This window comes from Muntiacus reevesi, chromosome 18, assembly GCF_963930625.1.
Source record: "Muntiacus reevesi chromosome 18, mMunRee1.1, whole genome shotgun sequence".
Taxonomy (NCBI): Eukaryota; Metazoa; Chordata; class Mammalia; order Artiodactyla; family Cervidae; genus Muntiacus; species Muntiacus reevesi.
Genome location: NC_089266.1, coordinates 17,284,500 through 17,417,836, shown reverse-complemented (window position 1 = coordinate 17,417,836; position 133,337 = coordinate 17,284,500). Strand labels below are relative to the sequence as shown.

The 133,337-nt window shown below is 44.1% G+C and overlaps 5 protein-coding genes and 1 pseudogene across 8 annotated transcripts; 2 read left to right on the top strand and 4 right to left on the bottom strand.

Moving 5' to 3' along the window:
• Nucleotides 1-18,089: 18,089 nt before the first annotated feature.
• Nucleotides 18,090-60,483, bottom strand: LOC136150111 (leucine-rich repeat-containing protein 37B-like). The gene is made up of 16 exons (XM_065910882.1): nucleotides 59,505-60,483; nucleotides 59,048-59,246; nucleotides 56,600-56,671; nucleotides 49,324-49,395; nucleotides 45,654-45,725; nucleotides 44,963-45,043; nucleotides 35,847-35,918; nucleotides 35,247-35,321; nucleotides 29,133-29,251; nucleotides 26,797-26,940; nucleotides 25,133-25,431; nucleotides 24,615-24,719; nucleotides 19,943-19,986; nucleotides 18,529-18,583; nucleotides 18,305-18,447; nucleotides 18,090-18,195 (listed from the first exon to the last, which is right to left on the bottom strand). The coding sequence occupies exons 1-16, from the start codon at nucleotides 60,481-60,483 to the stop codon at nucleotides 18,090-18,092; spliced, it is 2,637 nt and encodes an 878-aa protein (XP_065766954.1).
• An 814-nt stretch (nucleotides 60,484-61,297) lies between these two features.
• On the bottom strand, nucleotides 61,298-63,903 carry LOC136150109 (leucine-rich repeat-containing protein 37B-like). Its single transcript, XM_065910881.1, has 3 exons — nucleotides 62,683-63,903; nucleotides 61,848-62,007; nucleotides 61,298-61,302 (listed from the first exon to the last, which is right to left on the bottom strand). Exons 1-3 carry the CDS (start codon nucleotides 63,901-63,903, stop codon nucleotides 61,298-61,300), a joined length of 1,386 nt encoding a protein of 461 aa, XP_065766953.1.
• Nucleotides 63,904-64,120: 217 nt separating this feature from the next.
• Nucleotides 64,121-73,639, bottom strand: RDM1 (RAD52 motif containing 1). Of its 2 annotated transcripts, XM_065909356.1 has the most exons (7): nucleotides 73,514-73,639; nucleotides 72,951-73,130; nucleotides 70,159-70,281; nucleotides 69,616-69,787; nucleotides 68,646-68,744; nucleotides 66,505-66,590; nucleotides 64,121-64,469 (listed from the first exon to the last, which is right to left on the bottom strand). In XM_065909356.1, the coding sequence occupies exons 1-7, from the start codon at nucleotides 73,607-73,609 to the stop codon at nucleotides 64,368-64,370; spliced, it is 858 nt and encodes a 285-aa protein (XP_065765428.1). In that variant the 5' UTR covers nucleotides 73,610-73,639; the 3' UTR covers nucleotides 64,121-64,367. The 2 variants fall into 2 exon arrangements, with proteins under 2 accessions (XP_065765428.1, XP_065765429.1); XM_065909357.1 differs by lacking the exon at nucleotides 70,159-70,281.
• Nucleotides 65,494-65,977, top strand: LOC136149449 (large ribosomal subunit protein P1 pseudogene; annotated as a pseudogene).
• Nucleotides 73,640-74,789: 1,150 nt separating the features above from the next.
• Nucleotides 74,790-103,993, bottom strand: LYZL6 (lysozyme like 6). 3 transcript variants are annotated; one of them, XM_065910160.1, is made up of 6 exons: nucleotides 103,751-103,993; nucleotides 91,972-92,174; nucleotides 78,813-79,046; nucleotides 77,711-77,869; nucleotides 76,725-76,803; nucleotides 74,790-75,124 (listed from the first exon to the last, which is right to left on the bottom strand). In XM_065910160.1, the coding sequence occupies exons 3-6, from the start codon at nucleotides 78,949-78,951 to the stop codon at nucleotides 75,055-75,057; spliced, it is 447 nt and encodes a 148-aa protein (XP_065766232.1). In that variant the 5' UTR covers nucleotides 78,952-79,046; nucleotides 91,972-92,174; nucleotides 103,751-103,993; the 3' UTR covers nucleotides 74,790-75,054. The 3 variants fall into 3 exon arrangements, with proteins under 3 accessions (XP_065766232.1, XP_065766234.1, XP_065766233.1); XM_065910162.1 differs by lacking the exon at nucleotides 91,972-92,174; XM_065910161.1 differs by lacking the exon at nucleotides 103,751-103,993 and having other exon boundaries at nucleotides 91,972-92,647.
• An 84-nt stretch (nucleotides 103,994-104,077) lies between these two features.
• RPRML (reprimo like) lies at nucleotides 104,078-105,116 on the top strand. Its single transcript, XM_065910691.1, has one exon. The coding sequence runs from the start codon at nucleotides 104,320-104,322 to the stop codon at nucleotides 104,683-104,685; it is 366 nt and encodes a 121-aa protein (XP_065766763.1). The 5' UTR covers nucleotides 104,078-104,319; the 3' UTR covers nucleotides 104,686-105,116.
• The last annotated feature ends 28,221 nt before the right edge of the window (nucleotides 105,117-133,337 follow it).

Below are 133,337 nucleotides of genomic sequence, written 5' to 3'. Positions count from 1 at the left end.
GATGGGACCAGGTACCATAATCTTAGTTTTCTGAGTGTTGAGTTTTAACCCAACTTCTTCACTCTCCTCTTTCACTTTCATCAAGAGGCTCTTTAGTTCTTCTTCACTTTCTGCCATAAGGGTGGTGTCATCTGCATGTCTGAGGTTATTGATATTTCTCCCAGCAATCTTGATTCCAGCTTGTGTTTCATCCAGCCCAGGGTTTCTCACAATGTACTCTGCATATAAGTTAAATAAGCAGGGTGACAATATACAGCCTTGACGTACTCCTTTCCCTATTTGGAAGCAATCTGCTGTTCCATGTCCAGTTCTAACTGTTGCTTCCTGACCTGCATATAGATTTCTCAAGAGGCAGGTAGGTAGTCTTGTATTCCCATCTCTTTTAAGAGTTTTCCACATTTTGTTGTGATCCACACAGTCAAGGGCTTTGGCATAGTCAATAAAGCAGAAATAGATGCTTTTTCTGGAATTCTCTTGCCTTTTTGACAATCCAATGGATGTTGGCAATTTGATCTCTGATTCCTCTGCCTTGTTTAAATCCTGCTTGAATGTCTGGAAGTCCATGGTTCACGTACTGTTGAAGCCTGGCTTGGAGAATTTGGGGCTTTACTTTACTAGCGTGTGAGATGAGTATGATTGTGCAGTAGTTTGAGCATTCTTTGGCATTGCCTTTCTTTGGAATTGGAATGAAAACTGACCTTTTCCAGTCCTGTGGCCACTGCTGAGTTTTCCAAATTTGCTGGCATATTGAGTGCAGCACTTTCACAGCATCATGTTTTAGGATTTGAAATAGCTCAACTGGAATTCCCTCACCTCCACTAGATTTGTTCGTAGTGATGCTTCTTAAGGCCCACTTGACTTCGAATTCCAGGATGTCTGGCTCTCGGTGAGTAATCATACCATTGTGATTATCTGGGTCTTAAAGATCTTTTTTGAACAGTTCTTCTGTATATTCTTGCCACCTGTTCTTAATATCTTCTGCTTCTGTTAGGTCCATACTATTTCTGTCTTTTACTGTGCCCATCTTTGCATGAAATGTTCCCTTGGTATCTATAATTTTCTTGAAGAGATCTCTAGTCTTTCCCATTCTATTATTTTCCTGTATTGCTTTGCACTGATTACCCACATTATAACATCCTAGCCATCCTAATACCACCCTTCCAGTAGAATTTGTCTCTGTTTCAAGAACTTCCTTGGTGGCTCAAGATGGTACAGGGTCTGCCTACAATGAGGGAGACATGGGTTCAATCCCTGGGTCGGGAAGGTCTCCTGGAGAAGGAAATGGCAGCCCACTCCAGTTTTCTTGCCTGGAAAATCCCATGGACGGAGCAGCCTAGTAGGTTACTGTCCATGGGGTCGCAAAGAGTCAGACACAACTGAGCGAGTTCACTTCACTCACTTCTTAAGGCTATAAATATTTGCAACTAGCCCTTGAAAGGGTTCAGCTCTCCCTTGAGCTGGCCTATTGTTCTGATCGCGTCTCTCACTCTAATAAACTCTAGTCTTTTCTCAAAAAGAAAAAAAAAGAAAAAACCACCTGCCTGGCTGTTGGCATTGTGGTCTGCCACTTTTGAAATTGTCCAGGAGTGAGAACCACCTCATCTTTGGCTTTGGGCTTGATGAGTCTGACTGTGTTCATCAGGGTTAATTGTTGTTCAGGCAGATTTGAAATAAAGACATAGAGGCAAAGTATTCTCATTGCTAAACTCCTTTTTAAAATTAATTAATGCTTTTTTTTTAGCTGCCCTGTCTTCGTTGCTGCACATGGGCCTTCTCTGGTTGCAATGAGCAGGAGCTTCTCCCTAGTTGCTGTGAGGGGGCTTCTTGTGGTGGCTTCTCCTGTTGCAGCACACAGGGCCTAGCTGCCCTGCATCATGTGGGATTTTCTCAGACCAGAGATCGAACCCGTGTCCCAGCACTGGCAGGTGGATTCTTAAGCACTGAACCACCAGGGAAGTCCCAGTGTTAAATTCATTTTAAACAAGATGGAAAGTAAGAGAGTTACTAGGGAATCTGGTCACCATGGCAAAAGGGCAGTATTTTTGGTCATAATTGGCACAGCAAGAGCCTCACCGTCTTGGCATACCTTCCCCTCAAATGGAGCATGCAATGTCCCTTGGTTATTCTGATAGGGATAAGTCAAGGGAAAAGGTAGGTGATTAAACAGTTATTTCCACTAGGGCATTGTAAGTAGAAAGAATAGTGTGGAAGACCCCTGTAAGTTAGTGATTACTCAAGAAAGCAAGGGTTTGCTTAACCACAAAACAAGCAGGCTCGCTGAGCAAGAAAACCGTGCAACAGAAGCACAAGACATGCCCCAAACAATAAAACAATGGTGACAGGAGACCCACGTCCTGCCCAGTGGGCTCAGTAATTTAATGACCCCTGGGACACACTCTCTGCAAACATAAAAAACAATAATTTATGGAAATGTGACATTTCAAAGTGAAAGACACTCATTGTAATGAGACCTGAAATAATTTTTCCATAGTGTCATGACAGTTCCAACTTGATCACATAGGGACAAGAAAACTATGTCCCCGCCACCGCCCCCTGCCCCGCCCACCACACCACCATGAGATAGAGGAGGAACTAATGGTGGAAGTCTATTCATGAATGAGGAAGAAGATGGTCTTTTCCCTCTCCTCACTTTTCCTTTGATTATAAAAATGTAGCCCACTAAGTTCTTGGGGTAAGGCAACCTCTCACCGCCCACTTGTAAACCTCAAAAGCACCCTATTCTAATCAATCACTTCTTATCTATCACTTTGCCTCTCGCTGAATTCTTTCTGTTCTGGGACATAAAGAACCAGAGCTCTTCAAGCCCCCTGAAATGCCACCCAGCAATTTCAATTTCAGTGAATTTTTGCACGACTGCTATCTGCAAAAGCTGTGGGAAACGCCTGGAATAATCTGTTGTCTGATTTTTCAGGATCACTCCCATCTCTCAGTCCTCTCCTTCTTCCCAGGCTTCTCATCCTCTGTGCAAAGTCTGCGAGCTTGTCTTCCTCTCTTCCTCTTGCTCTATAAGCCTTTGTGAAACTGAATAAAGCCTTGAATCTTGGCAGGGGTTGGGGGGTTGGAGGGTTGGAGAGTGAAGATGAGTGTGCATTCCCACAAAAAATTTTATGTGGACCATGACTACACCAGGCAGACTCCAGCCAGAAAAGGAACCTCACATTACCATGTAATTTGAGCAATAATAAAGTCACCCACACAGTGTTAGACAAGAGAGCTCAAAAGGCATCCTGGAGGAGGTGACTCTTGATCTGAGCCTTCTTGTCAATAGCGGATCCCACATACCACAACTAAATATATCACATGCTGCAGCAAAGACCTGTTGCAACTGTTAGGTAGTTAGAATAGGGAAAAAGAGTCCAAAATGGCGGTGGCTAAAAGACCTGGAAGGGAAAGCCCGCGAAAATAGAACAAAGGAAGGTCCGAGGACCAGAGTGAGAACCTCAGGTAAAACAAACAACGCTCCTGCCTAAGCCCAGTTTACATAAGGCAGGCCCAGGGACGGAGAAACATATAAAAAGAGGAGCCAAAGCCCTCTCCTCCCCTTTTTTTGCTCCCTCCCTCTCTCCCGCGCGATGGGGCGTCTTTGGATCAACGTGCCCTCATGCCTCAAAGATGATTTTCCTGCTATTATCTAAATAAATAGAGCTGTAACACTGAGCTGTAACACCAGTTTATTTAAGAGCTATAACACGGTCTGTTCAAGACCTGAGCGCTATAACAGGGTCTGTCCTCCGAGAGCTGTGTGACCCGCCAAGGGGGTTTAATGTCCGTCACTCCAAATTTTTGTTGTGACGAGACAAAGAACCGAGGAACATACACTCGCGTGACACAACCAAATAAATAAATATTAAAAGAAGAAGAAGAAGAAATGGCTGGAGGGTAGAAATGCAAGCTGAGCTCAGGGGAGGGTGGACCAAGAAGGGGAGGGGAAGCCAGGAAGTAAGGAAACAGAAAAGTCAGAGCAGGGGGTCGGGATAAAAGGGAAGATAAAGATAGATTACACCAGAGAGAAAGGGAGGAGGTGCGGACACAGTTGGAGACCAGGGCAAGGAGGGCTCAAAACATTTGCAAAGGCAGCTCATATCCTACTGGTCTGAAAGCTTAGATTTCTAGCGCTATCCAGAGTTATCTGAAGCCAGATAGAAGAACTGCAGCCATCCAAATTCCCTGAGGACATGTCCAACATATAGAATCCTGAACCCCACCCCTACTCTGAAGAATCACTACAAGACAGGTCCAAAAATTTGGGCTTGATCATCCCTCTTGTCTTCTGCCCTCACCTCTGATGGATGTGAAGCATAATAAAATGTGAGAATCTCTGCCCCAACCTGGGAGATGAAGGGTAAGAGTTTGATATTTGTGGAAAATAGAAGCTCCTACTGTTTGCCAGGATGGAATTGTGATCTGCCCTTACCAAGCACTTGGGAGGTAGGTGTCCTTGTTATGCCCATAGTATTGCAGGAAGGGGGCCTCCTTTCAAGGCCTGAGAGTGGGGTCTTGTCTAAAAGTCGTAGACGAAATTGTCCAAAGGAGAAGACATGCTAACAAAGCAAGAGGCTTTATTGGGAAGGGGCGCCCCAGCAGAGAGCAGTAGGGTAAGAGAATCCAGGAGAACTTCTCTGCCATGCAGTTCATAGTCTTAGGTTTTATGGTGATGGTATTAGTTTCTGGGTTGTCTCCACCCAGTCATTTTTTTGATGATTTATTTTTATTAATTTGGCTGCTCTGGGTCTTAGTTGCGGCATGTGGTATCTTTAGCTGTGGCACGCAAACTCTCAGTTGTAGCATGTGAGATCTATTTCCCTGACCAGGAACTGAACCCCAGCCCCCTGTGTTGGGAGTATGGAATCTTAGTCACTGGACCACCAGGGAAGTCCCTCTGGCTGATCATTCTGACTCAGGGTGCTTCCTGATGGCATGCACATTGCTCAGCCAAGTTGGATTCCAGCGAATGGCAGGTTGGCAGGACACATGGACAGGCGTATCCTCTCTCCTTTTGACCTTTCCCAACTTCTTCCTGGTTGGTGGTAGCTCGTTAGTTTCATGTTCCTTCCCAGGACCTCCTGTTGTAAGATAACTCATGCAAGTGGTTATTATTGGGTCTGGCCAGGGAGGATGGTTTCGGTCAGTGCTTCCCCTAACAACTGTACAAATAAGAAAGAAGGCTTAAGAGAGGTTAAGTGACTTGGGGCCCAAGGCCACACAACGAATAAACAGCAGAAGCAGCATTCTCTCCCAGCTCTTTCTGATTCCGGTTGGTGAGGAAGCATAGTTCAGTGGCACAGCAAGGGAGCTTTGGAGCCAGGAATGCTTAGTTTTGAATCCCATACTGTTTGCTGATAGTAAATAGACAGATGTGTGTGCTCAGTTGTGTCCGACTTTTTGTGACCCCGTGGATTGTAGCCTGCCAGGCTCCTCTGTCCGTGGAATTGTCTAGGCAAGAATACTGGAGTGAATTGCCATTTCCTTCTCCAGGAGATCTTCCTGACCCAGGGACTGAACCTGCATCTTTCATGTCTCCGGCACTGGTGGCGGGTTCTTTACCACTGAACCACCTGGGAAGCCCAGGTGTTTGCTAAGCTTTCCCTAAAACAGTCCAGGGTTCAGGCCCATCCAATGAGCATGAAGCTAGGACAACTGCCACAGTGTTGTTAATTTTCATAGGTCCCTTGAGATATCACTGAAAATGAAACTTCTAAATTGAGTTTTATTGATGTTTAGAAAGGAGAAGTAAGTCACAACATCCTCTGACCCCTTAGCCTCAGGCAGAGTGGTCTGGAATGTGTGACTTCAGGGAAGTTCCTAAATCTCACTGAACCTCAGTTCCTCATCTGTAAATTGGGGAAAACGTCAGATTAAATAAGATAATATCGTTAAGACAGTTTCTGGTCTGTAGGAAGCAATGGAAGATGACTAGCTATTATTATTACAATTTGGTAATTCTTCTGAAACACCAGGGTAGCCCCAGAATACTGGAGGAGGTAGACTATCCCTTCTCCAGAGGAACTTCCTGACCCAGGAATCAAACCAGATCTCCTGCATTGCAGGCGATTCTTTACCAACTGAACTACCAGGGAAGCCCAAGGCAATTCTTACCTTCCCAGTCCAGTCAGGCCCCTGCCTTTCACTGCTCTTCTGAGCACTGGAGTGAGATCTTTTCTCCTTTGGATCCCAGGTATATTCTTACTTGGAATCAAGTTAAAATCATGAAACAGGTATTACTGCAACCATCTCTTTCAACAATGGAATAGCTGGTGTTTTCCCAGGTTCTGTAGTAGGGAACTGATTCTTCCCACTCTCTCTCTCTTTCTCTTCGTTTTGGCCATGTGGCATGGCTTGTCAGATCCTAGTTCCAGGACCAGGGATCAAATCTGCACCCCCTCTAGTGGAGCCCTAACCACTAAACCACTAGGGAATTCCACATCCCACTCTTTTTATTTATTTTTATTTTATTTTATTTTTTCCCTCACTCTTTTAAAAAATGGATTTAAAATTTTAAATTATTTGTCAATTATACCTCTTATTGGGAAAAAAAAAGTCACCAAGTAATGAACTGAAAAAAAAAAAACCAACAAAAATTGTATTATATGCAGTTTATATTCAGATAGTACTAAGTGAAATGAAATGGTGATGAAACACAAGGACTAAAAAAAAAAAAAGAAAGAAAGAAACACAAGGACTTATAGCTGTTCCCTGCCCCAGACCAGGTCCTTGCCCACCTTTCTGAGCCAGCTCACTGGGCCTAGGTACCTCTACGGAGCAGGTTTTAGATGAATCTTCTGCTGTTTTTCTCCATTTCTCTTTGCACATCTAGTTCTTATTTATCCATTTTAGACTCTGTCTACTGAGTTCCTAGTTGCCACTGGCAAGGAGTTGCCACCCCCAAACTATTCTTGAGACTTAGTTATGTCACTGTCTCCAGATAATTAATAGTGTTTACAGGGAATTCCATGGTGGTCCCGTGGTTAAGACTCAGATCTTTCACTGCCCAGATTCAGTTCAATCCCGGTCATGAAACCATGTGACTCAGATTGGGATTTGAACTCAGTCTTTTAACTGATATCACACACCTCATCTCAGGACTTAATGAAGCTCAGTTTCTTGATGTCATCACAGAAAGAATTCAGTGAGAGACAAAGTGATAGATAAGAAGTGAATTTATTCAGAGAGAAACCCACTCCACAGACAGGGCCATCTCAGAAGGTGTGAGTGGCAGCGGAGTATGGGGTTGTTCAGCTCTTTTTTTTTTTTTTAAATGAAGGATGTGGCTTTTCTTTTTTTTTTTTTTTCATTTATTGTTATTAGTTGGAGGCTAATTACTTTACAATATTGTAGTGGTTTTTGCCATACATTGACATGAATCAGCCATGGATTTACATGTGTTCCCCATCCTGATCCCCCCTACCACCTCCCTCCTCATCCCATCCCTCTGGGTCTTCCCAGTGCACCAGCCCTGAGCACTTGTCTCATGCATCCAACTTGGACTGGTGATCTGCTTCACCCTTGATAGTATACTTGTTTCAATGCTATTCTCTCAGAACATCCCACCCTCGCCTTCTCCCACAGAGTCCCAAAGTCTGTTCTGTACATCTGTGTCTCTTTTTCTGTTTGGGTTATAGGGTTATCATTACCATCTTTTTAAATTCCATATATATGTGTTAGTATACTGTATTGGTCTTTATCTTTCTGGCTTACTTCACTCTGTATAATGGGCTCCAGTTTCATCCATCTCATTAGAACTGATTCAAATGAATTCTTTTTAATGGCTGAGTAATATTCCATTGTGTATATGTACCATAGCTTCCTTATGCATTCGTCTGCTGATGGGCATCTAGGTTGCTTCCATGTCCTGGCTATTATAAACAGTGCTGCGATGAACATTGGGGTGCACGTGTCTCTTTCAGATCTGGTTTCCTTGGTGTGTATGCCCAGGAGTGGGATTGCTGGGTCATATGGCAGTTCTCTTTTCAGTTTTTTAAGGAATCTCCACACTGTTCTCCATAGTGGCTATACTAGTTCGCATTCCCACCAACAGTGTAAGAGGGTTCCCTTTTCTTCACACCCTCTCCAGCATTTATTGCTTGTAGACTTTTGGATAGCAGCTATCCTGACTGGCGTGTAATGGTACCTTATTGTGGTTTTGATTTGCATTTCTCTGGTAATGAGTGATATTGAGCATCTTTTCATGTGTTTGTTAGCCATCTGTATGTCTTCTTTGGAGAAATGTCTGTTTAGTTCTTTGGCCTATTTTTTGATTGGGTCATTTATTTTTCTGGAACTGAGCTGCAGGAGTTGCTTATATATTTCTGAGATTAATCCTTTGTCTGTTGCTTTGTTTGCTATTATTTTCTCCCATTCTGAGGGCTGTCTTTTCACCTTGCTTATAGTTTCCTTCGTTGTGCAAAAGCTTTTAAGTTTAATTAGGTCCCATTTTTTAAATTTTTGCTTTTATTTCCAATATTCTGGGAGGTGGGTCATAGAGGATCCTGCTGTGATTTATGTCGGAGAGTGTTTTGCCTATATTCTCCTCTAAGAGTTTTATAGTTTCTGGTCTTACATTTAGATCTTTAATCCATTTTGAGTTTATTTTTGTGTATGGTGTTAGAAAGTGTTCTAGTTTCATTCTTTTACAAGTGGTTGACCAGTTTTCCCAGCACCACTTGCTAAAGAGGTTGTCTTTTTTCCATTGTATATCCTTGCTTCCTTTGCCAAAGATAAGGTGTCCATAGGTACATGGATTTATCTCTGGGCTTTCTATTTTGTTCCATTGATCTATATTTCTGTCTTTGTGTCAGTACCATACTGTCTTGATGACTGTGGCTTTGTAGTAGAGCTTGAAGTCAGGCAGGTTGCTTCCTCCAGTTCCATTCTTCTTTCTCAGATTGCTTTGGCTATTTGAGGTTTTTTGTATTTCCATATAAATTGTGAAATTATTTGTTCCAGTTCTGTGAAAAATACCATTGGTAGCTTGATAGGGATTGCATTGAATCTATAGATTGCTTTGGGTAGTATAGTCATTATCACAATATTGATTCTTCCAATCCATGGACATGGTATATTTCTCCATCTAATTGTGTCCACTTTGATTTCTTTCATCAGTGTTTTATAGTTTTCTATATATAGGTCTTTCGTTTCTTTAGGTAGATATACTCTAGGTACTACTTTAGGTAGGTATACTCTAGGTATCTACTCTAGGTTGATATACTCTAGGATACTTTAGGTAGATATAGGTAGATATAAGTATTTTATTCTTTTTGTTGCAATGGTGAATGGTATTGTTTCCTTAATTTCTCTGTTTCCTCATTGTTAGTGTATAGGAATGCAAGGGATTTCTGTGTGTTAATTTTATATCCTGCAACATTACTGTACTCATTGATTAGCTCTAGTAATTTTCTGGTAGAGTCTTTAGGGTTTTCTATGTAGAAGATCACGTCGTCTGCAAACAGTGAGAGTTTTACTTCTTCTTTTCCTATCTGAATTCCTTTTATTTCTTTTTCTGCTCTGATTGCTGTGGCCAAAACTATGTTGAATAGTAATGGTGAGAGTGGGCACCCTGAGGTTGTCAGTTCTGTAGGGCTGGGTACTTTGATAGGATGATGAGTGGGAGTATTCCAGCCACTCTGAGGAAGGGGTGGAGATCTCCAGGATGGAGGCCACTGTCCGCTTTCTGACTTTTGTGGTCAGCCTTGGGACTGTCATGGGGCCTGTCGGTGTGTCATGTAGCATGCTGAAGTGTTACAGTGAGCATACACTGAGGGTCAAGTCTAGTGGAAGTCAATTTGCCTGCCACCTTGGGCCTAGTCGGTTCTAACCAGTTTATGTCCTGTCCTCCCACTATGTCATTCTTTTAAAGATTGTTCCCTGCCTTCTTCCTGTCTTACCCCCATTCCCTCCTTCACTGACCTGGATACAGGTTACAAGCAGGATCCCTGTTCCCTGTTACACCAGTTCTCAAACTCATTCAGGAAGCAGGGTGTTTGTAAAACAGGAGGGACGGGGGCAGGGCACAACCTTTAAAAGAATGACATAGCTCTTGAGGGCTTATTTTGCGAAATGACCACATGTCCTGGAGGGGAGTTCATGCCTTTTGAGACATTCTGTCTATGGAATGTGTATCTCTCTAAATAAATCTACTTTTTACCCATCACTTTGCCTTTCACTGAATTCTTTCTGTGATAAACATCAAGAACCTGAGCTTCATTAAGTCCTAAGGCCAGTTTTGTGCTGCTGCTGCTGCTGCTGCTACTAAGTCGCTTCAGCCATGTCCGACTCTGTGCGACCCCATAGACGGCAGCCCACAAGGCTCCCCAGTCCCTTTGATTCTCCAGGCAAGAACACTGGAGTGGGTTGCCATTTCCTTCTCCAATGCTTGAAAGTGAAAAGTGAAAGTAAAGTCGCTCAGCCGTGTCCGACTCTTAGCGACCCCATGGACTGCAGCCTACCAGGCTCCTCCATCCATGGGATTTTCCAGGCAAGAGTACTGGAGTGGGTTGCCATTTCTTTCTCCACCAGTTATGTGAACTCAACTCAAAGACAGTGGGTTCAAGTCCCAGTGTAGCTTCTGGCTGGGTTCAAGTCCCATCTGAGTTGTGTAGTTTCAGCAGGCAGGAACAGCCCCAGGGCATGGGGCCATCTTGTAAACTGAGACCATCCATGGGAGAAAAACCCCACACAGAGTGTGGGCCATCTCAGAAGGCAAGAGGCTCAAGGTCTACCAGCAGTCAAATCTTCTTCCATCTTGGACCTCACTGGTTCTAGCCAGTTTGTGTCGTATATTCAAGGACTATGTTGTTCTTTTAGAGATTGTGCCCTGCCCTCTTCCTTCCTGTCTCACTTGGAAGGTGTGCATTGTTCAGAACAATTCTTTGTTATAGAACTACGAATGACCTTATCAACAGGTCCTATGGCTGCTGTTTATTGATGTGGAATAAAATCATGATCATCTGAATTTATTTCTCAGGAAAAATAATGCTGTCAGCCAGTGCTTGACAGTAGGTTGTTTTTCCTTTAACATCTCCTGGCTACTTCACGTTGTTGTCTATGAGCTCACAAGAGCAGAGAGATGGTGGCAGGAGCTAAATATTTACACTGTGAAAAAAAATTAAATGTGAAATCATAACATCTATTAGCTTACTTTGTTTTATGCTGATTGCAAAGTAATATCCTGAGAATCACTGTCCTGGTATGGTGACCCTATGTGGAGATTTCTAATTCCCAGTTGTTGTTGTTGTTTTTAATTTAAGTACTTCATACAAAGACATGACAAAAAATTCAAAAGGTACAAGAGGGAATATGGTGCTGCAGCTTCCCAGTTTCCTTCTCTGAAAGCAACTACCATTACCATTTTCTTCTGTGTCCTGGACATATTCTGTACCAGCATCATCCAACAGAACCATGATGATGGAAACAGTCTATCTGCGATGTCCAATATGGTGGCCGTTAGCCACATGTGATGTCGGAGCCGTGGGGGCTCTGATGAACGATCTCATTGTCCTTAAAATTGTCTTTAAGTCCATGCGGACCCCTTTTGTATTATTTTGCATTATTGCACTTTTGTATTATTTATTTATTTGGCCATGTATTGTGGCTTTCAAGATTTTAGTCCCTAGTCAGGGATTGGACTCGGGGCCCATGGCAGTGAAAGCACCGAGTCCTAACCACTAGACAGCCAGGGAGTTCCCTAGGGTTGTGCTATTTTTTTTCCCCTCAATCTGCATCATAATTTAACTAAGGTGCAGGCATAACTAGAAATGTACTGTTTTGTTTCTTTTTAAAGATTTTTTGATATGGACTATTTTTTTCCAAGTCTTTATTGAATTTGTTACAGTATTGCTTCTGTTTTATGTTTTGGCCCCAAGGCATGTGAGATCTTAGTTCCCTGACCAGGGATTGAACCTGCACCTCCTGCATTGGAAGGTGATTTCCCACATCACCTCCTGCATTGGACCACCAGGGAAATCCCCAGGATTGTGCTTTCAGACAGTCTTCCTCTTAGGATATTTCAGGCAATGAGAATCTACCCAGTTTCAAATGGCATCTAGAGAAAGACATTTCACTACCTTGTTTTGATGCTTACTCTATACAACGCTTTCTTCTGTTGAGGTCCCTTTGGGCAGCAGTGGATACAGAATTCAGTATCAGCCAGATCTGGGTACAAAATCCACCTCCAAACGGCATAGTCCCTTTGCAGCTTGTGGAACAAATGCATAGCATCACGTGCTGACCTTTAGGAGCTCAGTCTGTATTTCACAAGGAATCATATGGGGAGAATGAAGAAATGATCTAAAAGTCACTCAAGAATATCCCTGAATCATCGCTGGGGGCAGGGCCTGCTCTTATACATTGGGGATGGGAAGAGGATGTGATTCTTGCCTTGTCAGGGTTCCTGACATAATAGAGAAAGTGTTTGGGTCTACACACGGACGGACAGTGACTTTCACAATGCTCCATTTATAGGTGACACCTTCGAGAGTGGAAGGTGTGCATTCTGCAAAACCCTTTCTTCTGCTACAGAACCAGGACTACCCTTACCAACAGGCCCTATGGCAGCTGTTTATTGATGCAGAACAAAATCACAATCATCTGCATACATCCCAAACCAAGACTCACCACATCCCGGGATGGATAGAATTATTAGCCCTGATCCCTTATCCCTCACTACCTCTATACTCATCTCACTGTGGGTGAGATGTGGGTGGAGTGGACTGTCCAGTCCTGGGCTCGGGCTTGGTCATGTGACTTGCTTTGGCCCATAGAATGGGCAAAAATGAGAGTGTGGCAGTTTCACTTGGGCAGCTGCTGCCTCTTCAGCCTGGGCCACAGGATAAACATGCTTAGAAAAGAGCTCATCTGGTCTGCAGACAAGCATTGAGGAGCAGAGTGGACCCAGCCAGTAGAACATTAAACCACAGCTGCCCCAGCCAAACTGCAGACTCATGAGAATTGCTATCTTAACCCACTGAGGTTGGGATGGGTTTATTACATAGCATTATTGTGGCAATGACTAACTAATACATGTGCACACTCTTTTATTAGATATGAGTTAAGCCACTGCAGTAGAGATCCTACACAATATTGAGTTAAATAAGAAAGACGTTTATTGACCTTTTGTGTAAGAATATGGCTAAGCAGCCAGGGTTAGTTTGGCGGCTCATGTGTTGGGAAGCCAGGCTCCCCATTCTCGCTGTAGCCCTCTTCCACCTGCAGCCTTCCTATTGTTCACAGATAAGTGGTAATTTTCCTGCAAGTCCAAACACGCCACAGGGTGGCGCCAAACCCTCTTTCCTACATCACCCTCCAACACCTGTAGCGTCACCCTGAACCATGTTTCCACTCCTGCTCCAGGCCTCGGGGCCTGTCCTTTTCTTGGATGGGTGCGCTCGTGCTATGTCTGCAAGCTGCTGCTCCAGTGCCCTCCCCCACGGGGTCTCAACAGCATCTCACTCTCACCAGAAGCCAGGCCTGGTGCTCCCCAGGAGTGAGAGGTCCTGACCTCCTTGGGGAGTGGGAGGGGTGGGCAGAGATGTCCATTCTGCCTCCCAGTCATCCTAGGAGCCGACCTCTCCCACCCTCAAATCCCTGCTGACCTCTGGCCCTGAAGAAGCCAGAGAACCTCTGCATCCCACACCTCCCTGACCCCCTTGCTTCCACATCTCAGCACTTCAGTGAACACAAGAAGCAGGGGGACCCCTGCTTCAGAGGCTGACAGAGGCTGGAGAAGTGGGTATGTGGGTTTGGAGGGTGACAGACTCTATCCTGGACTAAATTCTAGCCAGGCTCCTCTGTGCCTCCCTCTAGATTCAACCTTGGCCCATAAAGACTTGAACAAACACCAACATAGTTTCTACCAGCTCAAGGCCACAGCTCTAGGATGACTCTAGCCCCTCTTAAAGTGCCTGCCTGGAAAAACTCCAGGCTGCCTAAAGAATTTGCTGTTTGTTTCAGCCATCACCTGAAGCTAGGGACTTTGTCTCTCAGCTGCTGGGACAGGGTCGGAGCCCACCTCTGATAAGCGTCAGTTAGCCAGCACAGGTGGGTTTCACGTACAAGACCAATCTTTCATCCTTAAAACATAAGCTCTTGTCCTTTCAGTTCTTACTCATCTGCACCCACTGCACAAGCCCTTCAGTTGCATCAAAACCTCTGGTCTGGTAACCCATTTTCTTCCAGTTCCTACTTGGTCTACATCCCCATGTCGATCTCTTGGCCGGACTACTTTTAGGCCACCATCAAAGTACTCTTTATAGAACTCAAGCTTGGTCGTGTCTCTTTTCTCTGCTCAAAACATTATGGTCTGTGCTCTGTTTGGTCAGGCCCTTTGCCAGGCCCTTCAGGACTGGTTCCCTGCTCACCTGCACAGCCTCATCTGCTGCCCTTTCCCCATTGAGCTCTATGCTTGGGAACACCAGACTGCACCTGCTTCAAGCCCCCCCCCCCCCCACCGAGATTTCATGCTTCTGACCTCTGTACTGTCCCCCATCTGGAATGCCCTTCCTTCATCTTGTCCTCCTAAGAAACTTCTATGTGGCTTTCTTCCTCTTCCTCTCCTCCAAGCCACCCTTCACATTTACTCCTTTCTAGTCAACCAGGAACTGAACCGCTTGTTGGTTCATTGCCACTGTCTTGCCAACACACCGTCTTCTCTGTGTATCTTCAGGTGTCTGGGCCTCCTGTTAGGCTTAGGATCCTTCGTGGCAGTGACTTTGTCCTAATCAACTCTTTCCCCAGCACCAGGAGCAGACATAGCCCAGGCCCAACTCAAGTTCTCCCTTTTTCATGGACTCTCCCTAGCTTCCTAACCTTCCCTCCTCTGAGTCTTACAACTTTTCTGTATCATTTTTGCCCTAATGATACATGGTCTCATTTCATTAACTTTTAAAAAATGGCTAATTTCTCTAACAGATTTCATCAGAATCAGTGAAACTTTTCATTCATTTGGTAGCTATTGGCCTTGTGTCTCCCTCTCTCCTTCTGTCACTCAGCTCTCAAAAAGGAACTGGGCTCTGCGCTGGCTTGTCCATCACGTGATGGTGACAGAGGCAGCCCTAGGCAGACAAGCTTTGTACCACCTGACCCTGGGCACTCTTCCCACTTTCAAGCTGTCTCCAGGGATGTGTGCCTGATCCAAGGAGAAACATCTCACTCACAGGCTGGCCAGGTGATGTCTCTGGGCTCTGGCAAAAACACTGCCCAGTCTAGGTCAGAGGACAAGATGGTTGGATGGCATCATCGACTCAATGGACATGAGTTTGAGCAAGCTCCGGGAGAGGTGAAGGACAGGGAAGCCTGGTGTGCTGCAGCCCGTGGGGTCACAGAGAGTCAGACACGACTGGGCAGCTGAACAACGGCAGCCACCTTTAGGTCAAGTTGGGCAAAGCAGACTTTTACTCTCGGGAATTTTAATTTAGAAAACTGGTAAGGTAGCATGTGAGACCAATACAAAATTGTGCAAATTTGAGGTAGTGTGATACAAAAAAATGATATGTAAACCTCACTTTATGTGCCAACTTTGAAATAATGAAAATGTCCCCAGATAGGAACCTGGAGCTACGGGGACTCCTGGTCCGTGCTTTGGGAAGCCCAGCAGCGCAAGGATCTCTCCCCCTGGTCTTGCCAACTCCCTGTCTTTGTGTCTACCTCTCTTACTGAAATCAACCTCCCTTCCATTACGGAGTTTTGAGTGGACCTGGGGACTTTCTGCTCTTGTGAACTAATAGTGCAACCAAAGCCCCTAGTATAGTACCTGGCGCGTAGCAGGTGCTCAGCAAACAGCAGCCGCCTCTTCCCCTAATTATTATCATCACTGTTATTGACTTTTTGGTGGCAACCAAAGATTCTTTTTTTTTTTTAAAGTTAATTATTTTATTTTTGGCTGTGCTGGGTCTTTGTTGCTGCATGTGGGCTTTCTCTGGTGCTTAGCCTTCTCATTGTGGTGGCTTCTTTCATTGTGAAGCACAGGCTCTAGGCTCTCGGGCTTCAGTAGTTGCAGCTCCCAGGTTCTAGAGCTCGGGCTCCGTACCTGTGGTGCATAGGCTTAGTTGCCCCAAGTCATGTGGAATCTTCCCAGATCAGGTATTGAACCCGTGTTCCCTGCATTGCAGGGCGGATTCTTAAACCCCTGGACTACCAGGGAAGTCCTCAACCAAAGATTCTATATTTCTCTCACCCCTATTGGAATCTAGCCGTTCTGCGCTACAACCCTAACACACTTTTGGACGTGTAGCCTGGGGCACTTGAGCAGGTAACCTACGTTCTTCTCTTTTGCATTTTATTTATTTCCTTGTTTGTTTCTGGCTGCACTGGTTTTCATCGCTGCACGTGAGCTTTCTGCAGCTGAGGTGCACAGCTTCTCTTGTTGCAGAGCACGGGCTCGAGCGCGTGGGCTTCAGGAACTGAGTGGCGCACAGGCTTAGTTGCCCCACAGCATGAGGGATCTTTCCGAATCAGGGATTAAACCCGTGCCCCCTGCACTGAGGGGCGGATTCTTAACCACTGGACCCTCAGGGAAGTCCAGGTTACCTACATTCTTCAAACCCTGTTTCCTATCTGTCAAACGAGGATGACAAGATATGTTTCCATGGATCGTTGGGCTAGATAAGACCATAAAATGCCTAACCCAGGGCTGGGCACCACACCAGCAAATAGAACATGCTAGCTGCTGCTGCTGCTTCCTATTATTAGTATTATTGGTCATGCACTTTAAAGAAAGTAAATACTCGTTGGCTGAAGTTACTACCCAGAGAAAACATTTGTTTTTCATTCTTGGTGAGAAACTTTGGGAGATGACCTGGGCAGGCACTGAGAGAACAGAAGTCTTCATGCAGCATCAGGGAACTCATAAACCAGAAGAAATGGGTAAGCTGATCACTTTGCTTGAAACCCCACCCAACTAGCAGAACCTGCTGGGCTCTCAGGCCCACTGCTCCTCTGGGGGACTGTGTGCCCTCATCCCACGGTTTGTACCATTCTTCACCTCATATTAATAAAGCTCCGATGCTATCTGTGGTCATTTTGGTAGATTATCAAATCTTATTCATTCAGAATTTCTTTTGCTCATTAATATATTTCTTTCTCCCTGACTTACTAAATGTGATCAATTAACGATTTTCTTTGCAGAAGGACTGGAAAAGCCTTTGCACCTTCCCCACATAGCACTGTCATTACAGCATCACTTGGAGTCAAGGCAGCCCTGGGCACGTGTTGGGTGAGACAGGAGTGGGTTTGGTTTGGTGCTGGAGGGAGCCAAGCAGCATATGACTGATCCTCTAAGGCGTCAAGAGAGGCTGGGGCCTGAGGAGGACCATCTTGGGTGCGCTCACATGTTTTTCTTTATTCTGCCCCTCTGGCCCCTCCCTGTTACCTATTCAAAGACTCAGATTTTTTTTTTTTTTTTTTTTTTTTTGCTTTTTAAAGAAAAAATACAACCCAATGTGCATTTTCCACCAGCTTGAAGGGGTGGAGAACCCCCTACCAAGACAGGGAACATGAGCTCCTATACATGAGTTTGAGAGCTTGGGGGAAAGTCAGGCCTTGGTCCTTGGTGGAGGGTGGCCCAGTGATCCAAATATTGTCAGCCCCAGTGACTGACGAGAGAGGCTGGAAGTGGATGATCCTCCTTGAGCAGGAGGTCAAGTGTGTTGTAAATAACTTGTACTTGATGAACCAGAAGAGAGAGCACCAGAGAAAACTGTTATTTGATTTAATGATCTATGCCCCCTGAGGATGACCTGTTTTCCAGTTCCCAGGGGCTGGTTAAACTGGGGAAACAAGGGATGGAAGCCCCCCTCCATCCTTGTATTTATCCTCTTCTGCCCGTGTTTCCTCTGATGGAAGTTCTGGCCGCCCTGAGGGATTCTAGTTTCAAAAAAAGAGCTCTGCTTTTTTCTTGCAGGCCCTTGATAGTGGTACATAAATACTCAACTATTGACATTTTTAATTTCTTACCACATGGTTAGAATTGGTTATGGATTTATACATTTTAATATGAGAAAAATAAGTATTTTACAAGTGATGCTGAGAAGCCAGTATTAGAAAATAAAACCTGCAGGTGGCCTGTGGCAGGACGGGGCTCACTCTGTGGCGGTATCGGCGGCTGCCTCACTCTCCTCACCCTCTGGCTCTTCAGCAGCCGAATCTGTAGCCGGAGGCTCCTCTGTCGGTGCTTCAGGGGTCCCCCTGGGATGAGAAGAAGAGGGCCAAGGCGTTTAGTTTCGCAAGGGGCAATTACACTTCTCATTATTTCCTCATCTGAGGCGAGAAGTGTAAATCGCCCCCTGTTGTTTACCCCGCATCCTTATTGAAAATCTCATCCTCCTCCGAAGACTCCTTGTCGTGCAGCTTCTGCGCCATGTTTTTCTTGCGTGTGGCGTTGAGAGGCCTGTACATGTCCCGAAGCCAAAGTGGCCGCCGCCTCCAGAAGAAGCCCTCCTGGGACACAGAGAGCGACGTGTTAGTTCTGCTTCCCCCCTGCTTCCTCCGGCTATAGCACTTCATCCTTCCCAAACCCACCTGACTCTCACTTGTCCCTGAGCTCCTCTTACGCAGCAGAAATCCGAAAAAGCCCCTTGGAGGAAAGCATACACAGTTAGTGTCAGGTGCCACTTTCCATCTCTCACAGTGTATTTGCTCTGGTCTTACCAGGACTAAATGGGACTTCAGTCAGCAATCACAATGAGCAAAGTCACCACAGACCTGGGGTCTTGAGAATCACTCCATGCTGGCCTTCCAGAAGCTCTCCGGGTCTGTCCAAACTGGCCCCTGGCCCGCGTCTCTGGGGAGGCCTGTGCATGTGGCCTAGCATGGCCTACAGGCCCGACTGCAGCCCCACTCACGTTTCTCGGCCCTCAGCCAACTGCCCTCGTGCAGTGAAGACACTGCGCAACCGTGCCGGGCAGATGCACATTCCTTCCAGAAGCATTCCACACTAGCCCGCTTTGGACTTAGTCTCATGTGCGGCATTTGCTGGGGTGGGGGTGGGGGAGGGGAGGAGGTGCTTCTGCTTTCTTAGCTGCTCTATCCGATAAACTGCATCACAGCAGGTAAACCCTTAAGTCCAACTAGCAAAGTTACCTAGCACTCGGACTTGCATATGGCAGGTTGTCACTGAGGTGTGAGTGAATTGTGAAATCAGTTTAAAGGTTATGACCAGCAGGAAAAATCAAAAGTATTCTTTTTGAAGACAAACAGAATTGAAAAAAAAACAACAACAACAACGGCGTGCACACTGAGTTTGTATCAGAGACCACTTCTGTCCATAAAGTCTGTGTGTGCTGAGCTGTGACATAAAATGGAGCTCGCAGCCCAAGCAGAGTGATCACAAGGGGCCCTCTGCGGAAAGGCACCACCTTCTTTTTGATAATCACTAGCAGCATGACCATGGGGCCAGATGTTTTCTCTTTCTCGATTTTTTTTTTTTTTAATTATAAAAGGAAAAGACAAACTACTGTCTAAAGTTTCTTCCAGTTAAAACTTTGTGAGGTTTGGATAAAGGGAATATGGCGTGGGGGCTGAAAACCAGGAGGATGAGAAGGGGAGCTTTCCTGCCCCTTTACAGAAAGAACACATAATTTGTTCTACTTTTCATCAGCTTTGAGTAAAGCTAGCCCCCAAATCTCTAACTTCCTTACCCCAGAGCCTCCAAGAACACCTCTGACCTGGCCTGATGCCTACCACTGGCAGGAACAGGTACAACCAAAACCTCTCTCCGTCCACCCTCTTTCCTTAAAGAACAAGTGAAACCAGATGAATCCGTCCCAGTCCTGTGCTACGCCAGATTTGGGGAGCTAGTTCTGCTGATAAATAAATCAGTGTAAAGCATTAGGGTAAATAAAGCTTCTTCCTGCCTTTGGTGAGGAGACTAAAATAGATGAGTTCTCAGCTCTCCTCTAGTTCTAAAATTCTACTTTAAAAGACCAATATTTACCTTCTGCTTCCTTCTTCCTCTGATGCTGTTCTATGAGAATAAATCTGTTTTAAAAGAAAACATGATCAAGATCATGACAGCCACTTCCAAATCTTTTCATTACTTTTTATTTTCAGTCTTATCTACCCAGTGAGTTGACAACATTTTTAAGGACAGGAATTCTATCCTGTTTAAGAATCCTTTTACTCTCCCACAGTACCTAACCTTGGGTGTTGCATGCAGCTGGCGATACATTTTATGGACCATTTTAGATCATGTTCAACAGATAATTCCTAACAAAAAACTTTCAGAAGTAGGGAAAAAAATAAAAGTATTGACCAGAAACCTAAGCACTGTTTAAAATCAAGAACAGGGGGCAGATGCCTATCATTACTATTACTATTGATCACTGTGGAGGAGGGGGGTCCTAATCAGTACAGTAAGAAAAAGGGAGAATTGGAAAGGAAGAGATAAACATATCTGCATATGAATGATGGACTTTAGAAGACCAAAGGAATCAAACGAAATTTTAAGTACTGTAAGTAATATGAGAATTCAGTAAGACAGCTTATGTACAAAATCAAGAGATCAACATATAAGCTTTAATAGCTTTCCTATATAGCACAAATAACTAGCTAATAGAAAAAAAGATCCCATTTATAATATCAACAAGAATGCATAAAATAACTAGAAATAAACTCAACCAAAAATGTGTAAGACTTATGTAATGAGAATATTAAAACCTTCCTGAAGGACATTGAGAAGAAATACATACATGGCATGGGATTCTATCTTCCAAGAATACTGTAAGGAGGTCAATTCTCCTCAAATTAACCTACAAATTCGATGCAACCCTATTTATATCCAAGGAAATTTTTAAACAAAACCTGGTGAGCTGACATTTGGTAGAGAATATATGCAAAAACACTTATGAAATGTATGAAAAAGAAGATCAAAGATCAGGGCCTTACCCTAACAGATATAAAATTACATGTTATAGAGTACCTAGAGTTAAGCAGTGTGATATTGAAAAGATAACAGGAAAAGATAACTGGATCAACAGAATAGAATCCAAGTAAAGACAGTATTTTAGACAGGGGAGAAAGAATGAACCATTCAGTGAAAGACTTGAAAACAAGTGGATCTTCACGTACTGGGGAAAAGGTTAGATCCCCTACCTCAACCACACTAAAAATCAAATACAGCAAGTTCTAGACAGATCATAAAAGTACTTGAAGATGATGATTAGAGATGATTTTTATGTCATGAGGTGACAAAGGCTTGGCTAACAAAACCTGCTGCACAAGAGCCATAAGGAGAGGATGGCCCATTGTGGTGGTAGACTGTCAATGCCTCTCCTGCTCTTCTCAGCCCTCACCCCCTTCTCCTCTGGACTGTCTGTCTTCTTCCTGTTGATTTATAAAACCCCTGGGAGTTCCCTAGTGGTCCAGTGGTTAGGACTCTGCGATTTCACTGTGGTGGCCTGGATTTGATCCCTGGTCGGGAACGAAGATCCTGCAAGTACAGCACGGCCAAACAAACAAAAACAACCCCCCACCACAAACCTCTTTATGATAAATAAATATTGGCTTTCATTGAATTTCAGCGTTTCAAAACCTCCCATTGTTTCTGTCTCTCAGGTGACAAGACAAAAGAGCAGAGTTAGGGAGCACAGGCTTTGCAGTCGGGTGATGCTGGCTCCTGCTTTTGGTTTGACCACTGGAGCCTCATGCTCATCTCCTTCCTCTATGAGAGAGGGACAGTAATACCATCCTCACAGGATTGTGGCGATTCAGTCAGACAATACACAGAAAATTCTTCATCTTCCACTTGGCATGAAGCAGTGCTAAGTTGGTGTCACAGACCAGGTGGTCAGATCCATCAAAGACTCTGCTCGTGGTACCAGGCCCTGAAGCTGCTTTCCTGCCACAGGATTATTAAAATACTGCTTTTCTTCTAATACTTTTATGCAGTATTTTTTCACATTTATGGAAACATGTTTATTTAAGATGAGAAATGGGGATCTGCTATTATTCTTCCCCCTTCCTACAAATAGTCAGGCAGCTTTTATTTGATTATCAATTATTCATTTTCTTCCACTGATTAGAATATCAAAACATGACAAATATCTTAAGAACACACGGGTCTACTTCTGGACTCTCTACGCTACTTCAAATAAATATTCCTTTGCATTATTCTTCACTGCGGAACTGATAAAATGCCTCATTTCTGTTCTGTCAAACACCATTAGTGTCTATCATGGGAAAAACATTGCACAGTCCCTGTCCTCAAAAACCTTATAAGTGGGGAGAGGAAACAATGAAATGGTATAAATAAATACAAATGCAAGGTTAAACTACATGGAAATTAAAAACAGTATAAAGAGGATGTTATAGGACTTCCCGGATGGCACTAGTGGTAAAGAACCTGCCCGCCAATGCACAAGATATAAGAGATGAGGATTTGATTCCTGGGTTAGGAAGCTCTCCTGGAAGAGGGCATGACAACCCACTCCAGTATTCTTGCTTGGAGAATCCCAAGGACAGAGGAGCCTGAAAGAGCTACAGTCCATGGGGTCACAAAGAGTCAGACATGACTGGTGACTTAGCTCGCACATGCAGATACACTAAACAAGCAAAGGCCGTATGCCACCTGGAGATGCAGAGGGTACAGTCTGGGCAATGGCCAACTACTAGCAAGCTGACCCCATGCTAAGTCCCCAGACCCCATGCTAAGTCCCCAACCTCCTAGGCTCAGAAACTACTCTTCCCCACCAAGAGAGAACTTACATCTTCCTCTTGTGGCAGTTTCACTTTTATCAATAATATCACAGGACTGATCGAAAATCAGAATGCCAAATTCTTACTTGACAACGAGAAATACATCTGTTCTACAGACAGGGCACCTGTGTCTATACAACCAGAGAATTAAACTTCTGTAAAGACAGGCCTCCAAGGCACGCCAAAGCACAACCACACACCCAAAAGGCTACTTGGTGAGAAGAGAATTAGAACCAAAGTAATCAGCTGAATCCCACACTAAATGGAAAGGCCTGTGGTAGCCAGATGCTCTCAACAGGTCCAGCCTGGCACTGGGCCTGGCTCTTCAGTGATGCTGCCTTAGGTGCCATCTCTACTCTTGGACAAGGTGAGGCTGGGCACAGCCCATGCTGCTCCCTCTTCACCTTTTCTGTACTTTCACTACTGACCAGCCCTCCTACAGACCGACACATTTCTCTTTAGCAGACACATCATGTCAGGTTTTATTCAAGTCTGAGAGACCAGGAAGCCACTGGTCCTTACACTGCTCTGCTCCCCTTCATGAGGCTCTTAGGGAGCCACCTTCTAAAGAACTGTTTACCACTTTTGTAAGTTCTGAGGTTGAGGGGACTGCTTTGCTGGGACCCCTAAGAACTGGTGACAGGCCTCACGAGACTAGGGTCAGGAGGGCTGGATGATTCAGGGAAGTCTATTTGAAGAAAGATGAACTTGAGTTGGCTTTGGAGAGTCACAGGACTCCCACAGGCAAAGTAAAATAAAGGAATTTATTTTGTCTGCGCAAACGCGCAGGTAAAAGCAGGAAAGGGTACGGTGTAACCAGCACATGGGAGGGGCTGCTCTGGCTGGAATAGAGGGCTGCCGGGAGAGGAGAAGAGATAAAGGAGACTGACTTGGGAGAGTAGAATCAAGGTGGTCAGCTCACTAAAATTGCTCTTTTGGACTTCCCTGGTGGTGCTGTGGATAGAGTCCGCCTACCAATGCAGGAGACATGGGTTTGATACTGGTCCAGGAAGACCCCCACATGCCACAGAGCAAACTAAGCCTGTATGCTGCAGCTACTCAGCTCCCACCCATAGAGCCTGCCCTGCAACAAGAGAAGCCACCACAATGAGGCGCCTGTGCACAGTAAGGAAGAGTAGCCCCACCACTTGTCTCTACCAGAGAAAGCCCACACAAAGCAACAAAGACCCAGGGCAGCAAGAATAAATCAATGAGATTATAAAAAATAAACATGTTAAAAAAAAAAACCAAAATCTTCCTCTTAATGTTAGCAACTGCCTATTGGGGAAAGTAATAAACCATAATGTAACTGAATGAAAGGTAAAGAGGCTAGCTCCAGGAAGATGCTGCTCGAGACATGACATACTTCAGGGTGGCCTGATGCGGGATCCTTACTTGTAGCGCTCTAATGGAACCTATTTACACAATGCCTAACACACCGGGGAAGACGGCTGCTGAGGAGATCTAAGGGACTGATAAGGTCACACTTCTATCTATTAGCCGGTGCTTTTAGCCCTCCTAGGGTGACCGACAGCTACGTGAGGGTGGAAATGATGTATCTCTCATCACTGCAGCCAACAAGGAGAGAAATCAAGGTAGCATGAGAGTGAATGTGAGTACATCAATCCACATGGTGTTCTGAGTCAAAGAAATGTTACTATCGTGTCAACTCTGGCTTCTTATAAACTTAACTGGTCAGAATAGTCTAATGGCTTATAATCTTGGATTCAGTTCCACAGATATCTCCTGGGAGTGGAGCTCCTGTGAAAACCCTGGGAACACACTCGTCAATAAAAGAACAAAGTATATCTCAGTCCTCGTGACTGAAGAGGAGTATCAAGTACTAGCAGGTGGAAAGGTGGCTTTGATTTTTTGGGTTGGGAGTTCTGAATCTGAATTAATAATCATCTTACCTCAATGAGACAGAACATTATAATCAAAAACATCACTACTACAGTCACAGATATTGCCAAGATGAGTTTGTTGTTATAGCCGTAACCTGGGACTTCTTTTGTGAGCTAAAAATAAAGAAATAAATAACAAGTTTTTAAAAACAGGGAGCTGGAAAGGATGAAAGTTGAGTATTCTTAAACCTATTCTAAACAATAGCTAGCTATTCTTAAACTACTAGAAGACTCCATCCTTTTCAGGTGGATAGCTTTTATAAGAAGAAACCAAATTTAAAGTTATTGATCTCATTGTTAGCATTTTCTTCTACAATGTATTTATCTTGTGTGTTATATCCTCTTCTCATCTACCCTAGGAATAGTGACACATTCTCTGAATGAGCAGAGAGGGAGGTCACTGTCTTAGCCAGCTTGGATGAGACAAGATACAGGCCAGGAGCCCCAGGTCTTCTGCTTGGGCACTTTAATGGCATGTCCTGAACTGAGTGGAAGCCCAGGTCCTATGTTTCAGGCATGATCCTCACCTCATTGGACTCCTGTTCTTTCTGTTCACTCTGGGCTTCTGTGCTCTCATTGATGTAGTTCTCAGTTTTCCACTGGTCTGTATCCCATTCTGCCTTGGACACCTTTATTTCTTGCTGCTCACTGAGAAGCTTCATCAAGAGGCCTGTTCTGGAGATGAGTTTGGCGCAGGCCAGCTGCACGTGAGTCTCAGAGCAGTCCATTTTCAAAGTCCTGATGACGTGAGCAATGAGCTTTCTCACGTCGTTGTTGGGGATGAGAGATCGTAGCTGCTGGTTAAGCTGACTTTCAAACTGATCGCCTGGGGACGCGAGCACTGGGAAACTGACACTTGGGGGCTTAGAGCCAAACTCAGTGCCCACGTTGTGGTACTCCCATTGTGTTTCGTTCGTGTGTTGAACAGGTGGCATGAAGGCTGCAGCAACAGTAGAGTGTGCACTGGAGACATTATTACGGGCAGCAATTCCAGGTCTTGTTTCTTTTGGCCGAGTAATGTTTCCCGAAGAGACAACTGCTCCAAAAACATGTGGAGTATTGTTCACTGAACTAGAGTTGTCTTTAGGAGGGTCTGAAAGAGAATATAATTCTGAAAAACGATTTTCCTGAGGATCCAGTAATCCTGAAGATGAAAACCCCTCTCGTGGAGGGGAATTGATGAGACTCCTCACTGCAGAGAACAGAGGCCTTCTGGCCAGCATCATTCTACTGAGTGAACCTTTCTTTCTCATCTTTCGGCTTATTTTGGCCTTCGGTGTTCTGTGGGCCACCCGAGAGCGAGTTTTATGGAAGAGGTATTTTTTTCTGGAATGTGAGACTGGTTTGGAAGCCTTCATGTTTCTCACTCTAGCATCAGCATCTTCTAAAACAAAAATGGTGTAGGATAAGTCTTTTGATTTGTTTCTAACCTCAGGCTGGGGTTTTGGAGCGAGGGGGTCAGAAGGCCTGCCCCGAGAGTACTGTTTCAGGAAAGAAGAGACTGCTGCCCTGTGTTCCTTTATGAACGAAGGCTCTGTGTTGAAGGAGTTTCCCACTAACTTCCTGGGTCTTTGCACCATGTCCAGTTCGTCCAGCTCCCTTGGGGACGGCCTCCTGAGCCTTCTTTCTTTGGCAGTGTCCTCCACAAATGGCTGGGCATTCTGTTTCTTCTCGCTGCTCTCATCTCCCGCATCTTTGAAGTGCCTTTTCTGTAGGCCCCTTGGGCGCTTGAGAACCCTGTCCACTCTCAGCAGCCTTTGCCCTGGGCTCTCAATCTCAGCTAGGCTGTTTTCCTGTGGTTGGGCTGTTTCCAGTTTCTTTGGAAAGATCTGGCGTTTAAATTTGGGGCCCAAAAGGTTGGCACGGATAAGCATGGCCGTTTTTTCTTTCTTTTTAACCTCATCAATTTTTTCTTGAATTTCTGCATCTAACAAGTTTTCCAGAAAATAGAGTTTCCTCAATTTATTTTTATAAGTCGAATTGTTGAATATAGGCTTAACAGAAGGGTTCTTTGTATTGTTTTTGAAATGGCCCAGGGGCCTATCTCCCTCATGGGCATTTGTAAAAAGAAGTTGAATGAAGGGCAATAATGTTGATTCAACATCTTCTAGATTTCCCTCTGAGAAATAAGGCAGTATGTAATTCAGTGCGCTGATCACATCGCTTTCGTCAGTAAAGTCCAGCTGCTCATTCATGAAGGCTGACAGACTGACAGCACTTATGTCTGAGGATGCCCTCTCGGGTTCAATAGTCAGTTCCGTGCTGGTGTTCTTCTTCCGTGCTTGTAACACCTTCATGAACGATCCTTCTGCATTCCCTATAGATGTATTTTCATCTGTCAAAAGAGAAGAGACTGTTTTTGATAACTGAAGACTGATGGGAGAGCTTTTTGTCAGTCCACAGTCATGTATCCCAGACAAACAAATTAGGCATCAGCAAATGTTTGACTGCCACTTGGAGGGGAGAGAAAGAAAGCCAAACATAAGTCAATGATTGACAATAAAAGGTGAAAAAAGATATCTTTTGAAAAAGTGACCATCTGCTCAGAAGATTCTGTGGCATGAAATACAGTAATTATAGTTAGGATCACTTGACTGGCTCCCAAGGGACTGGCAGTTAGACAAAGATTCCTCTACTCAGATCTACTGTGACTCCTCACGGTCACGTACCCCATCCTGTCCTGCCTCAGAAGCAGAGGAGCGTAAGGTCTCCTCTCTCCACCTCTTCAGTGCACTTGCATTCTTACTATTATCACAGATGACCATGACCACAACTGTTGCTGGCAGGTCATCATCCGAACGTGTCCTCCACCCAACCATTGAGTCCTTTGTTCAGTCCTTGCCTCCATATATTCCAGCCCCTAGAACAGAGGGCTCTATGTCCAAAACTCTTACGTCACCCTGGCTCTTTGCTGAAATTTAGGCAGGGGTCCATTAGCTAACAGATTTGCCAGCCTATATGCCAGTGTGGAATGTTCAACAGATCAAGAGAATAATACTTGAAGTATTATAATGCGGAAGGGAAAAGCAACTTCTGTCAATTGCCTACTTTGCTTTCATTTCTTTTCACTTCTAATATTTCCAGTGTTTTGGGAACCATCCAAAGCTTATGACTGTACGAAGGTAATATGTACCATTGTGTAGCTGGGCTTCTCTTCCAAAAGGATTAAAAATTTTAGTGGTGGTGGCAAGGGTCAAAGGAGGACAAAAGGGTCATGAGAGAGGAGGACATGGGTTTGCAGAGAGCCTAAAATTGGAGACAGGACATCTCGGTACTAGGCCATTGCACTTAATACCTCGGATCTTGCTTTTCCTCATCTGCAAAAGGAGATTAAAAATGCCTTTTCTGGCCCACTTCTGGGGGAGAAGGGAGTAATATAATTGGTAAAAACAATTGTTTTGAGGAGTTCCCTGATGGTATAATGGTTAGGATTCGCTATTTTCATTGCTATGGCCCAGGTTCTATCCCTGGTCAGGGAACTGAGTGGCCAAAATAAAAAAATTTTTTGAAAATTAAGCAAAAAATTGTCTTTATATAAGTAACAAAGTGTCATTATTTATGATGTGTTCTAGACCACTGATAGACACCTGTATTCAAGCTATTTGGGCATCAAAGCACATTTTGGAGGTTATCAAGTTAGTGCCAACAAATCTAATATATAGAAAAATAGTCAGAAGCACCTAAGTGTTTTGTGGATAGAAAAGTTTGAGATTCAGAACAAGTTCAGAGCTGGACAGTCTAAGAATAAAATTGCTCTTCCCCAGTAGCGCTACTGGTAAAGAACCTACTTGCCAATGCAAGAGATGTAAGAGAGGCAGGTTCGATCCCTGGGTTTGGAAGAACCCCTGGAGGAGGGTATGGTAACAAACTTCAGTATTCTTGCCTGGAGAATCTCATGGACAGAGGAGTCTGGTGGGGAACAGTCCATAGAATCTCAAAGAGTCAGACATGACTGAAGCAACTTAGCACACACACAGTGCACCCATCCTTTAGAAGAGCAAGCTAGCAGCTTCTGGTGGTGGAACCAGAAACTCTCAGGTTCCAAGTAGGCCATAGACAGCATCACTTGTACTCTTTTATAATATAAAAATAGTCAAAATATAAAAAATATGTTTACATTTATCCTGTAAGACAAAGGATACTTGAGATCTAATGTATATAGAATCAGTTTACAAACTGATGCATTGTATGAATTTCTCATTTGCAGACAGCACAGAATACACTATGTGGCCACTCATGTTAATGCCCTTCCCCCTTCCATTCCTTTCTCTTGTTCTTTTATGTATGTATATCAGTTACGTTATTAAGTTAACAATGTAACTAAGCTATTATTAGCTTAATAATGTAACCAAGAATCTGATTTTCAGTAAGGGAGTAGTTCTTAGAAATTTAGGGATTTGGAACTCTGAATGAATAAAAATAATGCAATTACATTATTAATTTTAAAATTTATCATCACTGGTTAAAAATAAAAATTAAAGAATTAGAAGAAACTTTAAAAATTATCATCAGGCAATTCAGACTCACCACAAAATGTGATGTTTGTCAGGCAATCACTGTCACAATGCAGTTTGATTGTCTTGCAGACAACCTCAATAGTATCTTTAAATTGGCAGAGGCAGCAGGCCATACGGATAGGTAGGATCCTATAAGTGGAAACGCACAGAATCAACTTTGTGGTAAAGGAGTTACTCGAGTAGGTGGGAGAGGCAGGCCAAGGCCACCACAGGCCAGTGCATAAAGGAATTAGTTCTTGGGGCATATGCATTGGAGAACTGGATACAGATCAGTTGGCCAGTCGCTGCTCTTGACTGTTGAAAATAAATATAGAGGCCAGAGGTGCCCAACAGAAGGATTAGGGTAGCAGTGGGGATGGAATGCCTAGAAAAAAGGGAATAGGTACTAGAACTGGGTGACATTGATCTGTAGTTTAATTCAGAAATATCTCCTTCCAACCCAAAAACTTCATTTTGGGTTGACAATACACAGAAGTAGGCAGACTTCTAAGAAGAATCTGAATAAGTCCCCAACTTCCGGAGTCTCTTTCTCAATTCCTATTTATGAGTAATAAATACATTAGAAATTACTCTAGGAATAAAAAAACATTGTGTGTGTGGTTAAACAATAACAGAGATCTCATTGACCAAATCTGGACAATCTGAACATTCAAAAGAATAACATTATCATTATAACAAGTTATAATTAAAGAAGAGTACATGAGTTCATAATGATATTCAAAAAGAAAAGTGAGGGAGCTCTGCTTTGTAGAATAACAACAGGTAATAAATGCGAAAGGAATGATAAAATTAGAAAAGTGTCATTTTACAACTATCAGTGTAATAGTTGATTCAGACAAGGATTATCATTGATGCACAGCTGGATGAAGAGTTCTGGAAGTAGGATCTTCACCGATCCCAAAGTTCAGCCCATATATTATTTATCAATTACCAAGGGGGAAAATAACTTTACAATGGAGACATATGTAAGATATCACCTTAATCAAGTGATCAGACTTAGCATTGGGCCACTTGAAGTGATGAAGTAGGAAGAGTACATCACTTACATAGTATTCTTCTCCAAAATGTTTACTTTGAATCTAACGAGGAAACAGACAAATCCAGATTGTGGGGCAAATTACAAAGCAACTGGCTTAGACTCTTCAGAAATGCCAATGTCACAAAAGACCCCCCCCCAAAAAAAAATAGCAGGGAAACATTCTACATTAAAGGAAACAAAGACATGCCATGCAGTGCTAGTCTTTGATTGGACTCCACATCAAAACAAAACAGACTGAAAGAATATTATTGGCTTCAGGTCAAGATGAAGTAGCAAGGACCAATTTAAGCTTTTACCTAAAACAATGAAAAAATCAAACAAAACATACGAAAAACAATTTTCAAGAAACTGAACCTCAGGCAATCAAGTTCAGTGATCCCCAAGAGATGGGAGATAAATGAAGTGACCCTTACGATTGCCCTAGCTTACTTCTTTAAGAGAATTTCCAGGTCATGGTACAGGGTAGAGAAACCCTGGCACAGACTGGCAGGCTCCCCAGCCAAAGAAATGGAGCCGAGAATCTGGGAAAACCAAGGTGATGGGAGTTCACAAAGCAGAGGACTAGAGGGTACAAAAGAACACAGACAAAGAACTCTGGAGATATGCAGAGGGAGCTCTTAAGTATTCAACAAAGTATTGGTCAGTGCATTTGTATGAGGAATTAACTAATGCCACGAAAAGAACCACATGAAAGGATTAATAATAAGAATAACTGCAAAATTCTGGAAAGCAATTATCCTTCAATAAAAAATAATTTTTAAAAAATGAATAAATTTTTTTAAAGTAAAAAAAAAAGAGATTAACTGGATATTACACAGGGTTGGGAATAGCATCTGTTCTTACAAGTCAGAAGGGAAAACCTCATGATACACAGAAAGGACTTGTCTCAGTAGTTGCAAATAATGAATTCTAGACTAAAGGCTACTTGAAGTGCTACCTAATGACTCTTAAAAGTTAGACCTAAAAGAATAAAATGTTTTGAGTAACTTAACTTTACCCAAAACAAAGCCCAAGCATTTTATAAAAATATATAGCACACAATAAGCTAAAAATTCACAATGTCTAGAATCATATGAAAAATTACCAGGCATGCAAATAAGCAGGAAAATGTGACCTATATTGGGGAAAAAAGCAATCAATCAAAACTAACTCATTATCTATACAGATATTAGAATTAGTAGAAAAGGACATTTAAAAAATTATAATATATGAAAAAACTGGCTGACTGGTTGACTGCTGGCTGGCTTAAAACTTAACATTCAAAAAACTAAGATCATGGCATGTGGCCCCATTACTTCATGGCAAACAGAAGGGGGAAAAGTGGTAGCAGTGACACATGTTCTTTTCTTGGACTCCAAAATCACTGCAGATGGTGACTGCAGCCATGAAATTAAAAGACACTTGCTCTTTGGAAGAAAAACTATGACAAACCTAGACAGCATATTAAAAAGCAGATACACCACTTTGCCAACAAAGGTCTATATAGTAAAAGCTATGATTTTTCCATTAGTCATGTATGGATGTGAGAGGTGGACCATAAAGAAGGCTGAGAATTGAAGAATTGATGCTTTTGAATTGTGGTGCTGGAAAAGACTCTTGAGAGACCCTTGGGCAGCAAGGAGATCAAACCAGTCAATCCTAAAGGAAATCAACCCTGAATAGTCATTGGAAGGACTGATGCTGAAGTTGAAGCTCTAATACTTTGACCACCTAATGTAAACAGCCAACTCATTGGAAAAGAAGGATTAAAGGCAAAAGAAGAGGGTGATGGAGGATGAGATGGTTAGACTGCCTCACTGACTCAATGGGCATGAATTTGGGCAAACTCTGGGAGATGGTGAAGGACAGAGAAGCCTGGCAGTCTGCAGTCCATGGGGTCACAAAGAGTCAGATACAACTTAGCGACTGAACAACAGCAACAACATACATGAAAAAAGTTACAACAACTGTATTTCATTTGTTACAAAACCCAGACTAAAGACTGAAAATGTTAAGTAGAGGCATGGAAGATGTAAAACAGATCCAAATTGAATCTATTTTTTTAAAAAAATATTATAGTGTGCTGTTTATTACATCAGTAACATATATGAAAACAATACCACAAAGGCCAGGAGGGAAGAAATGGAAGTACCCTATTGTAAGATTCCTATACTATTAATGAAATTGTGTATTGAATCTATTTTTTTTTTAAATATTATAGTGTGCTGTTTATTACATCAGTAAAATATATGAAAACAATACCACAAAGGCCAGGAGGGAAGAAATGGAAGTACCCTATTGTAAGATTCCTATACTATTAATGAAATTGTGTATTGAATCTATTTTTTTTTAAATATTATAGTGTGCTGTTTATTACATCAGTAAAATATATGAAAACAATACCACAAAGGCCAGGAGGGAAGAAATGGAAGTATCCTATTGTAAGATTCCTATACTATTAATGAAATTGTGTAATACCATTTGAAGATAGACTGTGATAAGTTAAAGATGCATACTGTAAACTATAAAGCAATCATTAAAATAACAAAACCTGAGTTATAATGAATTAGCCAACAAAGGAAATAAAATAATAAAATGTACTCAGGCTGAAAGTAGGAAGAAAAAGGAAAAAGGAAAAAGAAAGTACAGATGGGACAAATAGAAAGCAAATGGCAAGACAGTAGATTTGAATGTAGTAATATCAATAATTACATTAAATGTAAATGCTCTAATCACCCTAATTAAAAGAATCACACTAGACAAAAAAGCAAAAGCCAACTATATACAAGAACTATCTTCAATAGAAAATAAAAGATTAAAAGGATAGAAATAATTATTCTATGCTAACACTAATGAAAAGAAAACTGGAGTGGATGTATCACTTTAAGACAAAGTCAGTGTCAAAGCAAGAATATTATCAGGGATTGAGAATGTTACTTCATCATGATAGAAAGGTCAATTAATGAAGAAGAAATTACCTAAAAAAAATATCCATTCAGTAACAGCTTCAAAATATATGAATGGAAAATGACAGTGGCAAGGAGAAACAAAAAAAAAAAAAATCTACAATTACAGTTAGGGATTTCAACATTCCTCTCTCAATAATTAACAGAACAAGTAGATAAAAAGTCAGAAAGGACTAGAAGACATGAACAACACTATCAACCTACTTGACCTAATTGACATTTATAGAACACTCCACCCAAATAAAGGAAATCAGTCTTGAATATTCATTGGAAGGACTGACGCTGAAGCTGAAACTCCAGTACTTTGGCCACTTGATGCAAAGAACTGACACATTGGAAAAGACCCTGATGCTGGGAAAGATTGAAGGCAGGAGGAGAAGGGGACCAGAGGATGAGATGATTGGATGGCATCACCAACTGTACGGACATGAGTTTGAGTAAGCTCTGCGAGTTGCTGATGGACAGGGAAGCCCGGCATACTGCAGTCCACGGGGTTGCAAAGAGTCAGACATGACTGAGCGACTGAACTGAACTGAAGGTGTGTAATAAACTGTCACAATAAGGACCTACAGAAATAGTTTTTTAAACTGGAAAAAATTAAAACTTGACCCCTTCCCTCACACTATACATGAAAAGTAAATGGATTATAGACCTAAATGTAACTATACAACTTCTGGAAGAAAACACAGGAGAAAATCTTTGTGATTTTGGATTAGGCAATGGGATCTCAGAAGAAGATTTTTTAGGTAAGACACAAAAAAGCACAAACCATACAAGAAAAATTGCTAGAGTTCTTCAAAATTTTAAAACTTCTGGTCTTCAGAGACACTTTAATAGAATGAAGGTAAGTCACAATCTAAGAGAAGATATTTACTAAACACATATCTAAGAGAAAGGACTTATTTTTCAGTGCTCTATAAAGTATTATTAAAACTCAATATAAATATCCAATTAAAATGGATTTGAACAGACACTTCATTTTAAAAGATACCTGCACATAAATAGACACTCAACAGCATCAGCTATTAGAGAAATGCAAATTAAAGCACAATGAGATTTAACCATACACCTACTGCTGCTGCTGCTGCTGCTAAGTCGCTTCAGTCATGTCCGACTCTGTGCAACCCCATAGACGGCAGCCCACCAAGCTCCCCGTCCCTGGGATTCTCAAGGCAAGAACACTGGAGTGGGTTGCCATTTCCTTCTCCAATGCATGAAAGTGAAAAGTGAAAGTGAAGTCGCTCAGTCGTGTCCGACTCTTAGTGAGCCCAAGGACTGCAGCCCACCAGGCTCCTCTGTCCATGGGATTTTCCAGGCAAGAGTACTGGAGTGGGGTGCCATTGCCTTCTCCAACACACCTACTAGGAAGGCTTAAATTTTTTAAGACAAATATAAGGATCAGGTGAAGATGTGAAGCAATTCCAACTCTCAGACGTTGCCAGTGGGAATGCAAAATGGAACAGTCACTTTAGAAAACAGCAGTTTCTTTAAAAGTTAAATATGCACTTAGCATATGATGTAGCAATCCCACCCTTAGGTATTTTACCCCAAAGAAGTGAAAATATACATTTGCACAAAACATATGCTCACACATGCATGTGAATATTTTTAGAGGTTTTGTTCATAACAGCCAAAAAATGAAACAACTCAGCTGATGTTCATCAACTGATAAATGCATAAACAAACTATATACCCACACAACTGGAATACTACTCAGCATTATTGCTGAGGAATGAACTACCAATAGGTGCAACTGCATCAATAAATCTCCAAGGAGACTGGCTAAGTGAAAGGAGTCAAAAACAAAAAGGCTACATACCACATAATTTCATGTATAAGATACTATGGAAAAGGCAAAATTATAAAGACAAAAATCAGATTGGTGGTTGCCAGGGGCTGGTAGTGGGAGGAGGAGACTGACTACAAGGGACATGAGGGGTCTTTGGGGGGGTGCATAAGTTTTCTATATCTCAAATGTAATGGTGGCTACAGAACTATAAGTCTGTCAGAACACATCAAACTGTATACTTTTAAACAGTGAATTTTATTAAATGAAAATTATACATCAATAAACTTAAAAAAATAATAAACCTAAAAATACACAATTGAGTGAAAATAAATATAATAAAAATCAACTTACAGTTTTTCCAATTCAAGGGTCATCATGAGAATGCTTTCAATTGTTGTAAGTGACACTTGTGTTGTTCCCATGTCTCTGAAGGAGAAGCCCAAACATGTAAGATATAAACATATAATATAAACACAAATTCTAAAATTAAAATTTTTAACATGTGATTACTTCAATTCTGACTTCTTATATGCCCTAGATAATTTCAGGGAACTCTTATTGGAGAAATTTAAATTTGCATCATCAAATTAATGACCCTGGTGCTGAACAGTAAAATCTTTTTTTATTATCCTGACTTCTCATTTTCAATTGCATCTACCTCTCTTGATAAAATAATGTACCCCTTATTCCTTTTTGTTTTCTGGGATAAATAATATTCCTACATGCATCTACATGTTCCATATCTATGTGTATTCTTCAACACTGCTCTCTTCCTCTGCTGGCTGTCTTACTCATATACATTCTTTAACTTTTTTCTTTGCCAACGACTCTAGTATCAATAACCTAGTTAAAATTTAAATTATGACTTTTTAGCCAAAATACTCAACCTGTGACAAAAGTAAGAAAGAGCAGAAATCATCTCAAGGGCCATGAAAATGCTGCAATACTCACAAATATTTTAATGCTGGCAATTTAAAAAGATATGAATCTTCCACTGATGTCAAAGGATTACGATTGAGAATTCTGAAAAATGGAATGGAATTAAAATTGTCCACATTTTCAATGACGTCCAAGAAAGTTTACATTCATTTTTGGGGCATATAGAACTTGGTAAAAAAAAAAAAAAATCTTTTTCTGTCTTTACCTATAAATCACCCTTAGAATCCATAAAGTACTATTCCTTTGGGAATTACCCAAGTCTCTAGATGATAAGAAGGAAAAGAGAAAGGAAAAAAACAGAAAAATAGTGGATAGCCAAGAAAAAAATACGCCAAAGAACTTTTCAGGTCAAAAACCCTAGAAGGGACTATGCTGGTAGGAAGCCCTTGCTCCATAAGAAATACTATTTCTAAAGGCCTCTATAATTCAAGGTGTTTTTCTTTCATTTCTAGAAAATTTTTAAAATTTCATAGTTTAAACTACTCAATTAAAGACAAAAATAGGACAGTTCCTTGATTTTGGAGCCAAAGAAGAAGAGATAAATACAAGAGGAACTGGTGAAAGTCATATTCCCATCACGTGGTTCCATGTGTATCCTAGGATCATAGCCTTTGCTACAGTGTATGTAATCACCTGTTTGCTTGTCAGTCTCGAAGGTTGTCAACAACTTGAAAGCAGTGACCACACTATATTGTCATTGTTATCCCTGTGCCTGACAGAGTGCCTAATATTTACTAGGTATTTAATAAATATTTGTTGAATAAATAAATAACATTTTATTTATATATCAAAAAAATGAAAAAATTAATTTTTTTGGAACAAAGTTTTTTTTTTCCAAAGTTTTATTCCAAAATACTGGAATAGATTTTCTTCTTAGTTCTTTAAAAGAAATAAGGAAAAGGAAAACCAAGAAGAAACAGGAAGAAAGGAAAGAAAATCTGTCTTTAGGGTAACTCCACCCAAGAATCACTGGCATATTTTTGCAGAATATTATAAAGCTAATTATCACAACTAACATCTGTTGGGTTGCTAGGCATCTGTGATTGGCATTTAACATTTAATCCTCTTAGTAACCTTATGTGATCAACTTATTATCCCATTTTACAAATGAGGAAACTGAGGCACAGAGAAATTATATAACTTGTTCTAAGTCATCAAACTAGTAAGAAGTAGAACTGGAATTTGTACTCAGTTCTGACTCCAAAGTCTGTGTTTAAACCTATATGGGAAAAAAAATAAGGGATTAAAAATATCTGTTATGCTAACCTTAATTGTGAGAGCACTAAATATAGAAATACCTTTTCAAATTTCATCTGTCCATTTGGGAAAGCCTCTATGAGAATTGCACTTTCTCTTTTTCTTTCTTTTCCCTAATCATCTCCCATGATCAAATATTTAATTAGCCTATGGTCACTGAGATTTTAAACAATGGTGCAGGCAAATCAGAAAAACTGATGGAGTAAGAACATCTGAAAATTCATCCCCCCATAAAAGCAATGACAACAAAACTGACCAAAAAATGGTCAGAATCAACTTTTCCTGAACTCTGGAAATTTAACCAACAGGCCTGCAGCAAACCAGGGAACCATTTATTCAAGGAAAATAAATTAATTTCTGTAAGAACAATGAGATCTGTGTTGCCCCATTTTACAAATGAGGAAACTTTGTTCTCTTGTTCCAGACCTTTGCTCTCCATGCCTTGAAAAAGAGCCCACATCTCTGGTACCACAGGAAGCAGAATGGACTGGGAGGGCCTTCAAAGCCTCACTTCCAAAGCACTATCATTATTTTACACATTTGGTAGTTCCCTGGAAGACCTTACTTGAAAGGTTTGCCTTTGACCTGACTGGAAGCTACTTAATGTAAAAAGCCTCTTTTCAAGTGTATTTTTGGAAAATATTTTCAAGTAAATATTTTAACAAGACAGTTGTATGAGGCTGTGGATAACAGTTTGAGGCAAAAAAACAGCGTAACCAGAAAGCTTAAAAGAAAAGCTGAGAGGCTTCCATGGTAGCTTATTGGTAAAGAATCCACCTACCAACGCGGGAGACACAGGTTTGATCCTGGTCCAGGAAGATCCCACATGCCCTGTGGCAACTAAGCCCCCGTGCCACAACTATTCAGCCTGTGCTCTAGAACCTGGGAGCTGCAACTACTGAGCCCATGTGCTGCAACTACTGAAGCCCTTGCACCCTAGAGCCAGCACTCTGCAACAAGAGAACCCACTGCAATGAGAAACCTGCGCACCACAGCTAGAGAGTAGCTCCTTTTCTCTGCAACTAGAGAAAAGCCTTCACAGCAAAGAAGACCCACAGCCAGAAATAAAGAAAGAAAGAAAAGCTGAGGAAGGAGATGCCCACAGAGACTTTGTAATGTTCCAACACATTACTGGTAAACTAGAAGACCACAAGACATATTCTTGGGAATCTAAAAATAACTATTAGCCTTAATTAAAGAGTTCAGCAAAGTTACAGGATGTAAGATAAATATACAAAAATTAGTTATATTTCTACACAACAGCACCATAAACATGAAATTAAGAAAACAGTTCCATAAATAACAGCATCAAAACAAATAAAATACTCGGGAAAAATTTTAACCAAAGAAGCCAAGATTCACACTGCAAAGTACAAAACATTGTTGAAAGAAATTAAAGAAGGTCTAAATAAAATGTAAAGACATGCTGTGTTCAAGGATAGGAAAGAAACATTATTAAAATTTCACCACTTTCCAAATTGACCTATGGTTTCAGGGCAATGTCTATCAAAATTCCAGCTGACTTCTTTCCAGAAATTGCCAACCTAATTCTAAAATTCACATGGTGATTCAAGAAAAAAGAAAAACTGAAACAATGTTGGTGGTTTCAAAACCCAGCTTAAGGCTACTGCAATCACAGTGTGGGGCTGGCATAAGAATAGACATTTTAGATCAATGGAACAGAATAGACTGTACAGAAATAAAGCCTTATAGTTATGGTCTATTGATTTTCAACATGGGTGCCAAAGCAACTCAATGTGGAAAGAGTAGTCTTTTCAAATGGTGCTGGGACAACTGTACATCCACACACAAAATAATGAAGCTGGACTCTTACACGTCACACCATATAAGAAAATTAACTCCAAATGGATCAAATATCCAAAAGTAAGAGCTAAAGCTATAAAACTCTTGGAAAAGAACAAAAGAATAAATGTTTATGACCTTGCATTGTGTACACACTGTGTTCAGTTACTCAGGCCTGATTCTTTTTGGACCCCATGGACTGTAGCCCACCAGGCTCCTCTGTCCATGGAATTTTCCAGGCAAGAATAATAGAGTGGGTTGCCACTTCCTACTCCAGGGGATCTTCTTGATCCAGGGATCAAACCCACATCTCTTGCATCTCCTGCATTGGTAGGCAGATTCTTTACCGCTACGCTACCTGATACCCAAAGCATAAACAATCAGAGGAAAAATAGATGAACTGGACTTTATAAAAATTTAAAATGTTTGTGCTTCAGAAGACAGTATCAAGAAAGTGAAAAAAAATAGGACTTCCCTGGAGGTTCAGTGGTTAAAACTCCACACTTCCATAAATGCAGGAGACACAGGTTCAGTCCGTGGTCCAGGAAGATTCCACATGCCCCTGTGGCAACTAAGCCCCTCTGCCACAACTACGGAGCCCATGCTCCAGAGTCACAACTATTGAAGCCTGCATGTTCTAGAGCCCTCGAGCCACAACTACTGAAACCTTTGCGCCCTAGAGCCTATGTTCCATGAGAAAAGCCTCTGCAATGAGAAGCCTGTGCACTGCAACTAGAGAATAGCCAGTCACTGCAACTAGAGACAGTCTGTGTGCAGCAACGAAGACCCAGCATAGCCAAAAATATAATAAATAAATAGAGCAGTGTGTACACGTCAAAAAAAGAAAAAAAGTGAGTGTCACAGGTTTGGTTAAGCACAGTTCCTCAAACTTTGAGAAGCTGAAAAACAAACTTTTGGCATTAAAACCTATCAGATCACTGATAGGCTCCTGTGACAGTGAATTCCTTCACTTTTGCTTCTTCTTCTGTCCCCTCTTCCCTAGTCATCACGAATGACTATATATATGAAAATAGAATGATTGTAAAGCAATAGGTAGCCAAAACAATTTGGCAAAGTTTGTTATCTTTCTCCAGAATTATCTCAGTTCTCCAACCGTTCGCTTTTTCTTAATAGCTTGCCCATGGTCCCGGTTCCAGGAACTCACTGTTTTTTCTTAACCAAGCAGCCCTTCTCTGAGATTAATACCCTTGTGTTCATCCCTAGTGAAATAAAAATGTATGGCCACTATAAGCTACCCTGTTTCTGCCTCCTGTCTTTAGGGGAGCCTTCTATTCACTAAGCTTGTGTCTGGGCAAAGGGAAGAATGAGTGAGAACGAGTCAACAATTCAATGCGGGGGCTCCCACAGCAACTACTTTCCCACAAACCAAAGGACAAATGGTCTTAGATTCACAGTGGACACTACTACAGATCATTTCCATTTTGTCCCGATTCCCTCATTTTACACATAAAAGGTATGCCAACTTCTAGTCCATTACCTTTTTGATTCATGAGCTTATCTTTATGGAACAAAACATGGGGACAGTTTTTTATTTTTGGGGGCAACTTTAAAAAATAAGTGTTATTTGAATAATTTCAAACTTATAAAATGTTAAAAAACAAACAGATCAAGGAATATGTGTATATTTTTACCCAGATTCCCCTAGGCAACAGTTTTTATTAGCCTCAAAGACCATCTCAGAGTCAAAGTTTAAGGAATGCTGTCCTAAATGGTTTTGAAAAATATATCTTATTTGAAGAATAAAGCTCAAATGTTTCCCCATCAGCCTTCTGCTGTAGAACACAAAATAAGGGAACATTTCTTACCTCTTATTTTTTTCTCCAAATTCTTCTATACAGGTCCAGACAGATGGGCTACGTTTCCTTTCTATTAACTGAGGAGACAGAGAAGAATTGAGGACTGAAGCTTGTCATCACTGTCCTGAGTGTACTGAAATCCTAACAGCTTTAGCTGAAAAAATGTCCAAAGCAGGCAGTGAAAACAAATTTCAAATAGGACAAACTCCACAACTGTCTATGCTAGAATCCCAAGGCAGGCAGGGCAAACTGGTTCCTTGGAGGAAGGCAGTCAGAGAAATAAGCAGAGTGACCTGGACCCTGTTCCAATATATTTGAAGTACTTGGGGATGGGCTGACCCCCTTTCCTTTATTCATCTACATAGGTCCATGAGCCATGAGAACATGACTCCCCACGTGAGGCTCCTCAATACAAGACCTCCAGCTGCACCACATAAACCCTTTCTTGGGGTGGGGTGGGGTCAGCCTAAAGAATTTGAAGTGGTAAATCTGTCTTTCCATCCAAGTTCTGAGAATAGCCCTGAAGGAGAGTCCTTGGCAGTGAGAAACAGAGAAAGAAACAAGGGAATCAGGCAGACCTGAGTTTGAATTCTGATTGTCACTTTCTGGTACAGTGACTTGAATAATGAACATCTCTGTCTTACTTAGTATCATTTACCTCGTAAGGCAGGTAAGGATTAAGTGAAAGAGCATATGCAAAGCACCCAGCATAGAGTGGGCAGAGAGTAGGTGCTCAGAAGTGATGATGTCATATTTGCACTGGCCAGAAACCCTGGGGATGCCCAGAGGTAGCCTGGTCAAGAGCTCCAGAAGTGTGGAATTATCACAGGGAAACCAGAGCTCTCTGCTCTAAAGGCACTATTCAAGTTAGAAGCCAACTTCAAGATGCAAAGTACAAAAAGACAAATTGTCATCATTTAGTTCTTACTACAAGGAAATGAAGAGCTGTGTAGAAAATTACTTGCAAAGCTCATAAGTGGTTTTGCCTCTTATTAACAGTGTGAATCTAGCTAGGCAAGCTATCCAATGTCTCTGAGTTTTAATTTCCTCATCCCCAAAATGGGGATAATGAGAGTTGTTGGGAGAATAAAAGTGTGAAGTAATATGTATTCAGTATTTACCATGTATCAAGCAGTATGGTAAAAACTTTAGGCACACTATCTTACTTGTACACTAAGTATAGTGCCTGGAACATAATAAGTATATAAGAGATGTAGGTATTAAAGAAATGTTATAGGGCAGAGGAAGAATTACTATGCTTTTGACAGAGAGAAGAAATGTTGCAATATAGATGGTAAGAATAAGATGCAGTTGGGAGAAGAAAAGTAGAGTAGTTGCTAGGTGTGACATTCTCAAATTTTTGAACTATTAAAAAAAAAAAACAAAAACCAGCCACCCTAAATCATCCCAGAGGACAGACCCGAGTGAGTTCTTTCTCATTTTTAATGGTGATGCCTTTCTGAATCTGAGAAGCTGCCAGGATTCCAGTACATACCAAAAAGTGATAACAACACCCTCAAGTGTGCTAACTTTTGTGTGTACACAGCTACCTAAAGAAAACCAAGGCCAGCTGACTGGGAGGCTTGGTGACCACAGCTCAATTTGCCTTCATGGTATGACCACATCCATCTCATCAATATTCTCAACAGTGAGGTAAATAATTCAATAAGGATGAGGCTTTGGTTTTCCTCTAATTCTCTCATAATGCTTATGTTCTTGGTACAATATTGATGTACCATAGACAAGCCAGCATGTGAACATGCTCTGTCTGGATAATTATATAGCCTTTCTACATTGTACAGTCCTTCAGTTTCTAAAATCATGGAGCTTGTATTGTTAAAAACAATGAAGTGACTAAAAGAACTTTCTAAAAAAATAAGCCATCAGTCTGGACCTGTGTAGGTGAATGAAGGAGAAGCACTTTAAAGTCAGAAAAAAAAAGTATACTTAACATTTAGGATTATCAACCACTGCTGGTTTTCCATACTACATTTCATTCCTGATTTCATCTGAAAGAGATATGATTATTACTGCCATTCACAAAGTTGTATTTAGTTAAAAAGCCCTTGGTTCAACTTTGAGGTGGATTTCAGGTTCAGAATAGACTACCACACTGCTAACCTGTTTATCTGGTGTTTGTCAATAACATACAGGCTTCATTTAAGAAACCTACTGTTATAATTACCTGAAAGCCAGTGATGGATCAAGTTTTTGTAGGGCCTGAACCTTATCTACTTTGGGAAATTCTAATAAAAGCACACAAAGATAAGAATACAAAAATTGCTAGGACCACTCCCAAGACCTTGGAAGGGACTGATGCAAGTAAGGAGACCTGAAGCTTAAGCTTCATTTAGTTCATGATAAATCCACCTCAACTGGGGCCCTTTACCAAACTTACTTAATGCAAGGGAAAATATCATTTCAACTTATAAACACCCTAGTCATTATAGGTAATAAAATGACTTAACTCGAGGGTAGCATCTTCTCTTGGCATTTTGCCTTTGGAAAGAGATGCAATAAAGTTTATATCTCACCATGGCAAATGTTGCCTGAAGCAAATTAGCTTTGTCTAGTAGAAAGACTTGGCTCAAAACAAAGAGCCCTACCCTCAACACACACATGCTATATTGTGACAATCTTTTGATGGTAAAACTTTGAATGAGTTTTAGGAGTACAGTATTAATTTATTTCCAACAGCAGATAGCTCAGATTCTTTCATTACCTTTTCCTGTCATTTATGATAAGCACAGAAATTCAAAAGGAACAAGTTGGTATCTCTTCCCTTAAGAATCTTTTCTGACCCACCACCCATTTTCTACTTTGTTGCCCCTGCCCACCTTGTTACCCTGCTACATAGATGCTAGCATGGCTCTCATATATTTTCCCACCAACATCCATCTTCCTCTTTGCAGTGTGAAAGCTTCCTGGGGACAAAGTCCTTGTCCTATTCTTCTCTGTGTCCCCAGCACAGCACTTAGAATAGTGCTGACACACAGTGGGCATGGCACTCTGTGAATGTTTTTGGATGAATTCATCAATTTTTGTCAACTTTCCACAATTTATTTTCCTGTTGCCTGCATAACTACAGTGAAACTCTGATTCTTATTAGGGACTCTTGGCATTATAAAATGTTTAGAAAAGGTGGTGAGTTTAAGACATTGTATTGACGCTACTGAAACCTCCTGGTGGAGGGCCCTTAGGAGCCTGCTCTCTGGCCAAAGAAAAACTGACCCTGGGTGCTCTTTCCCCAAAGCAGGCATCAGGAAACTCACGAGGGGCGGGGGTGGGGGGTGGGAGGCCACCCCAGATACGGATCTGTAGCTCTGGATACACCCTCAACACCTTCATTAACTGGAAAGGAACTGTGTGAAACTGGATTTCTGAGCCACAAGACAGTAAGAGAGCCTTTACCAAAGCCAGGCATAGAGAGACAAGGCTCTTTACCTTGACTCGGAAATTCCCTTCCGGCTGTGGAATGGACTCACTATGATTTGCTTGTGTCACAGGGAAATCACAGAATTTTTTAGCAGAAGGGGTGTAAAACCCACACTTGTTATTGATGAGCAGTCAGGAAAAGTCTATAGAATTAGGCTACAGCAGTGTATTTTCTTTATATTTTTCACACTACAGCTGAACAAAAACATCATCTTTTTCCATAACTGAAAGGTTCCTACTGGCCACAGATAATTCACTTCAAGAGGCATACTTCTTGAAACACAAGGATCTGGGTGATTGGGGAGAGCCCTGTGGTGGATGTTCAGGAATTCATTTTCCTTTACCATTTAAAAGAAGCTAATGGTTGAGGAAGCATCCACACCTTTTGTTCCATGAAGAATTTTGTGCTAAACTTAGATCTTTGCAGCTCTGCATTGCATAGATTTTAAGCAGTTAGGAGCTTTGCACATGAGCAGGAATCAAAGTTAAATTCAAAAATGGAACTTCATGGACCCTTCCCCTATTGGAGCAGCATCAGTGGGATTCCAGGACAGTGCTAATTTGAATGTTTTTGCTTGGTGCCTTTTATTGCCTGTGCCAAAGATCAGTACTATGGAAACCAGACCGTTTCATACATAGGCATTAGATAAGTCTCTTGGCCTCTTTGTACCTTAGTTTCCTCATTTGAGAAAAATAAAAGGGGGATCTCAAGACATACTTTTCAGGATTCATACTAGGCTTACACCCAGGTAACCAATAACTGTATGATGTTTTTACACACAGTTTTATACATGTATTCATCTTTATTTCACTTACAACTTGTGTAAAAACTGCATTCCATGCCAGGCCTGAAATGTTCCAAAGCTCAGTTCTGTGAGTAAATTGCAACCAAGATTTCTACAAAAAAAGACACAAGCAAAAGAAGAAGGAAAAAATATATTCTTTCAAAACACTTATCCTTTGGCAGTAAATCTAATTTATATATGATGAAAACAACATCAGTACTCCCTCCATACACTAAAGAAATCTCACTGTGGAAGATAATATGATTTACACTCTAATGATCATATATGTGGTGCATTTGGCAAATGCTCAATAAATGCTTATGTTAAGTGACCTTTACTTCTCCAGGAAAGCAGCACTATCGACATTTGAGACTGGATAATTCTATCCTGTGCTGGGGCTCTCCTGCACACTGTTGAATGTTTAGTTGCAGCTCTGGCCTCTGTCCACTAGATGTCAGTAGTACACACAGTTCTAACAACCAAAAAAAACGTCTCCAGACGTTGCCAAATGTCGCTGCATGCAAAATCACCCTGACGGGGAACCACTGTTCTAGAACGATTCACGCTGATCTGTGTAATAATTTTCACACTCATCTTTGCCAGAGAAAAAAAGGACTTGTTATATAATTTTAATAATATTTCAAAATGAGTAACAAGTTAATTTGATAAAAGTTAAGTTTTCTAAAAATTCCAAATATAATGAAGTTATATTTGTAACTTACATAAACTGCAAAAAAGGAAGTGGTTCAAATGAACGTCTTTCAATAGACTGTATTTTATTGCAGGATAAATCTCTAGGAAAAGTAAAAGGAAAATATTGCCTCAATTAGCTATTAGATATCTATTTAATAGGAATAACTAGTAGAGTTAGAATGATAAAAACAAATAAGTAGCTTTGGTCTAAATTCCAAACCTTAGAAATTGTTATTTGAACCTTCCAGAGTCCCTAACCTTGCCTTCACCTCTCTCAAGAAATCTCTATAAATAAAATATATAACTACAGAACTTTATGTTTATATCATAATCACCTGGAAGGCAGCTATCACTATGGACTGTGTTAGTCGCTTGGTTGTGTCCAACTCTTTGCGATCCCAACGACTGTAGCCTGCCAGGCTTCTCTGTCCATGGAATTCTCCAGGCAAGAATACTGGAGTGGATTGCCATTCCCTTCTTCAGAGGAACTTCCCAACCCAGGGATTGAACCCTGGCCTGCCTCGCAGTCAGATTCTTTACCGTTTGAGCTACAAATACAGATCTTGATAAATTTTGGATGTAATCTTTCCTGATAGCAGAATTGATTAGATTCCCACCTTTTGTAGTCTTTTCAAATTCTAGATTATGAGCTCAAAGTTTTTATTCTCCAATTACAGTTTCTAACATTAAAAGGAATTTTCTTATATTTACACACCTCCCAATTTAGTTCTGTTTTTCTAGGCCAATTCAGTACTAGCAGAAATAAAAGATATCCTTTCAAACAACCTGAAAGGAAGTTACTCCCCTCATTGATATGTAACTTTACCTAATTCAGTATTATACTTTCTATCATATTGATTTTTACTTGAAAATACCCACTCTTGACTATAGCTGACTATCCTGTTTCCATTGACATCAGCTTGTGTCTCATTTCACCTGGATGGGTATAACTGTCTTCTGACTGGCGTTTCTATCTCTGCTCTCTCTATTCCTAAGCCAGCCTCTATATGATCATTAGTTTAACTCTCCAGAAAGTGAAAGTTGCTCAGTCGCGTCCGATTCTTTGCGAATCCATGGACCGTATAGCCTGCCAGGCTTCTCGGACCATGGCATTCTCTAGGCCAGAATACTGGAGTGAGTAGCCATTCCCTTCTCCAGGGGCTCTTCCTAACCCAGGGATCGAACCAAGGTCTCCTGCATTGCAGGCGGATTCTTTGCCATCTGAGCCAATTTCCAGAAGTAGTCTTCAATACCAGCACCATTTGTGAACTTACTGAAGCTACAAATACTCAGCCCTACTCTGGACTGATTGAATCATTAACTACAGAGGTGGAGCTTGTGTTTCAACAAGCCCTCCAAGTGACTGATTCTGCTGCAGGCTCAAGTCTGTCCTAGAAGCACTGCTGTGGTAACATGGTCGCTTGGCATGATATTCTGGGTTTGTCCCCCAATGCCCTTGATAACCTGGCTCTCATCTCCTATTCTCCGCACTGGAACTCTATGGGTACTCAAAGTGTTTTTCCTGTGTTTTGTCTTTCTCCCAATTTTCTTTTGCAAGCTTATTCTTCCCAAGATGTCTATCGGATGATACCAATGGCCCTTTAAGGTTCCGTTTGAACAGCACTGCTTTAGCAACATCTTCCCTGATCCAGTTAGAAGTCTTTTTTTCCCTCTTCTATGCTCCAACACCAACTTGCAGCTCTCATTGCCCTTATTCATTTCTTTTCTAAAAAAAAGAAAGCTATTTTTGCATCCCATTTTCTCTCAGCATAAAACTCCTTGAATGTATGGGTTAGATCCTGTTTATGCACATTGTCTATCATGTTTGCAGCCAATGCATGGACATAAAGCAAACTCAAATATTTATAAAATCAACAAATAGGGAGTGAATAAGAAGAAAATGACTGTTTTAAAAGAAATTGGGCTTTATCACTTCATGGCTCCCTCTTCTGTGCCTCTACTGCACTTTGTCATTATGGTTTGAATTTCTATGTTTATTTTCTCTGTGACATCATGAATTGCTAGAAGGAATTCTATCTTAACCACCTTTGTGTTTCCAACACTAGGCTTAGTTCTTAGCATATTCCTTTTTAGCTTTTTTATTGATTGGCATTTTTAAAACAGAATGAGCATATGGATGCTAACATGAAATAATCAGCTTATAAAGTATTTCATAGAAGTAAGGAAGGGCCTAATCCACTGAGTAGTTATCTTCGTTTTTCTCCAAACTGTGTTTGTAAGGTTTGGCGCCCAGACGGAAGAAAAGAAAATGGTTGCCCCTAAGGCTTTGAAGGTTTGATAATTAAAGAAGTATTGTTAGGGTGAGGTTAGATTCTTTATATGCTCATCTTCTTTAACTCTTTTATATTTGCAAAAATAATCTACTTGTTAAACAGCATCCTAAATTGGCTTAATAAGAGTTAATAACATACATATCTTGGATGCCATGGACAAAGGACAAAAATTGAGCTTTTAAAGCAAAGAACACGGTATCTCCTTATCCCTAAATAAACAGAAACATTATGCAAGCAGTTCTTCTTGGATAAAGAAGCTAGAGAGGGCATTCCCTGGAGGTCCAGTGGTTAGGACTCAGCACTTCACTGCCAGGGGCCTGGATTCAATCCCTGGTGGAGGAACTAAGATCTTGCAAGCCAAAAAACAGAGGCCAAAAAACAGAGGCCAAAAAACAGAGGCAGGAGAGATCTTTGTTTTGTACCTAGTGAAGTTAGGGACATTTCTGATATGTTTATTTAGTGTAAACATTTCTAAATATACCACTTATACATCATCTTTAACATTTTTAATTTCATGCAATTCTTGCATGAAATCCTTAACAACAGCCTGTTCTTTTGATAACTTAATGTGTTCTTGACAAAGTACTGTTTAAATAGTTCATCTGCTTAAATATTTAACATTTTAGTGTTAAATGTTAAATATTTAATGTTTTCCTGTGTTTTATCTTTCTCTCACTTTCCTTTCGCAAGCTTATTCTCACCAAGATGTCTATGTGATGATACCAATGGCCCTTCAAGGTTCCATTTAAATAGCATTGCTTTAATAGCATCTGATCCAGTTTTAGCTTAGATTACATTATCAAAATTATGAATTAATGGCATTCACACTAATGTAAGTACTCTATATTTTCCTTCCTATGGGTGACAATTTGAAGTTAACTTTAATTCCTCTCATTTTACTAAAACAAGTTTTTCAAACCTTTTCCAAAAAGGCCAGGGAGTAAATATTTTAGGCTTTGCAGGCCACACAGTCTCTGTCACATATTTTTCTTTGTTTCTCTCTCTTTTTTTTTTCATTTACAATCCTTTAAAAATCATTCTTAACTTATGGGCTGTATAAAAATGGACCATGGCTCAGATTTGAGTCATGAACAAAATATAAGCAGATAGTATATGAACATTTATATATAATGTTATAGACATGGGAGTCTATAATTGCTCAGATCCTATTACCATTTTTCCTCTACAACTAAAGGGTATTTTCCCATCTATATCTTGTCTAAATAATTAAATTAAAAAATGAATAGGAGGTATTTAATGGTAGAGATGGGCTAGGGCCCTACACAGACTTACAAAATTGTAGAATTATATGAGTGGAAGAAATTGAAGAGATTACCTAATTTGAACCCGTAGTTACTTTATAGATAAGATCTCATAAATAAACATGATTTACTAATTAACTTACAAATATTGGAGGGATAGCAAGCCTTCAAATGAGTCCTTGTGTAATTCAGTCAAAGAATTTTCACTGAGAATTCTGAAAAATGAAAATGTTATTTCTCAATTAAAGTGCAAAATAACTACAACCATTTACTACATAGTACTCCTGTAAGTGGAGGAAGCTAAGTAATGGTGCTATCTAAACACCCTAATTCTTATTTAATTTAAGGATGGCGATTTCTGCTCTGTTTTTATTTAAACCTTTCTCCTCACATCCTTTGCTGTGTCCACCTCTCTCCATCACACACACACACACACACACACTCCACACACTCTCCATCCACTCTTCCCACCAAATCATAGATCATACAGTTAATGCCTACTCTCTAGATCACAGGATTTCTGTTAGAATCCAACTCTGGCAGCACCAACACTGCAGAGGTCCTTCCCTCTTCTCTTTTCCCAAACCTTATCGGGAAATTCCACACAGAACTGTATCAGGGCTGAAAATGAAGCCATTTGATTTTTTTTCCTCTAGTAAAACTTTTTTGAAAATTATTCGCATATTTAAAAAATATGCATAAAATATATACAATTGTTCAGTTTAATAATGATGAAACAAATCCCTGTGTGACACCACTCATGTCAGAAAAGCATTCTGCCAGCATCTGAGGAGTCCCTGGGCAGAACTTTCCAATCACAGCGCTCTCTCTGACTTTAGTACAGAAGAAACTCTATAAAGATATCAGAGGTCAGTTTCTCTTGCCTGCAAGAATCCCCTTCCTTGCAATGTTAACAGTGGCACGTCCTTCAGGAGTCTTGGGGATCTGAGCACATACTATGTTGCCTTGTGAATATTTTCACTGAGTTCTGCATTTAAAACATTGTTTTTCACCCACAGTGTATCTTGGTCACATATTTATATTAATTCCACCTCAAATCATGATTCCATCTCATAAATTAATTCTTTACTCATAGTTTATGAGAATTAAAGTATTACTACCCAGAAACTCTGCAACTCAGTTATAAGGTGGTTCATACTATATAGAATACAGGCATATACATTTTTAAAAGATCACTAAAACAAAAACACAGAAGACTTTATTCCCACAGAATTCCCACAAAGAACTCTTGGAGTCCTGAAAATGCTTCAAAGATCCTGACCTCAATTTGAAATTCACCATGTTAGAAAGAACAGCAGTGATGGACAGGTGAAGGGGGAATGGTCAACAGATGGTGCTAAGACTGATTCTTTCCTCACCTCTGTTAAGTAGTGGTTTCATATTTCATGGAAATGATCCAAAAAGAAAAAACAAATAAATATGTCCAACAACATTTATAGTAACCCTTTACATAACTTCGAAAGTTGGAAAGATCTCTACCTCTCCACATCACATAACAAAACTGTGTACACCATAGGTGATATACAAAAGTCACAGGAAATAATGATATATGAAAAAGGTCAAGACAGAAGCAGCTCTGCAGACTGTAACCCACCAGGTTCCTCTATCCATGGGATTTCCCAGGCAAGGATACTGGAGTGAGTTGCCATTTTCTCCTCCAGGGGATCTTCCCAATCCAGGGATTGAACCTGCATCTTTTATGTCTCCTGCATTGGTAGGCGGGTTCTTTACTACTAGCTCCACCTGGGAAGCTCAAATCAATATGCCAAACGACGTTTATAGTAACACTTTTCATAACTTGGAAAGTTGGAAAGAACTCTACCTCCCCAAATCGTGTAACAAAACTGTGTACACCATAGGTGATTTACAAAAGTCACAGGAAATAATGATATATGAAAAAGGTCAAGACAGAAGTGAAACTCGTATGCACTAGTTATAAGTCTGAACACTGACAAGGACTCAATCAGGACAGTGAAGAGATGGGGCTGATCATCAGCTCTTCACAGCACTGTCTTCTTTGATCGGCTGATGCCCATATCAGACTGCTTGGGAGTCTGAATATCGTGGGAGGACAGAGAGTATTTTAAATTAATGGGGTTTCTTTTTGTGGACTTGTCTGGATGGCAGGATATTAAAATTTTTAAAAATAACAGTAATAAATTCAACCTAGAAGTAAAGTTTAGACTGAGAATGTCAGTCACCAAAAAGTACCCCCCAAAGGAGCTTCAAATAAGCAACTAACTGAAATAAAGTCTACTGATCTGTAGAACTCCAAATATTCATTCTGACTGAGGTAAGAAATTTAAAACTATGGGGAATCAAGCGTTAAAGCCGGATTGAAAACTTTTTCACACCATGAAAATATCAAAACCAGGCATGAAGTAACGTTTAAAAAACATCCATGTTTTACTTCTGACCAGGGTTCTTATCTAAGGCAATCTTCTAAGTTTCATATTCATTCTTGATTCTATATTTATAGACAATTATCCTTCTCTCCATTCTGCAACTTCTAGAAAACTGAGAGGGCTCAGTGTTTCTTTGACTCAACTATACGTATAATGAAAATAGTAGGCCATTCTAGAAGTGATTTACTCAACTTTCTCTGCTTTCTTTCTCTCCAAAGTATTCATCAATACTTAAAATTATATCTATTTATCTACTATACTTACTTATTTTTATATATTTGTAACCCCCCTGAGAACTGGAATACTTGGTCTTTTTTGTTTTGGGGCCTGTCTCCCTAGCATGTAAAACAGTTCCTGACACATAGGAGACACAAAAAAATATTTATTGAATGAATTAAAAAAGTGATGGGTTATCAACTATCTGATACTTTCATTTAAAAAAATCATCCATATACCATCATTCATGAGGATAAGTACAAGAAAAGAAAAGTCTTCACCCCTACATTTGTGACTAAATCTTTTGAGATAAGAATCCGTTGAGAACTTCACAAAAACAGTGTCCTTTTCCCTAGGAAACTCCACTGTCTCCAACACATGTAAAAGTATATGTGCAATTTCCATTTGTGGACCATCCTTTTAGGGAAGAGGTCTATGAACAGAGTAGACTGAACTCAGAGGGCTAAACTTGGATGGGAAACAAAATTGCATCTCAATTTTCACAATCTCTCAATAAAATCAGCATTTCCTTCCACTATGAATATAGGCAACAAATCACAGTACATCAGCAGTAGTTAACGTGGTCCCCAACAGAAATCACAGATCATTTCATATCACATGTGTGTTGCAGATAACTCAAAATATCATTTATTCACATCACTACCCCAAGTAATAATATTTATTGGCCTACCACTATCTTGTTATTTAATGTGCTAAGAGAAGCATATTTATTACTATATCACTAATTTTTGAACTATTCTGAAAACTAATCAGTGTTTCAATATAGTTGGTTTCCTTTGTTTTTCTATATATTTTAACCTATTATACACTTGAAAATATTATCATAAGAACATAAGCTTCTGTAGATTATACGCCAAAGAGACATACGTGAGGGATCAGGAGGGAGATTAAAAAATTCTATCCTGGGGAGCCACTGACACCAAGTTAGGGACCTCTGCTTATAAGGTATAAATCTCAAGCTGACTTAGAAATCTTCAAATCTTACCAGATTCATGTTACACTATATCACTTCCCACACACAGGCTTTTTAACAGTTAACTTTTTAACTTCAATTAATTTTTTTAACAAAATACGTAATATATATTCACATGGCTCAAAATCCCAAAGATATATAGTACACAATCCAAACTTTTTCTCTTACCTCTGTCCCTTAATCTACCATTCCCCTCTACTCCTCAGAGGAAACTAATGTTAATCTATTTCTTGTGCCACATGACTTTCATTCTTCTTACAAGTTTGGGAAATAAAATCTCCAAGTTAGATACTATCATGGCAAATATAAACTACATTTTGTAGTTACAAAATCTGTAAATTTTAAAAAATTGCCTGGCTCTAGCATTTTTTCCTTACCAATAAGATAGTCAAACTAAGGGAACATGTCTCTAAGGGTGGTCATAATCCCTATTTTCAGATTGACTGTTATGTCTTTTATTATTAATTCAGAATCATTTATGACTGGTCTATTCAAGTTGAATGAATGATATGACCACAAACGGTCATGAAAAATACTAGTTAATTACTTTGAATGTTTTTTCCCCAAAATCACTTATGTATCTAAGCAGATTTTTTCTACAAATCAATAAAAAATAACAGTAACAGAAAAATGGACTAAGGACAGACAATTTAGAAAGACAAATGTTCAGTAAACATGTACAGACATTTAAATTCATAAATGATCAGAAAAATTCAAATTCAGATCAGACCTCTTTGATTCACCCATCACATCAGCCAAAAAAAGAGCAGGGGAGGGGGCAGAGAATATCCAATGGTAGAAGGAAGGTGAGGGAAAGGAATGTCATCATGGCATGTTGATGGGAGTAGAACATGGTCAACACCAAAATGAGACTGATTATATTCTTTGCAGCCAAAGATGGAGAAGCTCTATACAGTCAGCAAAAACAAGACCGGGAGCTGACTGTGGCTTGGATCATGAACTCCTTGTTGCCAAATTCAGACTTAAATTGAACAAAGTGGGGAAAACCACTAGACCATTCAGGTATGACGTAAATCAAGCCCCTTTTGACTATACATGGAAGTGAGAAATAGATTTAAGGAACTAGATCTGATAGAGTGCCTGAGGAACTATGGACGGAGGTTCGTGACATTGTACAGGAGACAGGGATCAAGACCATAACCAAGAAAAAGAAATGTAAAAAAGCAAAATGGCTGTCTGAGGAGGCCTTACAAATAGCTGTGAAAAGAAGTGAAGCAAAAAGCAAAGGAGAAAAGGAAAGATATACCCATTTGAATGCAGAGTTCCAAAGAATAGCAAGGAGAGATAAGAAAGCCTTCCTCAGTGATCAATGCAAAGAAATAGAGGCAAACAATAGAATGGGAAAGACTAGAGATCTCTTCAAGAAAATCAGAGATACCAAGGGAACATTTCATGCAAAGATGGGCTTGATAAAGGACAGAAGTGGTATGGACCTAACAGAAGCAGAAGATATTAAGAGGTGGCAAGAATACACAGAAGAACTATACAAAAAAGATCTTCATGACCCAGATAATCACGATGGCGTGATCACTCACCTAGAGCCAGACATCCTGGAATGTGAAGTCAGGTGGGCCTTAGAAAGCATCACTACAAACAAATCTAGTGGAGGTGATGGAATTCCACTTGAGCTATTTCAAATCCTGAAAGATGATGCTGTGAAAGTGCTGTACTCAGTATGCCAGCAAATTTAGAAAACTCAGCTGTGGCTACAGGATTGGAAAAGATCAGTTTTCATTCCAATCCCAAAGAAAGGCAAGGCCAAAGAATGCTCAAACTACCACACAATTGCACACATCTCACACACTAGTAAAGTAATGCTCAAAATTCTCCAAGCCAGGCTTTAGCAGTACGTGAACCATGGACTTCCAGATGTTCAAGCTGGATTTAGACAAGGCAGAGGAACCAGAGATCAAACTGCCAACATTCGCTGGATCATTGAAAAAGCAAGAGAGTTTCAGAAAAACATCTACTTCTGCTTTACTGACTATGCCAAAGCCTTTGACTGTGTGGATCACAATAAACGGTGGAAAATTCTGAAAGAGATGGGAATACCAGACCACCCGACCTGCCTCTTGAGAAACCTGTATGCAGTCAGGAAGCAACAGTTGGAACTGGACATGGAACAACAGACTGGTTCCAAATAGGAAAAGGAGTACATCAAAGCTGTATATTGTCACCTTGCTTATTTAACTTGTATGCAGAGTACATCATGAGAAACGCTGGGCTGGATAAAGCACAAGCTGGAATCAAGACTGCCGGAAGAAATATCAATAACCTCAGATATGCAGATGACACTGCCCTTATGGCAGAAAGTGAAGAACTAAAGAGCCTCTTGATGAAAGTAAAAGAGGAGAGTGAAAAAGTTGGCTTAAAGCTCAACATTCAGAAAACTAAGATCATGGCATCCGGTCCCATCACTTCATGGCAAATAGATGGGGAAACAGTGGAAACAGTGGCTGATTTTGTTTTTTTGGGTTCCAAAATCACTGCAGATGGTGATTACAGCCATGAAATTAAGAGACACTTACTCCTTGGAAGGAAAGTTATGACCAACCTAGACAGCATATTAAAAAGCAGAGACATTACTTTTGTCAACAAAGGTCCATCTAGTCAAGGCTATGGTTTTTTCAGTAGTCATGTATGGATGTGAGAGTTGGACTACAAAGAAAGCTGAGCGCCGAAGAATTGATGCTTTTGAACTGTGGTGTTGGAGAAGACTCTTGAGAGTACCTTGGACTGCAAGGAGATCCAACCAGTCCATCCTAAAAGAAATCAGTCCTGGGTGTTCATTGGAAGGACTGATGTTGAAGCTGAAACTCCAATATTTTGGCCACCTGAGGCAAACAGCTGACTCATTTGAAAAGACCCTGATGCTGGGAAAGATTGAGGGCAGGAGGAGAAGGGGATAACAGAGGATGAGATGGATGGATGGCATCACCAACTCAATGGACATGAGTTTGGGTAAACTCCGGGAGTTGGTGATGGACAGGGAGGCCTGGCGTGCTGCGGTTCGTGGGGTCGCAGAGTCGGACATGACTGAATGACTGAACTGAACTGAAAAATTAATATCTACATAGTCTTCACCCCAACAATCCAATTTCTAGATATCTATTCTACAGAAATACCTAACCAGATTCACACAGGTGCCTGTATGAGGATACTCATTGCAGCAATGCATGCAACAAGAAAACTGGACATACAAACATCCTTCAACAGGGGTATTATTAAACTGTGATACATTTATACTATGGAATATTACACAGGAGTTGAAACGAATAGGGTAACCCTCTATGTACTAGGAATGAAAGAAATCTAAGACATCATGAAATGAAAGAGTCAAGTTGCAGGATGTTTCATTTATGTAAAAAAGATAAGAAAATCATACAACAAACCTATTTGGTTATCTGGAAATATATATGTATTCAAATGTATAGGAAAGAGTCTGGAAGGATATATACTAAACTCAAAGCAGCTTGAATGGGGTTTAGGGAGCAAAGAGGGTTTTCACTATACTTGTTATTTTTACATAGTGAGAATATAATCATACAATACTCATATAATGGAAAATAAATGACTGATTTTAAAGAGGGCCTGCCAAATTTAATTTTTAAAATAAACACAGAATTTCAATCAATAGGTTGCTTTGGGAGATGAAAGGGGAAATACCTTTTCTGACAGCTATTGACCTCAAAATTCTGGACCAAGAAGGAGCTTACAAAACAGTGAGCAGTTTGTATTCACATTTGGAGAGAATATACTCACAGTTTCTCAGCCCAACGGTATGCCTTCCATATATTTTCATCAATGTAAGAAATATAGTTTCCTTGGAAATTTCTGTGAAGAAACATAGGTCATATCCTTGAATAGGCAGGAAAAGAATGAAGAGAATATGTAAAAGAACCATGGCCACCTTACGGGGAATTTCAAATGCAGGAAAAAAACACCAGATTTTTAATTTCCACAGCTTCCCAGTGTGTGTGCTTAGTCCAACTCTTTGTGACCCTCTGGACTATAGCCTGCCAGGCTCCTCTGTTCATGAGATTCTCCAGGCAAGAATACTGGAGTGAGTAGCCATTCCCTTTTCTGGGGGATCTTCCCAACCCAAGGATCAAACCCTAAATGTTTAAAATGGAACTCATCTTTCTCAGACTAGCTCTCCTTCCCAACTGCTGTATTTCCACCTGTTATACCACCATCATTCTCCCCATCATGCACGCATGCTAAATCACTTCAGTCGTGTCCAACTCTTTGCAACTCCATGGACTGTAACCTGCCAGGCTCCTCTGTCCATGGAATTCTCCAGGCAAAAATACCGGAGTGGGGTGCCATTTCCTTCTCCAGGGTATCTTCCCAACCCAGGAAATCAACCCATGTCTCTTATGTCTCCTGCTTTGGCAGGCGGGTTCTTTACCACTAGCACCACCTGGGAAGCCCCATCAACATATGAGATTTTTCTCTTTACCACATACCCAAGTACCCCAGTGCTAGTCAATGACTACATCTAGTCAGTTTTGCCTTTGTCACGCTCTCATGATTTTCTTTCTACTCCTCTCACAACTACTCTAATTCAGCCCTGTCTTACTTTACCCCTAGATTTTGCTAGACCATTCTAGCAAATGGTCTAGCAATTTGGTCTCCCTGAATCAAGCTTTCCTCTCAAGCTCAGTCTACATATGGAATCTAAAATAATCGTTTTAATCATTTGTCTTTCTTGCTTGAAAACTTTCAGTGGCTCCGCATATCTTACATCATCACTTTCAAATCTCCATTAGGATAGCCAAGGTTTTTCATAATTGTAGCTTTCATTGTTCTCTAACCCAATTCTTTTGGACTTCCCTGGTGGCTCAGTGATAAGGAATTCACTTGCCAATGCAGATGTGGTTTTGATCCCTGGGTCAGATCCCTTGGAGAAGGAAATGGCAATCCATTCCAGAATTCTTGCCTGGGAAATCCCATGGGTGGAGGTGCCTGGTGGGTTACAGTCCACAGGGTCAAAAAGAGTCAGATATGACTTAGCTACTAAACCACCACCACCAACCCACTTCTTTTTACAGCCAGACTAATCTATGAAATCCTGATCATCTTCGCAGGCACACATTTGCCTAGACTGTGCTCTCTTGTTTTTTCTCTAACAAATCACGGCCAATGTTTTAAGTACCAGCTGAAGTTTTAACTTATCCATGCAGCTTTCCCTGACCTCCACACCCTAATGATTATAGGTTCTGGTGAACTACAGCAGATATCTGTATCTTTTTAATGCTTAACTGCATATTATCTCCCTTTTAAAGCACATCCCCTTTCTTCTCACTTATCACTGTCATGTTCTGCAGACAATGTCATACTTCTGTGGTGCCCACAGTACTTAGCCCTGTGTTGGGCACAAAATGGGTGTTATACATAGAAAGTCAGGGGACAAAGATGCATTCTAGATATAACTGAGGAACTGAATATAATAATAGCTAACACTAACATATATGCTAGGCACTGATGTAAGAGTTTTACATGTATTATGTGTGTTAGTTGCTCAGTTGGGTCTGACTCTTTGAGACCCCATGGAACCTGTCAGGCTCCTCTGTCCATGGAATTCTCTAGGCAAGAATACTGGAAATGGCAATTTCCTTCTCCAGGGGATCTTCCTGACCCAGGGATCAAACCTGGGTCTCCCGCATTGCAGGCAGATTCTTAACCATTTGAGGCACCAGGAAAGCCCATATACGTTAGGCACTGATGTAAGAGCTTTACATGTATTAACTCATCTAAATCTCACAACAATCCTATGAGATGACTATCATCATTCCCACTTTACAGATGAGGAAATTGAGTCACAAAGCTAACAAATAACAGACAGTTCAAACCCAGGCAGTTCAGCTCAGAAATCTCTACTCTTAACCATTTGTTGTTTCACCACCAATGAGGCAGGGAGAGGGACATGTTGCTGTAAAGAGGATGGAGCAAAGATGGGAGAAGAGTAGATGTTAAGGAATTAAATAATGGGGTAAAAAATAGAGAAGGAAAAAGAATAGGGGTGATTATAAGTAAAAGACTGGAGAAGAAGGAACAATAGTAAGGAGGAGAATGAAGAACAAATAAAAGGTTAAAAATAGCAAGTCAATGTGGGTTGGGGAGATGAGAAAGACCCCGGAAAATCTGGAAGAGGGGCTACCATGTTAGGCAGGACGCAGAGAACAAATAAAGAAAGGCCATTCTTACAAGATGGTGAAGGTACCATTGTAGGAGTTGGGCCCTGGCTCAGGCACTCTGTGGAGCTTCTGCTTTGCGCTCAGACCAACACATGACAGCGTCTCATCTTTGCAGGTACACAGCTTACATACGTTGATGGTTGTGGTGGCATTCTGTGTTGGTTGCTTCTTTCCTGGTATATGTTTTATAACAGGGGGACTTTTGGGTTCTGAAAATGGAGTCAAAGGAAAATGAACCATCTCAGATGGCCTTGACTGCTGAGATATGCTAACTCCCAGGTCCACAGTTGGGACTGTGGCTTGAGTCAGGTTTGGTGGTGGAAGTGTCACCTCTGGGAGAGCCGTGGTCTGCTGCAGGGCAGTAGAATATTCAGACCCCATAGCAGGTTGCGAGGTTATGGTGAGCTCCAGGTTCGCAGGATGAGTTGTGACACTGGGTGATGTTGGAGGCTGACTTTGATCCTTACTTGGGGTCTCCTGCAGGGTTGGAGGAGGCTCAGTCTCCGTATTATTCACTGCGGTAACGTTAACTTCCACGTCCATAGGTTGAAGCGTGACTTCAGTCAGGTTTGCATGGGCAAGTGTCCCCTCAGGCTGTTCTGGAGGAGCAGCTGTGGTCTGCGGCAGGGCAGCAGAATGTTCGGACACCGTAGCAGCTTCTGGAGTTACGGTAAGCTCCAGGTTCACGTGATAAGTGGTGACGCCAGGCGACGCCCCCTCGAGCGCTGGACCTGTCACCTCAGAATACAATGGAGGCTGTGCTACAACTTCCTTAATGGGTTTTGGAGGCTGAGCTTGGGTCTGCTGCCTGGTTGGAGAAGGTTCGACCTCCACAGTGGATTCCGGAGTTAGTGTGAGTTCCAGGTCCAAAGATTGAAAGGTGACCTCACTCAAGGTTGGGCGCTGAGACTGAACTGGCTTTGGATGTGGCAGTGTTAACTCGGGGTATGGTGGAATAGCTGCAGTCTGCTGCAGGCCTGTGGAATATTCAGCCTCTGTCACAGGTTCTGGAGTTGTGTTAGGCCTCTGGCCCAATGGGTGAACTGTGACACTGGGCAGCAGTTGGCTCTGAGCTGGCACTGGAACAGTCACCTCTTGCTGCACTGGACGCTGAGCTGGGGACTCCTGCATGGCTGGAGAAGACACAGCCTCTTTCGTGGATTCTGCAGTTATGGTAAGTTCCAGGTCCAAAGGTTGAACTGTGAACTCTGACAACTGAGACTGAACTTGCTCTGGATTTGGAAGCGTCACCTCAGGGGGTTTGGGGTGAAGAGCTGTAGAAGATTCAGCTTCTACAGTAGGCTTTGGAGTTACAGCAGGCTCCGGGTTGAGAGGCTGAACTGGGGCACTGGGCAGTGTTGGATTCTGAGCTTGATACTGGCCTGGAGTTGAATCAGCCACAACCTCCTTAGGTGGCTCCACAGGCTGAGGTGGTAGCTCCTGCATGGTTGGAGAAGGTTCTTCCTCCTTGGTGGGCTCTGGCTTTATGGTAAGTTCAAGGTCCAAAGGTTGAACTGTGACCTCAGTCAAGGTTGGATGCTGCACTTGAACCTGCTCTGGATTTGGAAGTGTCGCCTCCAGGGGTGTAGAAAGTTCTGGAGTTACAATAGGCTTCTGGGCCAAAGGTTTGACTGTGGCACTGGTTAAGTTTGAATGATGAGTCTGATCCTGTCCTGGTGTTGAAAATGTCACCTCATAAAGCACTAGAGTTTGGGCTACAACCTCTGTAGGTGGCACTGGAGGCTGAGATGGGCCGCCCTGCTGGGCTGGAGAAGGTTCTGTCTCTTTAAGGGGTGGGGCTGGGAACTCCTCTTGGTTTGGAGAAGATCCTACATTCTGAGGGGGCTGTAGAAGCTGAGGAAGGGTCCCCTGAGGGACTGGAAGTGACTCCACCTTTGCAGGGGGTTCTGATGTCTGAGTCTCAAGCACCTGCTGTGTGGGAGAAGACACCACCTCCTTGGGGGGCTTGAGAGATACAGTTGAGCTCCCCTGGGGAATCGGAGACTGAGCTGGCCGTCCCCCCTGGGCTAAAGAAAGCTCAACCCCCCCAGGGGGATCTGGAGTATGAGCAGCATTCTCCAGCTTCACTGGAGAATGTACAAGGTCTTTAGTTGAGCCTGGAGTTAGGACAACCGCCAGATCCACAGATTTGGCAGTGATATGAGGCAACACTGGACCCAGAGGTGAAACTGTTACCTCATTCTCTCCTAAAGGTTGAGTAGCAGCATCGTTGGTGTCTTCTGGAGGCTGAGCTGGTTGCTCATGCTGGACCAAAAAAAGTTCATTTTCAGAGGCAGTCAGTGGCTGATTTGAAACCTCTTGCTGGACTGACAAAGGTTTTAACTGCCCAGGGGACACTGTAGACTGAGCTGAGGTTTCCTTTTGGGGTGGAGACGTTTTAACCTTATTAGTGAATGCTGGAGTGATGGTGAGTGCAAGGTCCACAGGGTTGACAGTGGCGCTGGGCTGCTGCAGAAGTTGACCTAGAGAGGAAACTGTTGTCACATGATGTTCCGGAGAGATAACTATAATTTCATTAGAGAGCTCTGGTCGCTGAGCTGTGGCCTCCTGCTGGGGTGGAGAAGGTATAATCTCATGAGCCTGTGGATTCTGAGCTGGCGTCTCCTGTTGTTCTGAAGGTGTAATCTGAGTAACAGCCTCTGGAGATGGGACTGGAGCTGGCACTTGAACTGGCAAAGGTTCAACTTCCTCAGGCAACTGTGAAAGCAGCGTGGGGGCCTCCGGCGGGGATGCGGAAAATTCTGCACTAGTAAGGGGTGCTGAGGACTGAGCCAAAGGCATATGCTGACTTGGAGAAAGTCCTGCCACCGGAGTGGGTTCTGTGGTTATGGTAAGCTCAAGGTCTGCAGGTTTGACAGTGACATTGGATATGCTTGAATGTTGAGTCGGTTGCTCCAGCAGTGTTGCAGCAGATTCTGTCTCCACTGGAGACAGACCTTGGGTCTCCTGCTGGGTGGGAAAAGATTCGGCCTCATTAGGGGACTCTGCAGACAGAGCAGCCTCTTCCTCCTGGACTGGAGAAGGTCCAGCTATTCCAAGAGAGTCTGACAGCTGAGTCAGGGTCTCCTGCTGGGTGAGAGAGGGTTCAACTTCCCCAGTAGGCTCAGAAGGCTGAGTTAGTTGCTCCTGTTCACTCGAAGAAGGCTCAGTTTCCTCAGGGGCCTGGCCTGTGGTCTCCTGCTGGGTTGGAAAAGCTTCATCTTCCCCAGTAAGCTCAGAAGGCTGAGCCGGTTGCTCCTGCTCACTCAAAAGTTCAGCCTCCCCCAGGGTCTCTGGAGGCTTCTGCTGAGTTGCAGGAAATTTAGTTTTCTTAATGAGCGTAGGAGTGATGGTAAGTCCCAAATCATGAGGTTGAAATGCAACATTGTGCAGGTTTGAATGAACCTGATGCCGAATGCCAGGTCGAACTACTACCTCATCGCTCATTGGAACTTGGAATACATACTCAGTAGGGAACCCTGGAGCCTGAGTTGGGGTTTCTTGATGGAGCAGAGGAGATGCAACTGTCTGAGGGTGCTTTGCAGGTTGAGACAGGGCCTCCGGCTGGACTGGAGGAGTTTCAACCACATCTTGTTGCTCAGGAAACTCAGATGGGGCCTCCTCTTGGGCTGGAAGAGGTTCAACCTCCTCAAAGTGCTCTGGAGGTTGAGACAGGACCCCCAGCTGGACTGGAGAAGGTTCCACCTCTTTAGTCACTTCTGGAGTCACGGTAAGCACTAGATCCAGAGGTTTAACAGTGACATTGTGCAAGTGTGACTGCTGAACTGTATGATGCGCTGCTGGTCGAGCTACAGTCTCCTTAGGTGCCTCCAAAGGCTGGGCTAGGGCCTCCTGAGGGCTTGAGGTTTCCACTTCTTTGGGGGCCTCTGCAGGCTGAGACAGAGCCTCCTGCTCAAGTAGAGGTAGTTCTACCTCGTTGGTGTGCTCCAGATGCTGAGCCTGGGCCTCTTCCTCGGATGAAAAAGATTCAGCCTCCTCAGGCATCTCTTGTTGGGATGAAGATTCGAACAGCTCGGTGGGGAACGGTCGGGAAGTGTGGTACTCCAGCTGAGATGAAGAAATTTCAGCCTCAGGGGGCTCTGGAGTTTCATCTGGGCTCCCCAGAAAATCCGTAGGTAGGCTCTCCTCAGGATAAAAGGCATCCATACTGGAATCTAAATAATCATCCTGCAGTTCTTCTAGACCCTGATTTTTTTTCCCAAGTTGTCTTGTAGTTCCAACAACAACTTTGGCAAGCGGTCGATGCTTAACGAGATCTTTCTTCAGGTTTGAGGGCGAAACAATAAACTTCGTTGGTTTTGAGCTCTTACTACCTAGAGGCGGAACAAGTATTTCAAATGATTGGTGGTTTTCAGCCTGATCTAGACCTATAGTTTTAGCCTTACTTTTGTGTTGAGGAGGCAGAACCAAGGCTTGATTCTGATCCCAATCTAGCACTGGAATCGCTTCTGGGAGCTTTTGATGCTGGGTTAGCTTGTCATCCAGATCCTCGTGTAGAATAGCAAACTTATCTGGCTCTGCCAACAGCTCTCCAGCTGAATCCGAGTCCAGGTATGGAACCAGAGTCTCACTCAAATCCTCATGAGGCAGGGCCAACAGGTGGTCTGGAGAGGAGGAAGTCAAGTAATTAAAGCCCCCCGGCTCTGCCAGGGGTGTGAGTGCATGGGGCAATTCGGGCGGGAGGTCAGAGGAGTGTGAAGACCAGGGCTCAGTCAGCCCTGGGGGGTCGGAGGTCAACTGGACAGGGGCCTGGGCCCACCCCAGAGGCTGAGCTGCCTGAACCAAAAGCCACAACGGTTGCCAGGTAAGGAGGAGCCGTGGGGACCAGAGGCGCAGCCGGGACATGACATGCGGAGGCTCCCGGGCGCAGCGACCCAGGCCAGTGGGGCGCCAGCGCCGCCCCTGAGCGGGAGCCGAACCGTTATGTGAGCCCGCAACGCGCGCGCACCCTTAGCAACCGCGCGCCCCTCCCCTGCCCCGCGTCCAGCCCTTTATTTACGACACCTTTAGTTACGCCACCTTTATTAGGTTCGAACCAATCTGCGCCATCTGAGTGCGCCTTTTTCCCAGAGTCACTAGGGTGCAAACCAAGCCATCCTTCCTCTCGCACAGGTGACAGTGACCTCCGGCCGGGCCCTCTCCCCAGCCTCCCCCAGCCCCTCCTGGCTCCGTGCAACCAGGCAGGATTTGGGCTGCAGACCTAAATGGCCCTGGACGCTGGCAGCCCAAGGGTTGGGGGAGGAGTGGAAGGGGATGCAGAGCTTCCCAAGAAAGCCCCAGAGCCAAGCATTCCAGGAAATTCATTAGTGCTAGTTCAGTTCTGGCACTGTGAACTCTTCCTCCTCAAAGCTGAAGTCTGAGAGGCATTCTTCCTCCCCTTGGCCACAAGGCTTCCAGGAAAAGCAGCTGACCTGCAAAATGAGCAGCACTAGTTAGGGTGGCGGGAGGGGAACACACCTTACAATTTTAAAGTTATTAAAAAATGTTGCTCTTTCCTCTAAACTCTCAGTACCCAAGTCTGGTCATTAATTCACCACTCTGCTATTAGGGGTTACCACCAAATCAGTGATGACTTCAAAATTTCTGTAGGAGAGGCTTTGGGCAAGTGAGCAAGTCATTCTGGCAAAGAATGTCCAACCAAGTGAATGGCCCTTTACATTACCATGGGAAAACTTGCCCCATCCCACCTTGTTTCAGCACAGCCATTAATCTAGAAAAAATTGCAGTGTCACTTTACAGAGCCCTACTGTGTGTACACACCTGGAGAAAACACTTAAGATGTTAAAAGTCAGCATGTTAAATAATTTTCTTGAAATACTGTAACTAAGCATGCAGTTTACTTTCTTCACAGTCCTTTTAAATAACCTAGTCCTTTTTGTTTGGCACGACCTCTATCATCTAAACTCCAAGAGAAAGGGAGCTTCATCTCATCCCCACTGTCCAACCTAAAGGTTTTTTAAATGGAACTGATTAGAAGATTGGCCTCATTTAGGAACGGATTTGTTTTTATAATCAAGTTTCCAAAATCTTTAGCATCAATACCGAATCCTTTCCTCTCTCATTTCACAGGAGGCTAGCCTTCTAAAAGCCCAAACTTGGACACGTTTGAAGTTTCCATGACTTATTTGATTTAAATTGAATTAAAATAATTATTTTGTGAATGAAAAGCTTTCAAAATTTTTGTTTTTAAGGACATAACCACCTTTTCTGTCTCTACTTTCTTCTCTTCAAAACAAACTTTGCAACATTGGGGTGGGTTAAATAATCAGAAATCTAGCCCCAAATTAAGTTTTCAATGACATGAAACACATTTTTTGCTCTTTTTTTTTTTAAAAATCCTATATGCAGTACATTAATGTTTTCTTTTAAAAATTACTTTGACAAGCTGCGCGCAGGCGCGCGGCTCTCTTTCCTCCGCTGCCGCTAAGGTGCTCGGTTCTTCCGAGGAAGCTAAGGCCGTTTTGGGGTGAGGCCCTCACTTCATCCGGCGACTAGCACCGCGCCCGGCAGCCCCCACCCAGCACTCGCCTGCACCATGGCCTCCGTCTCGAAGCTCGCCTGCATCTACTCTGCCCTCATTCTGCACGACGATGAGGTGACGGTCACGGAGGATAAGATCAATGCCCTCATTAAAGCAGCCGGTGTAAATGTTGAGCCTTTCTGGCCAGGTTTGTTTGCAAAGGCTTTGGCCAATGTCAATATCGGGAGCCTCATCTGCAATGTGGGGGCTGGTGGACCTGCCCCAGCAGCTGGTGCTGCACCAGCAGGAGGTCCTGCCCCAGCCACCACTGCTGCCCCAGCTGAGGAGAAGAAAGTAGAAGCAAAGAAAGAAGAATCTGAAGAGTCTGATGATGACATGGGCTTTGGTCTTTTTGACTAAACCTCTTTAGTAACACATTCAATAAAAAACTGAGCTGTTTGCTGCTAAAAAAATAAAAAATAAAAATAAAAATTACTTTGACAACTTAATCCCTGATTTGAGGCATTCATATAATTGGTTTACAGAAAGGTCCTTCAGCAAAATATTTCACACAAAATACATATGAGATCTGGGTAAAACACGTTATTTGAAAGGCATTAATACATTAATACAGTTTCCACACACTGTAGCATAATCACAACAAATTAAAGCCATAATTACTTTGTTTCCAAATGCCCGCAATTCTGTTTGAGGGGAGTTCTAAGAGGCCTGTGTCTTCTCCTGTGTCCACAACTGTACAAGTACCTCATGGTCCTCAACCCTGCTCTCCAAATTTCAAATAAGGGGTCAGAGAGAAGGCTCAGACATCAGGAAAAGTCCTAGAAACTCCCTGCTTCAAAAGCAGTTTCAGAGTTTCACATTTCCCTAAGGAGGATGGAGCTGAGCAGACATGCCAAGAATCTTCTGGTTGTTTTGAATTACGGCTACCCTGGCTTTGTATCCCTTGAGTCTTTCTCTCCACATACTTGAATTAAATCCTGTAGTTCCTCTTCAGTTCTAGCATCTGTGACCTCTTCACATGATCTATACGCCACAGCTATTTTACCACTTTCTGAAATAGAGTTAACAAATACCAATTCAGAAATTTTGTTCCAAAACTTCCTGTGCACAATGGTGGCATCCAATAATTAGACATTCTTTTTATTTCTAAAAGTAGAAAACAAGAGCATTTTCCTAGCAGTTCCCACATCCAACACATATCATTACTATTTGTGAAAAAATATGTAAGAGAAGTATCAACTTTGGTTCAAAAACCTTTATGATCTTAGAAATAAGAACTAAGGAATGAGGTAGTAAAAGCTGTGGAAACAAAAATGTTCAATCACAATATGATTAAATAGGAAGGCATTAAAGAGGGGGTCAAAGTGAATTCAAACCGGGGATAGATACCACTGGACTATACGGGAAACGTCATATTAGAAGTGAGGCAAATGTCTACTACTTGGGACCAAAATTCTACCAGATACAATGAACAAAGCTTTGGAGAGAGAATTTTACTGGCCTATGTACCTTTTGGAGTACACAGCTTCCCTCAAGGCAAACTACAGCCACCAGGCTTTTCGGTTTAAGGAATTTTGAGTGCATATAAGGAACACCATTTGCATATTGCTGCTGCTGCTAAGTCGCTTCAGTTGTATCTGACTCTGTGCAACCCCATAGAGGGCAGCCCACCAGGCTTCCCCCGTCCCTGGGATTCTCCAGGCAAGAACACTGGAGTGGGTTGCGATTTCCTTCTCCAACACATGAAAGTGAAAAGTGAATGAAGTCGCTCAGTCACGTCCGACCCTTCGCGACTCCATGGACTGCGGCCCACCAGACTCCTCTGTCCACGGGACCCTCCAGGCAAGAGCATTGGAGTGGGCTGCCATTGCCTTCTCCGATTTGCATATTAGGGATAGGCAAACAACCTAGACAGTTAGTTTGGTTCTCAAAGGCTGTTACTGGAATTGACAGTTCATGGACATTCTACCTGGTGACCAGGGAAGTCAAACTTCACTGGAACAACTGTTCAGGCTGGAAGACTGACACCAGTCCAAGGTCAACTCTGACAAGCAAATAAGGTCTCTGACAACTTAGCTGGCATTTCACAGTCCCTAAGCCTGCAGGGCTGTGAAAGAGGGGAGTAATTCTGTTCCAGGGATCTACCAAACATGAAGTTTCCTTTGGGCACGGCCTGTGACATTTTCACCCTATATAACTCAATAGGATACATAATCAAGCTATTCAATAGCATGATCACATTCAAGGCTCACAAAAATGTATATAAGAATCGTATTCATCCAATATATCAGAAATGAAAACTGAAATTGATTCCAAAAACATAATCTAATCAATTCTTCAAGAAAACAACAATGATAATAATCATCATCGAAATATTTTGTCTGCTTACTATGTTCCAGGCGTGGTTCTAAGACTTTTACATTCATCATCTTATTTACTCTTACAATATCCCCCACAAGGTAAGCTGAATTACTAACCCAATTTATAGGTAAAGAAATTGCAGCTTACGGATATTTAATACCTTCAAATCTCTCTGGCTAGAAAACCTAAAATTGCAACAACAACAAAAATCTAAGAGACAAAGTCAGTACTCAAACACAGGTGTCCAAGGCTTATAGTCACCATACTATTCCATATGATAAGTCAGCAGTCGAGAAACAAGAAAGGGATCAAACACTTTCTGTATGAACTGAGGCAAGTCAGTCAATATCTAAACAGTGGGGACAATAATATTTGTGTCATTTTTCTCATAAATGCCACAAAGAACAAATTTGAGACTGTTGCTGTGCAAGCATTTGGTAAATGAAAGAATATGTACTATTTTATTTATTTTTAAACTTTTTTTTTTTTTTACTTTTATTTATCTATTTACTTGGTTGCGACAGGTCTTTAGTTGTGGCATGTGGGAGCCGCATGCTACTTCCCTGATGAGGGATCAAACCCAGGCCCCTTATATTGGGAGCACAGAGTCTTGGCCACTAGACCACCAGGGAAATCCCTATGTAGTGTTTTAGATAACCATTATTTTCATCCAATTAACTTTTCAAATAAGTTTAATTGCTCATTGAAACTGAAGCACTATAAGGACAATAAAAAAAAGTCTTACCTAAAACCACAATCTGCAGTTTCTGGAATGCATCTGTCAGAGCCCTCTGAATAGCAAGCTTCTGGGTTTTCTTCCTTTTCATAAGGAGTGATAATGGCCCTAAATCCAACCAAAGCAAGTGAATTTAAAATGCTTATCTGGATAACTGATTTCTAGGTTATATGTTTAAAAATGCACCTATGATTCTTAGATCATTATCTTAGTGATTAAGGGTGAACACAACACTAGGGTATGGTTGAATGGCTATGATGTAGTTATATTCCGGCACGGCACATTTTCCCTGCTCACATCTATTCTTGAAGTTCCTGGAATACTAGATGGGAGATGAAAGCCAAGAACATGACACAAATCTCTCATTAGTCACAGATTCCACATGGACAAGCTACAGCCACGCTCCTGCAGACTCCTGTGTTGAGAGGGCTGGATTCACACAGTGAGACAGACGATCTGGTCTCTCCCCAGGCATCACTCACTCAGGTGGATGGTGGGGCCTCCTCCACTCCCTTTGCTAACAGCCCTGCTTCTGACTGAAGCCCAAGTGCCATGGGAATCCATACCAATGGGAATCCCCTTTCCAGGGATCTACATTTGACTTTCTCCACTCAAGCCCTTCCATAGGAGGCAAAGGACTGAACCTTTACACAGGAGTTGATTTAAATCTTTAGAGAATGATTTTGTTGGGATGACTGAAGGCCACAAGAGATCTGTATTTGAAGGACTATTTTAGCAGAAAACAAATTATTAACCAAAAATGGAAAAAAAAAAAAAAAAAAAAAAAACCCACCTTAATTTTCCCTCCTCCTTGGCAGGCAGTCAGTTCTAACACTCTAAAGTTCATGGTCCTGTCAGGTATTGCCTAAGTTAAAAACCTGTGTGGCAAAGGAGAAAAACTCTGCCCTGGACTTCAGCTGCTTGGCAAAGGTGATGATGTATCTGAAAAGGCGAGTTTCAGAAAGAAAGGAAAACAGACCTTCTTCCAAGTTATCCAAAGGTTCCTCAGCCATGCCAACTCCTGGACTTCTGCACTCATAGGATGGCAACACCACCTCTAAAGCACAGAAGAACTTCAGGCTTTGCTTCTGAAGAGGTGCCACAATATCTTCATTTTCCCTTTCTTCTTCAGGGTCAGAAAGATCCTGAAGCTGTTAGGATTTTGAATTAAAGGTTATACTTCAAAATATTCTGTTTTGAAAAATAAAAAACTCCATCAATCCCAGTTAATAGTTGAGGTGTCCCATAGCTTCAAAATCAAGTGAGATTTGCAAATGAATTACTAGGTACAGAGAACTATTTTTTATTATATATCACACAAATACTGGAGAAAATTATGGACACCACCATTTAAGTCACTGAGATGATCATGAGTTCTAGGTGGCATGTCCATGCTCAGATACTTCCATGGGGAAATCTTTCCCATCTCCTCCCTGTAGCCCATTTCTAGTTTTCTTTCTAAAGTCTAGGAGTTTAATGTTGAAAGGGGCCTGGTTGGTCAAAGAAAATCTACAGAGTTTACCTTGATGATCCTTTTTGACCATCCATTGAAACCAAAGTAGTAATTTGCCAATTCCTGACATCTGGAGCTGTTTAGGGCAAGGGCGTTGTGTTGAACTGCCTTATGTTGGGTGCCAAGACGAATCTAAAGACATAAGAAACCTAAAAATATCACAATCTGACATAGACTTATTTTGGATATACCTGTTTGTCAATACCAATTTCATGTTGTGTTGCTTAGTTGCTGAGTTGTGTCCGACTCTTTTGTGATCCCACAGACTGTAGCCTTCCAGGTTCCTCTGTCCATAGGATTTCCCAGGCAAGAATATTGGAGTGGGTTGCCATTTCCTCCTCTGGGGGATCTTCCCACCCAGGGAGTGAACCCGAGTCTCCTGAATTGCAGGCAGATTCTTTATCACTGAGCCACCTGGGAAACCCCAATCAATTTGAGCTATAAAGATTATATAGGACATTTTAAGCAATGAGTTCACAGTGAGCCCTAAATAAGTGTTCTTTATTATTTTTAATAAGTCAGTACTTTTCTGCATCATTTCCAGAGCCCAATTCATCGGAAGGTTTCCCTGACCTCTGGTGGTGAAAGTGATGATGAACGCAACCAAGGAAGCCCAGCAGAAGCCTATTATAGGGCTGTGGGTAAACAAAGGAAGAAAACTTTTAGTCATCTTATCCCCATCTTATCCTGCTTGAGAATATGACCTGAAGGGGAGATAAGATGGACCTGCCACTGAAGTAGGACCTTAATCTGTGGCACCCTCTCCCCAAGTTACTAACACCTGTTAGAAGAGGGAATACACATATCTCTATAAATTTTATAAGTAACCAAAAGAATTAGAGGTTCATCTACATTAACAAGCTTCTTTGAGAGTAGAAGTATTTCCGGCATTATTTCTCCAAATAACTTACACAGTATCACTTTACTGTGGATTTTTTACATCACTAGCACTTTGTTAAATGTCTATTTCCATTTTAAACAGTATGTAGCATATAAATATATTAATAAAAATTCAAATAAAGTCAAAGCATTATTAATTCTTTATTTCTCTGTGCATCTTCCTCTATCACTAGTTTATGAACTTCTTAAGTGCTAGAAGGAACCATATCTTGTTACCAGGAACAAGCATAATTCTTGGCATATAATAGAGGACTGAGGGTCTGTTGACTCAGTGAATGAATGAAAGAATGAGTAAATAAGAAAGTGAAATTACCTTCTCCAACTGAAGCTCCTGCTGGGAAGGAGAAATGAAGACTAATTTTTAAATGTTGAGTGTCTTGTAGGAGGCTAGGCCCTGTATGGTGAGTCATAATTCAGCTGTTTTGGACAATGAGGAAGCTTCAGAAGAGCTCTGAGCGTAGTAGAGACAGTCTACATCTGGGATAACCTTGCCACAGTTCTTGCTAGCAAACAACATATAATTAAACTAGGAAACAATTGGGAGGCAGGTAAAAACTCAAGGTTCTGCATTACATAAAGAAATCTAATATGAATGCCCTTTCCTCTCAACTATATAGTGACTTACAGAATATTTCCTTCATTTCTCTATCAGTGATGGGTTTTATGGTGTGCAAATCTCAAAACCTAAGCTTACGGAATGGTCTTAATGTTCAGTATAAGAAAAAGAACTCATTACTCACAACTGATACCAAGTAATCATTTCATAATCTTTTCAGTAATATATAAGTGGGTACAAGAAATGGTCACAGTCAGTAGCAGGCAGATCATAGTCTCCAAATTAAAGAATGTCTGACATTCTTTATGAATGTCATTTCAATCATAGGGAGGAGAGCCCAGATTGAAGAAGGTGTGAAACAGGGTACAAAAGTGGGAAGTAGTGTACCTAGAGTCACGTCTGAGAACAGTTCAATCAAGGTTAAACCAGTGAGGAAAGAAATATGGGTAAGAATAGGCAGCAAGGTCAGTGGGAAGTAGCCAAATCAAAAAACCAACCAGAGGGACTTCCCTGGTGATCCAGTGGTTAAGACTCCACCGTGCAAAGTAGAGGACATGGGTTCAATCCTTGGTCAGCGAATTAAGATCCCACACGCCCCGGCGCCACAACTAAGATTCGACCCAGCGAAATAAATAAATAAATATTTAAAAAAAGAAGAAGCCAACCAGAGCAGACATACAGTTATAAAGTGAAAGGCTTGGGAAATCTAAGCCTTACTCAGCTATTCAGAGGAATTGAAAAAATCCTTGGAAAAGGAATGGTGGCTGAATGGAGGCATATAATGAAATGTTCATTCTGGGGATCTGGGGAAGTAAAACTGGCTAGCATGTTACTATGGAGCCATATTATTAGAATAATCATACACTAAAGAATATTTTAACCATTTTCTGGAAACCGAAGGGAGTTCTGAAAAAGCAGTTTGAGAATGATGATGATGATGATAAAGCATCCTTTATGTTATAATTGACTAAAAACTTTGTCAAGCTCACAAATTTAAAATTCATATAAAAATAACTATAAAGAACTCTTGTGAAGATTTCTTAAATTAAGGGGCAGCATAAAATGACATGGGGTTTAACATCAGTAAGTTTGGGTTTGACCTCTAGTTTCCATATTTATTGTCATGAACCTTAAGTAAGTCAGTTAACCATCCTGAGCTCGAGTTTCTTTAAAAAAGAAAAGAAAGGGGGGTGGAGGGAAGAAATGGGGAGCTGTGGGGGGCAGTAAATGGAGCAATGCATCTGAAAGCATTCTGTAAACCGGAGCGCTTTACAAACGTTGGCCTATTCGTTTTAAATTCAGCACTTCATCCCAGCGGAGCGAGGAATTCCACATTTGGACCCACCTTCACCGGAGATTTCTGGAAAAGCTGCTTCTGGTTGCATGCTTTTTGGGCTCTGTGAGCATCCCTCGCTGAATAAAACTTGATGATGGCATAGAATCCAGGACCGGCCACCGCTGCGTTTGGGAAGACTCGGACCGAATACAGAAGGCCGAACTGGGAGAAGACTGTGAACAGAGAATGCTGTAGGGTGGTCCTACTTTAAGTAAGAGCAGGAAATTTCAAGCCCAGGAAACCAAATTGACCATTCCGTTATATTCCCCCCAGCCCTTCGCCACAGGTAACGGTGGTGAGCCTGCAACTCCAAACACTTCTCATTTCACAAACAAGTTTCCCTCTGAACTCATAAGCTTCGAGAAGCACTAGGAGGCATTGTGAGGCCTGCTGGGAGGTATCTCTGAAAAATCTTTAAGGGCGAGTGGACCGCTCCAGTCGCTTCTAGAATTAAGATTCTTCTCAGCGAAGATCACAGGCGGGCGAGGTGCTGAAGCAGGGCCCCGGGACTCCCAATTACTAGGGCGCTAGGCGGCTTTCTCCATCCCTCCCTCCACCCCGGCCTGGCTCACTTGCAAGGCCTCGGCCGTGGGTCCAGAGCTCAGTTCCCACACAAGCAAGGTTTTGTCACTCCCTGTGGGAACCGCAAAAGGTACCAACTCCGCCATCCTACCGTCACCGCGCGTGCGCGGCTCGAGAGCAGGCCGCACTGCGCCTGCGCACGGCGCGCCCGCGCTTTTTTAAAAGGAGCGCGTGAGGGGGTGTGGCCAGGGGAGTGAGACGAGGGCGGGGCTCGTACCTCTCCTTCGCCCCGCCCACTCCTGGAGGGTCTCCGCCTCTAGTTCCCCTTCCGCAGCTCCGTCGCCGGGGAGACTTTAGAGTTTAGTGATTTTACACAAGTGTATTTTGTGGATTGAGTCCAAAGGGTTAGTTTATTGGATCGGATGGTGCGGACTTTATAGCAGCTGGCTTCATCTTCAGACTCCCAGGGAAGACTAGAGTACTAAGTAGTTACCAGTAAATACCCACTGAACTTTAAAATTTTAGATGTCCCGACTCTGAGAAATGACCACCAAAGATGCAACACTTGGACTTAAGAGTGTTTGTTTTCATGAGTTTTAAATATGCAAATCAAGGTATAGCTTATTAAAGCCATCAACAGTCTAGTTTGAAATCCTTAAAAAGCTGGTTTCTAGCCCATTTTCCTAAAGTACCCCCAAATCACCTGCCATATTTCTGCACCCCTACCATGACTTTCTCCACTTCAATATATCAGAACTTTAGCCTCACTCATTACCTACTTCTGAGCTCTTTTACTTCAAAAATAGTTGACTTTAGAGGAATAATATGAATCTTGATACTGTTTCAAACCAATAACTACAGATTTTATTATCCATTTCATTATTCTTGCATTCATTGTATGTGTCCATTTATTCATTGTATCCATTGTTCACAGATGTCTCTGCTTCTCCAGCTGGATTATGAACACCACATGAACAACAGTTACCATTTATCATCCTTCTTCTAGTTCCTGGGCTTCCCTGGTGGCTCAGAGGTTAAAGCGTCTGCCTGCAATGCGGGAGACCTGGGTTCGATCCCTGGGTCGGGAAAATCCCCTCGAGAAGGAAATGGCAACCCACTCCAGTATTCTTGCCTGGAGAATCCCATGGATGGAGGAACCTGGTGGGCTACATTAGTCCATGGGGTCGCAAAGAGTCAGACACGACTGAGTGACTTCACTCACTTCACTTTCTAGTACCTAGCACACACTCATAATCTATTAGGTACTCAAATATAGGTGGAATTAATCATGAATAAATTAACACATTCTTTGCACAAGGAATGGTTTAATAATTCCAAAAAATAGAGAAGCTTCTTTCATCGTGGTCTTCTTGGTTTGCAAATGACAGTCAGGAGCCAGGGACCTGGGCCTGGATGGGAACAAGGAGGAAGCCCTAGAAAACCATTTATTCTTGGGGCTCTGGTCAGTTTTATTTGTAAATGGGAAGGGAAGAAAATAACATGAAGTGGAGGCAAGAGGAAGAAGAATTGAAGAATTCCCGAGTGAGGAGAGGAGTTCTGGAATGACTCCACCACAGGCCTGCTCCCTGCCTCATGCCAGGTGACAGCCTGTCATCCAATAGGAGAGGGGCCTGCCGGCACAGTGCAACCTCCATTTCACCCTGCGGAGAGAGAGAGGAGTGGTTCTTGCTTCCTACTTAGCAGCTGCTTCTTTACACATGACCCAGTTTTCCGTGAGTATTCCATACAGAGCAATGCCCAGAAACCCCTTCATTCCCAGCTCTCTACTGGGTCCTCCTGTGGCCCCTCTGATCCTTCCTTTAATTTCTGTCGTCCATAGTGTTTGCTCTTTCCCCCTTCTTAGTACACTTTCACATTTTCAAATCTTCAACTCCTTCTGAAGGGGGAGAGCACTTTTTTACAGGGCTGAGGGTTACTTAAAAAAAAAAAAAATCCCAGGTGTAACTATTGACTTTCCCTCCAGAAAGGGTCAGCCCTAACAGTCATCAATGCCCCCTCCTCTCTCTCTCTCTCTCTTTTTGATAAAGTTGCTATATGCATTCATTAAAAAAAAATTATTTATTTGGCTCTGCCAGGTCTTAGTTGCAGCATGTGGGATCTAGTTCCCTGACCAGGGATCGAACCTGGGCCCCCTGCTTTGGGAGTGTGAAGTCTTAGCCACTGAACTACGAGGGAAGCCCCAGTGCCCCTTATTTAGCATGGTGTTTTTGGAGCATGCGGGCTTCCCTGGTGGCTCAGGTGATAAGGAATCTGCCTGCAATGCAGGAGATCCAGGTTTGATCCCTGGGTAGGAAGGATCCCCTGGAGAAGGGAATAGCAAACCATTCTGGTATTCTTGCTTGGAGAATTCCATGGACAGAGGAGCCTGGCGGGCTATAGTGCATGGGGTTGCAAAGAGTCGGACATGACTAACACTTCACTTTGGAGCATGCAAGTTATTTAGCTCCTTCTGTTTTCAGTTTCTGGTAGAGGCAGCCATTTACATTGTTTATATATCCAGTTTGAGGCTTAGAAATGTTAAATAATCAACTCAACGTCCACCATAGTTAAGCTGGATCTGCAAACTCATCCTGCTGGCGGACAACACTCTTTTTAATAGAAACGTTGCTGCCAGTTATGGAGAGAGGGTCTCATGGCAGCCGTGTTTATGTTGCTTAATTGCTTCCATCCCTACAGCTGAATGGAGCCAGGTCACCAGGTCCAAGCTTAACCCAACAGATCCTCTATCTGGACTAGGACTGAGCCTCACGGGTCTCTATGGTCGTTTAGGACATTAGCCCATAGATTCAGGGCAGACACTCTGTCTGGTGGACTGTAGATTAGAGAAAGCCAGGCTGCAGAGGGAGCAGTGAGGCCAAGGCACCGAGAGAAGCAGAAACTTGCCAGGGAAAGTCCCCAGCCCTGCTTCCATCCCTTTCCTGAAGCCTAACTGCACCCCTCGTGTGGGCCCAGCAAGACACCTTGTCCTCTCAGCATAAATCCACCCCTTCCCCCCACCTCCCCGCCACACCCCCGTACTCCCGGCTAGCTAAAGTCATTCTGTTACTGCAGCCAAAAGAGTTTTGCTCAATATAGCATCAGAGAAAGAGCTAGATCCCAGGAGCTACTAAGTCAGAGTTCCTGCCACAGCCCCCATTTTTCTAGACTGTACAGAAAGTCCTGACCTACTGTCCCTTTCTCTGTCACCACATCTTTCTTAAGGCTCTGCCCACTAACTTCATCCCAAAGTGACCTCCTCACCAGTTCTTCATCCCCCCTGCTCCGGACACAATCTTTTTTGCACAGTTGATAATCGCGAGAAGATTGGGGCTCAGCAGTTCTGAAAGAAAGGGAGAAAGAATACCCATGAAAGTGCTGGGGACAGTCCCAAAGACTGGCTCTGCCTGCAAGGCACCTCCCACCCAGAGGCTGAGAGCTTCCAGTTGAGGCATGGCCTCCCTCTCAGAGGCCCATCTGGACATCCATACAATGGCTGGTGGACGTTGGGGGTGACTGGGGAGTAAGGGCAGGAGGGTGAGGAGGACAGAGATTTGGGTCTATTTACTGCCATCCTCCCTAGTGGATGGTGGTTCATCCCAAGTGTGGAGGTTTCTAGGGAAAGGAAAAGCCAAATCAGGCTGCACAGTGACCAAGGTGAAGTCCTGCCTAGGGAGCGAGGCTCTTCAGGTGAAGAGCCGAGGGCCATTCATCAGAGTTCAGAGGAGGAGATGAGGTCTCCTCCTCATCACAGAGTCATGGACCTGTGGAATCTTCTGGACTAGCCCTGAGGTGGGGACTTAGTACTTGATCTTCAGTCAGACCATTAGCCAAAGACAGCACTACTTGCTGGCAAGAGCTGAGCCATCAGGGCCACCCGAGTGGCATTGGGCACTGGTTCTCTGAGCCTCAGTTTGCCCATCTGTAAAGTGGAGATCATATTAGTTTCTATCACATAGCAAGTTGGGTAAAATGAGCCATGTGTGCAAAGTACTGAGTATGTAATACACTCAATAAATGTTGGTGGCTGCACTGCTCCGCTCTACTGGCTGTGCAGAGCCTTTCTGGATCCTGAGAGCAGCCTGCAGAACCTCCTGTGGGCATCCAGGGACACAGTCAAACCCCCTGCTCAGTCAAGGAATCCCCTGACTCCACGAGCCATCCCTCTGGGGGCGCTGCCAGGCTGTGCGTCCCGTGAGTAGAGCCTGGTCATCTCTCTCACCTCTCCCACCCTGGGACCCGTGCCAGACCTTGACAGTCCACTTGGCAATTGTTTTCCGTGTGACTCTGGTAATCGTTGCACCAGTAGTGGCTGTTGATCTGGAAGATGCCATAGTCAAAGCTGCCATCTGTGTTTTCATTCACCTTTGTTATGTTGAAATCACTCTCTACGAAAGCCAGGCACAGCCCTTAGAACAGGGAGAAGGGGGTTTTCAGAGGGGGTGGCCAAGCTGAGGGAGAAGGAAGATGGAGGAGAAAGGGATGAGGAATCAGAAGAATGGAACAAGGGCTGAGAGGCTGGATGGGGCTGGCAGGCCAGAAACATCCATCAGCTTCTCCTCTCACTTTGCAGTCCATTCAGCCAGCCACCCATCAGTACAACCACTCATGCATCCATCTGTCCATCCATCCTTTCTGCACTTAATGATCACCGACTGTGTGCCAGAAACTGTGCAAAGCCCCGAGAGGGACATTTAGCTGGGTCAAATGCAGATGCTGCCTTCAAGGAGCCTATAGAGTAAGAATGAAACTATGGACCTAAAAAACCCACAAGGCAAAATAAAAGGAGAGAGTGTTGTAAGGCAGATATGCACAAATTCTGGGCCAAAAGGAGCTATCTCTACTGTGGAGCGGGATAAAGCCTTTATACTGGCTGTTCGCACTGCCTGGAATGCTCTTCCCCCAGACGTCTGGGGGACTGGATCCTTTTTTCTATTCAGCACTTCTCAAAGTCACCTCCTCTGAGAGGCCTTCCTTGACTTCCCCTTCTAAAACAGTGTCACCCATCACTCCCCCTGACTTATCCTTCTGCAGAGCATTTATCGCCACCAGGAAGCACTTCATATATCTGTGTGTGTGTTTCCTGCTGCCTCTTCCCCTAGGATGTGAATACTGTAAGAGAAGGAGCTATGTTGAAGTCTGTACCCCCAGCACCTACAGTCATTCCTGGGACATAGTAAGTGCTCAGTTAATAATGGTTGAACAAATATGGAATGTTGGGAAAGCCTTCTTGGAGAGGGCTGCTTTGTTCATTTGACTTTGAAAAAACAAATAAGAGAAGAAAGAAAGATGGGCACTGAGGGCACGACCGTGGGAGGAGGAAGGAGCAGGGTGTGAGAAAATGTCACTCACAGTCAGTCAGGGAGTAGCCCTCAAACCCATTCAAGTCCTCCTGGTGCAGCACCTTGGCCAAGTCACAGCGGCCGATGAGGCTGGCTTGATTCACAGCAACGAGGTAGCTGACCAAGGAGATGAGCAGTGGGCTTGGCATCCTTGGAGGGGAGGAGGCACGGTGGAGGGTGAGCAGCAGAGGGCCTGCGGGGCCTGGAGTCTCCCAGACTGTCTTCTGGTCTTCTCCCTGGGAATCTGGAGAGGGCAGCCAAATGTCCTCACTCACTCACTGCTCCCCTCCTGGCTATTTCTCTTTCCTCTCATGTATTATTCTATAAATACTTTTTTTTTTTTGGTCTCCTGTTTGGTTTTTTATTCCCAATTTAAAATTAACAATGCTGGGGCATGTCAAATAGGCATGTAAGCTGGCCTAAAGGGGTACCCACTAGCCAAATCTGGAATAACATTTTTGAGGTAACAACTTTACTGAGATATAATTGACAATATATAATTCATACAGTATACACTTAATTCAGTTAAAGTGTGTAATTCAATCATTTTCAGATTGCAGTACTATGTGACTATCACCACAATCAACTTTATACTGTTTTCATCAACCCAAAAAGAAACCTCATATCTATAAGTTGTCACTCCCTGTTCCACTTCCCTACAGACTCTGACAACCACTAACCTACTTTCTGGGCTTCCCAGGTGGAGCTAGTGGTAAAGAACCCGCCTGCCAATGCAGGAGACATAAAAGATGCAAGTTCGATCCCTGGGTGGGGAAGATCCCCTGGAGGAGGGCATGGCAACGCACTCCAGTACTCTTTGCCTGGAGAATCCCATGGACAGAGGAGCTTGATGGGCTACAGTCTCAAAGAGATGGACACAACTGAAGTGACTTAGCATGCATGCATGCAATCTGCTTTTTATTTCTATAGATTTGCCTGTTCTGAGCATTTCACATAAATGAAGTAATACAATATCTGGTCTTTTGCAATTCACTTAACATAATGTTTTCAAGATTCATTCATGTCATAACATGTACCAGCATTTATTCCTTTTTCATGGCTGAATACCCTGGAGAAGGAAATGGTGGTCCACTCCAGTATTCTTGCCTGAAGAATCCCATGGATGGAGGAGCCTGGCCAGCCTACCATCAATCCATGGGGTCACAAGAGTTGGGCATGACTGAGTGACTAAACCATGGCTGAATAATATTACATTGTATGGATATATCACAATTTGTTTATGTATTCATCAGTTTGTGGACATTTGAGTTATTTCTACTTTTTGGTTATTAGGAATAATGCTCCTATGAACATTCATGTACAAGTTTTTGTGTGGACAAATATTTCCATTCCTATGGATATATTCCAAGGAATTGCTGGGTCACACGGTGACTTAAAGTTTAAACTTTCAAGAAATTGCTAAACTTCCAAAGTGGCTGTACCAATTTACATTCCAGTCAACCTTGTATGAAGATTCCAACTTCTCCACATCCTCACCAATACGGTTATTAACTGTCTTTTTGATCAAAGATATCCTAATGGATGTGAAGTGGTATCACATTGTGGTTTTGATTTGCCTTTGCCTGATCGCTAATAATGTTGATTGTCTTTTCACATGCTCATTGGCCATTTGTATGATTTTGGCAAAATGTCTTTTCATATCCTTTGCCCATTTTTTCAGTTGGGTTTTTTGTCTTTTCATTATTGAGTTGTAAGTGTTCTTTATATATTCTGAACCTTATCAGATACATAATTTGCAAATATTTCCTCACATTCTGTGGGTCACTTTTCACTCTCTTGACAGTGTTTCTTTGAAACACAAAAGTTTTAAATTTTGATGAAGACCGATTGATGTATTTTTTTCTTTTGTTGCATGTGCTTTAGTATCATATCTGTGAAACCAATGAATAACGGTTTCCAAGATAATCTAGAACAATTTGGCCATCACAGTAAATGATGATAGTTATTATCTGTGATAACTTTAGTGAAAGTTATCACTCTATCAAATGATGATAACCCATTGAGTGAGATAGGAATCCATGAGTTCATAACAGTAATAGATAGTCAAATAGGTACATAATGGGGATGGGGGGCTCTTTCTGACATGAAAATGCTGACGGATAAATGTGGAGGTAGGCATGAAGTTGAAAAATCACCATCCTGAAACCATCATAGATTGATCTGAGCTAGAAAGAGTCAACAGTGGGTGCTAAATCAGAGGGAGTGGGAAGCTTAATGAACTGAGTTTGTTCATGGTCCTAAAGTGTCTCCCCACAGATTGCATCTTAGTTGCATGAGAAAAACAGTAACAATACAGTGGAGAAGCCAGACAGCATTTTGACTTCAGTCATATCGAGTGAAGTAAGTCAGACAGAGAAGGAGAAATATCTGATTATATCTGTTATATGCAGAGTCTAAAAAGAAATGATAAAAATGAACTTATTTAGAAAACAGATACAGACTCACAGACTTATAGAAAGAACTTATGGTTATCCGGGGGGAAGGATGCGGGGTGGGGGTGGTGCGGAAAGGGATAGTTAGGGAATTTGAGATGAACATATACATACACATTGCTATATTTAAAATGGATAAGCAACAAAGACCCACTGTATAGCACAGGGAGCTCTGCTCAATGTAATATGGACAAGAGGGGAATTTGGGGGAGAATGGATGCATGTCCCTTTGCTGGAAATGGATAAGGAGGAAGGGAAACCATCTTGCCCTGTGCTCATCCTGCTGCTGTCTTGTTTAGACCCTAAGTCGTGTTCAACTCTTTGCAACCCCATAGACTTAGCCCATCAGGCTCCTTCATCCATGGGATTTCCCAGGCAAGAATCCCGGAGTAGCTTGTCCTTTTCTCCTCCAGGGGATCTTCCTGACTCAGGAATAGAACCCATGTCTCCTGCATTGGCAGGTGGATTCTTGACCACTACACCACCTAGGAAGCCTCGTGTGTGTGGGTGGGTTTCCTTAACTAGGTATATGTTCCTGAAGGTTCCTCCATCCACTGGCTCCATGAGTCTGGCAGTTTCTTGGACAAGACGGCTACCCTGACAGTCTGTCTCCTCACGAATGTTTTATTCTGTCTCCTGAGACTCACTCCTTAGCAGCCTGAGCTTGCAATCATTCTTTTGCTTCTCTCTCCCACCCTACAGTTGCCAGATTTAGTAAATAAAATCACAGCATGTCCTGTTATGTTAGAATTTCAGACAAACAATGGTTATTTTTTTAGTATAAGTGTGTCTCATACAACCCTACTTGACCCTGACTCAGTGGGATCCTTCAGAGACACGATCCTTCAGATCCTTCCAAGGATCCTGCCTCGGAAAGCAGGGAGTTCCATCTCTGCCCCTGAAAGCCCCTCTTGGGGTTCTCCAGGGAAGACGGTGGTTCGGGCGGGTGCACCCCAACCTCCCCTCCCGAAGCTTACCTCTCTCCTATCCCTCGCTGACCCCAGGTCCCAGCCTACCCAGGGCTTTCCGTGAGAATCTGTAGAACAAAGCCTTTTGGGTGGGAGCCTCCTCTTCCTCATGGACTATTCTTTAGCCCCGCCCAGCTCACTGCTCTCCATGTTCTAAAGAAGATGGGAGCACTCAGTCACCCCCGCCTTCTGGAACCCCAGTTCTGTGATGTCATCACCCTCCTGGAAATACTCTGGTCTTAACCATTCAAACTGGTTCAGTCTTGAGGCCAAACTTGAGGCAGAAGCGGCAGATGGGCCTGGAGGGATTGGTGACAACTGCGACGAAGACCACTGGTGGGACAGAGCACATTGTTCTGTCTGACCACCTCCCTTCCCTTCTGGGCACAGTAACACCTTTGAGGGAATTCCTTCCCCCATGGCTTTTAGGTGGTCTGCCGGTCACAGGGCCCTGCCCTCCAGGTGAGAGGGTTTGTTTGTGCCCCAACACGTGTATCTTGAACTGAAACTAAGTGGCGAGGCTCAACTTCTCACAGGAAGCCTTCAGGTTTCCAGTCTCAGCCTGAGCCTGCTTGGAATCTCATGGGTACAGCCCATCTGAGAGGATAAGCCTCCTTGAACAGGGAGCAGGGTCCAGACAGGACTCTTGTCCCAGCATCCACCACTTCTGCAGCCTAAACTCACCTTTGCCCTTACTGCAACCCTGTGATTCAATAAATGTCCTTTCTTGTATAAACACATTTGAGTTGAGTTTCTGTCACCCATACGACCAAAAGAGACCTGCTTAGTACAGGTAGGATGGAGTTAACCATCCATGGAGTGGTGACCTGACAACCTGTCATCTCTCCATGAAGGACACACATCTTAGTGTCATTTGTCACCAAGGAAGTCTAGGAGACATTTCCACCAACTATAGCAAAAAGGAAGGGCTTCCCAGGTGGCGCTAATAGTTAAAAACAAACAAACAAACACTTGCCTGCTAATGCAGGAAACATAAAAGACACAGGCTCGATCCTTGGGTTGGGAAGATCCCCTGGAGGAGGGCGTGGCAATCCACTCCAGTATTCTTGCCTGGAGAATCCCATGGACAGAGTAGCCTGGCAGGCTACAGTCCATGGGGTTGCAAAGAGTCAGACATGACTGAAGCAACTTAGCAGCAGAAGCATAGCAAAAAGGAGGCAAAAGGAAGTTTTGTTACTGATGCTTACTTCACCCTTGAGACAGGGTGATAGAGTCTACCAGAAAGGAAGTAGGAGGAGTTTTCTAAGTGGGCAGTAATGCCCTGTACCCTCCGCCTCTGGACTTGCCCCCCTATCGGGGTAGCATCGCATTGCGTCTTGGGATGTAAAGACAGCAGAAGCTCTGCTGTTCTTCAGTCACTCAGTCATGTCCGACTCTTTGTGACCCCATGGACTGCAGCACGCCGGGCTTCCCTGTCCTTCACCATCTCCTGGAGCTTGCTCAAACTCATGTCCATTGAGTCGGTGATGCCATCCAACCATCTCATCCTCTGTCATCCCCTTCTCCTCCCGCCTTCAATCTTTCCCAGCATCAGGGTCTTTTCTAATGAGTCGGCTCTTTGCATCAGGTGGCCAAAGTTTTGGAGCTTCAGCATCAGTCCTTCCAATGAATATTTAGGACTGACATTCTTTAGGATTGACTGATTTGATCTCCTTGCAGTCCAAAGGACTCTCAAGAATCTTTTCTAGCACCACATTTTGAAAGTATCAATTCTGAAGCTCTGGTGGAGGTTGAACCCTGGGAGGAGGACATTCTCTGGATATCACTTTATGCAGTACCATTTGTGGCCAAAACAAACGACCCAGATAACTTCAGATTATCCAAGTAACCTCACCTGTGCAGAATTAGAGCCCTGGGTGACAGGAAAGGCTTCCATAGTCCAGGACCACATGCTGGAAATTGGGCCTGCAGGAGAGGGTCTCCTTGCAGCATGAAGTCTTAGAGGAAATGATGGCAGCACTCAGAAGGGGACCCTAGGGACCCTCCAGCCCCACTCACCCCCAACTGTGGCACACATGAGCCCTGGATGGTTCCTACCCATTCAAGGAACTGGCACATCCAGCCTGGGACCCATGAATAAAGTCTGGATGTTGTAGCCTGGGGCAAGAAGACATGGACTCCACATATTACTTGTCTAAATAAACATTGTCAAGTTATAAATCAAGCTAACAAACTATTAAATAAAATATTTTCTATCCTCATATTCTGACAAACATTCCTTTAAAAGAATAAAATTTTAAAATGTGTATAAAGCTATGTGTGTGTGTGTGTGCTCAGTTGGGTCTGAGTTTGCAGATCCAGGGACTGTAGCCCGCCAGGCTCCTCTGTCCATGGAATTTTCCAGGCAAGAATGTTGGAGTGGATTGCTGTTTCCTACTCCAGAGGATCTTCCTGACCCAGGGCTTGAACCATGTCTCTTGTCTTTCATGCATTAGAAGCCGAATTCTTTACCACTAACGCTGCCTGGGAAGCCCATATGAAGCTACGGCTTATATTAATATATGACAGAAAGTTAGCAGAATGTCAAAGATCAATGAACTTAATTTTTATTCCACATGTCTGGATGCTCTGTTAATGGATTAATAATGTTGGGATGAGTAATAAGTGTATACATAATTCATAAAGGATTAAAACTTTTCCATGAAATTTATTTTCCTATCTTCCTTTCAGCACCAACACTAGTTATATTACTATTATCAAGACTTTTAAATATATTTAAGAATTAAAACCATAATTATATTCAAAGTACATAATTTTAAATATACTTTCATCAAAAATATAAATTTATGTTAAAAATGTACTAATTTTTTCCATTTTCCAAAAAGTTAGTTTCTTTAAAATATTGAAAAGTATCTAATAATTTGAAAGTCAAGGGCTTTCCTGTTGGTTCTGTGGTAGAGACTCCACCTGCCAATGCAGGAGACATGGGTTCGATCCCTGGTCCGGGAAGATCCCACATGCTATGGAGCAACCAAGCCTGTGCACCACAGCTACTGGGTCTGTGCTCTAGAGCCCAGGAGCTGCAACTACTGAGCCCACCGGCTGCAAATACTGAACCTCCCACACCCTAGAGCCTTGCTCCCCAACAAGAGAAGCTGCCGCAATGAGAAGTCTGTGCACTGCAACTAGAGAGCAGCCTGCACGTGCCAAGACGACAGAAAAGCCCGCACAGTAACAAAGACCCAGCACGGTCAAAAATAAGTAAATAAATAAAGTTATTTTCTTAAAAGTCAAAATACAAATTGGAATGAATGTATATTACATTTTTATATCAAAAATTACAGAGATCCATTTTATTTTACTCTTTGAAAGTTTAACTACACTTTACTAAGCAACTTTGAATTTTAAAATTTAAATTTTATTTAAATTATAAATTTAATTTCAAATTAAAAGTAACTTTTCAAATTAAAATGTCAAAATTCATCATAAGTCTAGCATTTAATGTCCATCTTGTTGCCAATGTAAAGAATTATATTATGTCTAAAGTCTAGACATATATGAAAACATAAGAGTAATGTGTTATGTGAGTTTTGCAATCTTACAAACATTTCCTCAGCTTTTTACAGCTGAGGTAAATATTGTACTATTTCACGGATACTTCCAGAACCAAGAATAGGAACACAAAAATAAGAAACTGTACACTCAGGACTACTAGCAGCTCATTGTGTTCATATCTATTGCCTTCAGGCTACCTGAGAGGAAAGCTCTGAAGAGTTAATTAATTAGTCTTTTCTCTTACCTAAATACTTTTCTGCCGAAAGCCTCTCTGGACTTCAAAATAGTGCCTAGCAAGAGCCATTAAGCTTTCACCAAAACATAAAACAGGAGCTGTATTGTAACATTCAATAAAGCTTTAAAAATGGTCCATATAAAAATATCTTAAAAAAAAAAAGAAAAAAGGCTGTTGTCACACACTTGGAAGTCCTCCAAATCCTGAGCAGAAAGGCATGCGGAAAACGATGAGACCAAAAAGGATGGATGCGGATGACAAAGATCAGAGATTTAAACTAGGACGAAGACAACAGAGCTGAAAAAGGTGAGTTTGCAGATCTGACATGAAGACAGTCACCAATGAGACATAATCAAACCATATGTTCATAAGGCTGAATTTTAAAAATTATTTATGTATTTTTTTTGTTTGCACTAGGTCTTCCTTGTGTGTGGGGGCTTTCTCTAGTCGCAGCGAGTTGGGGCTACTCTCTATTTGCAGTGTGCGGGTTTCTCACGGAGGTGGCCTCTCGTTGTGGAGCACAGGCTTTAGGTGCACGGGCTTCAGTAGTTGCTCTGTGGCATGTGGAATCTTCCCAGACTAGGGATCAAACCTGTGTACCCTGCACTGGCAGACGGATTCTTATCCACTGGACCACCAGGGAAGTCCAAGACTGAGTTTTTAATTTTATTTTTAGGCTGTACTTTACCCCACAGAAAGTATACCTTCTCAAATACTTCAGGAATAGTTACAAAACTGATTATAAACTAGGCTAAAACTAGTACCTCAGATTGTCCTGAACGGAGGAATTATATCAGCTCCATACTCTGGCTACAATTTAAAAACTTCAATTTCTTATAACTTTAAAAGAAACACAGACACACATACACTTCTTCTCCCTTGAATAATTACTGGGTCATTGGCAAATTATTAATAGAATCTGGAGTAACAGCTTTCTAAAATGAAAATGACATTAATGTATCATGTCTGAATTTATTTAGAAGTAAATTCATAGTCTTAACTGCTTTCATTCAAGTAAAACAAATTGAGTGTCTGACTCAAGAAGTTAGAAAAATTAGAAGAAAAACTTTCCCAAGGAAGACAGAAGGAAGCAAAGCATAAGAATAAAAGCATAATATATTTAATTGGGGGTTCCCTGGTGGCTCAGATGGTAAAGAATCTGCCTGCAATGCAGTAGTCCCGGGTTTGATCCCTGGGTGAAGATCCCCTGGAGAAAGGAATGGCTACTCACTCCAGTATTCTTGCCTGGAGAATTCCATGGACAGAGGAGCCTAAGAGTCGGACACGACTGAGTGACTAACACTTTCACACTTTCATATTTAATCGAATTCAGGGGAAATGTTGGGTGACAAGTTAAAAATGGGGTTAAGAAACAGCAATGAGAGAACCTGCATATTATGTGTCTCACTTTGGACTCTGGATTCTTCTCTGTGTCACTAGTGCAGTGTAAGCTAAATTCTTCAAAGTTTCTGGTGTAAATTCCTTGCAAGGACAGGTCACTCTGAAGCTACAGGTCACCACAAAACTCAGTAGGTTGATTATCCAAGAAAGTAGAGTAACTGAAGGTTCTAAAGCTTTGTTACTTCAAAATCATTGCCAAACATTTTCTCTCATAAAACCATGTTCTGACTCAAGAAGGTCTCCAGTGGGACGAGGAGGTACCATTGCTGGCTGCTGGCCTTGAGAGCATGGGCCACGGAAGGAGACTTCTGTTTCTGCTGAGGAAAGTGCAGTGGAAGCTTCTAGATTGCACTGTGAAACACAAGATGAGTCAAATACAAACATGCCTTAAAAAAATCAAGTACGGACCTCAGTGAGCTCATAAGCCTGAGTAATTAACATTTCTTTCTTTACTTGGCTGCACCGGCTCTTAGTTGTGGTTCGATGGATCTTTGATCTTTTCAGCATGTGGGTTCTTAGTTGTGGCATGCAAACTTAGTTGCAGCTTGTGGAATCTAGGTCCCTGACCAGGGATTGAACCTGGGCCACCTACACTGGGAGTGTGGCATCTTAGCCACTGGACCACCAGGGAGATCCCTGAGTAATTAACAGACTGGAGAAAACTCCACAGTGGTCCACACTGAACACACCACTCACATAATTCAAAAAGTAACATGCCGCCCCAATCATCAGTCCTCTGAGAAGTGAATCCACTGAACTAAAATCTGCTTGTTTCCACCTTATCTGCTCAATCTCAGCACCCATGTGTGATCCACACAGCATGTACCCACCTGCATGGAGTGGCCTTTGGAGCCAAACCAGCCAAACTTTCTGGCAAAGAATTGGGCTCATGTAATTTCATGTATAGGTAAAGCCTGTGACCACATCATTGTGTTTTACTGTTCTCATGCATGAGCACCTACTGGGGATTTATCTATTATTTTATTACTTTCCTTCTGTTTCTTTTCTATATGATAGTTAGGGCATAATGCTGCTTTTTAAATTTACCATCACTCTGAATGTCAATGAAAACATGTCAATGAAAAGAGAAGAACTATTGGTTAATTTGTTGAATGGATAAATTTCAAAATAATTATACTGAGTAAAAGAAGCCAGACCAAAAAAAAAAAGTATATACTGACTTCATTTATAGAAAACTCTCAAAAATGTGGACTAATCTATAATTTTTTTTAATTATAGAAAGCATGGTGGTTCATGTGTTTAGGGCTCCACACTTCCACTGCAGGGATCAAGGGTTTGATCTGTGGTCAGGGAACTAAGATCCCACATGCCTTGTGGCATGGTCAAAAAGATAAATAAATAAAAATGTTTTTAAATTATAGAAAGCAGAAAGCAATCATTAGTTGCTTGAGGACAAGGGGTAGAAAGGGGGACAAGGAAATTTGGGGGGAGTGATGGAGATGTTTACCATCTTGATTGTGATGATGGGCATGGATATTCACATAAATCAAAACTTATCAAATTGCACCCTACAAATATGTCATTTATTGGATAGCGTCACCGACTTGGCAGGCTACAGTTCATGGGGTAGCAGAGTCGGACACGACTGAGCGACTAAGCACAGCACACACATCACTGATTCAATGGACACGAATCTGAGCAAACTCTGGGAGAGGGTGAAGGACAGGAAAGCCTAGCGTGCTGCAGTCCACGGGGTCACAAAGAATCGGATGTGACTTAGCGACTGAACAACCTCAATAAAGTGCTTAAAATCTTTAAAAACTATTATCATTACACAAAATATATTTTATGACGAAGGAGTTATGTGGGTCTGTCATGGTTGAAACCCCCAGCATCAGGAAAATTCAGAAATGGGGGAAAATTTTTCCCACACTCCGATTCTCAGGCCAACTCTCTGTGCAATTTGCCCAGTGGCCACTAGGGGCCAGCAACGGCCCACGTACAGAAAGTGGGGCTGCGGGGTGCCAATAATTAATCGATTGATTCATTAATCAAGCCACGGGGTTCTAAAGAGTCTGACATGACTGAGAGACTGAACAATAACAATAAATTATTTATTAGCTGTATTTTTTTCTTTTGCATTAGCTGCCTGTTTCCAATACATCTCAGGAACTGGCTGTTGTCTGCCCCCTGGGGAAGGTACAGCAGGCATTGGTCCTGTTGTAGACGTCCAGAGAGCGGCCAGCCTGTCAGGCACATGGCAGGAGCCACAGGTAAGAGGATGAGAGGGAAGAGGAGAGTGGCAGGGCTCCCTCTAGGAAAGCAATTGGAGCAGCAGGCTGTATGCCACTCTGGCCAACACAATCCTGCAGGCAGCATGGATGCGGAGCACTAGCAGGTTGCAGGGTTCAACCACTCAGGTGGGACCGGGGCAGAACTCCAGTGCCCAGGGGGAGAAAGGCAGGACCCTCATCCTCATATTGGGCAGGTAACCAAGGCTAGAACTCAGGCCAAAGATCAAAAGCAGAAGCCCTGAGACTTACCTAGTGGTTCAGTGGCTAAGACTCTGGGCGCCCAATGCAGGGGGCCCGGGTTCGATCTCTGGTCAAGGAATTAAAACCCACATAAGGTTTTATATAAAACCCGCAAATAAGGCCTGGCACAGCCAAGTAAATCAATAACAAATATATATATTTGTTTAATCAGAAGCACTGGATGTTAGCTAGGCTTAAATTGAGGTTGAGAGGAATGGAAAACCCCAAATATCACTGGCTCAAACAGAGTAGAAGCTCCTTTCTCTTTCACGTTAAGACACCCAGAGGGAGTCAGCCTCCTACCAACAGGGTGCCCCATAGTGCAAAGGAGATGAAAGAGAGAGAGGATCCAGTTTCCCCTGTCTTGTTCTCCTATCTTTAGTCATGACTTTGCTCCTTGGCCCAAAATGGCTGCTAGGACTCAGCCTTTCCTTGCCATATTCCAGGTAACAAGAAAGAGGAGGGGAAGGAGAAGTACAGTCTCCTTTTTTAGGGCATTTCCTAGAATTGTGCAGACTACTTCACTTACATTCTATTGGCCAGAACCAGACCTAGCTGCAAATGACAGTGGGAAATACAGTCCTAGTTTCACACATTCACAGATGGGCCCAACTAAAAATCAGAGAGTCTATAAGTAAAAATCAGAGAATATGTGTCCAGGGACTCAAATTATGACATAAGGCAGAAGTGAGCAGGGGGCTCACACTTAGACCCAGGTGCTGGGGTGTAGCTGTTTCCACCTCTGCTGCCCTAGGTCCCAGGGCTTGGGAGGAATGGGGTCACATGAATTCAGTTGTGGGGAGGAAGGAGGTGTTGAACCTAGTCATAGGGCCTGACTGTCCCTGAGTACCTGCCACTGCAGCAACGGTGGGCCTTTTATAGCTGAGTGCAGCATCAGCCCTGGAAGAACTGTCTGCTCATTGTCAAGGACAGGCACAGACTCAAAGGCCAACAACTGCTTGATGCTGTGAAAGGAACTCTCAAGATGAGTCCAAGGGTCACAGACTGCCTTCTCCCAGGAGGCGGCAATGTGGTTGAGGACAACTGCCTTTTTTTTTCTTTACTTAAAAAATAATTTTAAAAAATTTACTATGGAATAACATGTACAAAGGAAAGTACATGAGTCATAAGTGATCTTCACACACACACACAACGAACACACCTAAGCACCCAGCATCCAGATCAAGAAGTAGAACCTTACCACAAGCACAGAAGACCTGAAGGGTCCCTTGCAGTGACTCCCTGTTCGCCCTCCTCCCACCTCCACCCATCCCACCCCACACCCTTCAGTGTCCACCCTTATCATTAGCATTTAAAAATCTCTCTGGGCAATTCCATAGTCAGTGTTGAGAATCACTGCTTTTGTAAAAACAGTTCTCTAACTTGGCTGTCCATTAGAATCCACTGGGATAGAAAGGGGAACAGAGACAGCTGCTTGAAGGCAGTGTGGTGCAGTGGGGAAACCTGGGGACCAGACCGACCTGCCAGTTATCAACTGTGTGACCTCGACTGAGTCCCTCCACCTCTCTGAGCCTCACCTGTGAAATGGGATAGCATCATCCCAGGCCCAACAGAGCTGAGGCTGAAAGATAGAGGATGTACGCCTAGGCAGATGTAGGGTCCAAATATGGCAGCTACAATTGTCATTTTTATTAAAGATGAGCAGCCCCAGGGAAATTGAAAGCCCTTCTTTCTGTATGCAGATGGGACCCCTCTGGGGATGGTGGAGTTAGGCTATGCTGATAAGAGGGTCAACAGGTTGGTAAGAAGCCCGGGCCTTTCTAGGGAGTCCAGAAAAATTCCACAGGCAGCAGAGATTCCAGGCTAAAGCCAGTGAGAGGTGGCCCCCGGTTAGCATAACTGCAACAGCACTGGGGACCAGCACCTGTAGATGAACTTGGGCTAAACTAACCCTTCTCCTTCAGCACGATGAGCAAGGAGCTGACTGGCTGCAGGCTGACTCAGAGCTGCTTATGGAGAAAAATGCAATGTTGTTGAGCACCTGCTTTGCGCCAGACGCTGCACATGAACGTCTTTAATCTCATGAGGTGGACAAACTCATCCCATTAATCTTTTTTTTTTTTTCTTTTTTAAGATTTACCTGTTTATGGCTGCACTGGGTCTTCATTGCTGAGTGAGGGCTTTCTTAGTCACGGTGAGCAGGGACTACTCTGTTGCAGCGCTTCTCATTGCTGTGATTTCTCTTGTTGCAGAGCATGGACGCTAAGGCTCCGGGCTCAATAGTTGCAGTGCACAGGCGTGGCATGTGGAATTCTCCAGGACCAGGGATGGGACCCATGTCTCCTGCATGAGCAGATGGATTCTTAACCCCTGGACCACCAGGGAAGCCCGCATCCCATTAATCTTGAGGGCCCTGGGGCTTAGAGGCAGCAGCGACTGCCTAACTCCAGAACCCAGCTGTCACCAAGAGGCTGGGAGCTGCCTCTCCACTGGGCTGCAGTGGCATCACCCCTATGGGTGTGGTGTGTACACAAATGACTTGTGAATACCTTGATTAAATACTCATTTCTCTTTTTTTCCTGAAATGAAAAGTATATGACTTTTTAAGCTGATGACTTTATCTTTTTTTGGTACTTGTTACAAGATATAATATTCACTTTAGAACATATAGGAAATACAGATAAAAGAAAAATATTAAAGTATCTCACACAGAGATGAGCACATCTATGTTTCACACCTGTTGTTCATCTGTGTGAGTCTGTGTGTGTGTGTGTGTGTGTGTGTGTAGGCAGAAATTTACCAAAAACGAGTCATGAGGTATACTTTGTTAGATAATTTGCTTCTCTTCATTTAACAATACAGTTGACCTTGAACAGCACAGGTTTCAACTGCGCGGGTCCATTTATTCCAGATTTTTTTCAAAACAAGGCAGGTTCCGTATCTGTGGATATGGAGGATTGGTTATGGGACTTTAGCACCTGGGGATTTTCGTATCTGAAGCAGGTTCTGGAACCAATTCCCTGTGGAAATGGAGGGACGACTGCAAACAGTGGTCGTATTTCTATGTCATCAAATATTTTTCTCCAACAGTGGCTCTTGTTAGAAGCCCCAAGGAAAGCTTAACAAATATTCATGTCTGCGTTCCACTTTCAGGCAGATTTAATTGACCCTGGATGGGGTTGGCCCATGGGACTTTTAAGACTCCCCAGGGGGTTCTAATGTGCAGTCAAGCTGGAGCACTCCTTGCCACAGCTCACTTTCCCAAGGTGGCCTTGCATTTTCTTTACTGAAGGGATATGTTGTAATTTGACCAACTCCCTTCCTTGGGCATTCAATTTGGTTCCATTTTTTTCAATATTAGAAACCAGGAGTCAGCAAACCTTTTCTGTAAAGGGCTGACTAATATGCTTTAGCCTTTATAGGCTATAAGGAGTCTGTTTAACCCTGCCTTTGTAGCACCAAAGCAGCCACAGACAATGCATAAAAGAAGGAGCGTGGCTGTGTTCCAATATAACTTTATTTACAAAAACAAGCAGTGGCCAATTTAGCCTCTGGGCCATAGTTTGCTGGCTCCTGCTCTAAGCAGTGCTATAGTGAATATCTCTGAAGCTACACCTTCTAGCATAAAATGACTATTTTCTTGGAATGGTGATACCGTTTACTTTCAGAAGTAAGACCCCTTCCAAATAAAACTTGAAATAGAATTCAGAAAAACAACAGGTAAGAGGGGCATCTTGTTAGTTACATATATTTTATAAATTCAAATGTACATTTTCTTTTTAAAAAGTCAGGGGTTGTAGATCATAGTTATTTTTGGTCATTTTTTTTTTTTTCTTTTCTGGTTTTGTTTCTGATCAGCCTCAGCACCTGTGGCATTCAAGTCAAAGTTTTGTAGAACCAACCAAATGTCTCTATGAAACCCTAGTGCTCCACAAGGAATACAGTTTGAAACCATCGCAATATGATAAACTCTTGGAAATATAGCTGGTGGAAGGCCTGAACCATTTCAAAGCAGCTTATGGATACTTCCCTGGCGGTTCAGTGGTTAAGACTTTGTCTTCCAATGCTGGGGGTGCAGGTTCCACCCTGGTCAGGGAGCTGAGATCCCACATCCCTTGCAGTCAAAAAACCAAAACATAAAACAGAATAAATATTGTAACAAATTCAATAAAGACTTTTAAAATGGCCCACATTAAAAAAAATCTTAAAAAAAAAATAAAAGCAGCTTGAATATGTCATTTCAGCTGTCAAATGACGCTGAAGAAAGAGGGGGAAAAAAGACGTGTTTCTAATATTCAAATAGGTGCGAACAGCTTCCTGTTGTCCAATTGGCTTTATGGGGTGAACGTTTTAGACACTGGTTCCTAGTGTGGTGTGAATCACTTCCTTCCCTTGTCTCATCCCTTTCAATGATTTGTAGAAGGTTCTCCAAGGTTTTCCCATTGCACATGCTCATTATGGCATTCAGAAACATCAATAAAATGATCATCTTATTCTCTTTCTTCTTCTAGTCTTACTGAGAAATAATTGACATACAGCACTGCATAAGTTTAAGGTGTACAGCATAATGATTTGACTTACATATATCATGAAATGATTATCACAGTAAGGTTAGTGAACATTCATCATCTTATATAGATATAAAAGAAAAAAAGAAAAAAAAACTTTCCTTGTGATGAGAACTCTTAGAATTTATCCTCTTAACAACTTTCATATATAACATTCAGCAGTGTTAACTATATTTATAATGTTGTACACTACAACTTTAGTACTTCATTATCTTTTTTTAAATATTTGTTTTTTAATATTTTTTTAATATTGTGTCTTTTATTTTCCTTTAATATTTTCCAGGTCTTAGCTGTGGCATGTAGGATCTATTTTCTGACCAGAGATTGAACTCAGGACCCCAACATTGGAAATGTGGATTCTTAACCACTGGACTACCAGGCAAGGCCCCTCCCTGCCCACTCTTCAGCCTTCTCTCTAGACACTCCGCAGCGCTGCAGCCTCAGCCCTGGGTCCCTGTGACCACAACCCTGAGCTCCCTCAGGTTTCAGAGCCACAGCAGATGCTGCTTCCCCTGCAGATTGCTCTTCCTGCCCCTTTTTGTCTGAATTTTCCTATGTACCTTTTCTGACTCAGTTCTCCTGTCACTGTTCCCCTAGCACATCATACAGAACTGTAAGTCGCCAAGATCACTGTGGCCGGACAGTGGGAAGGGGTGGCTGACTCATGTGGGATGCTGTGGGGTTCTTCCACTTGACCCCAAAGCAGCCCTGGTCCTCCCCCTCTCCTCTCCACAGTCTGCGATATTCCCCACAGCATCTGAGCTAAACAGGGAACCACCGACTCCCCAGAGCCTTGTCATTAGGAACTGGCATTTTGCTGCATCCCCCCTGTTGTGACGACTGGCATTGAAGCTGGTGCCAAATGGGCAACCCAGAAGGATCTTTCTCTTCCTTTTTTCCTTCCTCCAGGCTTGTGCTTTAGGCTTGAGAAGCCAGATGCTTTGGGGTTTAATTACACGCTGCAGTTAGAAGCACAGAATGTCAGAGCTGGAAAGGAAGAACCTTATTATAAATAATTGCTGCCAGCATTTATTGAGCACTTACTCTGTGCCAGGCCCTGTGCCAGGCCTGCTTCCAGGCATTACCTCACTTACCCTTCCCAACAATTCCAGGAGGCAGGAATCATCATCATCCCTATTCTGCAGGGAAGGAAACAAAAGGTTTTCAGGAGATTACAGGGCATTTCCCAAACTGTGCTGAGTGGTACACAGTGGCAAAAAAAAAAAAAAAAAAAAGTTTATTCAGGTTTTTCCACAAGATGGTATGGAAAAGTCCAAATGAACTATTTGACCAACCCATATTAGTTGCTGGTGAGGAAAAGCATCCCTTTGTTACACAGCACACCCTGCATCACCCTGGGAAAGTCAGAATGCACATGAGTAGTCTAAAGGCTCTGAGAAGTCCTGTAGTGAAGAAACCTGTTGGGGTCAGTGTCACTTCTGTGGGTACCTCACTGGGACTGCTGATCCAGAATACAGTTTGGGGAATGCAGATTATTACCCATGCTTCTCATCTTACAAATGGGGTAAGAAAGGCCTAAGATGATGGCATCTGGTCCCATCACTTCATGGCAAATAGGTAGGGAAACAATGGAAACAGTGACAGACTTTATTTTCTTGGGTTCCAGAATCCTTGCAGATGGTGACTGCAGCCATGAAATTAAAAGACACTTGCTCCTTGGAAGAAAAGCTATGACCAAATTAGATAGCATATTAAAAAGCAGAGACATTACTTTGCCAACAACGGTCCGTCTAGTCAAAGCTATGGTTTTTCCAGTAGTCATGGATGGATGTGAGAGTTGGACCATAAAGAAGGCTGAGTGCCAAAGAAGTGATGCTTTTGAACTGTGGTGTTGGAGAAGACTTGAGAATCCCTTGGACAGCAAGATCAAATCAATCCAAACTGTGCTGAGTGGTACACAGTAGTGTAAAAAAAAAAAAGTTTGTTCGGTTTTTTGTTAGTATCGATTGCCAGGTGGGCCTATCCTAACTAAAATGTTTAAATCCAAAGGTATTTTACATTATCAACCTTTCCAAAAAGGTTAATAAACTGCTTCCTGCATTTTATCAATTCTATCAAAAATATCAATCCAATTATCAAATTATCAAAACTATCAGTCCTAAAGGAAATCAACCCTGAATATTCATTGGAAGGACTGATGCTGAAGCTGAAACTCCAACACTTTGGTCACCTGATGTGAAGAGCCAGACTCATTAGAAAAGGCCCTTATGCTGGGAGAGATTGAAGGCAGGGGGAGAAGGGGACAACAGAGGATGAGATGGTTGGATGGCATCACTGACTCAATGGACACGAGTGTGAGCAAGTTCCAGGAGTTGGTGAAGAACAGGGAAGCCTGGCGTGCTGCAGTCCACGGGGTCACAAAGAGTTGGACATGACTGAGTGACTGAATGACATCAGTAAGAAAGGCCTGGGTAATACTTGAGGTACAGACCAGGCACAGATCTTGGGCCCCATGCTCTCTGCACATCCACCCCACCCCTTCCAGGAAAGAGAGAATGGAGAAGGGCAAACCATGAGCCATCTGGCCCCACTTCCTGTTTTTATAAATAAAGTTTTATTGAAAATGATCAGATTCAGCTCCCTTGATTTACAGATGAGCCAATCAAAGTGCAGAGAGGATAACTGACTTGTCAAAGGTCACGCAGACAATTAGGGGCAGAAATAGATTCTAGATCTCCAAAAACCAGGTATTCTCTGAGACACAAATCAGACAGGTGGCAGGAGGTGACGTGTGAAGTTCCTGATACCTGTGACATCTGCTCACAAGTTCTCCACTGCACAGTACTTAAAGAAATACTTCCCACTTTCTGCTATGGCATGAACACCCCTCAAGGCATTTCTCTAGCTGCTTTGGGCAAAGCCACCTTTGCATGAACAACCAGGCTCCTCTGTCTTCCACTCTGTGTGCATGAACAGAGCAGGGGCCAACCTCGAAATCTCCGGAGGGGCAAAGGCTAAACAGGGCAGTCTGTATTTATTTAAATTCTGTACCAGATGCAGGAAATCATTATTAACTTCCCTTCTGCCAATGTGAAACGTGAGATCATTTGGACAGGACCTGGGCATAAAGCAACCTTTGCCCGCTCCAGGAAGAGTTTGCCAAATGAATGACTAGCATAAACAGGAGCCCCAGGGCAGCTGTTTGAAACCACTTCAGAAAATAAATTCCTTTCAAGGGTTCTTGGGCCTCCCTGAAACAAGCTATGGTACAAGGGTCACCTATTGATATTTTGTGCGTGTGTAATCATGTATGGATGTGAGAGTTAGACTATAAAGAAGGCTGAACACCAAAGAATTGATGCTTTTGAACTGTGGTGCTGGAGAAGACTCTTGAGAGTCCCTTGGACAGCAAGGAGATCAAACTAGTCAGTATAAAGGAAATCAACCCCGGATATTCATTGGAAGGACTGATGCTAAAGCTGAAGCTCCAATACTTTGGTTACCAGATGCAAAGAGTCAACTCACTGGAAAAGACCCTGATGCTAGGAGAGATGGAAGGCAGGAGGAGAAGGAGATGACAAAGGATGAGATGGTTGGATGGCATCACCGACTCAATGGACATAGTTTGAGCAAACTCCAGGAGGTACTGAAGGACTGGGAAGCCTGGTGTGCTGCAGTCCACGGGATTGCAAAGAGTCAGACATGACTGAGCAACTGAACAACAACATGTTCAGTGTACAGTTGAATATGCAAATAAAATCATCCTGAGCTCTTCATTAAATGCAGGGAGCACTTTATTAACCTTTTTGGAAAGGTTGACAATGTAAAATGCCTTTGGATGTAAACATTTTAGTTTGGATAGGTCCACCTGGCAAGTGATACTAATTGGGGAGGTTTGATTAATCTCTGAATCTAGGGGAGGTGTCTTACTGATCCTGGATGGCCAAGGCAGGCCTGAGAGCTAAAGGTTCATCTAGAAACAGCTGTGGGGACAACAGTGGCCTCTGGGTGGAGGTTCTTCCTGGGGCAGCCAGACTGCCCAGATGGCCTTTCCAGATCTGGGAGAGGCAGGCTTGTCACTAAGGTGGAGGGTAAAAATAGTGCTGTGTGGGAGGCAGCTGGGCCCAGAGGCACTGGCTTCCTGGTTCTAGGGCGGCAGACAGCCCGCATACAGACACCTTCTTGGGCTCCTGAGGCCCCTCCCAAGTCCTGGGGCTTGGATGGGGGGGTGCTTTTCTTTAATATCAAAGCACACTCCTATATTCACCATTTGTCCCCCTGCCCTCCCTACCCCCATGAGCAAACAACTTGCTGGAACTGGAATGAGCTTGGGCTGGGTTATAAGGTAGCTAAGGGCTGAAATTCTGGCTGTGCCAGTTACCAGCTCTGTGACCTCAGGCAAGAATTTTCTCCTTTATGAGCTTTCATTTTCTCATCTATCCAAAGAGGCTTGCGGTCTCTCTTGGTAAGGCTTGCTGTGAAGATTAAATAACAATTTCTACCCTGCAGCCTCATTCTTCTGCCTCTCTCCCTTCCACCAGTTGCTCACCTTCCTGCACATGCTTTTTTTTTTTTCTTTTTGACCCCACCTTGTGGCATGTAGGATCCTAGTTCCCCGACCAGGGATGGAATCCACACCCCCGTGCATTGGAAGCGTGGAGTCCTGACCATTAGAACACAAGGGAAGTCCCTCCAGCACCTTCTTCAAGAGTGGCTCTGAGGCAAGCCAACTGCATGTCACGAGGACACTCAGGCAGCCCCTCAGGAAGGTCTACACAGCCGGGAACTGAGCCTTCGAGACAACAGCTGTGTTGAGGAATCACGTTAGAAGTCAATCCTCTACCCCCCACCATGGAGCTTTTATGTGACTGTGACCCCAGCCAACCCCTTGACTACAACCTCATGAGAAACCCCAACCCAGAACCACTCAGCTAAGCAGCTTCTGGTTTCCTGGCCCTCAGAAACTATTGCGAGATAATAAATATTTGCTAAATTTGAGGGTGATTTGTGATGCAGAGGTAAATAAGTAACACACTTACCTTTCAGGGTTATTGTATGAATTAACAGTTAACGCAGGACTGCCCTAGTGAGTGGCACAGTAGTAAAGAATCCGCCTGCCAATGCAGGATCCCTGATCTGGGGAGATCCCACATGCCATGGAGCAGCAAGGCCTAAGGCCCACAACTGCTGAAGCCCATGCACCTAGAGCCTGTGCGCTGCAACAAGAGAAGCCACTGCAATGAGAAGCCCATGTCCCACAGCTGGAGAGTAGGCCCCGCTCACTGCAACAAGAGGAAGAAAGCCCGTGCAGCAATGAAGACCCAGCACAGCCAAAAATTAATTAATCAATAATAAAAAGAATTGAGGGCCCCAAAGAGCTTTAAAAAACAACAACAACAACGAAAAACTGTTAATGCAAGGAGTTCCCTGGCGGTCCAGTGGTTAGAACTCTGAGCTTTCACTGCAAGGGCACAGGTTCAGTCCCTGGTCAGGGAACTAGCAACGCACAAGCTGCATGGTGTGACTTGAAAAAAAAAAAAAAGGCCAATCAAATGGCAACCAGACTGTCTGGGACCAGTGCCTCCAGAAAGGGCAGAAGGGAGAAGCAGAAGGAGGGAGTACCTGGCTGGGTCCAGGTAGGTAGGTCTCCACCACTCTGGGGAGGAGTCTGAGACACTGAATATACAATGGCCAGACCATATATAAAAACAGCGCTCTGACCCACGACCTATAGCAACAGCCCAGGAAGCCAAACCACAACCCTTGTAGCAACCAGCCCCAAACGGCCAGACATTGATCAATGACAAGCTTCTCTAATTTTGCCCCCACTTTCAACATAGTACAAATTGGGGAACGTTAAAGATGCTCCCCTAACCAATCATACAGGAAGCCCCCCATCTAGTTTGCCCACCTACACCTTTTCCAAGGCAGCAGTCTCCAATCAAGGCATATATGAAGCCTATCATCCACCTCCCCCCCCCCAACTATAAAGCTTTCTGCCTGCCCCTGTGTGTCTGTCAAGCACAAGTAAATATGACTGACTCCCTTGCTGTAGCAAACTCTAGAAAAATAGACTTTGCTCATTCTCCTTTGGGTGATCTTTGCTTACTTCCACAAGACCAAGTTCTCTCTCTCCCTTACTTCTCCCAGGTCATAGACAACATCTTTCTCTCCCACCAGGTGTCCAGAGAAAGCTGCTCAGGGGTGATGGGGGCCAGTTACAATTGAGTGTAGCTTTGGATGTGGTATATAAACACAATGGAATATTACTCAGCCATCAAAAAATGAATTAATTCCATTTGCAGCAACATCAATTGATCTAGAGATGATGATATCTATCACATACCTTATATGTGGAATCTAAAAAGAAATGATACAAATGAACTTACAGACAAAAAAGAAACAGACTGACAGACGTGGTGAAGGAGCTTATGATTGCAGAGTGGGAGAAAGATGGGGGAAAGGGAGTAGGGAGTTTGAGATGGACACGTACATGCTGCTATATTTAAAATGGATAACCAACAAGGACCTACTGTCTAGCACATGGAACTCTTCTCAATGTTATGTGACAGTCTGGATGGGAGGGGAGCTTAGGGGAGAATGGATACATGTAAATGTATGGCTGAGTCCCTTCGCTGTTCACCTGAAACTATCACATTATTAGTCAGCTATACCTCAAAAGAAAATAAAAAGTTAAAAAAAAATATGATATAACATACACGTGGAATCTAAAATAGATGATACAAACCAATATATCTACAAAACAGAAACAGACTCACAGATGTAGAGGCCAGGCTTGTGGTGTAGAGGAGGGAAGGAATGGGAGTTTGGGATTAGCAGGAGCAAACTATTATACAGAGGATGGATGAACAAAAAGATCCTACTGTATAGCACAGGGAACTATATTCAACATTCTGTGACAAACCATAATGTAAATGAATATGAAAAAGAATATATTATAGATATATGTATAATATATATTATATATATTATTATATATATATATCAGTTTGCTGTACAGAAGAAATTAACACAACATTGTAAATCAACTAATTTCAATAAAATTTAAAAAAGGAGAGTGTAGCTTTGGAACAGGATAGATCTAGGCTCAAATTGTGGCTCTGATGCTTAACTAGCTGTGTGGGCTTAAGTAAGTCAACCACTCTGAGCCTGTTTCCTCACGTCAAGGACACATTCACTGTAAGAATTCAGTGAGGGACTCCATAGAGGTCAAGTGGTTAAGGCTCTGCGCTTCCACTGCATGGGGCATGGGTTTGATCCCTGGTTGGGGAACTAAGATTCCACATGCATGCTGAATGGTGTGGTCCAAAAAAAACATTCATTGAGATAATATATTTGATGCACTGAGCATACATTAGGTGCTTAATAAAGGAAAGGTCAGACTTCATAGATGGCACAAGTGGTAAAGAATCTGCCTGTCTATACAGGAGACATAAGAGACACAGGTTCGATCCCTGGGTCGAGAACATCCCCTGGAGGAGGAAATGGCAACCCATTCCAGTATTTCTCACCTGGAAAATTCCATGGACAGAGGAGCCTGATGGGCTACAGTCCATGGGGTTGCAAAGAGTCAGACATGACTGAGGACACACATCAGCCTCCTCAAAGCCTCTTCCTGAAGTAGGCAGGACCCTGTAGCCCTGCTTTCCTTACCCTCCCCCACCTTTCTGCGCATTTGGCAGCTTGACTGACTTCAGCTGGATGGAGTCAGTCATGGGCTAAGTCCAGGGTACGTGAAAGGTCAGGGGTTTGTCTCAGAAGAAGGATGGACAAAGGGCATAAAAGTATTTCTGTAAAGAAATCCAACTGGTCAAAAGCAGAAGAGAGTGTCCAAGCCAGATACCATTCTCATTCTGTTCTGTCCTGGCCCTGAGGGGTAGTCAGGATAGGGAGACTCCTGCCCAGAAAACTCTGAGTGCCCTTGTGCCAGGCTGTGTTCCTAGGACTGAGGAGGTGATCTGGGTCTTTCTCTAATTTCTCCTCTGTGTGTGTGTCTATGCATATGTGTCAGTTTCATCTTTAAAATGAAAAATTCAGTAGCTTCCCAGGACACAGACACACAAATTAGTGTTCTGCTAATAGTGAGGGGGTGACTTTGAGATGCTCACCTAATGGAGACAGCCTGAATCCCCTCCCTCCAATTTGCCAGGCTCTTTCTTTCCATCCACGGTTTCTCTCCTTCTACAGCCATCCCTGGAATCCAAGCCTCCAGCCAGTCACCTTTTGCCTAGACTGTTGCAACAAGTCCTAAATGCTTTCCGTTCTTTCCTTTGATTCAACAACCAAAGAATACAAGGGTGAGAAATTATCCCCTATCCCCTGAATTCACACAATGAGTTTTAAAATATTGACAATGATCAGGACTGGGAGCAATGCACTCTTTTCTCCCAGTGGAAGGCTGGAGTGGAAACTGGTACATTTCTGGAGGGCAGTTTAGTCAGATGTAATTTACTGATTCTGCAGGTCCATTTTTCAAAATATGATAGAAATAAAAAATTACAGGTCCTGTACAAAGATTTCTTACCAAGTTCTTTATGGTAAATATTGTTTCTGATGAAAGAGAAAGAAAAAAAGAAAGAGGGAGGGAAAAAAGTAAAGAAGGAAGAGAAACAAATCAAATATCCAAAAATAGAGACTTTGGTTCAATAAATTGTAACAGTATAACAGTCTCTACTTTGAAACACAATTCCTTCTCTGAAAAGGATGTCGCAGGCCAGTAATTCTCAAAGTAAGTCCAGGAAGAGCAGAAAGAGCATTTGTTTGAAAGGCACAGATTTAGGGATTCAGAAACTCTGGGCTGGGCTCAGGAATCTGGGTTTTAACAAGCTTCTGTTGTAGATGAATATTTATCACTACGAAAGAAGAAACTGGTAAATGACAAAGGATTACAAAACAGCCTGTACAAAACGGTATTATGAACAGTGCATCCTTATTCTGAATACATATATAGAAACACATAGAAAAAGGCCAGGAAGATTTTGAAGCAAGGCGGTAACATGGACACTCTCTGGGTAGTAGGATTATGAGTTTTTAGATTTTTTTCGTTTTCCGAATGTGTCCTTTCTAACGAGTTTACAGTAATGTGGCTTTGTAAAAAAGAATAAAGGAAAAACGCAATAACCTATTTTTAAGTTAAGAAAACCACGTGGGGAGGGGTGGGGACGAGGTGGGAAGGGGACCGAGAGTACTCGGGCGAGGCTGGGACGGCCTGAGTCGGGGCGGTGGGGTTCGGCGGCCACCCACGGCCACGGCCCAGTGAGGTGGGGAGGGGGGATTCGGCGCAGAGGAAAGGAAAGGCCGCGCTGCGGGGAGAGGATGCGAGGGGTGGGGGGGTTCTCTGCAACTCCTCTGACATCTGGGAAGGCTTACCATGACCTCAGTCAAGAGCGGAGAAGAGATTTAGGGCAGACTTCAGGAAGAACTTAACTGCAGAGAGCATCAAATCCCAGAAGGGGCTCCTTGGGGCGATTTTTCCCGGCTGGAACAGATCAAGGATGCCTTGGGGGTGTCGAGCTTCGCCGACTGCGGGCGGGGCTGCCCTGATCTCCCGACCCCTTCCAACCTTGGGACACAGGCGGAGACGCGATGGCTGCGGGATCTCCCACCTCCCCACGGATGCGGAAGGAAGGAGAGGGGGCGGGGCCGTTGCTAGGGGAGGGGCGGCTGGGCGGGCGCCGAGCGCAGTCGGTGCCTAGAGGCGCGCTGGGCTCTGCGGCTCCAGCTCGCGCGAAGCCTGTTGCTCGACTCTCCGGGCCGCCGCTTCCCGCCAGGCGCCCCGGGGCCGGCGGCCGGAGGGGGTGAGGCGCGCCGGCAGCCCCCCACCCTCTCCCTCTCCCCGCGCACAGGTGGACCGGGGCTTCTCCCAGAGCGCCGACGCCGGAGAGCCTCCCCGTGCGCCCCGGACCGCGCGCCGAGACCCCCCCGGGCGCCGAGCGGCGATGAACGCGACCTTCCTGAACCACAGCGGCCTGGAGGCAGCGGGTGGCTTGGGCGGCGGCGGCGGCGGGGCTGCGCTGGGGAACCGCAGCCACGGGCTGGGCACGTGGCTGGGCTGCTGCCCCGGGGGCGCGCCGCTGTCCGCCAGCGACGGGGTCCCCGCGGGGCTGGCGCCGGACGAGCGCAGCCTGTGGGTGTCGCGCGTGGCGCAGATCGCCGTGCTCTGCGTGCTGTCGCTCACCGTGGTCTTCGGCGTCTTCTTCCTGGGCTGCAACCTGCTCATCAAGTCCGAGAGCATGATTAACTTTCTGATGCAGGAGCGCCGGCCTTCCAAGGACGTGGGCGCTGCCATCCTGGGGCTGTACTGAGCGCCGCCTCTGCCCGCCCTCGTCAGCGCGGCTGGAAGAAGACCGAGGAGAGCCCGGAACCCTAGATCCGCCTTCCCGAGCTCTGCCGCCGCCTCCGGGAGGGCAGCTCGAGGGCCTCCCCGCACCCGCAAAGCGCCACGGGGCGCCCGCCCCCAGGACACTGCAGGACTCCAGGCGGCGGCGCGGGAAGGGACTTCCACACCAGACTGCGTGCGGTCCAGCCTTGGTGGGCGGGATGGGGGTTCTTAAACTGGTTTTTGTTGTTTTTTTAAAGTTCTGGGCAGGGTGGTGGGAGAGGCTGTAGGAAGCATCTTGGGGCTGAGGTCACTCGCGTGGGAATTTTGTGTGTATGTAGGTGGCGTGGAGTGGGGGCCAGTTCCGACCAGCATGGCGAGGTTGGGGGGGAGTGCAGTTGTGGATGAATCTGAGTCACTGAGCTTGTTGGGCTTGTTGGCCTGATTTCGCATTTGAGAAGAGATCTTTTAATAAAGCTACAGCCGTCGGGGGCTTCCTCTGTGGGGTGTTGTGTGTATGCTGAGGCGTTTGCTGGCGGCGGGGGCGGTGTGTAACCTAGGAGCCAGCACGTTAAGCCGGTCACAGGACGCCTGGCCGCCGGACTGGGCATCTATGGGGGATGGTCGGGGTCTCCTGAGACCCCACTCCAAAGCCGGGAAGGGGGGGAAAGTGCCCGTTTTCTACTGCTGCCAGCTCGGGCAGGCAGGTCCTGCAAGGACGGCTGGACAGCTGGTGAGGTAAATTAAATCATTGGGAAATTTGAATCTATTCTGTGAGATGGAAAAAAAATAAATCAGCGACTTGAATTCAAAAGGGAGAAAATAGCAAAAACAATACAACAGGAGAGTGGACAAATGGAATGTAATTGGTGTGTGGGGAGAGGTCTAGATGGAGGTAGAATTTTCATGATAGCGCCAAAAGCCCCAGCTCAGGGCTTATTTGACTTACTCTTGTAGAGGGTAGGTGAGCAGATTCTGAAGATTTGCCTTTGCAGTGCGGGGAGGGAGGGTGTGGGGGAAGGGGGATGTGAGCTTGGGAGAGGGTGTTGTGGTTTAAAGGACCCAGGATGTTTATTTATTTATTAAAAAATATTTTTGGCTGCAGCCCTTGGCATGGGGTGGGACCATAATTCCCCCCTCCAGGGACTGAACCCACACCCCCAGAACTGGAAGGCAGAGTCTTAACCACTAGACCACCGGTGAGGTCCACACCCAGGATGTGTAAAATGGAGCAAATGGCCTCCAATGCAGCTGTGTTCGGGGAATTTGGAACCTGCCATTATGAGATTTCCCCTGCTGCCCAGAACCCTGGCATCTCTTATAGGTGCAGAATTTCCATAAAGCCTTGTTAAACAGTTAGAACCTTGGCACTCACTGGCCAAGGGGGAATGAGTGGGTCTACTGTCTGCAAGTGTCTGGTCTGGGGAAGAACTGAGCCTGGGGTCAGGGGGACAGAAGGAGAGAAAGCTGGGCTTTATGGCCCATGTATCCCCCCCGAACCCTAGTGCCAGCTCGACTCGGGCACCCTGATGCTTGGAAGATTTGAGGGGAGGGCTCTAGTTGATTTCTCTCTCTCTTCTCCCTTTCACCATGTGTGGAAGTAAAGATGAGTGAGATGGAAGGGGACTGAAGCTTCACTTGGCTTTGGGAGGAGGTGTATAGGGCACGACTGAAGCAGCTTAGCACACACACACGTATAGGGCCCACGACCTCATGTCTTCAATACTAATTCCACACGAGGTTGGGGGAGGGCAGGGTAGCTCAACGAAAGCATAGATGCTCACTGACTATGAAGGACCCAGAGTCTTCCTGCTCCTGAGCCCTCCAGTGTAACCAGTCATCACCATCAGGATGTGTCACCTTCCCACCCACCCCACCCCACCATCCCAGTCTCAGACCTGGGACAGTTCAAGTTCTCCCAATTAGGCCAGTCCAGTAGAGGCCAGGGGCCAGAAACTATTTATAAAGGATAGTTTATAAATAGTTTTGATCCATACTTTTGGATGGATCAAATTTGGATGGCCCCATTTGATCCACAATGTGGAGAATGTTCTGTCAATGGCTTGGGGTGACTTGCAGGCCTGATCTGGGGAGAGCGGCCTTGAGTGATGGGGGCAACCTGAGTATGTAACTTTGTGTAGCACAGATGCCTGGAGCCCAGGGTGATGAGATGGGCTGGAGAACATGGTTCTGAGAACTGCAGGCATTCACGGAAAACCCAAATGACTGGAAAATGGTAGTTTCAGGGGGGACACTGAAACTTAGTTTTCTGGCTGACCAAGCTGGAGCGAACAACTATGAGAACGTCCCTCTAATGAAACGTATCCACGACTGGGGCAAGAGGAGGGGATTTAAGAGTTAAGTTTCCTGAATTTGCTGAAAAAGGAAAACCTTAGTGGGGAAGCTTTGCAGGATTTTCTCACTGTAAAGAAGAAAAAGGACCACGAAGACATGCCTACCAACATGCCTGTCTGTGCCCTCCATGACCGGCATGCCCCCGTGCACAAGGAAGGACACACAAAGCCAGGCTCCAGCCCCAAAGAGGAAAACAGCAAGTGTGAGTGGGGTCCTGGGAAGGAGCGGAGGGTAAGGTCTCATTTTTTGTCCATCTCAGTTCTCCCGAAGCCCTGATGTCCTGCAGTGTGTTTACCAGAGTTCTCTTATATAAACCTTGGGGGCGGGCACACTTAGTTACGTAAGAGGAAGCATCATGCTCTGGGGGAAAAGCAGGAGTAGATCAGAATCCTGAGGCTGGGGCGTGGGGTGCTGGATCGAGAAGGGGTCTAGTTCTCCAATGCCCTCCCCCTACTCCCCATCGCTGGGCAGGGAAAGGTCTTCCAACAAAGGCTGCCCAAGTTTGAGGGGCCAGGTCTCTGGGGATCCTGGGTTCAGAAAAGAAGTCCTGAACTGGTCTTTGAAATCCTAGTCACCCTGCGTCCTAGCCCTGTGACTCTGGGGAAGTAACTCAACCTCTGTGCCTTAGTTTCCATTTGTAAAGTGGAAGCCAGGGACTCCCCTGGTGGTCCAGTGGTTAAGAGTCTGCCTGCCAATGCAGAGGGACACACGTTCCATCCCTGGTCTGGGAAGATTCCATATGCCTCAGGGTAGTTTGGCCCATTTGCTCCAACTACTGAAGCCCCCACACCCTAGAGCCCATGCTTTGCAACAAGAGAAGCCACTGCAATGAGAAGTCCACACACCACAGCTGGAAAGTAGCCTCTGCTTGGTGCAACTAGAGAAAGCCCATGGGCAGCAATGAAGACCCAGCGCAGCCAAAAATAAATAACAAATAAATAAATAAACATAAAATGGAAGCCATAGAACCCATAGCTCCCACGAGATGATGAGTTTAGGTAGCCAACATAGTGCCTAGCATGGAATAAACAGCAAATAAAGATAATTACTGTGACTGTCGTGATTTTTGTTTAGGGTATGAACACTTCTCCAGCAAGATATATTTGGTCCTCTGAAAAGGGATCCTGGACAGAAATCCAGTAACTTATATCTGCAATGTAATTTGTTGTTTTCAAAGCACTCTCATAAGCAGGAAAAAACAATGTATCACATGTCTAGCCTGCAGAGCAAGCACTGAGCGCCTGCCCCACAGAGGACGACTTCATCACTGCTCCCATTTTGCATGCTCCTGTTTGCTGTCCACAATAGCGTGGTGAGTAAGAGCAGACACTCTCCCGTGTGCCAGTTTAAGGAGAGGAAACTAAGGTTCTGTTTAAGGGACTTGCCCCAGTTCATCCTTTGTACCCATGCCTACTGGGAATCTCCGGGGCCAGGTACTGTGCGGCACCAGGGTGAGCAAGGGGGTGGCAGAGCTGGAGTCTAGCCTGGCCTGCAGCCCCGGAAGCCCCAGATTCTTGCCGCGCTCCTCAGGGCCACTAGCCCTCGGGTACTAAGCTGAGGGTCTCGGGGATGTGGTCAAACCACTCACTTTTCTCCTTCCTTTGAGTCAGGGCTGGAATATTTGGGGTCAGTTATGCCCTCACTAGTAAGAGAGGTCCCCTGGAGTGGGAGACAGTAGGAAGGGCTTACATCACAGCATCCACTTATCTTCCCACTTGTTTGTCTGAATCGCATTCACACAGAGCCAGGCTGGGCTGGCTTCCAGGAGTTGCCCTGCCTGATCTCTCCCGAGACACCCACTCGGCAGCAGACCAAGAGCAATCTGGAGTGTTAGGGAGGTTTAGAAGGGAGAGGGAAACGTGAGAAGTGGTGGACACAGACAAAAATGGCCACAGCCAGCATTCCAGTGTTGGGGGAAAAGGGGTGTGTGTGTAGTTTATATTGGGTTGGCCAAACATTTCGTTTGGGTTTTCCATGAGATTGTATGAAAAACCTGAACTAACTTTTTGGTCAACTCAATGCAAAGGAATTTAGTAGGATCTCTGAGTAGCATCCCTTGAGTGCAACTCACAGTCCTCTCTTGTCAATCAAGATCTGACCAGGTACATGGGATGTCCAGAACCCAGAACTCCAGCTCAGGCCACACCAAACAAGTGTTCAGGGCTCTGAGAGAGCAGCCGAGAGGTGAGGGGGTTTTCCTAAGGCAGTACTTGCTTACCCCTGCAGCTCCATGGTGTGACAGAACTCCATCACTACGCTAGCCTTGAGGATCACAACTGTCTTCTCTGTGTATGTGTTTTCTGTGGCAGCAAGCACGATGCTTTATTTTGTTTAGAGACATCACAAAACTGGGTTGAACTGAAGACACAGCCTCTGCTTTCAAAGAGTGTCATGGCTCATATGGATCAAAGACATGTAATCAAATAAACAAAACACAAGGCGGGTGAGCGCTCACTTCAGTCAGATGCAAATGAAATTTCACAATAATGATTCCCCTTTTAGGTGCTAATATTGCCATTTAGTGAAGATCTTTCACATGCCAGGAATAGTGTGGAGTACTTTTCATATTTGATCTCATAATCCTTTCTGATTTTTTCATAACCCAGATCTAATCATTCCTGCAAGGCAGAGATTGCTGTCATCTCTGCTTAAGAGAACAAGGCTCAAATTGTTTAGGTCATTCCTCTGAAACCACAGTTAAGAATCCATAGAACCAGAGACTTTCCTGGTGGTCCAGTGGCCAAGACTCTGAGCTCCCAATGCACGGGCCCTGAGTTTAGTCCCTCGTCAGGGAGCTAGATCCCACATGCCATACAACTCAGAGTTTGCATGCTACAACTGAGACCCAGCACCTCTAAATAAATTTAAAAAAGAATCCATAGAAGCAGAGTCCAAATTCAAATCTGGTGGTGGTGGTTTAGTCGCTAAGTCATGTCCAACTCTTGTGACCCCACAGACTGTAGTCTACCAGACTCCTCTGTCCATGGAATTTCCCAAGCAATAATAAAGAAATGGGTTGCCAATTCCTTCTCCAGGGGATCTTCCTGACCCAGGAATCAAATCCATGTCTCCTCCGTGGCGGGTGGATTCTTTACTGACTGAGCCACCAGGGAAGCCTTAAATTCAAGTCTATCTGAGATCAAAGATATTTGACAGGTGAAAGGATAGTTTGGGAGTTTGAAATAGACATGTACGCACTGCTATATTTAAAATGCAAAACCAACAAGGACCTACTGTGTGGCACATGGAACTCTGCCCAGTGTTCTGTGGCAGCCTGGATGGGAGGGCAGTTTGGGGGAGAATGGATACTTGTATATGTATGGCTGAGTCCCTTTGCTGTTTATCTGAAATTACCACAACATTGTTAATTAGCTATACCCCAATACAAAATAAAAAAGTTTAAAAGAAAGATATTTGGAAGGTGAAGAATTGACATATTTCAAGATTTTGATTAAAATTCTGAAATTAAACCTTGCCTTGATTTTTCTGTTTCATTGTTCGGGATATGGGGATTTTCATGAGCACTTCTTACTTTTCTTTGTTGCAGAATGTGATGGTGACTCCTTAGTCAAGAAACAGTATTGTTACTGATGATGAAAATGATGAGGAAGTAATGAATGACTCATGGCCATCATTAAACAGACTTTAAGTTGCCAAGGAAGGCTACACAAAACACTAAAAGTAGAGAGAGAAAGAGGGTTAGGTCTTAATGGTGCCCTAGATACTCACTCCAGCCAACTCTGTCATCATAAACATTAGGATAGTAAAGAAAATCCATAGCATTGCTGGGAAACAGAAGGGGTGTCCTCATGGACTAGAAACCACAAAGATCTCCTGGGAGATAGGTGGCAGATTAGGTCATGTTGAAAGGGGTGCCCACAACCCACAGATCACGCAAGTAAGGTCTGCCACCAAAGATGGGAACAGCTCTGGGGTGCCCCAAACTGAGCTTCACAGGCAACGGAAACAGGAGGAGTCACCCTTGGGGTACTGCAGAGGGTGCAGTCAGAAGAATCAGCCACCGCCCCCCCCCTTGTCTCAGCACTTCTTGCAATCAGAGGCAAGTCTGAGGCTTTGTCATTCGCAGGACACTAGGGATGATACAGAAAGGGAGACATTTTTTATGGTCATGGTGAGCTTAAGATATACTGGTCTGTAAAGTTTAGAAGAGGTTTGCAATGACAGTCAGAGGGCATATCTGCCCCAAAGACTGCTCTGGGTCCTTGATGCCGTGGCGCATCTATGCTGGAAACTGCCTTGTTATACTCCTGACTGCAGACTCGGAATATGAGATGCTTCTAAAAATGTGGTTTTACATTAATTTTTCTGCAATGTATGTATCAGCAGTCACACGTGTACTTTCCCAGAAGAGTGATCTGTAAAATGACCCAATGAATTGCCATGGAAATGAAACCTGGAATGAGGTTGCCATGGTAACAAAACTGTTTCTAAGAGGCCACATCACCTTGGGGAAGTAGTGAGCTCCCATCAAAGACTTGAAGTTTAGAGGCCAAATCACAAACCTTACCATCAGGGCCAGGTGCTCTTTCAGTTTCTTTTTGCCTCTCCTTTTTCCTTTTCTTATCATCCCCAAAGACAACGGACTTAAATTTTGAAGACTTGAATTCAAGCTCTGGCTGTGTCATTATTAAGTCACGAGAATCAGAATATCAGAATCAGGTATCTGAGGGCCCTGAAGAGGTACGAGGAAGTGGGCTGCTAGCCCTCCTTTCTATTGACCTGTCAGGTGACCTTGAACAAGTCATTCTATCTGTCCCTGGGTTTTCTCCTATGCAAAGTGAGTGGCTGAACTCTAAGATCATTCTAATTCTTTTCTCTCTCTCCCATGACTCTCTGCCTTGAGTGGCAACTGGTCTCTCAAGTAAATTACTCAATAGGTCAGAGGAGCTGTCTGTGGTGCTGAACATCTGTCCGTTGAGCTCCTGGGTCACATCTTGTTGTCAATAAAGTGAAGTCACTCTGTCGTGTCCAACTCTGTGTGACCCCATGGACTGTAGCCTACCAGGCTCCTCTGTCCATATGATTTTCCAGGCAAGAGTACTGGAGTGGGGTGCCATTAGATCCTGGTTATTCTCAGCACTTCTAGGGTCTGGTGGACTCAGGAGACCTCTATCAGGAGTCAGGAGACCTGCTTGCAGCTGGAGAGAGACTCCAGAGAGTCTTGGAGTTCAGAGAGCACTGGAAGAGGAATCTGGAGAGGGTCCTAGCCTGATTCTGGTATTTGCTGTCAGTGGGTTTTTGATGAAGTCACGCCTTCTCTGTGGACCTTTGTTTTCTCATCAATGAAGCTAAGATGGGGACTAAGATGATCCCTAACACCTGTTGGTCCCAGAAGACTCCTGGAAGCTTGCCTGGCCTATGGGGGAGAGGCCAACCCATAAAGATTCAACCCTTCCCACCTGTCTCAAGGCTTGGGCTTTTCTAGTGGGGCTGAGGATGAGGAACAGAGCACAGTCTCTTGTTAGGAACATATGTTCTTTCGTCTGGAAGGAAAGACAGGCAGTGAGCAGATGTAGCATTTACATTTTCTCAAGTGACAACTGAACACTGAGGATGATTAGTGCTTGTTAGGTGTCAAAACTATAATAAAATCTCCAACTTATATCCTCTGCCTACTTATCTGATCATCTTTCCAGAGTTTGCTTCACTCTACAGTAGCAGAGGATGCAAAAGACAAAGGAAGGAAAGCTCAAAGTGAGTGCACCCTCTAAGGGACACAGACACCACAATCCGATCTGAAACACCTTGTGTTTTTCACTCTTCAATGCCCCCACTTGTCAACACAAAGGGATGGTTGGGAGTGTGGAGTCCATAATCAAGAAGGGCCCTTGATACAAGCCCTGCTTCTGCTCCTTATTAGCTATAAGACATACTTTCCAAGCTTCTGTTTCTTCATTGGTAAAATGGGGGTTAATGCCACAAACCTCTAAGTGTTGTTAAAGGCATTAAACAACATCATTTATGAAAATGATTAGCAAGCACAGTGTCAGCATACATTGAAAGTTATTGTTTTGATTATTTATAGCAGCATAAAAAACGACCCCCAAACTTTGATTTAAAATGACCTCTGTTTTGGGACTTCCCTGATAGTCCAGTGGTTAGGAATACGCCTTGCAATGCAGCGGACAGGGGTTCTACCCCTGGGCAGGGAACTAAAATCCCACATACCATGTGGCAACTAAACCCACACTACGGAACCCACATGCTCTGGAGCCCAAGTGCCACAACGGAAGAGTCTGTGCCACAACATAAGATCCCACATGACACAACTGAGATCCAGTGCAGCTCAATAAAGAAATACTAAAAATAAAATAATTGTATTATCTTTCATGGTTCCGTGGGTTGACTGGGCATCCATGGGTCAGCTGGGAAGTTCCTCAACTGCAGGGTGACGCCAGCAGGAGCTGCAGCCATCTAGGGGTCATCTGGCTACAGCGTCCAAGTCCGGCGCCTTGGTGGGGACAGATGGAAGCCTGGGCTCAGCTGGGATGGCTGAGATGGGGTGGGACTTCTCTTCTTTCCTAATAGTCTCATGGCATCTCCTTTTGCATGTGCTTTCTCCACATGGTCTCTACCGCAGGATGGCTCTAATTATTGATACATATCAGCTTTCGTCCCAAGAATGTAGAAGCAGAAGATTTCAAGCCCTCATAAGCCTTAGGCTCAGAACTGGCATATTTTATGCCACATCCTACTTATCACTAAGAGTTCCAGGGCCAGTCCAGATCCATTGTGGGAGAAGAGACTATATAAGTGCATCAATACTGGGAGGCATGGCGCATTGGTGGATGTTTTTGGAAACCAATTACTACATTTACATTGATCAATAAATGATTTTTATTATTGAAATTCCAAGTATGCCACTACCTTATCTCATTCTCAGACATATCACCTCTTACTGGGTTTGCACAGAGTTATTGAACAAGTATTTGTTAACCATATAATCTAGAGTCATGTGGTTACCACCCTAACTAGTTCCCTAGGACTAGTTACATGTCACATTTCTGTTTCTCACATATCACCCCACAGGCCTAGGACAAGGCTCTGCATACAGCAGGTATTAAATAAAGGCTTCACACTTTGTTGGATATTAATATTTTATCAACTCTATTTTGGTTAATATTTTCTTTGTATATCTTTTCTTCAATCCTTTCTTTGCAGGTTTCTCCAGCAATATATTTTAGGTTCATAAAATACAGCTGAATTAAAACATATATGATCTTTTTACTGGTGTGTTTTCTCTGGTTTCATTTCTTGTGATAACCAATCTATTTGGATTTATTTCTATCATCTTATTTAGTGTTCTGTTTTTATTACTCTTTTTATTTGCTTCCTTTCCCCCCTTTCTTTCATGCCTTCTACTGGTTTGGAAGTTGTGCATTTTATTTCTGTTCTTATAGCAGTTACCTTCAATTTTTAATAGCATCTTTGATGAAAGAGTCTGAAATTAATCAATATCTCTGTCTTCATCCTGGACAAAACAAAGACTTCAAATGTTTGAACTCTGATTACCTCACACATCTACCAAGTTTTCTTCTCTAGAATTTTATTTCCACCCTGTTTTTTAATTCTCCCAAAAGTAGTGATAAATATGTCTCTTTTTTGGCCATACTATATAGCTTGTAGGATCAGAGTTCCCTGACCAGGGATTGAATCAGTGCCCTTGGCAGTGAAAGCACAGAGTCCTAACCACTGGACTGCCAAGGAATCCCCACAAATATGCCTTTTTATTTTTAAAACTACATACAGTGAAATTTGGTTTTTTTTGGTGTATAGTACTATGAGTTTTGACAAATGATTCAAGTTGTGTAATCACCAACACAACCAAGATACAGAACAGTTGTACCAAACACACATACTTCCTCAAGTTGCCTTCTTGTAGTCAAACCCTCCCTCCGTCCCTCAGCACCTGACAATCATTGATTTATTCCCTGTCCCTACGGCTTTTCTTTCCCAGAATGTCAAATCAATGGAATCATATGATATGTGGCCTTTTCAGTCTGGCTACTTACATTTAGCTTAATGCATCCACATTGCTCTGTGCATCAGTAGTTCATTGTTCATTCATTTTTATTGTTGAGTAGTATTCCACTACATGAATTTATCACAGATTTTTTTCAATTAAATTTTGATTTTTATCTGCCTTCAGTTGAAGCACATTTGGGTTATCAGTACATTTCGGTATCAGTATTTGGTGATTATAAATAAATTCAACATAAACAATCATGTACAGTTTTTGGATGTATGGATGAGTGAAGTTTCTTTTCCCTTCTCAGTACCTAGGAGTGTTGGGTCATATAGATCATTGGGTCATAAATATTTTAAACTCTACAAGAAGCTGCCCAACTGTTTCTCACAGTGGCTGTCACATTCTGCATTCCCATCAGGAAGGTGTGAGTGTTCTGTCTGCTCTTCATTCTCACAGCACTTGGCAATGTCAGCGTTTTATTTGTTGCTTGTTTTTGTATTTTGTTTCTTTGTATGTGTGTTCTTTCTAGTATGTAGGTTGACATATCTCATTGTGAGTTAAATTAGTAATTTCTAAGGAAGGAGGGTGTTGAAAATCTTGTCATGGGGTCATTTTCCATCTGAATATCTTCTTTAGAGAAGCGTGTCTTGCTCTTTTTTTAAAGTCGGATTGTTGGTCTTCGTTATTAACTTTTGAGAGTTCATGGCGGATGTGTGATTTGTGAATATGTTCTCCCAGCCTAGGCCTTGTCTTTTCATTAAGAGTCTCTCGCAGAGTTCCACCCCTCTCCCGTCCATTGCCCACTCTCACCGCTACTGTGTCCCCAGTACCTAGCTAGCGCCTGTGTAGTAGGAACACCACAAGTACCAGTTGAGTGGATGATGCAATGCCTGAATGGGGGAGCTGAGCCTTCTGGTTACTGAGAAGGTGACTCACTCTGGTCTGGGTTTACATTACTTAGGTCTATTGCATTTTTTAAAAATAGAATTTCCTTAAAATTTATTTTTATTGACGTACAGAAGACTCTTGAGAATCCCTTGGACAGCAAGGAGATCAAACCAGTCAATCCTAAAGGAAATCAACCTTATGTATTCATTGGCAGGACTGATGCTGAAGCTGAAGCTCCAATACTTTGGCTACCTGATGTGAAAAGCTGACTCATTAGAAAAGACTGATGCTGGGAAAGATTTCGGGGCAGGAGGAGAAGGGGGCAACAGAGGATGAGATGGTTGGATGGCATCACTGACACAGTGGACATGAGTCTGAGCAAACTCCAGGAGATGGTGAAGGGCAGGGGAGCCTGGCGTGCTGCAGTCCATGGGGTCACAGAGTCGGACATGACTGAGCAGCTGAACAACAGTCGCTTCACAGTGCTAGGTAGTTTCCACGTGTACATGGATCCCCTCTGTTCTGATTTCCCTCCTATTGCCTTCTTGCTGTGGTTCTCTGTTCTACAAGTGGCTTCCTGAGCTTTATTTTGGTTTCCCTGATCTCTTGACTCCAAGAAAGGGAGCTACTAGAGCATGAGTAGTCCAGTGACTGAAAAGGCAGCCTCCATCCCTTCCATCCTGAGTTTAGGAAGTGGCGTTCTGGTTGCTCTTCATTGAGTTTGGTCAGTTCTGAGACTGGCCACTGTTGAGTGTCCTGGTCAAACTTCTGGACCCTGCTGATGCCTGGACCTTGGTGATCACTCTGAAGTCCACCCTGTAAAGTTCTGCCTGAGGGCCCAGCCAACACTTCGTGGATGGCCTTGCTCCTGCATCTCTCTCTTCCCTGCTCAGTCCAGAAGGTGGGGTGTGTGTGTGTGTGTGTGTGTCTGTGTGTGTGTGTGTGTGTGTGTGTGTGACCTTGGGTTTGGGTGTGTGTCTGTGTGTGTCCCCCAGAATGGAAAGATTGGCTTCTGGGGACCTCCAGGGATGAAAGGACTTTCTATAGGTAGGGAGATAAAAGGGAAGAGAAAAGTTTTGCAGGTGGAGAGTGGGATGGCAAAGGAGAGAGCTGGAACCAAACGAGGGCTCAGGAAATACTCTGGCTTAATCCCTTCTCACCATAACTCAGTGTAAGAGAACTGCTATCCATGGGGGCTGGTAGACAAGTCCAAATGCAGCAGAGCCTTCTTGGCTCTACAGAGAGAGTCAATTTGTCTCTTTTCTTAGTTCCCAAAAGAAAGATGAAGAACCTCTCCTTTCTCCAGGGTTTTTAGCGCAGCCTGATCTATAGGATCTGAAAAATAGTCAATGGCTCTTGAGCACTACCAGACAAAGAGAAATAACCTTAGAAGTAGGGGTGGGTGTGGGGTGGTACTGGTGGATTTAGTTTTTTTTTCAAAAAAGAAAGCAGATAACTTTTCCTTTTGATCCAAACCTCTTCTTAAAAATTTAAAGATTAGAGGTCACGCACTTTGTTGCCTGCCCTCAGTCCATCTGTCCACCTGTCTTCTGGTAGGAAGCAGATGATGCCTCTGTTGCTAAGATACCCTATGCTCTCATCTTCCCACCGGCTCCTGATGCTGCTCTCTGACCACACTTAGGTGCCTCCCTTGCATTCCTGATACTGACTCCCTTGTCCTAGGATGCTCTGCCTGTGGAGAGCCTCAGTCTGATTTTGTTAAGCTGTTCTGCATAGATACATGGAGACCTCTTGTCTCTGCACTGGACTTGACTTTGGTAAAGCATTTCCCATCTCACTTGACTCACTCAGCCTTGTACTGGTTCTTCAAGGTAGATTGTATGTTCACTTCTGGGGAAACAAATAAGGAGGGGTGAAGTGAGCTAGATCCCAATCATATGTGGAGTTTTCATGGATTTGGACTCAGTCTTCAGGCAGGCTCAAACTCCCCGGAGACCCTCATTTCCCAGGAAGTTGGGCCCACCCCTTGTCCCCATCCCACGATCTCCAGGAGGCAGGGAGAACTCTGGTCCACTGGAAGTGGGTGGTGGGAGGGGCGATGCACTGATGGCTCAGCCCTCACCCCTGGGCTGACACACCCCCTGCAGGACACTGATGGTGTTCTGCAGCCAGGCCTCATGTTTAAGGCTCCTTCCAGCTCCCTCTTCCAAGTGTTCTTGGCTGAGTCAAGCTCTGAGATGCCTTGGTTTCTGCCGTCAGCATTTCCTTCAGTTCAAGAATAAAAGGAAGCCATCCTCTGCGTCCCCACGCCTGTCTCCCACCCCCAGAGTCCTCTTTGCTAGTTCCTGCTGTTGCGACTGTCAGGAGTGGATTTTTGGGTAATTGTTGCCATGGAGACCCTGTCTTGAGTTATTGGGCAAATGTATCCCATCTTTATCCTTATTTGGTATGTGGTAGGAATGTGGGTAAAACAGTGAGGCTGAAGGTGCTTCACCTCTCTCCTTTGCCATGTAAGTTCGCTTACCTGGACCCAAACTTCTTGGTAGCCTGTACCCCATCCCTGCCTTCTTCAAGGTCCCTGGCCAGTTGCTGCCAATGGAAAGAAAGTCCTGGACAGCTGAGGACAAGGAGACCTGCTCTCCATGGGTTGAATGGGATGGTCCAGATCTCGTGAGCTCTGACAGCAACTGATCTCCAAAGCAGTGGCCCAGATTCCTGGAACCATCATCCCCTTGGGGAATTAAACCTGACCGCCTAGCACCTTCGTCCAAGAGATGAAGCCTGTCTAAAAGTTGAGGAGTCACTCACCTTGACCCCAGCTCCAACCCACTTTCATAATCCCCGCCACGCACACCTATCAGGCTGCAGCACCCAGGCTTAGCGCCTCGCCTCCATTTCCCTAAGCGCTCAGCCTCCCACATGCAGATGACTGGATCACCAGCACTATTTTTATCATGTCTCTTTCCTATTCAAGATTTGGCCTCGTCTCCTCATTGCCTTTTCTACCCAATACCGGCTCGACTTTCGCTGAAGGGCTTTCATCAATTCCTTCCTCTCCCACCAAACTAATCAGTCATTCATGTCCATCACACCTTCATGTCCTCTCTGCCTCACCCCTCCTCACCTTGGCTCCCTGCTCTCTATAGCTCCAAGCCAGTTCTCTGAGGGCAGCCTCATCCACCCCCTGCCCGCCCCGCCCCCCCCACACTGCCTTTTCTCAGGTTCTGTCCTCCCCCAGTGACTTTCTCTGACTCTCACTGGGAACCCATCACCTTCTTCAGGACCCTACCTTAGCATCCCTCCTCCACCATGGTCCATTGCACAGCTGCTGCTGACAAGGCTTGAGTGTTGGGATGGGGGCAGGGGCTACCAAGACGGAGGGGCGTGTTGAAGAGAGCAGGAGGGTGGTACCGCGTCCCACCAGCGCTGTCAGCTACACAGGCTACTCCAGGGCTGCGGTCCAACAGGAGCCACGAGACAGAAAACATATGGCCGCCCCCTCAGTGTCTACGCAGATTTGACAAACTTCCCAATGAAGGCTTCATTGTTACCCAACAGTCAAGGAACAAGGGAAGCAAGAACGCCTGTAAGGCAGAATTCTGGCCTCGTGTGGGGAGACTAATGTTTACGTTGCTACACAGGAGGGAACGGGATCTGAGTTAGAATACAGCAGGAGCTGGTGAACAGCAGATTCTGCTCTGGGACTAATCCTGTGTGCTGTTCTTCAGTTTCCCCATGAAGGTGAAGGTGGATCCTCCTGTGAATGAGCAGGGTCACTCTTAGTCATCTTCCTCCCACTCTCCATTTATAATGTGATTCAGATCAGATTCTTCTTGCCTCGCTGATGAGGTTCATGAGGCATGCAGAGATGATTCTAAATTGTGCAGTGCCTCGTCTGCTGTGAGGAGAAGCAGCATCTGGGTTCCCAGACTAGCAGGGGAGTCCTGCCCCCCTACTAACCCCTGCCCCCAGAAGATTCCTAGTCGGAGGGCAGAGACACAGTCCCTGTCCTGAAAAGCTCTGAGTCAGTTGGAACGGGTGAGGCGGGAGGGATCACACACACACACACACCCCTACACTCAAATGATATATCTAACCAAGAACAACTGGATGAAAATGTTACTAAAAGCAAGGAATCGCAAAGGTAGGCAGGATGATGAAGTTAAGATCTGGTTTGGAAGGCTTCCTGGAGGAGGTGAGTGCTGAAAGAATGGTTTAATGAAGAGAAGGGATTCCAAGAGAAGAATGCAAGCATGCATGGCCTGAGACATCTACAGAGGACAGATGGCTGTGTGTCTTTTAATGAGTTTGGTTCAGAAATCAAGTCCTTCCAAGTTCTAATTTGACTCTTGATGACATAAGAAAATTGGGGTGGGGAAGCTCTGGGTCTACTTGAATTAATGTTTATTGTGTGCTAGCTTTGCATGTAGCATTTTATAATGTAAATATTAATAGCTTGGGAGGTGAGAACAGAGACAAAGGCATGGCTTTGGTCTTGTAGAGGATTTCCTTCTGAGCCTTCAGTGAGACAGAAACCCAATGTAAACCTGCTTAAGTAGGAAACGGATTTCCCGGCTCCTGAAATTGGGAAGTTTTGAGGGCATGGCTCAATCCAGGGGCTAAACTGACATTGTCCTCCCTCCCTCCCCTCTCTCCATGTCTCTCTCTTACAATCTCTCTCTCCCTCTCAGCTTTGCTTTCCTCTTGGAGGGCTTCATTCTCAGGCAGCCTCTCTGCATGGCTGGAATTCAAGCTCCAGGTTAAGATGCCTTTCTCCCACTGAGCCAGTGGTGAGTTAGAATTTGTGCTCAAGAGGCCATGCCAGTCCAAGTCTGTTCCTTCTGAAAGTCTTTCCGAGAAGTCCCTTCCAGCAACCTCTCCCCACCTCTTACTGACCAGAACGGGGTGACATGATTTACCCCTAGCTGCAAGAAAACCTGGAGACCACAGTATTTTCTACTGGGCTTCCACTAAAAGTAGGGTTTTGTTAGTGAGAATCAAGGGGAGAGAGGACATTGGTCAGGGACCCAGCACTGTCTCCAGGAATACCAAGGAAGATTCCAATTGGCTCTGTGTGGTCATGTGGTCATTTTTGAACCAACCACTAGGGTCCATGGATAGAGTTCTCCAACTGGCTGGGTCTACTTCAAGTCCTTGCCCCCTGCTGGAGAAGGCAGTCCTGGCTGCAGCCTATGGAACAGACTTTTCCATATTTGAAGGGGAGACAATGTCACCAGCTGAAGGGGATACTGGCTTGTAGTCTGAAGAGGGGATGCTGGGCAGATCAACAACATATGCCCATGACAGGAATTCTCCAGTATAGAAAGAAAATATACCAAAAAATAGCTTTAGAAAGAAAAAATAGCTTCAGGAATCTCCTTTCCCTGACATAATATATGCAAAGTTATACTGCAGGAACCAAATATAGCCATGCTGAGAAAAATGGTTTAGAAAGACATCCTGGGGCAAGTGAACTTGGAGTTGGGGTGTGAAGGAGCTGATGGCTAGAGAGGAAGAGCAGAGAGGTTAAAAACCCAGAAGGAGAAGTGCTCCATAGAGGCCAGGAACAGAGCTGACTAGGAGACAGAGGGAAGGCGGGGTGGACAGCCCGCCCTGCGTGTTCTCCCGCCCTGCAGCCAAGGAGGTTGGCGTTCCTCCCTGCCGGTACCTGGGCCCCAGAAAACTGAAGGCTTCCCTTCCCCCCCGAGTCAGTGTCTGGCTTTCACGCAGCCCTAATGAGCATGGCCTTGGTCTGGGAGGGTGGGCAGAGGGGAATGGGGAGACTCCTGATGCTAAGTTCCAGGGGAGAGGACGGAGGTTGCTCTGATAAGGGAGCAGGCGCCTAACACATTTAAGAAGGGATCGTGGCGGATTTCCCTGATGAACCACTGCTGGTTCCGCGGTTAAGAATCTGCCTGCCAGTGCAGGCGGCATGAGTTTGACCCCTGGTCCGGGAAGACACCACATGCCCCGGAACAAGTCCATGGGCCCGTGCTATACAGCCCCGGAACCACAACTATCAAAGTCTGCACGCCCTAGAGCCCATGCCCTGCAACAGGAGAAGCCACCACAATGAGAAGCCTGCACACCACAACCTGAGAAAAAGCTTGGGCAGCAATGAAGACCAGCACAGCCAAAAATTAATAAATGATTTTTTTTAAGTGATTATGCGACTTCCCTGGTGGTCCAGTGGCTGACTTTGCCTTTCAAGGCAGGAGGTGTAGGTTCAGTCCCTCCTCAGGGAGCTAAGATTCTGCAGGCCTTATGGCCAAAAAACTAAAACACAAGCAATATTGTAACAAATTCAGTAAAGACTTTAAAAATGGTCCACATCAAAAATCTAAAAAAAAAAAAGTGATTATACAGTCATATTCAAGGGCTATGCCAGTTACCAGACACATCCCAGGAGGCTTTGCTGGCAGCTCGACAATTCACCGTTAAACCTGGGACTGGGGCCGGCTGGTGCGGCAGCAGGGCGAGCCGCCCAGGCACAGACAGCTGGGGTGGGAAGCTTTAAGGATGAAAATGATGGGTAAGGAACTTGCCGTTTCCATGGAAACTGACTCTGGGAGGATGAGACATCATCTAATGGGTAACCCGAGGGGAGAATGCCACCCACCACCAGGCTTTCACTGTGGGTGGCAAGCAGGCACCTCTGGAAGCCACCGTTTCAGTTGTGTTTGTGGGCTCTGTCCACCTGTCTGCATCCTTTTAGGGACATCACCATCTGGCAGTGTGTGTGCCAGTTCACATCACCATGCAAGGGGCCTGGGGAGACACCCCCAATCAGAGACCTGGCATGGCTCCCATCACCCTGAGTTAGCTGTGCCTGGCAAGAGTATGGCAGAGCGCCGGGTCATGGGACCTAGCTGGGGTAAAGGCCACAGACTAGGGTTAGGACAAGCTGGCAAGGTGAGAATGCCCATGGCGGGGGTGAAATGGCACGAGCACTCGACTGGGAGCAGGGCACCTCCACTCTGGTTTCAGATCTGTTATATTCCCCGCTGGCTGAGTGACCCCCTTGCACGCCACTCTCCCCCAGAAGGTCCCCCCACTCAGCTCCACGTTTCCTCTGTTCTGGGATTCGGAACCTGACAGTTTGGATCTCATCAGCCCCTCATCTCAGCATCACCCACCACAGCACAGGGTGTCCTCCCCCCAGAGACCAGCTCAGACTCTTCTGAGGCTGTCGCACAGGTCCTGAGACAGGCAAGACGCGGCAGCCCCCATGCCACTGGCCTGTGCTGCATGGGGCCACCTCGCCCCTGAGCTCGGGGTGTCGAGCACGCAGACAGATGTTCCCATAGCTCCTGGCTGCCCCCGCATGATCTCAGAAACAGGTTTCATAAGCTGCCTGTTGCAATTACTCTTCCATTTCCAATAGGTGCTATTTTAATTGGACCTTTCCCTGGGATGAGTGAAGGAAAAAGCAATTTGTGGTGCGGGACTTTGGCTCTGGCCCTGAACATACACTGAAGGATTCAATTTTCTCTCCCCTACTCCTCCTTCTCCTTTCTTTCCCCTCCTCTCCATCTCCTCCCTCTTGGCCCTTCCACTCCTCCTCTGCCATCCCCATCCCCTCCTCTTCATCCGTGAGGGGCAACAGTGTGATGGGGGTCTTGCAGGCAGGGAAGAGACCCCAAGAATCTTGCTGGCAGCAAGGGAAAGAAAAGGGAAGTGGTTCAGGCACTGCTACCAGCTCCCGCAGGCTCTTTCAGAAACAATGAAAAATACTGGAAGGCTGGCAATTAAGGAAAAAAGACCCCAATTACGTACTTCCTACAGTAAGACAGTGACTTCTGGCTTGTCTTTAGCCCATGCCTCCTCCAGAGGCCCCATCTTATGGCTCTGGGATATGGTTTCCTCTTGGACACATATTGTTCATTCTAATTTCAATCAATATTTATTAAATGTGTACTGTGTGCTGAGAGGCAGGGTATGAAGGAGGGCAGAGAGTCATGAGCCTGTTCTCTGGTACGTCTGGCCCCAGCAAACCCTCAACCCCAGGCCTGAGCCCCAGTAACAGAGATCCTCGTGCTCTTTTCAGGATATAATCCTTTCACACTATTCCTTCTGCTGAGACCTTCCTCCCAGGCCACATCTGGTTGAGTCATTCAGCTGAGATTCAGTTCAAAGCCCTCCTCCTGTGTCTCAGGCGAGCAGACACTACCTGGTACCTATGGTGATAGACTTTGTGTATTTTATTGTTGTGAGTTAGAGAGGAGTTTGGCAGACTATGGGAGTAGTCAGGTGGCTCAGTGGTAAAGAATTCGCCTGCCGAGCAGGAGACACAGGTTTGATCCCTGGGTCAGGAAGATCCCCTGGAGAAGGAAATGGCAACCCACTCCATTGTTCTTGCCTGGAGAATCGCCATGGAGCCTGGCGGGCTACAGTCCATGGAGTCGCAAAGAGTCAGACACGACAGAGCAACTAACCAACAACAAAACAACATGGCAGACTGTACTATCCGGAGATGGCCACACGTAGGACTTGACCCCATCCTACCTGTTCTTAACACTGTGACCAACACTTCTTCCCCTGAGAGGTAGTGGGGGCTTGTGCCTGCCACTGCCCAAGGAGCATGGTAGAGCTGACGGCGTGGGACTTCTGAGGCTCGGTCATAAGTAAGTACAGCTCCCACCAGGCTCTTTCCCTTGGGCTGCTCACTCTTGGAACCCGGCCACCATGCTATGAGGAAGCCCTGGCCACATGGAGAAGCCCCGAGAAGGCGTTCTAGTGGACAGCCTCAGCCAAGGAGTTCAGCGGACACCAAGCACCAGACCCTCGAGTGAATCTTCGGATGATTCCTTCTCCCACCCTGGAACCTGCCAGTTGGAGCCTCAGACATCACGGAGCATCCCAACCATGCCCTGTCCTAGTCTTTAGAAATGGTGAGATAAAACTACTGAGTGTTGTTAAGTCCCTAGGATTTTTTGTTTGTTCATTTTTTTTTTTCAAACTTTAAGCCTTTTATTTTGTATTGGAGTATAGCCGATTAACAACGTTGTGTTAGCTTCACGTGGACAGCAAAGGGACTCAACCATGCATGTACATGTATCCATTCTCCCCCAACCCGTCTCCCATCCAGGCTGGCACGTAACACTGAGTTCCACGTGCTATACGAAAGTTCCTTGATGGTTATCCATTTTAAATACAGCAGTGTTGTCTGTTCATGTTTAAATCTTTATGTATTTATTTGGCTGCGCCAGGTCTTAGTTGTGGCATGCAGGATCTTCAGAACTAGATGTGGATCTAGCTCTCTGACCAGGGATCAAACCTGGGGCTCCCTTTATTGGGACCACAGAGTCTTAGCCACTAGACTAAGAAAGAAGAGACTTAGAAAGTCTCTAAGCCCCTATGTTCTGTGGTGACACACTATTTGAAACTAATGGAGGTGGGACCTCATGAATCACATCTGTATTCCAAGGCCCAGCTCCATGACTGGGCACCTAGCGGGTGCCCAATGAGTACTTACTGAATGAATGAATCCATCAACTTCAGTAGGTGACAATTCCAGTCTAACCTTTCAACCATCACTCCCACCTCTCCTACCTCCTCTCCCCAAAGTTCTGCTGTTCTTGGGGAACCTAGGCAGTCCCAAGCCTGTCCTGGATGACATCACTGAGCCCTGAATCGCTAAACCCTGCAGCCCACTCCAGCTCCAGCAGTCCTTTAAGTTACTCGGAGTTGGAGTTGCTGGTGCTTGCAGCCCAGAGCATCCTCATTGATCCACATGATTGATCATTTTGTCCTCACCACAGTTCTAAGAAGTAGGTCATTATTACCATCCCCATTTGACACACAAGGACACTGAGGCTGAGAGAAAGACAGCATAAGCAAGTGATGGGTGTGGTGTGATTAGTCACTCAGTTGTGTCTGAATCTCTGCAACCCCATGGGTTGTAGCCCATCAGGCCTCTCTGTCCATGGGATTCTCCAGTCAAGAACACTGGAGTAGGTTGCCATTCCTTTCTCCATGGGATCTTCCCAACCCAGGAATTGAACCTGGGTCTCCTGCATTGCAGGCAGATTCTTTACCACCTGAGCCACCAGGAAAGCAAGTAATAATAAGTAAAAAAGTGGGGGGATTTCCCTGGTGGTCCAGGTTCAATCCCTGATGCAGCAAAACATATAAATGAATAAAAATAAATCTTTTTTAAAAGTAATAAGGCAGGGATTTGAATTCAGATCTTCTGATGCCAAATGCAATATTATATCCATGACATCACACCTGTTCACAAAGTCTACCTGGTGAATGCCTGCTGCACTTTCTTTAGGGATATTGGGTCCTTGACTGACAAGCTTATCAGCTGAGTAGGAAGGGACCAGACCTAGGTCTTATGCTGATTAACAACAACAAAAACTTCAGCTACATCTTATGTCCTAGGCTGGGCAGAAATGCTTCTCATATAAACTGCATTGTTCACTGGCTTCCAGAGGGACACACTTTATCCCTAAGAGATCAGAGTCCGGGGCTTCCCTGGTGGTCCAGTGGCTAAGACTCTGTGCTCCCAAAGCAGGGGGCCCAGGTCCCATCCCTGCTCAGGGAACTAGACCCCACAGCTGTGCGAGTAACAGTTCACACACTGCAACTACAGACTGACGGTCCTGTGTGCCGCAGCTAAGAGCTGCTCAGCCACAGAAATAACCAATTGAAAATAGTTTATTAAAAAGGGGAGCAGTCTTGGGAGAGTGACATGACTTGCTTGAAGTGACAAAGTTAATAAGGAACAAAGCCAGGCTGCCTGCCCAGGCTTGCTTGATTACAACCACTTAAAACTTTTCTGCCTCTTAACAAATCACTTCCATTGACTGCCAAGATCTCAGATATGGGCACATTAGCCACCACGATGAGTTGTTATTATTGCTCCCATTGCACAGATGAGGAAACAGGTTTGGGCAATCAAGCCTGTGGCTGTCTTGCTAAGAAGGGGTAAAATCAAGATTCTAAGCCATGTCTGCCATGCCCATCACAAACACCATCCCACGACATACCCCCACCCCCATCTCACCAGCTGCATCTCTTTGGTGACCCGGTCCTCCCAGGAGAGATGAGCTTGTTCACACCACACATGAGACTCGTAGCTTCTCCACCAGGTCTCATGAACATGTCATCAGACAGGCAGTGGGGAGCTCTCGGGGTACGTGGCAGAGCCAGCCTCCTCCCCTGAACTTGTGCCCATTTGGTGGGTGCTCCATGCCTGAGGAGTCCAGACACGAGTGCTCCTGAGAAACTGGCCACCCAGAGTCCCAGCACAGCCCCACGCCTGCACACCTACCTCAAAGAGGAGGCTTCAAACCAAGGCCTCCTGGTGAAGGGAGCATCCCTGCCCCCTGCCCCCCCCCCTCCCGTCCTGAGTCCAGAGAGTTCAGGGTATGCTCGGGGTCTCTCCCACTGCTCTGGCTTCAGGCTGGGAGTTGGGAAGCTTACATCCAAGTTCACAGCAAGGCCTTCTTCAACCCCCGCTCCAGCTTTCTACCCAGTACTTTCCCACTCTTTCCACAGGCTGCTCTAAAACCCCGCCAGCTGAGAACTGAGCTCACACTCCTCCCTTCAAACCAGCTCCTCTCCCCAGGGAGGGATGTCCTTCGAGGACATCAGTCAGTACCATCCTCCAGCCCCACTAATCCATCCCCTATACCTCACTACAGTCCCCCCCGTTCAGGGAGGACTCCAACACCACTGCAGTCCTCCCCTAGTCCAGAAAGGACTCTGATACCACTCTAGTCCTCCCCATCCTGGGAGGACTCTGACACTGATCCAGTCCTTCCCTAGTCTAGTAAGGACTCTGACACTGATCCAGTCCTACCCAGTCCAGGAAGCACTCCAACACTGATCCAGTCCCCCCCAGTCCAGGAAGGACTCCGACACCACTCCAGTCCTCCCCAGTCCGGAAGGATTCTGACACTACTTCCACCCTGTCCGCAGGAGCTCTCCCCCCTCTGAATGTGTAGTCTCGGGATCTATCCCACTTGCTTGGCCCTATCACTGCCCCATGACATCTCTTGTAACTACTGACTTTTAAATTTTATTTATTTTTAGCTGCACCCTGTCTTTACTGCAGCATGTGGAATCTAGTTCCTCCATGAGTGATCAAACCCAGGCCCCCTGCATTGAGAGCACGGAGTCTTAGTCACTGGATCCCCAGGAAAGTCCATAAATTGACTTTTTATGTTAAAAGGGTACAATACTAGAGTTGAGTTTTTTTTCTTCCCTTAAGTGAATATCCCAGGCCTCCTACATCTTTAAAAGTTAACGGCTGTTGCCTCCAAATAGATGATCTCAGAAAATTTGTTTCAAGGTTTTTTTGTTCAAGAAGGTGGCCATGGTTTCCCATTCCGGAATTCTGCTTTGGGGGCTGCCTGCCAGAGGTCTCCCAGGGCCTCTGCGCTGAGCTCCCTGAAAGAGGCTGCTCCCTGCCACAGTGGTGAAGGAGGGGAAGAAATGGTTTCCTAGACACTGACTGTGTGCCCACCCAGGCATACTGCAACAAGAACTCAGACAACATCAAGGAGCGTTCAGGATTTTCTCTTGAGACGTTCACAACCACATGGAGAGAGGTCTGAGGGTCAGCAATGATTCCTCTCTTCCTATGGCGGTCCCAACTCCCCAGCCTGCTGCCCCATCCTTGCACAGGCCCTGATGTGAGAAACTCTCAGCAGAGCAGAGAAGTGACCAAGTCAAGTTTTTTACCATATAAAAGTTTGATATCTGGGACTTCCCTGGTGGTCCAGCGGCTAACACTCTGTGCTCCCAATGCCGGGGGCCGGGTTTGATCCCTGGTTAGGAAACTGGATCCCACATGCCACAATTAAAGATCAAAGATCCTGTGTGCTGCAACTAAGACCTGGTGTGGCCAAAGATATATATATATTTTAAAGTTCGTTATCTAACACCATTACAGATTTTGGCTGATCATGATAAAGGCTAATTTTGGAAAGAGGTGGAGGACTCAGAATCCCAAACTGAAAGCCTGAGTAAAGTGCTGAGCATCATGAATGAATGAATATTTATTTCCCAATTCTCTGACACAAACTGGGTGTCCAACATTTCAGTTCAATTCTGACACTAACTTCTGGATTTAACGTCGGACCCCACAGGTTAAGGGCCCCATCTTACAGGCCTGCTCCCCACCTCAGATGCCAGTTGCAATGGATTGCCGAGGATACTGGCACTTCTGTCCAGGTTGGCTGGTAGGAGTCACAGAACTTATGAAAATTCTATACATAAGTCCCCCCCCCTTATCCACAGTTCCACTTTCCATGGTTTCAATTAACTCTGTTCAACCTCAGTCTAAAAAACATTAAACGGAAAATTCCAGAAATAAACTCATAAGTTTAAACTGCATGCAAAAACAAAAACAAAAAAACAACAACAAACCTGCCAGCAGGTGCCAGGAGGGGAGTGGAGCCCGAGGATCTGCCCAAGCTGTCTTAGGTGAAAGAATATGGGGCCATAGCCTTGGGTTGGAAGGTGGAAGAGGGGCAGCAGCGCCTTCCTTAGGCACAGCCCACACCGAGCAACCGCCCACCCAGGATTCAGCTCCACTGCAGGCTTCCTGAGCCTCGGAGCAGCAACCACTTCTCGGACGGGCCCTGAGCGGATGTGAGCCGAACAGGCAGCCCCCCAGCAGCTCTCCCTCACTGCCTGCCTGATGGCCTCGGGCTGATGGATGTTGCTGTTGGTGTTTGGTCACTAACAAGATCTCTGAGATCTCATGGAACATAGCCCGCCAGGCTCCTCTGTCCATGGGATTTTCCAGGCAAGAACACTGGAGTCGGTTGCCATCTCCTCCTCCAGGGGATCTTCCCAACCCAGGGATCGAACCCAAGTCTCCTGCATTGGCAACCCTTCAAATTCCCCATATCCAGGCTACAACCCAAGCCAGTTAAACAATAATGGGTTGGGGTAAGACCCACTCATGGGCGTCTTTAAAAGCTCTGGAAAGGATCCGGATATAAGCCAACATTGAGGCCCCTGCCAGTGGGCTGTGGGATGAGGCAGGGAGGGCCTGCACACACCGGAGGTTCTATGGCGGGGGGATTACCGATGGCACCTGAGGGCCAAGGACTGCAGAATCCTCTGCCATCCCCCTTCCCTCGGCTCCCAGGTGCTGCATGACATAAACAGACACAGAGAGAGGGGGAGGAACTGACACCACACCGGGGAGCATTTGCCACGTCTGTTTGCAACACACCCATGTGATGCAAGACTTAAAATTGAGGGGAGCCCGAGAAATCAGAATGAACTGGGATTTCAGAAGGCATTGCTGGCCATACCCTGAGAGCAACAAGGGACGAGCTGCTACTCAGCAGGAATTTCTACAAGGAAACAAACTAAATCTGAAGATTCCTCCTCTTCCAAGTGCACCAGGCCTAAGGCAGAATGGAGTGCTGGGCAGACCAGCCTGAAAGGCTTATGTCGCCCCCTAGTGGAAAGATTGAGCACAGCTCCCATTCACCACTTTCAGGAGGTCCTCCTCAAATTCTCCACCCCCACCCACTAAATTAGGAAAATATTTCAGAGCAGAGAACCTGCCATGTAAGATGCACCAAATGTGCTGCAGCTCTTTATCCAGGCTGCCCCAGTCTCCTGCATCATGTCCCGAGCATGGGAGGCAGGCAGGCGGGTGCCATGGTTATGTGCTTGGGCTCTGAAGTCAGAGGAGCTGGTTCCTCCAGGACTCCTTGTGGGGCTTTGTTAAATTCACTGAAGCTCAGCCTCCTAATCTGCACAAAGGGAAAGACTCTCAATCTAACTGGGAAGGTTTGTGAAGATTACAGAGGTGACCCAGAAACCAACCATGTCCAACTTCTAGTAAGGGCCACAGGAAGTGAGCAGTTGTCAAGGTCTAGGCAGTTGTCAAGGATCCTCCTCTGAGCAAATATAACATCCTACCCCCAACAGACTATAACATGTCATGCTTCTCTCTTCGCTCTGCCTCCTGGGCCTCCAGGCCAAGTTAGGCATCCCTCAGAGCCTTCCTGTGGGGCTTCACACTTGCATCTGAGTGTGTTTTTCTTGGCACTGACATACTGCTAACTTGTTCCTAGTTTTCACTTCTTTATTCACTTAGTTATTTTCTCTAGGTCTCCTTAAATCTTTCCTACAATAAGATGGAAACAAATTAAGACTTTATTTTGAACCTGGTAAGTTTGCTTTTCATTCATATATGCTGAGTTAGTTTAGCAAGTTTTCAAATGCTCTAGTCTTTGATTAAAAGAAAAGCTTTTAAGACACACATCAGAATAACTTTAGAGATATAAAAATATTCTAATTAAGAAGATCCAAGGTAGGCCAGAGAAATCTGTAATTTTTAAAAAGTTTCCCAGCTGCTGCTAAAGCAACCAACCCCAAACCTGGTCTCAGAACAGTGTTTCAGAATCTCTGGCTTGAGAGAAAAAAGGGGCCATTAGTTATAAAGATGAATGTCAAACTCCTTTACAAAATGTCATTTTCTAAATAAAATAAATGGCAACTTTATTCAATTGAGGTGTTTCAAAAACAAGGAGTGTAAAGCCAAATTTGCAAGTCAAACCCATTTAAACTCATCAGGGCGAAGATCTTAAGAGAAAACCCAGCAGTGAAGCCTTCTATAAAATCAACTCTCCTACTTACTTGGTCTTGGAGTTTGGCTTTTCTTAAGATGATCACACCTGGAGTAAACATCCACAGAATGAAGGTAATTCCAAGTTTCTGGACAACCCACCTCTCTTAAACCACAACAGGAACACCAAAATTCTTTACAAGATCCCAGAGGCTGCTGCTGGAGCTTATGTTAAGAATTCACCCCATCTCCGCTAGAGGGCGCTCCTTCCCTGCTCTGGGACCCTTCCCTGTACTCTCAGGACTGTGGAGACAGAGCACCCAGTTAGGCGCAAGTGTGTTTCTCCCAGATCACTGAAAGCCAAGCCCAGGAGGACACGTGCACAGTGCCCCAGGACCTTACGACATCCGGCGGCTGCTGTTCCTCACCCCACAGGTGGTGAAGACCCACAAGTGTCTCCTCCATTTTTATTACAAAGCAGGAAGAACGGCACTGAAGGTGCAGACCTTACTTCTGGTTCATCGAGGCCAGCAATCACTTGTGAAGGCCAAGCGTGGAAATACACCGGTATACATTGCAAACAGATGTCACGTCAGCCACCAGAGGCAGAGGGTGGGGGTGTTTCTGCCTCCTCTGAGTTCAAGTACAAATGGCTCAGCTGCTCCTTGCACATCTTCCAAAGTGCACTGCCTCGTGGGATCCTCGGGTGCCCAGGCTCAGCCGAGTCTGTGCAGTTTAAAAACCCATTTTGTGGACTGACAAGAAGCCTGTGCTGGGTCCCTGGGATGACAGGGGTGCTGGTGTGAGGGATATTTCAAACTGGGCCTCCCCAAGTCATAGGTAGGTCAGAAGGTGCATTCCCCCTCTGTCTATCCACCAGGCCAGTCTTCACTCTGGTAGGGCCCTCAACCTTTTATGAAGGGATCAGAGTCTCCTTTCCTCAGAAACCTAGGGCCCCTGTTTAGCCCAGACGAGCAAGAGCAATGGAGATCCAACCAAAAGTGTGAAATCAGTACCTAGAAAACTCATTTAAAAATCTGTGACAATTAAGAAACCTTTCCCCAAAGGGGCTCTATGCCGCAGATGTACCTGAAAAGACAATACTGCTACAGGCAGAGGGGGAGGGTAAAAAAGGGAGGTGGACAGGAGCACACAGAAAAGGGGGAGGTGACAGAAGACAGTCCAAACGACAAGCAACCAAGACAGGAAGTGGCCAGGGCAAGACGTTCAAAGGTGGGGTTGATACCGACAGGGTTCATAGTTCCTCTGGGAAATTCTGAGTGTTATTTCTGTCTTGCCCTACTGGGCCTACGGCTGGGAGGGCCTGTGATAGATGAAAAAATATGCTAACCAGGTCTTTCTGGTACTTTCACTGATTACTCTCTTTGAACAGATTGGCTTTACAATAAATTTCGCAACATGTTGGGTATTGGTACAGCCTTAATCCAGGGTTGGTCAGAGAAGGGGAAAAAGTGCTGGTCCCTGAAAAGAGGGTCTTACAAGGACATACACACCAGGGGCATCCCTAGGGTAGCATCTGCCCTCACTAGCTGGACAGAATGGGGGCTTAACTGGCAGCTGCTAATATATTTCAGGAAAGGGAAAACAGTCTACTATTAATTAGAGATGCTAAAACTTGAGATGAGACTGTAACAGACCAAGCACTAACCTCTGCTCACAGCTACTTTCTAAGGGGCAAAGGCCCAGGCTCCAGTCTTAAGTGTCAACTGTTCTACTGACTGCTGAAAACACATCGGTGACTAGGGTCTTCAGTTTCAAGACAGACCAGGGAGTAACAGTGGCCTTACTTTATAAAGGAGAAACACCCAGCAACTGCGATGTGGAAAATCTTACTTGCTGTCAGCAACAGTGCTCATGCCTCTGTTTCCTCTAGGTG

Excerpts from the sequence above, each read along its gene's own strand:
- LYZL6 (XM_065910160.1), bottom strand. The coding sequence starts at position 78,951 with ATGCCAAGCCCACTGCTCATCTCCTTGGTCAGCTACCTCGTTGCTGTG. Across the intron at positions 76,804-77,710 it reads TTGCCAAGTGGACTGTCAAG|AACTGCTGAGCCCCAATCTT; the intron begins GTCTGGCACGGG and ends CCTTTCTTTCAG. Across the intron at positions 75,125-76,724 it reads GCAGGGGGGATGAAGAACTG|GGTGAAATGGAGGTTGCACT; the intron begins GTGAGGAGGTCA and ends CTCTCTCCGCAG.
- LOC136150111 (XM_065910882.1), bottom strand. The coding sequence starts at position 60,483 with ATGCAGGAGCTACCACCTCAGCCTGTGGAGCCACCTAAGGAGGTTGTG. Across the intron at positions 35,322-35,846 it reads TTGCCAGCATTAAAATATTT|AGACATGGGAACAACACAAG; the intron begins GTGAGTATTGCA and ends CTTCTCCTTCAG. Across the intron at positions 25,432-26,796 it reads CAGTCTGTCAGCCTTCATGA|GCGATCAGTTTGAAAGTCAG; the intron begins ATGAGCAGCTGG and ends TCGCGTCCCCAG.
- RPRML (XM_065910691.1), top strand. The coding sequence starts at position 104,320 with ATGAACGCGACCTTCCTGAACCACAGCGGCCTGGAGGCAGCGGGTGGC.
- LOC136150109 (XM_065910881.1), bottom strand. The coding sequence starts at position 63,903 with ATGTCCCGGCTGCGCCTCTGGTCCCCACGGCTCCTCCTTACCTGGCAA. Across the intron at positions 62,008-62,682 it reads CTCCAGAGCACTTTGAGGAG|CAGGAGACCCAAGGTCTGTC; the intron begins GTTGAACCTCTT and ends TTTCCCACCCAG.
- RDM1 (XM_065909356.1), bottom strand. The coding sequence starts at position 73,609 with ATGGCGGAGTTGGTACCTTTTGCGGTTCCCACAGGGAGTGACAAAACC. Across the intron at positions 68,745-69,615 it reads TTTGGATAACTTGGAAGAAG|GGCCATTATCACTCCTTATG; the intron begins GTCTGTTTTCCT and ends GGTTGGATTTAG. Across the intron at positions 66,591-68,645 it reads ACTGCAGATTGTGGTTTTAG|AAAGTGGTAAAATAGCTGTG; the intron begins GTAAGACTTTTT and ends ACTCTATTTCAG.